We start from the raw sequence: 144,179 nt of genomic DNA on the forward strand, positions 1-144,179 counted from the left end.
GGCAGTTGTTATGTTAATCACTTGGTCAATAGAAATTATTGAGGAATAATGATGAGAGATATGGCTACATATTTTTTATATATAGCTTTGGTGAATTTCAATATCGTGGTTAATAGAGCCAATATCAAGAGAACAAAAAGGTCTGATCTTGACAAAGCAATATCTAGCGCATATATATATATATATATATATATATATATATATATATATATATATATATATATATATATATATATATATATATATATATATATATAATTTTTTACGGGGGGGTGACACATTAAGTGCCGCACCGGGTGGACACCCACCACGCTACGCCACTGCTATATATATATATATATATATATATATATATATATATATATATATATATATATATATATATATAATATATATATATCATGCGCGGTTAAATCGTCTGTGTAATGGTACTTAAGTACCTCAGTGAGCTATTTGGTTTACCAGGATACAGATGCAAATAGTAGGGATGGCAGGTGTTTGATTAACTGATACTCAAGCTATGCTCGCTGTGCTAATGATATGATACACCCATTCACTGCTAATAATTGCCGCCGTGTGTTTTTGCAGGGTGTTTCTGTAAATTGCAACACCTGTCGGTAATTAGATTGCATGTCCCCGTTACAGAGCGCTATTTTTAGGGCGTAGGCTTATTGCTAGTCATGACAGCGAGCGGGGCTGGCTTTAGCGCCATTGATAAAAATCAGATGAACTGCTTGGCTGAGCGTTGCACAGGCTACACAGTATCATAGAAATAGATGTCTATCAGTCTCATGGAGATAGTGGCGCCAACAGTCCAAGTGACACCCGACACTGATTTACCGTTATTAGTTTTCCCTTGAGCATATATGAATATATATAGGCCTATATATATATATATATATATATATATATATATATATATATATATATATATATATATATATATAGCGAGGGGGGGGCGGGGGGGGGGGGACATATGTCCCCGGGCGCCGACCTTAGGGGGGGGCGCCAAATTGAAAGTTTGAGGGGGGATGCAAATGAAAAGTTCGAGAGGGGGTGCAAATCGAAAGTTTGAGGGGGGGGGGGGGTGCAAATGAAAAAAAGTTCACAAATGGTGAAACCAGAGTTTCTTCAGAATTTCTTCGCCCCCCCCCCCCCTCCCGCGTCTTCCCGAAGAAAGTCTAACCACCCCCCCTCCCCCAACCCCCCGAACGAAATGGAATTTATATAGAAAATATATTACCTTACCTGTATCCGTTGCCCGGTTAATTATTAAGTCCATCTCCCCCCCCCCCCCCCCCCCCAGCCCCCAAACAAAAATGGGAATTTATATAGAAAATATATACTTTTCCAGTATCCGCGCCCCGGTTAATTATTAGTCCACCCCCCTCCCCCCCCCCCCCAGAAAATATTATGTGCCCAAGTGCCCCCCCCCCCCCCCGGAGAAAACAGTCTGAAAGAAACACTCTGTGACTCTCTACACTGCATACAAACTTGCTGCTTTGTGAAGTTACTTCTTAACTTTTTCAGAAGTGCATTTTTACAGTACGGAAAGAAACTTTAGCACTAAAGTAAACACACCTTAGAAAATCCTACTGAAATTAAAAACTAAATTGAAATTTGCGAAGAAATACCACGTCTATTTTTCTCAACAACATTTTTTTTTTAATCTTACCTCATACTATCAATTTTTCTCAATAAAAATAGTGAGTCTATTAGCTGCAATTATTTACTGTCAGAAACACAATTAATGTACGTCTAGACTAGGTTTTTTTTTTATTATTAAGGTAATCCGACTCGCGGATAAAAAGGATATTTAAAATGCGAAGTTTTTTTCGAGCGTACAAGTTGGATTGTTGGTTGAATAGATAAGAGAGCCGACCCGCTGCGTATCATACGCCGCTATTTAGTTGTTTTTTTTTCTACTTTTCAGTAATTTATCATTTGTGAATTCGACAGTACCAATGCTGCCATTGAAAATATTTGCTTAAAAACACTACCCCCCCCCCCCCCCCCCACGTGAAAGCAGCCTCCTCTTAGTTACCTCCTCTAAGTTTAAAATCGTTTCAAACTAAATTATCTGCCCCTAATAGCCGTCACCAAACCCGTCTCTGTATGTAAACAGAGTGAACACAACTCACCAGTCAATGTGGGGGCGGGGTGGGGGTGGTTGTGATATTGATATAGAGGAAGAGAGGGGACTGTAAGGCGAGGTTGCAGCTTGTTTTCTAACGGCTCGAAGAAGAGAATAATAATATAGATAACAATGAAAATTTAATTATATTTTTTAATGTTGCTTCTGTGTGCTGGGGTTGCTTGTCTGGGTAGATAATTTGTAGGATGATAGAAAAGCATTGGACCGTAACAATATAAGGCAGGGGCGTAGGTAGGATTTGTCATCAATGGACTAGGGTGGGAAATTGAATAGTGAAATATATATATATATATATATATATATATATATATATATATATATATATATATATATTCTCTTTACACTATAAATATATATGTATATGTTTATTTTGTATTTCTATGTAATGTACATACATATCCCCTTTACATTCAAATGCGTATATGATTATGTATGTTATGTGTATACATATGAAAATGCATTTTTAATTTTTAAATATACATGACTGTGATGTGAGTGTATGTCTAAATACGTCTGCGTCTGTGAATATATATTCTACATCAGGTGGGAATAACTTACCCCCCCCCCCACCCCCCCCCCCCCACCCCCCCTCGCTTCCTTCTCCTACTTTAATTACAACATCCTGTCTAGGTTTTGTAAAGCCTGCGTTGTATAAATGAATTACACTGCAAGCATCCTACGGCTGTTCCCATCTCTTGCGATGAAAATAGAAGCAGCAGACAGTTCTAGATAAGGGTAACAATAGGGCTATAGCTGTTCGCTGGATGGTGACATTAATCTAGATAAACGGCTACAAAACTAAGTGCAACAAACAATCCGAAAAGAAGACCGCAACGCAAGCAGTGGCGTAGCTAGGGAGGGCAGGTGGGGCGGCCGCCCCGGGCGCCGACCCTAAGGAGGCGCCAAAAGGGATAGAAAAATTAATTGAAAAGCTCATTTTAAGCTGAAATATTAAATTATATAAGTCAAAGTTACGAAAATAAACGACTTCAAGGCTTTGATTTTTATTTTTTTCTGTATCAATTTTGTGGCACCGAAATAGAGAATCTAAAGGGATAGTAACTGGTAAGAAGATCCACAAACCTTTCCAATTTACTTATTTATTTACTTTTTTGGGAGGGGGGCGCTTTCCAAAGGAGGGGGGGGGGACGATTTTTCAAAGACAGGAATAACTATTAATAGAATGGGAGGGAGGGGCACAAAAATGTATATTCCGCCCCGGGCGCCTGAATCGGTCGCTACGCCTCTGAACGCGAGCTGTATTAAATACACATTTTTCTTTATCTAAGTGGGATGTTTCATTCACTAACAAACACACAACTCAAAAAGTAATTCATCCGTGAAAACGAAATTCTAATAAAAGTTTTGCCCTTCTTGAAATGGTATTCAAGATTGAACGGCTTTTGAAAACCCTGTCGTTTCTTCTTGAATAACAGAAACCCTTGCGGGGATTCCCAAACAGAGAAATAAGAACTCTTCGCGGTAGGAGTCGATAGTTTGCCAACTCAAGGGAAGCAACGCTGCATAATATACCAGAAGGTCGTGGGAAATTCCATCAAAATAAAAAAGCTACTGCTAAATAAACTCCTGGCACAAGGGCGGCCTAGAAGCAGGGGCATCGCTTGGTCGGGTGTCACCCAGTGCGGAATTTCGTGGTGTCACCCCCCCTCCCTCCCCCAAAGTAAAAAGTATATATATATATATATATATATATATATATATATATATATGTGTGTGTGTGTGTGTGTGTGTGTATGTGTGTGTGTGGCGTGTGTGTGTAATACCCTGCCCTTTTGCAATAAATGTTTGTTAATTTGTACTTAAAAGACTAATTAACTTTAATTAATCACTAATGGATCTGACAAAAAAGTCATTTTTCTTTTGTACTTTTTGCAATTTTTTGCCTTGGTGCCACCCCCCCCCCCCCCCCCCCCCAAATGGTGTCACCCGGTGCGGTCCGAACCCTCCGCCCCGCCCTCGCTACGCCTCTACTTAGAGGATGTACGAGGCAAGATATACGTTGATTTTTATATTTTGAACATACATACATGAATCTTTCACATTTGAGTTGAGTTTTTTTTTAGTCATCTGTTGGGGGGGGGGGGGGGGGGAGGGGGGGGGGGCTGCCCATGGCACGTCTAGGACTCACCCCTTGCGAGATGAAACGGTGGGGGGGGGAATATTAATTAGCCTATATTAAACACTGCACGACCTAAGCGTTAGAGCGGTAGGCACACACTTTTAATTTGTCAATGTTTTTAACAATGATTTATCATTAAATGTGTGTAAACTAGTCTACCTTTTTGAACATTAGTATTTCTTTTTATCTACTAGTAGGTAGTAATGGATGTTGGGCAAATATGCCTAATAGATCGGAAATAACACAAAACCATTCAAATAAAAAAAACACGAATAATATTCAGAATCATAAAATCATAAGAATTCAGTACAAAGATTAGTTAAAATATCATTGACAAATCATGCAAGTCAGGATGGCCGAGTGGTCTAAGGCGCTGCGTTCAGGTCGCAGTCTACTTCTGTAGGCGTGGGTTCAAATCCCACTTCTGACAAACATTTAATCTTTTTTAATTTGTCAATGTTTTTAACAATGATTTATCATTAAATGTGTGTAAACTAGTCTACCTTTTTGAACATTAGTATTTCTTTTTATCTACTAGTAGGTAGTAATGGATGTTGGGCAAATATGCCTAATAGATCGGAAATAACACAAAACCATTCAAATAAAAAAAACACGAATAATATTCAGCCTCATAAAATCCTAAGAATTCAGTACAAAGATTAGTTAAAATATCATTGACAAATCATGCAAGTCAGGATGGCCGAGTGGTCTAAGGCGCTGCGTTCAGGTCGCAGTCTACTTCTGTAGGCGTGGGTTCAAATCCCACTTCTGACAAACATTTAATCTTTTTTAATTTGTCAATGTTTTTAACAATGATTTATCATTAAATGTGTGTAAACTAGTCTACCTTTTTTAACATTAGTATTTCTTTTTATCTATAGTAGGTAGTAATGGATGTTGGGCAAATATGCCTAATAGATCGGAAATAACACAAAACCATTCAAATAAAAAAAACACGAATAATATTCAGCCTCATAAAATCATAAGAATTCAGTACAAAGATTAGTTAAAATATCATTGACAAATCATGCAAGTCAGGATGGTCGAGTGGTCTAAGGCGCTGCGTTCAGGTCGCAGTCTACTTCTGTAGGCGTGGGTTCAAATCCCACTTCTGACAAACATTTAATCTTTTTTTAATTTGTCAATGTTTTTAACAATGATTTATCATTAAATGTGTGTAAACTAGTCTACCTTTTTGAACATTAGTATTTCTTTTTATCTACTAGTAGGTAGTAATGGATGTTGGGCAAATATGCCTAATAGATCGGAAATAACACAAAACCATTCAAATAAAAAAACACGAATAATATTCAGCCTCATTAAATCATAAGAATTCAGTACAAAGATTAGTTAAAATATCATTGACAAATCATGAAAGTCAGGATGGCCGAGTGGTCTAAGGCGCTGCGTTCAGGTCGCAGTCTACTTCTGTAGGCGTGGGTTCAAATCCCACTTCTGACAAACATTTAATCTTTTTTAATTTGTCAATGTTTTTAACAATGATTTATCATTAAATGTGTGTAAACTAGTCTACCTTTTTGAACATTAGTATTTCTTTTTATCTACTAGTAGGTAGTAATGGATGTTGGGCAAATATGCCTAATAGATCGGAAATAACACAAAACCATTCAAATAAAAAAACACGAATAATATTCAGAATCATAAAATCATAAGAATTCAGTACAAAGATTAGTTAAAATATCATTGACAAATCATGCAAGTCAGGATGGCCGAGTGGTCTAAGGCGTCGCGTTCAGGTCGCAGTCTACTTCTGTAAGCGTGAGTTCAAATCCCACTTCTGACAAACATTTAATCTTTTTTTAATTTGTCAATGTTTTTAACAATGATTTATCATTAAATGTGTGTAAACTAGTCTACCTTTTTGAACATTAGTATTTCTTTTTATCTACTAGTAGGTAGTAATGGATGTTGGGCAAATATGCCTAATAGATCGGAAATAACACAAAACCATTCAAATAAAAAAACACGAATAATATTCAGCCTCATAAAATCATAAGAATTCTGTACAAAGATTAGTTAAAATATCATTGACAAATCATGCAAGTCAGGATGGCCGAGTGGTCTAAGGCGCTGCGTTCAGGTCGCAGTCTACTTCTGTAGGCGTGGGTTCAAATCCCACTTCTGACAAACATTTAATCTTTTTTAATTTGTCAATGTTTTTAACAATGATTTATCATTAAATGTGTGTAAACTAGTCTACCTTTTTGAACATTAGTATTTCTTTTTATCTACTAGTAGGTAGTAATGGATGTTGGGCAAATATGCCTAATAGATCGGAAATAACACAAAACCATTCAAATAAAAAAACACGAATAATATTCAGCCTCATAAAATCATAAGAATTCAGTACAAAGATTAGTTAAAATATCATTGACAAATCATGCAAGTCAGGATGGCCGAGTGGTCTAAGGCGCTGCGTTCAGGTCGCAGTCTACTTCTGTAGGCGTGGGTTCAAATCCCACTTCTGACAAACATTTAATCTTTTTTAATTTGTCAATGTTTTTAACAATGATTTATCATTAAATGTGTGTAAACTAGTCTACCTTTTTGAACATTAGTATTTCTTTTTATCTACTAGTAGGTAGTAATGGATGTTGGGCAAATATGCCTAATAGATCGGAAATAACACAAAACCATTCAAATAAAAAAACACGAATAATATTCAGCCTCATTAAATCATAAGAATTCAGTACAAAGATTAGTTAAAATATCATTGACAAATCATGAAAGTCAGGATGGCCGAGTGGTCTAAGGCGCTGCGTTCAGGTCGCAGTCTACTTCTGTAGGCGTGGGTTCAAATCCCACTTCTGACAAACATTTAATCTTTTTTAATTTGTCAATGTTTTTAACAATGATTTATCATTAAATGTGTGTAAACTAGTCTACCTTTTTGAACATTAGTATTTCTTTTTATCTACTAGTAGGTAGTAATGGATGTTGGGCAAATATGCCTAATAGATCGGAAATAACACAAAACCATTCAAATAAAAAAACACGAATAATATTCAGCCTCATAAAATCCTAAGAATTCAGTACAAAGATTAGTTAAAATATCATTGACAAATCATGCAAGTCAGGATGGCCGAGTGGTCTAAGGCGCTGCGTTCAGGTCGCAGTCTACTTCTGTAGGCGTGGGTTCAATTCCCACTTCTGACAAACATTTAATCTTTTTTAATTTGTCAATGTTTTTAACAATGATTTATCATTAAATGTGTGTAAACTAGTCTACCGTTTTTAACATTAGTATTTCTTTTTATCTACTAGTAGGTAGTAATGGATGTTGGGCAAATATGCCTAATAGATCGGAAATAACACAAAACCATTCAAATAAAAAAAACACGAATAATATTCAGCCTCATAAAATCATAAGAATTCAGTTCAAAGATTAGTTAAAATATCATTGACAAATCATGCAAGTCAGGATGGCCGAGTGGTCTAAGGCGCTGCGTTCAGGTCGCAGTCTACTTCTGTAGGCGTGGGTTCAAATCCCACTTCTGACAAACATTTAATCTTTTTTTAATTTGTCAATGTTTTTAACAATGATTTATCATTAAATGTGTGTAAACTAGTCTACCTTTTTGAACATTAGTATTTCTTTTTATCTACTAGTAGGTAGTAATGGATGTTGGGCAAATATGCCTAATAGATCGGAAATAACACAAAACCATTCAAATAAAAAAACACGAATAATATTCAGCCTCATAAAATCATAAGAATTCAGTACAAAGATTAGTTAAAATATCATTGACAAATCATGCAAGTCAGGATGGCCGAGTGGTCAATGTTTTTAACAATGATTTATCATTAAATGTGTGTAAACTAGTCTACCTTTTTGAACATTAGTATTTCTTTTTATCTACTAGTAGGTAGTAATGGATGTTGGGCAAATATGCCTAATAGATCGGAAATAACACAAAACCATTCAAATAAAAAAACACGAATAATATTCAGCCTCATTAAATCATAAGAATTCAGTACAAAGATTAGTTAAAATATCATTGACAAATCATGAAAGTCAGGATGGCCGAGTGGTCTAAGGCGCTGCGTTCAGGTCGCAGTCTACTTCTGTAGGCGTGGGTTCAAATCCCACTTCTGACAAACATTTAATCTTTTTTAATTTGTCAATGTTTTTAACAATGATTTATCATTAAATGTGTGTAAACTAGTCTACCTTTTTGAACATTAGTATTTCTTTTTATCTACTAGTAGGTAGTAATGGATGTTGGGCAAATATGCCTAATAGATCGGAAATAACACAAAACCATTCAAATAAAAAAACACGAATAATATTCAGCCTCATAAAATCCTAAGAATTCAGTACAAATATTAGTTAAAATATCATTGACAAATCATGCTAGTCAGGATGGCCGAGTGGTCTAAGGCGCTGCGTTCAGGTCGCAGTCTACTTCTGTAGGCGTGGGTTCAAATCCCACTTCTGACAAACATTTAATCTTTTTTAATTTGTCAATGTTTTTAACAATGATTTATCATTAAATGTGTGTAAACTAGTCTACCTTTTTGAACATTAGTATTTCTTTTTATCTACTAGTAGGTAGTAATGGATGTTGGGCAAATATGCCTAATAGATCGGAAATAACACAAAACCATTCAAATAAAAAAAACACGAATAATATTCAGCTTCATAAAATCCTAAGAATTCAGTACAAAGATTAGTTAAAATATCATTGACAAATCATGCAAGTCAGGATGGCCGAGTGGTCTAAGGCGCTGCGTTCAGGTCGCAGTCTACTTCTGTAGGCGTGGGTTCAAATCCCACTTCTGACAAACATTTAATCTTTTTTAATTTGTCAATGTTTTTAACAATGATTTATCATTAAATGTGTGTAAACTAGTCTACCTTTTTTAACATTAGTATTTCTTTTTATCTACTAGTAGGTAGTAATGGATGTTGGGCAAATATGCCTAATAGATCGGAAATAACACAAAACCATTCAAATAAAAAAAACACGAATAATATTCAGCCTCATAAAATCATAAGAATTCAGTACAAAGATAACTTAAAATATCATTGGCAAATCATGAAAGTCAGGATGGCCGAGTGGTCTAAGGCGCTGCGTTCAGGTCGCAGTCTACTTCTGTAGGCGTGGGTTCAAATCTCACTTCTGACAAACATTTAATCTTTTTTAATTTGTCAATGTTTTTAACAATGATTTATCATTAAATGTGTGTAAACTAGTCTACCTTTTTGAACATTAGTATTTCTTTTTATCTACTAGTAGGTAGTAATGGATGTTGGGCAAATATGCCTAATAGATCGGAAATAACACAAAACCATTCAAATAAAAAAAAACACGAATAATATTCAGCCTCATAAAATCCTAAGAATTCAGTACAAAGATTAGTTAAAATATCATTGACAAATCATGCAAGTCAGGATGGCCGAGTGGTCTAAGGCGCTGCGTTCAGGTCGCAGTCTACTTCTGTAGGCGTGGGTTCAAATCCCACTTCTGACAAATGTATGATTTTTTAAGTATTTTATTTTTAATATTGCTTTTAACGTTGATTTACCATTAAATAATATGTTATATGCTTTCTTGCGCTTGCGTACTTTATTACTATGTCGTGTTGTCGCTCTGTCGTATATGAACTGTCTCCGGCTACTAGATTTAGTTATATCGTTCACACGGTTAAAATCCGGTCGCAAATCATATGAGTCGGGTGTGTGTCTTAACCACCGTCGAATCCCTGAAACTGGCTCGCTGAATTCCTTGGGTTCGATCGAACACAGCTTTAGTAGCTCTGTTATAAGTTTTAACATAAACACATGAACATTTTAAAATTAAAATATTCAGCCTATTTGAAACGGAAGATTGCCTTATTTTACGAAATTTTGACTACTACTATAATAAACGTTAAAATAATTAGCTTCTACTGTTTTACTACAGTATGTCAATTGTTTATTAGATCCATGTAAAAGATTTAGGCCCTAAGTCTAAGTATTACGTAGACTTTAAACTTTTTCTAATGCTTTGTATTTATTTAGCCAATGTCTCGGCAAATAGTATCACCAATGGGGAAGTAATGAAGAAATGTATCTAAACAACACTACATCTCTCGATGAAAATTATAATTTGCAAATCAAGATTATTTGTTGTTAAATTATAAATTGCTGAGTTTTAAAAACCTAAATAATGGCGATGGGAAAAGGATACAGAGTTTTCCACAAAATTCCCCCAGACAGGGAAACACCTTACAGTGTTTTGATGGATAGCAAAATTATGGATGACTCACTGATGTTCGAATCGGGAGCAGTTGTTTTGCTGAGTTGGTTGATTTTTTATTTATTTTAAGACGAGTTAAAAAAAAATGTAAAGAAAACTTTACTCAACTATTTAGGCCTAGATCTAGGATCTACATATTTTCCATGGAAATAATGTCCCTACAGTGACTAGACTTGTGACTTTTGTCGTAACTGACGTAGATCTAACTACCTAAATTAAAATTCTAACTTCTTCAACTTGATTGACGGTATTTGACAGATCTGATCTGAGATCAATACTCAACAGAACAGTTCAACACACTTTCATTTCAGCATCAAAAAAATTACACAGTTTACTTACACTACAGTTGACTACAACAGTCTACTCTACTAAATTCTATGACTACTAATAATTTAGTAATAATAGTTTACTTTAGTTATAGTTAGGCCTAACTACTTGAATCTCGTACTACTTCTAGGCTAGTTAGTAATAATAGCTACAGTGACTACAGTATGACTACACCTACACTGGGATTAACCAATAGTACTAAGTGTAGGCCTATAGCCTAGTTATTAAACTAGTTAGCCTATCCTTAAGACTTTATTATATTTATTAAGTTTAAACTATCAGTAGTTTTAGTAGTAATAGACCTATCCAAAATCCATCAATGAAGCAATAAAAATAAAAGGATTTCAAAATCAATAGGCCTAATTCTTGTCTGTAGTTAATTCTAATATATGCTTGCTTTGGTCAGTCTTAATTTCTTTGTTTAACAACGTTTTTGGCCTATGATCTAGATCTAGGCTTAATAAAAATTTGATAGAGGCCTACTCTATTTCTTTACTCTTTTGAATCGTGTGGTCCATTGGGCAGATGAAATAGTTCATCTGTTTCCATGACCTAGACATATGAGAAGATAGGGTGTTTAGCTGCCTTAAGTCTCCCTAATGTATTTCACATACCCATCAGAGTTGGGTGAACTCAGGCCATGGACATGAACTCAAGACTTTCAGCTTTTGAGTCGCATGTTGTACCATCCAATCATGCTATCCCATTTTTACTTTACTTACCTTATCACAAAACAACTCTAAATTTAAATTGCTCTTAATCTTATCCAATTCATTTTAAAAATTGAAAAACACTTTTTTTTTCAATTTTGATATGTAAACACTGGAATCCGGAAGTTGTTTTATTCTTGTATTTCATGATTGTATGAGTTTGCAGTACACACACTTACTGTGTTTACTCACTCGGTGTACCAATAATTTACTAAGTAATTGACTACAAAGTCTAAAATTAAAAAATTGATTATTTCTATAATGCAAAGTATCATAATAATATATAATAATGCTGTTAAATCTTACATAATCAACATATACTTCACACACTCTTAAAATCCCACTACAAATGTAATAAGATTATTATTTTGTTGCCAGCTCCAGATGAAGTTGAGCCACTAAGAAAACAGTATACCAAGGTTGTCGAAGCATATGGTTGTCTAGGGGCTTTGTGCTTGAATTCAGGTATTTACGTTTTTATTTAAACTTTTCAAAACTGTTTTTTGGTTTCTTTTTATATCATTATGCATACACTGACATATTTCTTTGTATCTCACCAGGAAATGACAAAATCTATTATCTAGTCATGGTTGTGAGTTGTTTATCTGTTGGCAAAATTGGAGAGTCTGAGGTGTTCAGAATAAATGGTGTCCAGTTTATTTCATTACGCAATGATCCCACAGATGAGGATAGGATAGGGGAGGTAAAATATATTTACATTGTGTTTCATTTCTGAATTATTCATAAGGTATTATTATAAATTGATAAAGAAATTACAAAAACTAGTAAAGATCTTTTTCATTTTTGTTGATTTCTGGCTATTTGTTTCTTAAATTTTCAGATAAAGAAGTTGTTGAGTTCTGGAACCTTTTATTTTACTTGGAAGGCTGGTGGCAATCCTTGGGACCTAAGCTTGTGTGCTCAACGTAAACTCCAAGACCACGAAACAGACAATAGGTTTTTTTGGTGGGTATTTATTTTTTGTAATAGTTTGATTTTATTTGTGTAAATTTTTGTTGTTCTTTATGATGTATTGGTGGTTTTGTAATTTAACAACCAACATCTACTAAATGTGTTTGTATATTAATCATTGAAAACAAATTAAAAACAAAAATATGTTTTATATACAGGAATCGGATGCTACATGTTCATTTTCAACACTATGGTATTGATTGTTCCAAATGGCTTTTGAAGGTGAGGAAAATACTTTCCATGTTATTGCTGATCTTCATTCAAAATCATGACTTTAAGTCTTGTAGCAATATTCCCTACATATTATCTTTTCAACACTTTTGTTGAATCAAGTACAAATGTCTTTCGTTCAAATTTCCCTCTGAATTTTTTTTTTAAATCAAATTAAAATTGTCCTCTAAATTCTTTTTTGTTAAAATACAGTTTAAATTCTCCTCTACAATCTGGTTTGATAGCCAATAACTTGTATTGAAACCTTTCAGACTATGTGCGGGGGTGTTGAGATTCGTACAATCTACGCTGGACACAGACAGGCAAAAGCCTGCCTGATATCAAGGCTAAGCTGTGAGAGAGCTGGCACCAGGTTCAATGTCAGGGGCACTAATGATGATGGAAATGTTGCTAATTTTGTAGAGACTGAGCAGGTAATTTAATCTATCATGCTGGTCGTTAGAGTACACAAGAAAATTGCATGCGTTACTATTTTTATGATCTGTCGTTTTTGGTTTTCAAAACACACAATTCAAGAAACTAGCATGATTAGCCATTAATATGATCTGTCATGTTGGTCTTAAATGTCCATAAGTTATGAAAATTTCATGATTTGCCATTATTGTGATCTGCCTTTTTGGTTTTTAAAGAACACAATTTAAGAAAATAGCAAGACTTGCCATTTTACTTCATTTTAAAATTACAATGAAGTTAAATAAAGCTGTTTGAGTTCAGTCGTGTTAATGTAGCTAAGACAATGCAAAAATTAAGTTTTAGTAAAACAATATAATGGTTACATATTTGGGTAGCGACTGTCAATCTGATTACGGATCTGTTTGAATTTTTAAAATATAACCCATAAACGTAAAAGTTATGATGTTTAACCATTTTTACTGTCCCCTAATATACCTGATTAAAATTGCCATTATAGTTGAATTATTAATTTACATTTTTTTGTTACTAGAATCTGTATTGTCTGCTTTTACTTTCAGGTGATATTCCTGGATGAAGAAATTGTTTCCTTTGTTCAAACAAGAGGCTCCATCCCTTTGTTTTGGGAGCAGGCTGGTATCCAGGTAAGTCATTAATATGGTGTGCCAGGTCAAATAACCCTTGTTTTGGGAGCAGGCTGGTATCCAGGTAATTCATTAGTAGGGTGTGCCAGGTCAAGTAACCCTTTTCAACACTTCATAGTTCTTTAGACAAATTAAACTGAGTTCATTGAGAGGAATTGTGAGACCTCTGCCCCCCCCCCCCCATCTTTTTTTTTATACTTATTCTGATGAGAGTAGGGGAAGCCTACAGATATTAGTTCAAGCCCTATTTAAAACTTTAGTCCTTCTGATTGGTAATCAATCCCTCTATTACTAAACTACACCATTGTTAAAACCTGACTAGTCAAATCAATAACAAAAAGTCATTTAATTTAACTATGATTTGCTTTATAATGTCATCCACTCCTAAAATATCAAAACATTTTACAATGTGTATTTAATTTTTAAAAAAATCAATCCACAATGAACTAAATCATGATTTACTTGATGTCTTCCAAAAATAAAAAATAAAAACTTGAAGAAACGTTTTACACTGTGCTCTTTAATGCTTTTTGCAGGTAGGGTCTCACAAAGTTCACATGTCTCGAGGCTATGAGATGGCAGCACCAGCCTACGACCGCCATTTGAGAACCATCAAGCAGCAGTACGGGGATCAGGTCATCATAAACCTACTGGGGACCAAAGAAGGGGAGAAAATGCTCAGTCAGGCATTCTTGGTACTGATTTTTGTTGATACTTAAAATGTTTTTTTTTCTTAGATATCTCTGTTAAACATATCAAAACAGAAATCATTAGGTGGGGGTTTAAACTTTAATTATTTTTTTTGTACTGTCATTATTGATATCTAGAATGTTTTATTGTTACACAAACCACTTTTAAACATTAAAACAAAATGATTAGGTGGGGTCTAAACATTATTTTTTACTGCCATTATTGATATTTAGAATGATTTACTGTTACCCAAACCTCTGTTAAACATATTAAAAGATAATGATTAGGTGGGTGTAAATATTTTCTCTTGTTTAAAATATATTATTTAAAAGCCACATTTCAAAGATAAACTCTCTTATTTATCAGTAAAGTTACTTAACATCATTAGATGGTTTAAATTTAAGACATTTAAATGACTAATTTTTCAAACATTTTTTATCTTTTACTTTTCATATTTATAATTTTTTTTTAAATTCTATAATTAATTGAAATATTTAAAAAGGCAGATGTCTCAAAAAAAAAAAATTTTAAATAATTTTGATGTGACTAAAAATTTTTTTTACAGAATCACCACACAGCCTCCTCTCATCATCAAGACGTGCCCTTCTACCACTTCGACTACCACTCTGAGATCAAAGGCTCTAACCTGAAAAACCTGGAGAAATTAAAAACTCGAATCATGAAGCATCTCCAGCACTTCGACTTCTTCTGCATCAGTGGGGAGAACATCACCCACCAGCAGACTGGCACTATCAGAACCAATTGCCTGGATTGTTTGGACAGAACTAATGCAACACAGACTATGATAGGGATGGAGGTAAGATTATAAGAACAAATTGCTTGGTGGTAAAATTATCAGGACCAATTGTCTGGTTGTAAAATTATCAGGACAAATTGCTTGGTGGTAAGATTATTAGGACCAATTGCCTGGTGGTAAGATTATTATGTTGAATCGCTTGGTGGTGAGATTATTAGGACCAATTGCCTGGATTGTTTGGACAGAATTAATGCAACACAGACTATGATAGGGATGGAGGTAAGATTATCAGGACCAATTGTCTGGTTGTAAAATTATCAGGACAAATTGCCTGGTGGTAAGATTATCTGGACAATTTGCTTGGTGGTAAGATTATCTGGACAATTTGCTTGGTGGTAAGATTTCTAGGATGAATAGCCTGGTGGTATGGTTATTTGGACAAACTGTCTGGGTACCTTAGTTATATTAAGTGCTGCCCGAATTATGAAAGATATTTTGGGACGATGTTATGTTTGCTTTATTAAATATAAGTGGTCAAAATTTGTAGGCAAGAAATAACATTTTAAAAATAAAATTACACTGAACCTGAGCATCTGATAGCCATTAAGACAAGCATAAAGAAAGCTTAACTACTATTCTACTTACATTCTAGAAATGGCACTAAATGTTTATTAACTGCAAAGTGTCGAATTAGAAATTTTAATAAAACATGTTTAGGAAAGTATCCTCACTGTTCTTTGTATGTGAAATTATTGTTTAGTCAGCTGACCATTCTCTTTTCACAAGTTTCCATCACTAAAATTAGGTACACATCAGGCCAAGGATTTCTTATGAACTTAGCTTCATCTGTTAAAATATATTTAATTAAACTGCTGTTTAAATTTTTTTTTTAAAAATGGCTTTAGCTGATTATTTACATTTTAGATGCTGGTTCGACAACTTGAAGCTCTGGGTCTGGCCGCAAAGCCTCAGATGGTGGGCAGGTTTGAGGAAGTGTACAAGCAGATTTGGGTTCAGAATGGGGATCATATCAGCAAGATTTACACAGGCACTGGTGCTCTGGGAGGTGGGAGGTCAAAGGTGAGAGTTGCTTTTTGTTATGAATCTGGTATTCACCTTGTGTATTTGTATTTTGATTATTTTGATTCAAATACTAAATTACAAACATGTTTTATTAAAACTAAGAAAACATATATTTTTGTTATAATTAAGTTAATTATATTTGTTTTAATTATTAAATTATAATTTTTTTTTAAAAATGACTTTATGGCATGTAGTAATTGATCTTAAAATTTAAAAAAAAAATTATTTTTACAGTAATTAAATAAAACTCAATGTATAGGCTTATAATATTTTAAATTAAGTGACTAAAAATATTTTTATGAAGTGTTTAAATAATCATATTTTTTACTGATATTATTAATAAAGATTGATATTTATAATCTTCTAGTATTCTGATGCGTCTCGGTCAGCCACAAGAACAATCCAGAACAATTTTCTAGATGGGAGTAAGCAAGAAGCCATAGATGTTTTGCTGATGGGTAGCTCTTTACAGGGGGCGCTGTCTGATAGGGCCAGGGCGCTGCTTGGTTCTAGATATTTACATGGTATGTGATACTGTAAATCTGACTTAAAACATTTTTAATAATGAAAATTTGAATTAAAAAAATCTGTTATATCTAAATCTGACGTTAAACTGTTTAAAAATAGTAAATGTAATTGTAAATTTTTAACATGTTGGGTGACCATAAAACTTTCTTTAAACTATACTATTACTTAACATTTGTTATATTTTTTTGTTTGTTATGAAACTTTATAGATAGTTACATAAAGCTACATTTATGGTTACATTCATGCTTTTTATCTATAATTAAATATCAGTCTGCTAATTTTCTATAAATTTTAAATTGCCTACATTTTACAGTTTTCATGCATTATTTACTGCTCATCTAAAATTCTGATTAATTAGGTATTTTCAAAACTCATTTTACTTATTAAATTTCTGTCAAAAAGTATAATTTATTCCACTTTTATTCCCTTTCAGCCTCAGAAAGTATCCTACGAGCTATGACCAGGTGTTACAAAGAGTACACCAAGGTACAGACCTACCGGGTGTTCATAGGAACCTACAATGTGAACGGAGGGAAAATGACACGCAGCATAGCCTACAAGCATCAGTCTCTGGCTGATTGGCTGGTTGATGCTCCCAAGACACACCAGAGTAAGCTTTTTCTTGTTGGGTTTTTCTTTAGGATTCAGTTGAACATTTTTAATTTAGTCCAGAAATCGATGACATTTTTATCCAGTCCGTGAAAATAACTAAATGATTTTAATTTCTTTTGAGTCTTGTAGAAAATATAAAACGAATGTATTATTTTATAGTCTGTAAAAATAAGAATTTTCTTAGAATTTTTTTTTTTTCCACTGAGCATCTAATGGTTTTATAAAAGTAACAGATTAGCACTTTTGGTCTGTGAATAGCGGTTACATTTTTTATTTAGTTCCACACCCAAAGATTAAGTAAAGTCTCTGATTATTTCTGCTTATGCTCATTAAAATTGTACCGAACTAAATGGAATTGTATTTTATTTTAAAATTGAAATTAACACAACTTGTGCCGTCCTGCGTATTAAAGTCATGAATTGATTGTTATGTTCTAACATAAAATATCATAAAAAACTCTTCTGTCCAGGTGTTCACCTGAAAGATGTTGACTATGATAAACCTGTTGACATCTACGCTGTGGGTTTTGAGGAAATTGTTGACTTGAATGCTAGCAACATCATGAGTGTCAGGTAGTAACTTCATAGTTTTATTCTTTAGACTTTATGTATATACCTACTTTACTAAATCAAAAAGTCACGAGTTCGTACCCCGGGCAGATGAGGCTCTATAGCTGGGGACAACAACCCATTTAGGAGAGAAAACTCCAAAATTAAACAACTGATTCTAACACCGCATCACTTGGCTTATGGGGTTCTAGTAAAGGTCACCGACCAGGACGCAGTTGTTCATAAACATTAATGGCCACTTGGTCATGACCAAGGCGAGCCACCTAAATGGAGGCATCAGGCTGTGGTCAGGCATGGAGAGGAGTCGGCGACAATTAGCCCTAGACAGACCACTCTGTGGTGCCCAACAACCCAAACAAGGGTTAAGATTTTTTACATAGACTTAATACATATTTTACACATTAGTTGTACTCTGTTTCTAAATTAATGCTAGTTGAATTTTCTTTTATTAATGTGTTTTTTACAGAAATATAAATAAAAATAATATTTGTGTCTTTACTCTAAACTCAAAATTTCTTTTCAGAATGTTACTTGTTTTTAGGAATAAGTTGTTTTTTTTACAGCAAGTTACTAAATAGATTTAATTTGTTCATGTGTTGAGTTTCTCCAATGCAAGATAATGGCAGAAAGAAGTGATTAAGACCATCTCATATATTAACAATTAGTTTAAATTGGTCACTTAATTCTAATTTCCCTTTCATCTAAAGTACCACCAATGCAAGAGAATGGCAGGAAGAAGTGATTAAGACCATCTCATATATTAACAATTAGTTTAAATTGGTTACTAAATTCTAATTTCCCTTCTATCTAAAATACCACCAATGCAAGAGAATGGCAGAAAGAAGTGACTAAGATCATCTCATATATTAAAAACTATTTGTTGTTAAATTTAAATTTCCCTTCTATCTAAAGTACCACCAACGCCAGAGAATGGCAGAAAGAAGTGATTAAGACCATCTCCCGAGACCACAAGTATGTGATAGTCACCAGCATCCAGCTTGTGGGGGTTGTTCTCTATGTTTTTGTGCGACCACAGCTGGCTCCTTTCATCAGGTAAGTGTATCGCAGGCAATTCTTTTAAGGGTCAGCGTGGTCGGTTTAGTAAAGTTCATTGTCGCTAAACTGTAACTGAAGTTCAAATCCCCGGGAAGATGAGGCTTTATAGGTGGGGACAGCAACCCATCTAAGAGAGAAAACTTCAAAATCAAACAACTGCTGCCTGAACTCAAGACCTTTGGGCTAGCAGTTTAGCGCTTGACCACACTATCCTATTTACTTTAATCTAAAATTAGAATTTTCATCTGTCCAGATTTTTTTGTAAAAAATGTTAAAACAAGCTAGAACCTCATCTATTAATAAAGACGTTTTTAAATTTTAAGCTAATGTTCAGTCTGATATTTAATCAAATAAATATAATAAGTCAATTTTTATTCAGTGAAATAAAATATTGGAATAGTGCTTAGTTTGTGAAAAGCAGTAAAGTAATAGTGTGTAAATTACTAAGACCAACTGTGAATATAAAACTACTGCTATTGACCAAATATGTATTCTAATCCAGCCTAACTTATCAAGATATATTTTTAATGTCATTGTTGATAACCAATATTATATTTAAACTCAGCTTTACTTATTTACTTTTCCAGAGATGTGGCTGTTGACAAAGTAAAGACTGGGCTAGGTGGCGCCACAGGCAACAAAGGGGGTGTGGCTATCAGGCTCCTACTGAACAGCACCTCCATATGTTTTGTGTGTGCCCACCTTGCTGCCGGCCAGTCCCAGGTGAACGAGCGCAATGCTGACTACACAGAAATCACCCGCAAAATGGCCTTCCCCATGGTGAGTGTTTTTTTCTAAGTTCTATACACAAAATAAATTAATACTGACAATTCTGTGAGTTATTAATTCTGGTGATTGGTTTTATTTTCATTCAACTTTTAATAAAGATTTTTTTTATAAAGATCTAAAAATTATCTAACAGTTCTAATATATTATAATTGTCAATGTAATAAATTATTAATTCGGGTGATTGCAAATATCAAATGGTTTTATTTTTATTCAACTTTTAACTTTTAATAAACTTTTTAACTATCTTGTACAAGGGTCTAAAAAAATATCTAACAGTTTTTTTTTTTTCATTTTTAACTTTATAATTTTTTAAAATTCATTTTATTATTCAAGTTTCTGAATGTCTAACAGAGGTATATTCATTAGTAAATTCATACAAGGTTCTAAATGTGTACTGGTTGTTCATTCATTTGTAAGATCATGTTTTTTAATTAACCTCATCTGTTTCATCATTCGCTAATTTCATCTCCAGGAAATATGCCGTGTGGGTATTTAAAAAATTTAATCCAAGTTTGCATGTTTTTCCCTTAATTAAATCAATATTTTAAAAAAATAATGCAGACAAATAAAGACTACCCAAGAATGTCTTCATATAATTGGTGTTATTTGGTTTTGTAACTCTTAATGCAGTCCCACTATAATCCATATAATAAAAATATTTTCATTTTAATAATACTAGGTATATGTATGATCCGAAACTTTACTGTTCTAAAAGTTTTAGATAAAATGTTAATAAATCATTATTTCTTCTGTGCTTTCAATGTTGTTTTAAACAATTTCAGCATGACATATTTGTGACTGAATTATTTAGTTTAAGTATTTCTAATTAAAAAAAAATAATATGAAGCTTAAGTGGCATGTCTAGAAAGGCTGATTTAAAATAAATGGGATTAGTTTGTGTTAGCAGATTGTTGACTAAAATATTATTTATACATTTAGGAGTGAAATCTATATTAATCCCCCTGCATGGGTTTAACCATACATCATGTGCTCTGGGTTTTTTAATGTATCATGTGATCTGCATAACTAGATCATGTGATCTGGTTTTATTTATAGATAATATGATCTGGGTTTTTCAACAGATCATATGATCTGGTTTTTATCTATGGATCATGTGCTCTTGGTTTAACTATAGATCATATGATCTAATTTATCTATACATCATGTGATCTTTAGATCATAAGATGTGGGTTTATCTATTGATCATATGATCTAGGTGTAACTTTAGATCATATGATCTAATTTTATCTATAGATCATGCGATCTTTCGATACAAGATTTGGGTTTAGCTATAGATACTGTGATCAGGGTTTAACTATGGATATGTGAAAATGCGCTTAACTATAAATCTTGGAATCTGGTTTAAATATTGAGCAGGTGAATAATAACATTGCATGTAGGTATCTGCTGGCATGTGTTAAAATCATTCTGGTCTTGCACGTTCTGGCTGCATCATCTATGACATTAAACGCATTGATTAAATAAATAATGGGGGGAAAGTTACATTAATTATTTAATGTTTGTTGATTTTTGTTAACTCAGTTTGAATAGTTTTAAATCTGCAGCATACAGTCCAGGTTGGCTAGTTGAATTAAATTAAGATTGCAACATTTAATAGCAAGATGTGGTGTCAGTGAATGGACTTAGAGGTTAACTAAGTTTTGGGTGCCTTTGGCTATAATTATTATCTCAATGTTTAATATGAGAACTTGAATAGTATAATTAAATAATAATTCATGAAAGTGTAATATAGTCATTTTTTTTAGATTTAGTTACCAGTGATAGTCAATGTCATTTTGAACACTAGTTATTCAAAATATACATAAATCTAGTTGAAATGAAAGAGACAAGTTTATATGGTGATTAATTGTACATTAGTGTTTGCCAGTTGCTTTCTGATCATCTGATTTTCCTACACTTACTCTTATAACTAAGCTAGACACCAATCCTAGGAAAAAGTCTTGTCTAAACTTTGTATTTTAGTTTATGCCTTAAATTATAATTTATCTGATCACATATTTTAAATTAATAACAGTTCTGAAGTTCAAATTGCTGAATGAAAATCATTTTTAAATTTTTATGATAGATATTAGAAAAGAAAAAAATTGTTTTTATAACATATCATCATAGACGATTACATTAACAGCCCTCTCAGCATGATGCAATTTCCATTTTCTTTCTGCGTGCACAAGTTCTCTGTTCTTTCATTTCTGTACATTGGTTTCCTGTTTAATCTATTCAAATAATATAATTGAAAAATGTTTACTTCTTGTTAATGTAAAATACCTTATCTTTGTTTGCTGTAATTTTTAGCACTATCATTTAGTGACTTGGTATGTAACTTGTTGATAGTTGACACTAATATAATGATATAAGTATAAAATACAACTCCACATATGGTAGGGTGTAGAAATACATACTTTTAAAATACATTTTTATTATTTCCCTAGTCTATGGATGATCGCCATAAGGTAAAAAATAATGAAATGTATATTGGCTGATGGTAACCAAGAAAGTAGTACCTGCACCGGCTTAAATCAACCAATACATTATGTCCTTCAAACACTGACAACCAAATTTACTTAACTTTATTAGCGTAAATTATCAAATATTGTTTACTTTTATTTAATATTCAAAGTAATTTTGTTGTCATCCATTTACGACGTCCACACGGGTCGGGGGGGGGGGGTCCAAAAAAATTGAATTTTGCTGACGCGAATGGACTTTTATAAGGGAAGTAAGTGGATTTTTTGTGGACAGGGGGGGTCCAAAATCCAAAAACAATTGTGGACGTCATAAATGGATGACCCCTTTTAATTTGTGTAGAATTTCAAGTAGGGGAGGTTGTTTGGTGGCTGCTAAGAAATACAATTAGTATTAGAATTCTTTTATTTTATTCTTTAAAATAATATTTGTTTGACAGTGTTTTGAATTAAAATATTTGAAATTTTAAAAACATAAAGCTTTATTAACCCCTTAGATATAGATGTCTACATTTCAGATCACTTTTATTTTTTAATGCATTAGGACAAAAAGATTTGTATGTATCTCTCTCCTGCTCACACATTCTCTCTCTCTTTATCTCTCTCTCTCTTAGTTTAGTCATAACTTATATCAGTTTTATGACAGTGCCCTGATGAAATATTCAGTTGATTTAATTTCTGGGAGATATAGCCAACCACACAATGAAATTTGCAAAATTGCTTTAAAAAATACTTTTAATATTAACCATGCTCATGATTTTTTTTTTTTATGAACTGAAATTTTCATTTAAAATTTAGTCATAAAAATTATTAAATTACTCAAGCCTTGTCTGCTCTCTAGATATATCATTTGTTTTTGTTCTACCTACTTTATACTTATTTAGTGTATTTAATAACTAACATAGTTTTTTTTTCTTAGGGCTTTTTTTTTTTTACATACAAATTATTATAGCACTAAGTAACATAACTTGACTGTAGGGGTTCTTTGAAATCTTATGAGAAACACAAACGTGGGCTAAAACAAGTCTTTTAATAGGATGGTGTGTTCAGTATAGAAACAAATACTTACCATAGCTCTAGAGAAATAAAATTAGGAGAATTTTTTTTTTAGCTAAGTTGGATTGGAAACAATCTGAATTGATTCTGTAGCAAATACATCTGTAAGTAAGCACAAGTGGTGGTGGGGGGGGGGGGGGGGGGGAAGGTTGTAGTTTAATAATCTATTTTTATCTCCCTTGGATCCCTGAAGAAAACATTTCTTTACATATCTGTGAAAACCAAAAACACTGGTACAACATTTACTATGTTATAAAGGGTTAATTAAAAACAAAAGCTTTTGATTGTTTATTATTTGCTATACTTAAATTCAATACCTCTTCTGTGTTATAAATATATATTACTTTGTAAAATAACATTGTCTATCAATCTATTTGAATGGAAAACTTCATATACTTAGACATTTTTTTTCATGCTTTCTAGGAGAAATACACATAATACTCAAAGGGATGATTAAATGCTTTTGATTTTTGTTTTCATTTCTGTAGTCAATACTGTAGTGCTTATGTAGATTTTTATAACTTCCTCTCTATGTAGTTTTTTAAATTTCCTTTCTTTTAGTGAATCTCTTTGGCATGTTTACTTCTGAAGGACAATTAGGTCAAGACTTGTTAAATTAAAACAACTGATTATGTATTCTTAGGGAGTTTACCTGCACTGTCAATTACCCCTCTCACAGTTTTTTAAAAAGGCAATAATTATTTTATAATAATTGCCAGACAGCAGGGATTAGAACCTCAACCCTGAAGATTATAACTGTAACAATCATCATCTTTTCCTTTTTGTGCCCAAGACATATGTGGCCACCACAGAAAGCTCCCTCCACTTTTGTCAATCTCCTGTAATTTTCCTGGCAGTCCCCCATGACAGTCCTGCCTCTGCCAGCTGCTTCCTGGCAGTCCCCCATGACAGTCCTGCCTCTGCCAGCTGCTTTCTGGCAGTCCCCCATGACAGTCCTGCCTCTGCCAGCTGCTACCTGGCAGTCCCCCATGACAGTCCTGCCTCTGCCAGCTGCTTCCTGGCAGTCCCCCATGACAGTCCTGCCTCTGCCAGCTGCTTCCTGGCAGTCCCCCATGACAGTCCTGCCTCTGTCAGCTGCTACCTGGCAGTCCCCCATGACAGTCCTGCCTCTGTCAGCTGCTTCCCCGCTGTGCACCTCCATGTCTCCCTTGGCCTTACAAGTATTTTGGAGAGTAGACAAACATACAGGACTGATGCAAAAGATGATTTTGCTAATCTAAATCTTAGTGAAGCTTATCAATTAGTTTATTTTTTAATAATTTTAGTAGCATTTAGGTTTAAAACCAGTTCATTAATCTGAGCATGATTAAGGAAAAGGCTCTCTGTACTGTGATTTTTAAGCTTCAGTGCTGATTCCAATTCTTTAATGTTAATAATTTTATTTTACTGCTTGTACTACTGCATTACTAATGAACCTATTTACTTCTCAAATTCCTTTAAAGTTATCTCCGCCATGATGTTTACCATATATCAGCATTGTCATAATGTAAAATTTGTGTATGTATATATTAACAAGTGAAGAAATTATATGTTATTTTAAATAAGTGTATGGAAAAGATGTTCTTGTTTAATTATCTTGAGGGAATTTAATAAATTGAACAAAAATAGGTTGTGCTTGTATCTAAATGTTAGATATTCAGTTTTATTTTTTTGTTAATTTTTAAAAATTTCAGATTTTTAAATTTTGTACTTATAAACTGCAATTGTATTTATAGGGACGAACCATTCTATCCCATGACTGTGTCTTCTGGTGCGGGGACTTCAACTACCGCATTGATCTGAGCAATGATGAAGTGAAAGGCTTAGTGGCCTGTGAGAACTGGGGGGCCTTGCAGGAGGTGGACCAGCTGAATAACCAACGAGCTGTTAATAATGTAAGACTTGCATCCAGTGGCGTAACTAGGGGGTGTGGGGGGTGTGTCACATTGGGGCAGTCAGTGATAAAGTGAAAGACTTAGTAGCCTGAAAGGAGACCTTGCAGTGGCAGTCAATGATGAAGTGAAAGGCTTAGTGGCCTGTGAAAACTGGGGGGCCTTGCAGGAGGTAGACCAGCTGAATAACCAACGAGCTGCTAATAATGTAAGGGGGAGCAGGGGGGTGTCACATTTGGCAGTCAATGGTGAAATGAAAGATTTAGTGGCTTGTGAAAACTGGTAGGGCCTTGCAGGAGATTTATCAGCTGACTAACCAACAATCTGTTAATAATGTAAGACTTGCATCTAGTGGTGTAACTAGGGGGTGTGGGGGGGTGTTACATTGGGACAGTCTGTGGTGAAATGAAAGGTTTAGTGGTCTGTGAGAACTGGTAGGGCCTTGCAGGAGATGGATCAGCTGACTAACCAATGATCTGTGTGTGTGTGGGGGGGGGGGGGGGGGGGGTCACGTTTGGGCAGTCAATGATGAAGTGAAATGCTTAGTGGCCTGTGAGAACTGGGGGGCCTTGCAGGAGGTGGACCAGCTGAATAATCAATGAGCTGTTAATAATGTAAGAATTACACCAAGTGGCGTAACTAGGGGGTGGGAGGGGGGGGGGTGTTACATTGGGGCAGTCAATGATGAAATGAAAGGTTGAGTAGCCTGTGATACTGGCTGGCTTGCAGGAAATGAATCAACTTACTAACTAAAGAGCTGTTGATAATATTAGCATTATATCTAGTGGCGTAACTAGGGTGTGCAAGTGGGAGGTGCAATGAACCTGGGAGCCTTGCAAGAGATGAATCAACTGTCAAACAAAGTGTGGACTCTCATCCATTGGTATAATTAGGGGGTGCAGGGTCATTGCATCAGTCTGCTTAACTCTGCATAGCTATGTTCTAATTAAGTGGCAAAGTTTAATTCATCTAAAACTTACAGCCACTACAGATTATATTTATTCTCTATTAAAACAGTTGCTAATTCTTAAACCTAAGCTCTTTTTTAGAATATTTAGACAAATATTCAAGTTTTTAATACTTGAGAATGGTGAAAATTTTGTAAAGACTTACCTAAACCATATTGCAGCATCCATTATCCTTATTAAATTTTACAATGAACAGTGTTTCCAAGGATTCAGTGAGGGTCGGTTAAATTTTGCCCCCACTTACAAGTATGACACTTTTAGTGACGACTATGACACAAGTGATAAGAGCCGCACCCCTGCCTGGACAGACAGAATTTTGTGGAAGGTCAAGGTTGTTCGTGACTCAGAAGGTAGATAATTGATTTCTATTTTTCTATTTATAGAAACGGTGGCTTGAATTCAGATGTAGGTACTTGTCAATAGTCTTGCAATATAGTTTAAAATTTTTAATTATTTAGATATATTTGATTATCCCACCCGCTTTTGAGTATAAATAAAATAAGTATGGCTTCTTATTTCTGTTGATTAAAGATATCTTTAAAATTTTGTTTTTTATTTCTTTAAAGATAAAATTGGAAAGTAACTAAATTTTTGTCTCAGAAAATTATTATTTCATCAGCAGTAGGCCTGATTTAAAAAACTGTTAAGCTGTTAACTTTAGATAATTATTGCACCCTAAAAGGTTTTCTAAAAAGTATGTATTTATTTCAGATGAAACAAATGATATGACTTTGGCACAGGTGAAACTTCTGCTGTATGGGAGAGCTGAACTTAGGACTTCTGATCACAGGTAAGTAATAGCAGTTTAAAAAAAAAACCATCTGGAAAATAATTGTTAAAAAGTTTAAAAATGCTTCCAGATTATAAAACAAATAAAAAACTGCCAATTTATTTTAACGAAATATTTATGAAACAAAAAACCAAAATTAACTCTACAAACCTGTTTGGTTTTAGGCCTGTACTTGGGCTGTTTGATGTAGACACTCTAGTGGTGGACGAGGAGAAGAAAAACACCACCCTTCAGAAGGTGGTAGAGGAGCAGGGCCCACCTGATGGCACTGTGATCATATCCTCCACCTCAGGGCAAGAGCTGTCTGACGAGGCCGTAAATGCTATAGTGGAGAGGTTTAACGAAGTGGGGGAGATCGTTATTGTCAGGTAAATTAATATATTTGTTAGGTAAAGTAGTTTAATTGGCACGAGGCTGTCAATGCTATAGTGGAGAGGTTTAACGAAGTGGGGGAGATCGTTATTGTCAGGTAAATTAATTTATTTGTTACGTAAAGTAGTTTAATTGGCACGAGGCTGTCAATGCTATAGTGGAGAGGTTTAACGAAGTGGGGGAGATCGTTATTGTCAGGTAAATTAATATATTTGCTAGGTAAAGTAGTTTAATTGGCAAGAGCTGTTTGACGAGGCCGTCAATGCTATAGTGGAGAGGTTTAACGAAGTGGGGGAGATCGTTATTGTCAGGTAAATTAATATATTTTTAGGTAAAGTAGTTTAATTGGCACGAGGCTGTCAATGCTATAGTGGAGAGGTTTAACGAAGTGGGGGAGATAGTTATTGTCAGGTAAATTAATTTATTTGTTACGTAAAGTAGTTTAATTGGCACGAGGCTGTCAATGCTATAGTGGAGAGGTTTAACGAAGTGGGGGAGATCGTTATTGTCAGGTAAATTAATATATTTGCTAGGTAAAGTAGTTTAATTGGCAAGAGCTGTTTGACGAGGCCGTCAATGCTATAGTGGAGAGGTTTAACGAAGTGGGGGAGATCGTTATTGTCAGGTAAATTAATATATTTTTAGGTAAAGTAGTTTAATTGGCACGAGGCTGTCAATGCTATAGTGGAGAGGTTTAACGAAGTGGGGGAGATCGTTATTGTCAGGTAAATTAATATATTTGTTTGGTAAAGTAGTTTAATTGGCAAGTGAAGTATTCTTACTGTCAAGTAAAATATTTTAATTGGCAAGTGAGGTATTCTTATTGCCAAGTTTTAAAGTATTTTATTTGGAAAGTGAAGTATTCTTATTATCAAGTAAAGTATTTTAATTGGCAAGTGAAGTATTCTTATTATCAAGTAAAGTATTTTAATTAGCTGTTTTAAAGTAATTTTATTTTTCGTCTAGCATTGTTGACATTAGGTAAAGATTTGAAAATGTTATGTATACAATGTCAGCTAGTCATGTAAAAGTGGATAGTGTGAATTTCACATTAAAAACATTTGAAATGTCTGTATGTATTGTTAAGAATTGTGTGACCATGAAATCTAACCTTGACCTTTTCCCCAGGTTTGTGGGTGTTGACATGTGGGTGCTGTACCAACAAGGACAATATGCACTAGAGGCTCTACAGTTTGATCAGCAGGAGGTAGTTCCCCTGACTTTTTTTGCTATCATGTTCTTTTCTTCTTCTTCTTCGTTTTTAATTTTAGTGTTGGAAGTTTTCCCCTCCAACACAATTAAGTATATGTGCCAACTGGCCATTGAGACCATTGACTCTGATATCAGCCTGCTTTTCTTTTTGGATTTGATTCCATAGCCTTTATCCAACCAAGAAAAAACAACAAGGCAGCAGTTTTTTTATTTTGGAGTTGTCTCTCTAAGAAGAGTGGCTGTCCCCAGCTAACGAGCCTCATCTGCCCGAGGGTTCAAACTCGAGAGTTATTGGTTTAGCAGCCATGAGCGTTACCGACTCGACCAAGCCGACCCCTATGTTCTTTTAATTTTTTTTACATTAAGAAATTCTTCAATATGATTGAAGTAATTCATGTATTTTTTTTAAATTATAAACCTGAATTTTTTATCAAAACTGTTATTGGGTTTTAATTTGGTTGTTTTTTGGACAATATATGAAAACAATTCAAACATTTGGAAATATTTTTTGAGTTTATTTTTGCTTTTATTTATTAGCCAAATCCCTTTTAGACATACAATGTGGGTTGGAGTTAGAAGTTTGGTTTGAAAAATAATTACTATTGGTGTCATAGCTACTAAAGAATGTATGTGTGACTCGCTACTGAGTACTCTTTGTATATCAGTTTCTTTAAATTCATTAAGGTTTTTTTTTTTTTTTTTTTTTTTTTTTTTTTTTTTTTTGTAGTATTGAAAATATGTTACAATTTTTTTTTTAAATTTAAAGCATAGAGTTCTAAGTAAATTTATAAGCTTGTAGGTGGGACCACCCATTTCCATGAACTATTTAAAATTTTCTTCATTTTTAAAATTTTTTCCAGTTTGGTGGAACTCAGGTCAAGGTTGCCCTCAGGACGACAGAGTGGAAGGGGGAGATTGAAAAGGAACTGAACTTGTGTTCCAGCAACACTGGTGCCCTCTACAATCAGTTTACTAACTCTCTCCTGGGAGATGACTTCAGTGTGCCATCTATGGAGTATGACATTGATGAAGGTATTTGGTTATTTAAACTATTGAACACGCAGTTGTTGAGTAGTTTTTTGAATTCCATACCAATTTATTGAAAATTTATTTTACTTTTTTTTTAATTTACTAACGTAAAAGTAATGCAAATACTTGCTGTTTGTTTGTTTGTTGCTGTTTTTATTACATGATGTTACATATTTAAACTTAATGTTTTATCATTGTAATTATTGAATGATATGGATTTAAAATGCCTTGATTGAAGGCTCTATTTATTCTAAGAATTATGACATTAAAAAAAATTAAAGAATCCTCTTTAGACCTAGTGATCCATTGGGAAGATGAGTTCATGTTTCTTGACCTTGGCATATGAAGGGAAGGTGTGGTCAGCACTTTGTCCAGCCGACTTTACTCTCTCCAACATGAGTTAGGTACACATAATCTCGGGTGGACTCAAATATGTTTTTTTTTTACTTGGACCCGGATTCGAATTCAAGGCTTTCGTGTCAGCATACTAGTGCTCTACCGCTTAGGCCACGATGTCCCATAAATTATAGCATTGATAGATTTGTTATGTTTTTAATATATCAAATGCAATCCAGCAAAAGCTCAGAAACAATGTACCATGATTGTAACCAAAAACAATGTACCATGATTGTAAGCAAAAACAATGTACCATGATTGTAACCAAAAACAATGTACCATGATTGTAACCAAAACCAATGTATCATTATTGTAACCAATACCAATGTACCATGATTGTAACCAAACCCAATGTACCATGATTGTAACCAAAAACAATGTACCATGATTGTAACCAAAAACAATGTACCATGATTGTAACCAAAAACACCGTACCATGATTGTAACCAAAAAATAATGTACCATGATTTTAACCAAAAACAATGTACCATGATTGTAACCAAAAACAATGTACCATGATTGTAACCAAAAAACAATGCACCATGATTGTAACCAAAAAACAATGCACCATGATTGTAACCAAAAACAATGTACCATGATTGTAACCAAAAACAATGTACCATGATTGTAACCAAAAACAATGTACCGTGATTGTAACCAAAAACAATGTACCATGATTGTAACCAAAAACACTGCACCATGATTGTAACCAAAAACAATGTACCATGATTGTAACCAAAAACACTGCACCATGATTGTAACCAAAAACACTGTACCATGATTGTAACCAAAAACAATGTACCATGATTGTAACCAAAAACAATGTACCATGATTGTAACCAAAAACACTGTACCATGATTGTAACCAAAAACAATGTACCATGATTGTAACCAAAAACAATGTACCATGATTGTAACCAAAAACAATGTACCATGATTGTAACCAAAAACACTGTACCATGATTGTAACCAAAAAACAATGTCTGTGCTGTAACAGATGGGGATGATGCTGAAGATGCTGAGGTAGAAAATGCTCTACAAGGTCTTGTCACCCCTGCCTCAGGAACTAGCACGCCTTTAAGTAAGTTTTCAGCTTGTTTAGTTACCTATCTACATTCACTGGAGGATAATTGAATGTTAACAGATCAACATAGTTTGATAGTTTTTACACTTGTGTAATGACAGCCTCATTTTTTAAAAAAGAAATTTTTAGGTTCGGATTTTCGCACTGGTAATAAATCAGCTTTAATAGAAATTTTATCATTATATTTATTCTTAATTTAAGTATACTTTGTCTTAAACATTCATAAAGTAAGTGTTATTTTTTAAAATATTTTATATTTCTAAAGAAACTTGAGAAATGAATCAGTTGTTGCATCAGACGTAACTCATTTGCATAACATAAAACACTAATGTTTGTTCAAATTGTTATTATTTTATAGGCTTTATTGAGCGAAACCAGATTCTAATACATCCATTTTCAGTGATTTGTTAAGATTTTAAATAATTTTGAAATTCTTGTGTTTGTTTAAGGCAACCCAAGCCCAGTCCCACCAGCTGGAGATATCCCAGGTGGACCCCCTGTGAACCCACCCAGACCCCCGAGACCTCCAGCTGCTCAGCCATCCTCTGCCAGTGCTGACAACAACCAAGTCATCAGACAAGAGGCAGCAGTGTTTGTCAGGGCATCGCCATCTCTTGAAGTAAGTACACAAATGTTGTCAGGGCATCGCTATCTCTTGAAGTAAGTACACAAAAATATGGTACATATATTCTCTAAACAAAAAATTATGGCTTTATTATTAATTCATTTTTTGTAAAAAAATTATGGTAAATATTTTTTAAATTTACAAAATGATGGTACAAATGTTACAACACAAAAATTATGGTACATAATGCTTTGTCAACAAATTGTAGAATATATGTTTAAAATAGTTAAACTAAGGTATGTATGCTGAATAAATAAACACCAAGGCAGTATGCAGTGCAGACGTGTATTATAACAAGCAAATTTAGAAGACTCAATTCACAACTGGTCTTCATGACCACTATAATTAACAACTAATTAGCTCTTATTGCCAACTGGCCCTGGATAGGTCAGAATCTCCTTAAGAGCAACAGAATGGAAGGGAAAGATTAAAAACAGGAACTTAGCAGAATTGAGAGACTTTTCTTTGCTTCCACATGGGATCTTGTTTTAAAAATTCCTTATAGTCTATTTTTTAAGAATATTTAATCTACTGACCAATATTGTTATTTTTGTGCTGTAATTAATTCATGTATGTTTGTTTTTCACAACCTGGATACAATAAGAATAAGTATATTACCAAGTTTAATACTATTGAATAATTTGTGCTTTAAATAATGCTTGAATGGTTTTTTTTCACACCCTAGAAACAACCCCCAGCACGCCCCAGTGCCCCTCCAGCTAAACCACCCCCACCCCAGAGGCCACCAGGAGGACCACCCCGCCCTTCACCTGTTCCTAATTCATTTTCTCAAGCAGGTGACACAAATTATTTTTTTCCTTACTTCATGCTGTAATTTAATGAAACTTTTTCTTATATACATTTTCATCAAAAATGAAGAAGTATTGCAGATAAAAATTCTGTTTTCTGATTTAAAAACCTTCTTGATGTAAAGGTGCAGAAAAACATGTGGCTAGTCCCCCACCAAAGATAAGACAACCATTGAGACCAGCTCCTGTCAATAAAATCAAGAAACCTCAAACTAAGGTATTTCATTGATACTGTTCTCCAGTCTAATTGTACATTATTTCTTGAGTTGACATTCCAAGTTTTTAATCCTTCAAAATTGCAAGTTCATGTGTGTAGAAAATGTTTTTTATGAAATTCATGGTATAAATTTTGTAATTGCCTGATGTTTTTTTCCTGTTTGTAATATAAAATTATAAAATATTTATTAAAATTACCAATTTCAATAATAATAAAACAGCTACTTGTTGAGATTAGCTGGCACTTAGTTTAATAAATTAACTGGCACTTAGTTGAGCAGAATAGAATACCTGGCAACTAGATGTAAACATTACCTGGCATGTGGTTGAAATTTGTACCTAGCTATCAGTCGACTAGAATACCAGGAAACTTGATGAAAATTTTACCTGGCAACTTCTTGTAAACATTACCTGGCATTTGGTTGAAATGTTTACCTGGCTATGCCAACTAGAATACCAGGAAACTTGATGAAAATTTTACCTGGCAACTAGATGTAAACATTACCTAGCATGTGGTTGAAATTTGTACCTAGCTATGTAAACTAGAATACCAGGAATACTTGATGAAAATTTTACCTGGCAACTTCTTGTAACTACATTACCTGGCATTTGGTTGAAAATGAAAATTTTACCTGGCAACCCAAACAGAAGCTCATAAAACCATTTTACTCCCTATTTGTTGACAGATTGGCCAGATCAGCAGACCAACCAATGTGACTCACCAAGGCCATGCGTCAAGTATTGAGGAGGCGCAGGCACTGATCCAGAAGCTCCTGACCGGTGATCAGACATCTGCCCCAACTGATAGCGTGGCGCTGCCTCTACCCATGGTGCCATCCAAGTCTGAGACTAACCTCAGTGCAGGTGAGGTGGCTGAAAGTTGACATGAGTGGAAGGTGGAAGCTAACGAATCATTCACAAAATAAATAGTTTCACAACTTTTGTTTCTAGTTCCATACCTTTTTAGGAACAAGAAAAATAGGTTAGATATTATCATGATATGATTGGTCTAAGTGATAAATCATTGTTGGTGTGGTTGGGCAATCTGATAGTAAATTTCACTGGTAGATTCTATTTATCATCACAAATCACCGGGGAAACATACTTAGTAGACATCCATGGGAGCTGTGTGATATTTTATTTTTAATTGTCTAAAGAGTTCTAGCAAACAAATGGGAAGTTCTGTACCAGGGCTCTATATATCTATCTCTATATAACCTGTTTTATCCTTTGAGTGTATATGTATATATATATTTATTTATTTATTTATTTATATATATATATATATATATATATATATATATATATATATATATATATATATATATATATGTGTATATATATATATATGTATATATATTGTAATATCACTTTACAGCTTTCTGTATTTGTATTCTAGGTTTGAACCAACTGGCACCAAAGTCTGTGCCACGAAGTAAAACATCTCAAGATGTGGGGGACGCTGCTTTCACAAAACCTCCGGAACAACCTCACCCAGTGCCCAGGAGCCGCAGCATCGACAAGAACCTGAACGGATCTCCCACAGAGAACGCTGCATCCGTCTCCGCTGATGTTGTCAGACCTCGACCCGCCCCACGGCGTGACGTACAAAGCGCGTTTGTCGCGCCGAACCCCGAACAATCACTCACTACGCCTCCATCCCCATTAAAGAGACCAGGTAGTGTTTTAGTCATGCCCATGCCCATACCAGTAGCAGCCAGACCAGCTCCCCCACCTCCGACATCGCACCCTGTTGCTGCCCCGAAACTACCACCCAATCCTGTCCCCACACCACCAGCCAGACCCTCCAGGGGCTCGCCAAGCCATACACCATTCCAAAACTCCCAGGATCCATTTGTGACTACATCAAATATTAGTTCCACCTCCCACATTCTAGACAGAGAAAACAGCATGGTTGATGTAGATAAGTTTGAACCGGACCCCTTCGACACAAGCTACGCTAGGCTACAACCAGCTTTTCAAGGTTCTAAACCTCGTGACCCTTTTTACGCCAACGTACCATCAACTTCAGAAAAAAATAACTTCGCTGACCCATTTAGTACTGACTCATTTAACGATCCATTTAAAACACATACAACAGATCCATTTAGTACTAACAATATACAGAACACATTTGATCCTTTTGACACTAGTAACCTGCGAAATAACCTCCCTTTAAACACAGAGCCTTTGTCTAACGCCACAAGCCCATCTAGTTCAGAACCATCATTTCTTCAGTCTGCCCCTAACATGAGCCCCCCGCCTCTTCCTGTGGGTGTGGGGCTGCTACCCCATTTACCAACACAACCTGTTCCTAACTTAGCCCCTCCCCCACCTCCTAGAGAAGCCCCCGTCATCCCCCCTCCTGTTCCTAACAGGGGTGGCATTCCCCCACCCGTCCCTAAACGACCCGTCTAAATTATTCACCCTGACAACGTTGCAATAATTTAAGTTTGTCATTTATGTGTCCTAATACATCATTACAGGATGGAATTCAGTCACCTTTTTCTGTGATGAGGTATAAGTATTAATGCTAAGTCGATTTTACAATGCTGTAAAACCTCAAATAGACTGATGTAGTAAATCAGATAGGCTAAGATTTGTTGCAAGGAATTGCACCTGTCATTGTTTAATCTTTTAAACAGCCCGTTGATGTAACTTTGAACATTAGTTGGTTTTTAGTAGCCTTTAATGTGATGTTTCACTAGTCATATTGCTGTTTGTCAATTCAATATTAGATGTAATGTTGACATTAGAATAGTCTTCTGTGTCATGGATGTTAGCTTGGACCAATTGGAAGGCAAACAGCAGTTCCACTGCAGTAGTTTTGTGTACATTTGGTGTGGAATGAAAACTGTTAATGAGCAACTAATGACATTATTTTTTTTAAATTTAGTTATATGTTAGAGATTATTCAGAATGTTCCATCCATTAATTATATTTAGTTTTTTTTTCTGCAACTAATGACATTAGAATGAACATATTTTCAAGTGTATTTCAATGTAAAGAGCTATTAAAATAAGTTATAATTGTTAGTGTATTTAAATTCCCTTTGTGGAAATTTGGAAAAGTTAGCTGGTTTCTTTTATAAATTATTGTATGCCAATACCCCTGTGATAAAGGAGTTTTTAGCATCTAAGATGGTGATTGGCTAAACTACTCATGCTAAGTCTTTGCCAGAACATGAATATTCTGGTTAGGCCCAGATGACTACTAAATTGCAGTTATTTCCCTTTTTGATAAATAATAATTTTTCTGCATTTTAAAATTAGCTAAATTCCTCACACTTGTTAATAAAGGAGCTGCTTTTATTTGCTTAATGTTTTTAGAAAAACGTTTTTTTTTTTAAATTACAGATTGATGTTTTTAAAAATCTTTATAAAACTTACAATATACTTTGCCAGCACTTGAATTCCAGTTTGCTTAAAACTTTCTTTTTTAATAGATCAATTATTCCTTTAAGTAACTTTATATATCATTTTGGATAATGTTAGATACCGATGTCCGATAATAGACTCTTCCATAAAATAGGTGTGTTGGGTTGTTAGTAGTATTGTAATCTCGACTAATTTTATGGTTAGAAATTCGGGTAGGACTAGGGTTAGGGTTACGGACAGGGTTAGCATTGACATGAGCCAACAATGTGTGTATTATTTAGTTAACTACCAGTAACCTTACACCCCTTTTTTAAAGAAGATTCTATTATCGGACACGTATAAAAAATCTCCCCTAATTTTTTTTTAAAGTTTATGATGAGTTAATATTTGTGTTGACTGTGATTGTGTACAGAGAGTGTACTAACAAAAAAGCCAGGTATGTACATAACATTACAGGTCAGGTGCTAAACAAAAAGGTCGGACATTGCTCACTTTCACTTGACATTAATGTCATCCGACCTCATGACAAAAAAAAGGTTCATGTGGATTTTTCTTATTTGCTTGCTTGTTCTGCAGTTAAGTTTATCCATTACATTTCAATTATTTAATAGTGTAACCGCTATATGTGTTAAAAGCTAGCAATTCAAACATTTTAAACAAAAGCAATAGCACTGATGGACTAAAGAAAATATAATTTTTTTAGCATATTGTTGAAAATTCATGTCTTAGTTGGTTTTTTTATTTTATTAAATAATTGAAACATTTTAAGAATGAATATCAAGGTGTTAGTAATGAAACATTTTTTTAGTACCAAAAATTTGAGAAAGGCAGGCAATATTGATATAAAACCAATTATAAATTTTGCGTGTATTTTAGTTTGTTGTGCAAACATATCAGCGTTTTTTTTAATCAAATAAAATGTATAATGCAGATAGCATTTTTAATTGATGTAATATGGCTGATTTTCTTTTCACAAATGGCATTTTACAGTTTACTGTAATAGAAATGTCTTCACTCTTGATAATTATTTTTCTTTTGCTCCAAACCAGTTGACAGGTGTATATATATATATATTCTCTACAGTGGAGCTGTAGGTCTCAAAAGGGAGATTATCAAATTAATGAACAAATGACTTGGAATGTTGTCTCCCTTCTTATTGTAACCCTATGTTATTCATAATATTTATATTTAAATGTGTTGAACTGTTGGACATAATACTTTTGTGATATGTTAAAATATAAATGTTAACTAGATCAGAAGCTTGTTACTTAGCTGAGACAGTTTGATTTCAAACCTGCTGGTAATTATGAAAACCTACCTTTAGTGAGTGTTATAGATCTTAATGTTTTAGTTAGATTTGTTTGAGTAAAAGTTCTACATATTTCTTTTTTTTTTTCATTAAAAGAATATGATCGCCTAGCAAGGCTGTTCATGTTTCCTTTTTATACTATCTTAGATTTTTATTTGTCTATCAGGGCATTCACATTTTTTTCTCTTAAACCCAAATGTGTTTAAATGTAAAGTTTTCTGTGTACTTTCAATGTTAGATTTTTTTAGTGAGATGTTTTATCTTCAACTTGTGTAAAAAAATGTGCTTTTTTCAAATTTTAATATCTTTTTTTTCTTTTATTGTGAAAAATTATTTGCTCCAAATTTAATATTTTTCTCGAGAGAAAAAAAAAAGCCAGGAAAAAATGAGACATCAATGAGTTTTTTTTTTTTAACTTCATTTTGAACAAACAATTTTTGCTGATTCACTGCTTTACAGCTTTTAATATTCTCATTTTTATATACTGTAAAGACTAGTACTTAGGTCTTATAAGTTTTAATTTAGCTACTTATTAACCTTAGACTCCTATCTTCGCAAATCACCACCCTGTCGAAAATATAAAAAATCACCTATAGTTCAGACCACAAACTCCCCTATTTACAAACTATATCTCCTACATTACTTATGTCATAAATATACCGTTTCTGTAAAGCAGGAAAGTTACATATCTAACCACATCATATTCCAAATTACAGTCCTCACTGATAGACTACCGATTACCTGTAATTAACTTGTACTCAACTATCATAGTAACTACTTAAGTTATAAATTTAAACTGAAAATGTTTGCAACTATTTATTAAAAAACAAAAAGCACATGTTACTAAACTATTTTTCCAAATTTTAACTCAAAGAGTTTAAATAAAAATATTATTTTTCAAATTTTTTTATAGGAGGCAAATTTTTCCAGTGAAACAAATTTCTTACTTTAACTTAGCCGATTGTATAAATATAAATCTAGTAAGCAATGTTATTTATATTATTTATATAAATAATATTGTTTAAGATAAATAATATTATTTATGATAAATAATAGCATTCTCTAACTAACTGTTATTCATATTTTTTTGCCTGAAATCGCAACATGCTTTCCAGATTTCATCTACAACATTTAAACTTGTTTTTTTCTGATGATAAACTGGAAGTGAAGTTCATCACTTGTAAAACAAAGTGTGGAGTTATGTTATACGTAATTTAAGTCAATTATAAGTTATAATGTTTTTCTAGCATTCCGCCTATATTGTTTTATCATTTTTAGTGTTCATTGTTGATTTTATAATCACTCATAAGCTATTATGTGAGGCGTATACATTTATTGAAGTGTGTAGATAAAACAATTTTTCTAGGTTAAATTCAGGGGAACAGGGCATTTCCCCCCTGTCAATTACCCCCCCCCTCCCCGGATATTCCCCCCCCCCGGACATTACCCCCCAGAGTAATTACCCCCCCCCCCCCTGTCACTTACCCCCCTGTCAATTACCCGCGCCCCCCCCCCCCCCCGGACAAGGTTAGAGTTAGGGCTAGGTTTAGGGTTAGGTTTAGGGCTAGGGTTAGGGCTAGGGTTAGGGTTAGGTTTAGGGTTAGGTTTTAGGGTTAGGGTTAAGATTAGGGTTAGGTCTAGGGTTAGAGCTAGGGTTAGGGTTGTGTCTAGCTTTGGTTTTGTGTAAAGTTTTAGGCTAAGGTGGATGCTTAGGTTTTGGTCTTTTTTTAAGGTTTGGATTAAAGTAGTATATAGGTATAAAATTCTAGTTAGAGTCAGGATTTTAACTTGAGAGGGGGGGGGGGGGGGGGGGTAATTCCCCGGGGGGGGGGGGGTAATTCCCGGGGGGGGGGGGGGGGGGGGGGTAAATACAGGGGGGGAAATGTCCGGTGGGGAAATATCCAGGGGGGTAATGTCCTGTAGCCTAAATTCAGTCATCTAGTTGTTGACAAGTGGTGGGAGATTGTTAATAAAATGATATTATTTTTTATCAGTTGTTTATGTATTAGGTTTTATTTTTGTACTGCTGGTAATTAGGTTAAGCCACACTTATTTTTTTATAACATATTCATGACTTCATACTTCTTTATTCTTGTACAACACATTTATCCTTTGACCATAACTTAATACTTTAACACAGCAATTAGAGGATTTTTTTTTTCTAAAATGTGGCTCACTTTTTGAAAAGGTCTTATTTTAAATTGTGTTATTAATTGGTGGTTATTTCTCATTAAAAGGTGGGGTAAGCCCAGGAACAAGATGTCTGGTGACTCTTAATTTTACGGTTATGTTTTTTTAGTCATAGGAAAATGCTTGTAGGTTACTTGTAGAAAGGCCATGATGGAATGCTTAGACTTAAGTTTGACATGTTCTGTGTTAGAGAAAATAGAGATGAATACATTCAATGGAATACAGTGAACATGATGTGTTGTTTTTTTTTTTGTATTCAAGCTATTATTCTACATGATTTTAGTCTCCATTCAATGAACTTCTTACACCTAGAGTCTAGAGACATTCACTGAACTGCCTCCACTTAGGGCATCTATTGAGCTGCCCTCACCCAGGGCATTAATTAATCTGTAGTGTGTGATGGAGGACTGACAATAGAAACAAAGGACTAAAGTGGGACAAACATTAGAGGAAAAAACTGGCAAATTATAGTTCTTCATTAAAATAGGATCAGGATTTGTTGTTCAGCTAATAAACAACAAAAACAGGATGCTGTTGCCAGCTGGTTTCTATCTCAATTGTCTTGACTTGGGTTAATGATGATTAGAGAGATAAAGCAAATGGACGTTTTTGTGACCTACCTATTTTATTAACATTCTTGCCCAAAAAGTTTTTTGAAATGTTGCTATCTGAAACCTTATGTTTCAATATAAAACATGCAGAAACATAAATGAAATAAGTTACAATTATACAAATTTGATAGGACAATTTTCCCATTAGTCCAAATCAGATTTTATTATTCAAATAATGTAGTTTACATAAGGGTTGATAATTCATGTATCACAGTCCACTATGTTACATTATAATTAATTAAAGTGCATACATTTTGCAATTATAATTAATAATATAACTTAAATTTATACTTCAAAAAATTGAAAACAAATGTGGTAATGGGTAAAAAAAAACCATACACCCAAGTTTTAATAATTATGTTAGGAATATAATTTAAACCATCCTTACAAGAGATAAACACCGGTGGTACGAATTATTTTTTTCCAGTAAAGTTCATTTTAGGTTTTATTTTTAAACTTGATTATAAAGCAACCAAAGATATAACTACAAGTCAGGACTAGAATAATGACTGAAATTTATCAAAAACAAAATATATGGATAAAAAATTTCACTATGTAATGTATAGAATAATATCACAAAACTTGATTATTAGAAAAAAATTAAACCTACATAAAAATGTAAGACTTGAAAATGATAATTAAAGAATACAGATTTATAGGTAAAAGTTATATAAAACAAAACTTTTTAATGCAATTAACCAAATAATGATGTCTTTATATATTAATATTATATTATATGATATCCAGCCAACTTAAGTTAGCATTTTCATTAAGCTAATTACTCAGCATTGAATGGGCAGTAAAAACACTAAAAAAAATATTTTTTATTCACATTTTGTGAGAAAAAAAGCAAAGCTGAAATAGAACAAAATTTGTGTTAATAACTCACAAATGCATACTATTAGCACAGAGTAAACAATTTTTTGCTGGCTTCATCTATTTAAAATTTACTTTTAAAAATACACACACAATAAATGAAACAATTCTTGAAATCAATTAGCACATCCTGAAATTTGCAAGAGAATTCCATAACACAAGTCATGAAAGATTAATCATTTACTTTAGTTAATTACCTAAAAATGTGTTGACTGTGCTACTACTTTTTTTTAAAATCATAAACCTGTTAAAAATGAATTATAATTTTTATCAGTTAATTCAGAGCTTTAAAAGTTGAACAGGTTTCTAATTGGCTTAATTTATACCTCCTTCATTAACCCTGTTCTCTCAATCAAATTCTTCGTTCCAATACATGCCAAACACACTCATGGTAAACTATTAAAATAATTGTTAATGATTCATGTCTCATTTTATGGTTTTCCTTATCAAAACAATAATCAATATAAATACATAAAATTGCTTTAAATTTCAAGAAAAAAATCTTCCTGCCCTAAAGGTGATTAGTAATTATTTTTAAAACAAAAATATTAGTGTATTAAATAATTAGATTAGAAAGAAAATATTTTCCCATTCACAAACTGGCTAATAAGCAATAGTATTTAATTTAAGAAAATGTTAAATATTCGTCAATAATCCTTAAGTTTACAGTGAAATAAAATATATTAAATATATATAAATGTATATTTTTACTTCTGATCAAAAGTAAAAAAAAAATTAGTAGTGCCACACATCTATATATATAATTCTCTTCTTGGAGACGCTAGAAAACACCAAGCTGTAAGTGCACTCTACTACCTCCACCCCTACATGGTCTGGTGAGCAGGGGAAAGGAGGGGGGTTATCGTCCTTGATAGTGTTTTAAAGCAAATATTTTCAGTGGCAGCGTTGGTACTGTCGAATTCACAAATTATGAATTACTGAAAAGTAGAAAATAAAACAACTAAATAGCGGCATATGATACGCCGCGGGTCAGCTCGTAATTTTCTAATCAACTACTTATGAAGCTCTGCTTTGGTCCTCAGCAACACACTTTTGAGCAGCTGTCTTCATATTCTCTTCTTGAACCTGCAGTTGGTTAAGTTTGTTGATTTCATCCTGACTGCTACACAGGATGACAAAGTGGCTTCCCCTACGCCGAGCGCGGCCACGGATCTGCACCAACGCCCTGTGGCTGGTAGGTGGATTCATGGACACAACCAGCTGTAGGGACTGGAAATCAATGCCCTCTTCCATGATGGAGGTGGCTACTACCACTCTATACCTTTGGAAAAATAAAAAATTAAACTGGTAATGTTGCAGAATTAAAATGAAAAAAGGTTTATTCCTAAATAAAGATATTTATATAATGCTGTAGAGACTAAATCAATGATCTCTTCCATGGAAGTTGTTACTACTATCTGATACCTGTAGCTGATCAAAATTCAACTGATATTGTTGCAGAAATGAAAAATAATGTTTATTGAAAATAAAAATGAATATGATAATAAGCTGCAGAAATAGAAATCAATCCATGATAGAGGTCATTATTATTATCCAATACCTTTAGGAGATTAAAAAATGAAACTGATAATTTTGCAGAAGTGAAACAAGTTTTTTTTTAAAAATAAGATTTCATTTTTGAGGGGTTTTTTCAGTCAAACATCTAAAAATAAATCTAAACATTTAGATTTCATCAGTAGACAACTTTTTATAAATTATCATAATTAATGTCAAAATAAACTAAAGGTTTGTTTATGAATACATATGAGTGTTATTCTATAGTAGTGTAAGAAAAATTTTAATTAACACAACCAAGTTGAAGCAGAAACAAATTTAAAAAATTTGTTTCTTGGTTTGAAAAAGTTGAGGAATATAAAATGTTATTACAATACAAATAACACCATTTCCTCAAATATAAGAAGAGTGAGAAATGAAAAGCACAAAGACATAAATTTTTTTTTTTAATGTACCTTTCTTGATTGTCAAGAACTTTCTTCTGCTTCTTGACATCCATTCCCCCATCCTGCGCACCACTTCCATGTCCAACCAGGTGGGTCACACGTAAGCCTCGCTCCTTAATAAACGCTTCTTCACGCAGTTTATGGCTGAGTTGTCTGGCAATTTTTCTCTCCCTTACAAGCACTAAGGCTTTACAGCTTTCAACAGACCAGTCCATGTAACTGGGGTCTTTGAGTGTCTGAAAACATTAGACACGACTCACTTTATATTGACTGATACACTTGACATGACATTTGGCATGACAGATATAACAAATGATTTGGTACTTAAGAGAAGTGAATAAGAAATGTGACATGCCATATGTTTTGTATTTGCTTGAAAATAAAAAAATCTGAGCATGAGTTAGTTATTTATTTATTTTTGGGGGGGGGATTAGTGATATCATTTTATAGAGATGGGGAGGGGGTCTGAAACATGCGATTAGGATATATAAGTGGTTTAATTAAAATAAGATAATGTTAAAAAAATCAAAAGGACTGAGTTTATACTGGGGAAATATAAGTGTCAAAGCATTCTAACAGACCAAAGTAAAACAAAAATAAGATGCACTATAATTCACTTGCATGAAGAATCATCAGGACAAAGAATACACCAGAGTGCACTCACCATAATAAGTTTAGAAAACATGGTCAAGTCTTTGTTACCATCCTCTGCAAAATTTTTCACTCTCTGTTGCATCTCCATGTACGGCAGGTTCAATTCCTGGTTTAAAAAATAAAAGCACTCCTAGAACATCTTCAGGAAGAAGCGTTAGACAGTTTGTTTTTATTAGTTTTGTTAACCTAACCTTAACCCTAATTCAGGTCTCAACTAGTGATGGTGTTACACTGTAAAACACCCCTCTCAGCCCCACTTTTAAATAGGTGAAAATATCATTTAAGTATAAACAGAAAGGCTTAAGTATTGTAATGTATACCACTTTATTTCTACTGTTTATTTTATCATGGTTTTTTGTATTGCCTTGTCAGACAACACATATACATCTATCCCTTTTTATACATTTCCACATAAAACTTGCCAATATAACAATCCTTACAAAACATATTTTAATTAAAGTTTTAAATGCAGAATCAAATATGATCATTGATATGACCAGCTATTCCAACTCTTATCAAAGGTCTGAGATCCCTACACCAGGTTGCAGGACGTCCCTGAGTCTATAGAGCTCTGATGGGTATCTGACTCATGTTAGGGAAAATAAATATGGCTGACAGCACCATCCCTTCATATACAGAGTCAAGAAACATGAATTCTACTTCATCTGCGTGAGACAGAGTGGTCTAGCGGTAGAGTCTAGCGTAAGACTCGAGTTCGAATCCGGGTTAAAGTCAGTAGACCGTCCCTGAGTCCACCCAACTCTGATGGGTACTTAACTCATGTTAGGGATAGTAAAGGCGGCTGGGCATAGTGCTGACCACACTATCTCTTCATATGCCGAGGTCACAGAAACAAGTGAACTCTACTTCACTTGGCCCATAAACCGTCAGGTTTGAAAGGGAAACTTTACTTTTACTTACTTCATCTGGCCTATGGATCATAAGGTCTGAAAGGGGAAATTAAATTTTCAAAAGGACATACCAATATTATCAATTTACCTTTAAAAATGGATTTGGCTCCAGAAGTTTCAGCAGGCCAGGGATGAAATCTGAGCCAGTGGACACTTCAGGCAAGACCAGGAGAATTTCAAACATGTGAAGTTTCAAAAAGTGAAACTTCTCATTGGCATTATCCTTCAAAGGTCCAGAGTTGTAAATCATGTGCATCAGTTCTGTTAAAGGCTCGTCATCATTGAGAAACTGTTGAGCTAATTGCTCAACAGCCTAGAAAGAAAAACACATTTTTAAATGTTTCCAAACATGTTAAGTTTGAGTTTTTTAACTAAACAATAATTTTCTTAAAAATAACAAAACTACTAATGTTTACATTTGCCTAGAAAAAAGAACACATTTTTTAATGTTTCCAAACATGTTAAGTTTGAGTTTTTAAACTAAACAATAATTTTCTTGAAAAAAAAACACATCTTCTAATGTTACCATTTTTTTTAAACTTTTTAAATTAGCTGTTGTATATGATTTATGTTATCATTACATGTCAAAAGAACTTTTACCCCTAGATCACCACGGCTTTTTACAGCAGGCAGAAGATAGGAACAAGGAATATTATCATTGTTGTTCAGTGAAGATAAGGGAGCAAACTTGATATAGCAGAGAATAAAGTATTTCAGAAGGTGGAATCTGAAATCCTTCTCCTTGTGGGACATGGGGACACAAATCGCATGGAGTTTAGCTGAAGATTGAAACTCTTCAAGTTCTAAAATTTCTTTCTCAACTACTTGTATTTTAGCACCACCTGTGTAGAATAAGATACCATAAGTTTATTGTCTACAAAAATGTGGTGTGCATGGCACCCACAACACCACATGACAATGCACAACCAGAAAACTGCGTAAACAGAAAAACGTACAAATACCAAGTAATTTTACTTACATACTTTAATTGTGGCATCTTTTAAGGAAATATGTTTTATTATGCTACAATGTACATGTAGTTACTCTTTGTTAATGTCTATAAATGCTCTTATGGGTACCTAACTCATGTTAGGGAACTCATGTTAGGGAAAGTAAAGTTGGCTGGGCAAAGTGCTGACCACACCTTCCCTTCAAATGCCAAGGTCAAGAAACATACAAACTCTACTTCATCTGCGAAATGGTTCGCTAGGTTTTCGCTAGGGCTTCAGAGGATTCTTTACTTTAATTATGAATTCCAACACTCTATACGCCATTCTACTCACCTAGGTTAGCCAAAAGTGTTTTAAGCATGTCATAAGTTTCCTGCACCGTAGCTTTACCAGCTGGTGAGGCTGTCAGCCCCAATATCTTTGGCCTGGAGTCCTCAGGCAATGGGTTGTGGAACTGGCTGAAGAGCTTTAAGTATGGATGGCCCTTGTGGCAGTGGTGGACCTCATCCATCACAACCAAGGAGAAATCTTCCCATCGGATCAGTTTCTTGTTCAGCATATTGTGGCAGTAGGCTGAGCGGGATTAAAAGAGTTTGTTTTTTAAATACTGTACCATGTTTGGGAGGGGGGGGGGGAGGTGTTAGCATATTGTGGCAGTAGGCTGAGCGGGAATAAAAGAGTTTGTTTTTTAAATACTGTACCATGTTTGGGAGTGGGGGGAGGGGGGAGGTGTTAGCATATTGTGGCAGTAGGCTGAGCGGGAATAAAAGAGTTTGTTTTTTAAATACTGTACCATGTTTGGGAGGGGGGGGGGGAGGTGTTAGCATATTGTGGCAGTAGGCTGAGCAGAAATTTTTATATTTTTAAAAATATTGTACCATGTGGTGGCAGTAGGCTGAGCGGGATTAAAAGAGTTTTTTAAATACTGTACCATGTTTGGGAGTGGGGGAAGGGGGGAGGTGTTAGCATATTGTGGCAGTAGGATGAGCAGAAATAAAAGTGTTTTTTAAATACTGTACCATGTTTGGGAGGGGGAGGTGTTAGCATATTGTTTCAGGAAATTGTTTTTTTTTTAAATACTGTAGTATGGGGAGCGGTTGGCGGTTGGAAAAAATTTAGGAATGATATTCTGCCTAACGAGGCCATAGTAATTTATAACACACATCAATTAGAAATGTGCAAAGTGTGTTATATGTGGGGGGGGGGGTGTAAAAAAGACTAAAATTATGAGGGGAAAAATAAGGTTTCATGTAAGAAAAAAAATTGTGATGTTGGTAGAGCATAGTGACACCAATATGTTATAACATGATATGTGGGGGTCTATGGCTCAATCAGGATGACTTATGGACAATGCCATTAATTACAAAAGTCCACAATAGATGCTGCTTATATAGAAATAATAAACTTACATAGCAAACACACATTACCAAACTAAAAATAAATTGGTTAATGATGTAATTAATGAAAAATAATTCTAAAACAAAGATTATGTTTAGCTTAACTAAGATTAATATTAACTTGAAATAATTTCACTAGCAATTATGAAATCAAAACAAACAGTACCTGCTGTGGTAACTATAATATCTGACTTCCAAATTGGAATGTCACTTTTGGAAACCTGGCCACCAAATAATGTTCTGACAATAACTTCCCTCTCTATAAACTGTCCTTCATTGTGGGGATCAGGTCTAATTTGATAAAAGAAGAATGTTGCCAGTTTGGGTTTTCATCAAACATTAAATATTTTAAAGTTACAAAAATATTTTTAAAATTGTCAAAAGATTCATGGTTTTCGCGATATAAATAAATTAAACATGATTTTGTTCACTCTAAAATATTGCACAATGTCCATCTTTTTGCTTTAAAATTTAAACTTCTTTTTCATCAATTGAAAAGCAAAACCATTTATTCAAAGGAGATAAATCTTGTGCTGATGAAAATTTGCCATTTTGTTTAAATTTCATATTTTATTTTCATCGCCTAATTTGTATTTATGCTTTTATAATAAATTATTATAAATACTGATTCCTTGTGTTGAATTTATTATTTATAATTTAATCATTCTTATATTGTCTTTTTTTGTTATGTAGCCTAATGTTTTATTGTTTAGATATACATAATTTGAACACTCAGATCTTTTCAGATTGACATTTTTTTAAAAAGTACAGTTAACTATGATGAAATAGGAAATAAAAACATCAACCATGACTCACAAGTTGAACAGATTATCATTTTTATCCTTTTTATCCTTCAGCTGTGTCATTATGTACTTAGCTTGCTGTAACACAAGGAGAACTTTGTCCACGAGGAATAAAACTGGTCTTGAAGGGTTTCTTTGCAGCATGAGGCCAATGGTCACCACGGCAACAAGAGTCTTACCAGTACCTGGGTGGAGAAAACCAAACACAATGATAAATTTCATTACCAAATTTTCAGGTTATTAATGTCAGTGAACTGATTTATACCTGTATTTTTTTAAAGAAAAGTTCCAAAATTTTGGTAGTTTATAAGGCAGATGTCAAGAGCCTTCATGCAGCCACCTTTCTAACCAAACAGTCAATAGGTTAGATGAAAAAGAGTTTATCTATTTCTAAGATTTCATTGTTTGCATAGATTATACATTCTTAGAATTAAGTAAAGTACCTATCAGTATCAATGCTGGATGGATGGATTTGGAGAGATCCTATGAACTATACCACTTAACTGTTGCTAAGTCAAAGAAGTGTAAAGGGGATATCGAACCAACACAAATATCTAACTGGTCTACTTACCAGTGGGCAGGTAAATAATCGAGTCTCCCTTCATTGCCTTGACAACAAGTTCTACCTGATAACAGCGTGGTGTATCTTTTATCACTTTGAATGCTTGGTTAACTATGTCGTTCTCAGAAATAAATGTTTTGCGAATTGGTTCCAAATTCCTTACAGGTGCAGCTTGAAAGGATAAATTATAAAGGTGACGGCTGCCTTTAGCATGCTGCTCCCAGGCTTCTTTAGTGTTGAGGGGAGTGTCACAAATGCTGCAGCGATAACGAAACCCTTGCTTTCTGTATCTCTCCAGACCCTGGGTGTTGCTTACCTCAGGTTTCGTTGTTGTAACAACCACGTCGTCTTTGATGTTGAAACAGTCTAATTTGTCTTCAATTTGTTCCATTTCATCCTCGCTATCGATTTCTTCTTTTTTATCCAGCGAAATCCTCCCTCCTCTTTCTCCGCCTCGGCCTGTGGCACGATTCGTGCCTCTTGATTTTGGCGCTGAAATAAAGCCTGCGCGGTCTCCAGTTCTGGCAGCGCCAAATCCATCAGTATCATCATATCCGTCTGAGTCATTTCCTGCTGACCTCTCACCTAGCTCTCTGGAACTGTTGCCATTTTGGTTTCCTTCCCTCCTGTTACCAGCCGCTTCACCACCGCTTCTTCCATCACCAACAGCTCCGTAATGAGAAGGGGAATAACCACCCCCAGAATGAGAGGGGGAATAACCACCCCCAGAATGAGAGGGGGAATAACAACCACCCCTAGCACCACCAAATGGGCTGTTGTACAGGGGATTTGTTGGAGTTTGGCTTTGAGGATATGTCAAGGGAGAACATTCTCTGTTTCCTGTGGCTGCTGCCCCATCCCCATATCTGGGTACTCTAGACTCTACTAGCAACGGAGAACCTCGGACATCAAGCCCTGGAAAAAAAATATTTTTAAAAAATTAAGTGAATATATTACAAAACAATCAAACAGTTATATTTTTAAAAACAATTTTAAAATCTCTGTGAATATGATTATGTATTTTTCTCAAATAGAGTGAATATTTTAGTTAATTGAATTGATCAAATTACTAATAAAAATTTACAGCAAAGCAAGTTATGTTTGTCATCATTTGATTGTCATTTACTTAACAAAGTCTTACACGTTTTTCATGTAGAAATGTTAATATGCTATATAATAAGTATAAAAATGCAGAGTTTCCGCTTACCAACAGGACTCAATTCCCTAGTTTGTGAAAGCCTGTCACAATTTGCAAAAGGTACTTCTCCATAAGTCAAGAAACGTCGATTTTTATCCATCACTCCTTCCGTCACAGTGTTTCTCTGTGCATTGGCCACAGCATCCTGATTAAATCTGTTACCATCACATTCATCAGAAGGAGCTGCATCAGCCATTTCCTGTCTGATAAGAAATTCCTTTTTATGCTTAGGAGTTTCTCTATGCTCGTAGAGCTGCTTCAGCGTGTTTAGGACACACTGGCAGACATCACAGAAGAACCATTGTTGTCCATCTTTCATTATAACTTTACAGTCGTCCAGAGTTCTGATAGGGTTTACAGTTTGGGCAAGAAGATCTTCCTTAGTTTTATGTTTACTAGAAGTGAAGTGCTGCCCAGCGCTTTCCTGACCTGTGAACCTCTTCTTACAAATGTCACAATACTCGGGATATTTAATCCCCAGTTTGTTCATATTAGCCCTCTCGACCATACGTTTATGGGGTTTCCCTGTCAAGTGTTGGTTAGCGTGTTGTTTGGATGTTAGCTCAATGTTACAAACGTAACAATGTCCTTTATCAACATTAAACACAAAAGGTTGATCTTGGTTACCTGCGTTCTCCTGGCGAGTCAAGAAATTGGGAACATTGTTAGCCATCTGAGTGGTACCATTAAAGAACCCCCTCTGTTGAAGATTCAACATCAGTATCCTCTGTGCGGCCTTTTTGTGGTGTTTCTGTCCATTTAAGTGTTGATTAGCGTGCTGTTGGGACGTCAGCTTTAAATTGCATGCATGACAGAAGCCGCGCCTGCCGTCAAAGAAGTAATCATTCATGTCCGTGTCGTTCTCGTTAAGGACCATCTGTTGTGGGCTAGACTGTTCTGGTGTTGCTTCCATCCTGTCCTGTCCAACTCCTCCTTGACCAGGGATTCCTGGTGATACTTCCATTCTGTCCTGCTGGATTCCATCTTCTTCTGGGTACTCTGGGGTTACTTCCATCCTCTCCTGTCTCTTTTCTTGATCAGAATCCTGGTCACGTTGAGGAAAATTATTTCTTTCTTCTGTTTTGTAAGCCGAAACAAGATTTGGGTTATTATTTTCTCTACCTCCAACAGCTATCCTAGCTTCAGATTGGGAATCGTTTGCTGCTGACTGTAAACTCCTTTGCCACTGTGGTGAGCTGTTCTCACTATTAACACTGAAAAACTCCTCTCCATTGCTAACAACAGATGATTGAGTTTTAACTCCAGAAGCAACTTCTTGCCTATTTTGTGTAATTTCTGTCATAGATGGTCTATCTGAATGACTGGGTGTATTTTCATTATGGCCTACTCTGTTGAGTTGTTTTTCATCACAAACATTTTGGGTACAGTTCTGATCCGCAGAGTTGATACTATGATATTGACTTGCTAGGGACAAGTTAGCATCACTTTGTGTGTTTTTTTGAAGAACTTTAGTTCCAGCCACCAAACTGTTGGGGTTTGATAAGTTATGTGCTGGCTGCTCTGGGTCCTCAAATTGACAGTTATGGTCAGGTGAATGGCTCCTATCATTCTGTGGCACTGCTAGCTCTTGACCCTGGGATGTCCCATCAAGCATGTTTACTGTCTGGTTTCCTTTGGGTGATTCTAGCCCATCTTTGACATTGGGTGGGATCTGTTTTTCTGAGGGTATAAAATAAGCTGTATAAGGAGGCTTGGAGTTCCTCACATCAGGGTGTGAAGCAGAAACTGCTCTTGTGGTAGTGGACTCTTGGGTTAGCTGAGCTTCAACAGATGAACTTCTTTGCTGTAAGGGACTTCCAGACATAGCAGATGTATAGCCAGCTGCTTCTTTAGGCTGGTCTGATAGACTTCTTTGTTGCAGGGGACTTCCAGATGTACCTGCTTCAGACTGGACTGATAAACTTCTTTGTTGTAGAGGACTTCCCAACATAACTGCTTCAGACTGGACTGATAGACTTCTTTGTTGCAGAGGACTTCCAGATGTACCTGCTTCAGACTGGACTGATAAACTTCTTTGTTGTAGAGGATTTCCTGACATAGCAGGTGTATAGTCAGCTGCTTCTTTAGGCTGAGCTCCTATTGATACAGTTCTTTGTTGCAGAAGATTTCCTGACTTAGAGGGTGCATAGCTAGCTCCTTCTAAAGGCTGGACTGATAAGCTTCTTTGTTGTAGAGGACTTACTGACATAACTGCTTCAGACTGGACTGATAAGCTTCTTTGTTGCAAAGGATTTCCTGACTTTAAGGGTATACTGCCAGTTGCCTCTAAAGGCTGAGTTGATGAACTTCTCTGTTGCTGAGGACTAACTGATGTGTTGATTTCTTTTTCTTCTGAAATCCTGGAGGCTACAGGAGAGGGGAAAACACTCTGCTTGGTGTTGTCAGTAAGACTTGAAAAACTTGGTGTATTTTCTGCTGAGATGTGCACAGTACTGATCCCAGTCTGTACTCCCAGTTTCTTACTTTTTAACTTGGAAACTTCATTGGGGCTGCATGTTAGGTTGTTTTCATCTTGTTTTAAATCACTGGCAATATTTGACGTTTTTATTTCTGGCCTTGTCTCATTTGTAACAGTGTTAGTTTGATATTGCTGTAACTGCTCATTGTTGTTGTTTGCACTTTGTGCTGTGTGACTTTTGAGAGGAATTTGAGTTGAGATATCAGGGCTCTGCGGTGTTGTGCTGACAGACGCTGACAAATTACTGCTGTTACCATCCAGTATTTGACAATACACCACTGGATTTAAAACAGGGCCATTTATCGAGGACGGAAGTGCAGAAGGAGATATTGTAGAATCACACTGTAAGTCATCTTTACTGGAATAGGAGCAAGGCGAAATATCTTTTTTTTCTGATGAAGTCCGAGTAATGGAACTATTATTCAGTCCAGAGATGCTGGGAGCAGAACTCTGATTCTGGGACAATGAAGACTGATATACCTTCATAACTAGCGTCTGTTCTGGGTCATTTAGAAACCCCGCGTCAAAACTGCTGGAGGGCAGATTGCATGCTGAAAACTGCTGCTCTTTCTTCTTGTGTTTCTCACTTTTAAAGTGCTCTTCTGCGTTTTTTATGCAAGAAAACGGCACCTTACACACCGAGCACATCAAAACCTTTCCTGAAACTGACGGTTCAGCTCCTTCAATCCCAGAATTCCCACATTTTTTTTTATGTTTCTGGCCGTTTAAATGGGACTGTGCATGCTCGGGTGAGGTGAGTTCTAAATCACAGACATAACAGTATCCTTTAGAGCCTCGCATGAAGTAAGTTTCCCCTTCTGGGCCTCTTTTCTCCGTGGCAGGTAAGGGGGTGATTTCTTTCTGCACTCTCTCTTGTCTAAATGCATTTACACCTGATAACAGAGAAGGAGAAGACACTTGATAAGGTTGAGAAGGGAGGCTACTCTGAAGTTCAGGATTCTGAGCAGGCTGTCCTGGAAATAAATAAGGGGAAGCTTTTTTCTTATGTTTCTGTCCGGACAAGTGTTGCGAACCATGTGATTCAGATGTGAATTGAACACCACATACATAACATCGACCACCTATTGCTGTTAAAACATACTCTTCACCGTTTGGTCCCCTATTATTTGCCTGTTCTTGCGCAAGATTTTCCTGACTTGGAAAGGTATTTCTGCTATTTGTATTAAACATGCTTCTGTTTTCCAGCTCTCGCAACTTCTTAAGGTGTTTTCCTCCCTCCACATGTTGAGTACAGTGTTGCTGGGAAGTGAGATCAATGCCACATATATAACAATACCCTCTATCACCGTTCATCACATAAGGTTCACCATTCGGTCCAGTTTGTTGTAAGAATGAACCCCCTTGAGAAGGCTCCATTTGTAAACCTACAGCTTGAGAATTATTTCGTGATAAATTAGGAGAAGCAGGATCAATATTTACTGGTTTTACTGGGGGTTTACTTAGCTGGTTAGTTCCATTCACCTCAAGTGCACTTCTCTTAGCGATATCACAGGCTTTTTTCAAATTTTCCAGTAAAAATTCTCGTTGGGGGTTTACATTTTTTTGACAAACACTGTTCTGTTTCTCTGTCTGAGCCTGTTTTTCTGTTTCACTTGGGGAATTTGGTTTTGGACTGCAAGAGCTAGCGCTGATCATGCTCAATTTGACTTGATTGAGGTGTTTGGCACAATCATTGTGCTGCTGAAGTGGTATGGGGCCATTAAATACAAGGTTGCAGAATCTGCAACTATAAATGTATGTAAAATTTTAAAAATTAAAGAATTACCGTAAAATCTTTTATGACTAAGTAAAAATAAGTATTATCTAGATCTACTTCTAGATCTAGTGACTAGTGTGTAGCTTACCAATAATATTTGTCTAAGGTTGACATTTTACAAGACAATATGCCATGGATTCATTTTAGTCAAATTTTAGAGCAGACTTCCAGCAGTAGCATGAATATTATTTTGAATAATAATAATAATAGTAAATCTAGTGATCTAGATCTATTGACAGACTAGACTAGACTGTCACTAGACTCTTAGTCTTAGACTCAGTGGCTGAGAGTCTTGAGTCTTGAGAGTTGATGAAGTCAGTGTCACTGTCAACTCAGTCAACTCTAGTCAACTGTCAGTTACCAGAAGAAGAAAAACACTGCGACACTGCCTTAACTCACTGCCTGGTGACAAAATCTGCTCCGTAGTGTTGTGTTGTTAATTATAATAAAAAATAGATCTAGATCTATAGATTACGCTATAGAACTTACACGTAATATTATGGGGTTTCCAGAACGGGTGTTTTAGTTTACAGTTTACTGAGTTTACGTGAATGGTGCACGTAAACGAAACTGGAATAGTTTTTCTTGGAATAAAATGATAAAGGCGAAACAATTTATTTTGTTAGGGAATTTCCCATGCTTGACGTTCATAAAAATTTTCGGTTTCGCTAACATAATAATAATTGTAAATCGGCTAAATAATAAATAACTACAGTCTGTATCTGAATTCTTATCGCTAATAATATTGTATTATATTATCAAAATTTTTAAAAAATATAGTTTGTAAATAACTAAATGTAGATCTATATATAATACAAGGTATATCATTTTAATTAAGGGGTTTAGCGGCTTAAGCATACTACGGGTGTGTGTATTATTTACATTTTTTTGCGAATTTTATTTTTATACCTTTGTTTCGTTAGCATCTTCTTCCTACTTTTATATAACCTTTTAAAAACCAGTTAACCCTAGGCTTGGTAGACCACTCAATCATTTTCAATACAAAGTCTAGTTCTACTGTAATCAGTAACAATTGTTCACGTTTAAATAGGATGCGGCTTATTTATGTTTTACTAGGAGTTCTCCATTTTCTTCTCCAATCTTCTTGTTCTGTACAAGACGACGAAATGCTTCCTAGAATAGGTGTGTAAGTGTGTGAGTGTGATTCAAGTGAACTGATTCCTCAGGTTCAGGAATCTTCCTGTTGATATCAATATGGTCAGACTGTGTACTCAAGTGTACTGTTTACTACTGTGTAGTGTACACTGACTACACCAGTGGTTCCCAAACTTTTTCGAGTGGCGACCCCCTTTTATAAAAATGAAGTGGCCCGTGACCCCCATAGAATTAAAAAGCGGAAATTAGTAGGCCTATGTAAATTAATTAGCACTAAAATAAGATTTTCTAGTAGACTTTCAATATGAACTACTCTTGATAACTGTTTTAATACCATGAGTAAAATTGCATACTATTCCCTAAACATTCACGGTTAATTTTTTTTAAAGTATTTTTTTTTGTTAACACCAACCTATGTCATTATCATTATCTTAATTTTGTTTTTAATCGAAAAATAGTGTTCAAAGTATATATTCTCAAAAAGTCAATCAATTTTACGTTTGGATATAGACTAAATGGTGAATACTACACCAAAGTTGTGTCTGCAGTTTTTCATCTTACGCGGAATCATTCTACAAATCAAAGAATTCATCTTGTAATTCTCGGGAATGCTGGCAACATCAAGGGAATAAGAGAATGGATAATGCATGAATGCAGATTCTTTTTTTTTCAGCTCAGAGAAATAGCGCTGCAGTTCGTTTTCAATAGATTCAAGATGCCCAGAAATTTCTTCTTTCAAAATTTTAATTATCTCACAATTAGATTCATCTACCACACTGCAGAGTTTCTCAAATTTACAATATTTCCAAGATTTATTTTCTTTGCCGATTTTGCAGCTTTGATAAAAAATGCCCCGAGATTATCTTGGAAAGAGATAATATTCGATCATTTTCCCTGAAGCTTCAGGTTATGCTTATGTTGATGTACGAACACATCTGCTATGTATGATACTCTCTCCAACCACTCTATGTCATTTTAAGTATACCAAAAGGTCTTGTTTCCTTTGCATTTCCAAGAACAATTTGATTTCAGATTTCAATTCAAAAACATGATTCACAACAATTCGTTTGACAGCCAGCGCACTGTAGTGTAGAAGAGCAGAACCTCATGATCTTTATTCAGGTCTTTGCTCAGTTCTTTGAAGGCTCCAGATTTTATATAATTTACGACTTATACTAGCAATGGAGTCTTGATGGCGATTGGTGAGGGCAGTGGTTAGGGAGCTAAATCTTTTCTGCTTTCTGAAAGCCCAATTTTGACCTAAACATAGATGGTGCACCATCCGTACAAACCCTCACAGCCGTTTTAACCCATTTTAATCATCCTATTTAAAAAAAAAAATTATTTATTTTCTCTATGCGATCTTCACAAAAGAGCAACTCTTCTTTGCTATCATCTGAATGAATAAAGACAAAGACCAGCAACTGCAAACACGAACTCACATCTGTTGATTTATCAACTTGAAAAGCAAACAATGGTGAACTTTAATTTCAATAAAAATTTGTTATTTAACATCTACAGACATGTAAGAATTAACTTCACCATCTTCAACATGTAGTGTTTGATGAGATTTTCTCCTATTGTGTTTTTTTTTTTGCTTGGCATTTTTTGCCGCGACTTCATGTGATGCTTGCACTAATGCTGTGTTTCCTTGGTGAAAACTTCCTGTTCGATCAAGTCTCTGACGTTTGCAACTAGCTTCATACCGATGAAAGAACTCCATATCTTTTTTGGTGTGTTTCGAATGACTCGTCTCAAATGACGTTTTAGTTTTGAAGATTTCATAAACTCGTGACTGAGAACAACTTTGTACAGTACGCTTTGCTTCTTCTCTATTCCCTTTCCAGTGATGTTAGTAAAGCTGAATTTCAAAAATGCTTCTAAATATTTATGTTGTGTTTCAAATTACTAAGGTTTAGTATACCAGTTGGCGACCCCCCAGAAAGCCCTTCGCGACCCCAGGTTGGGAACCGTGGACTACACTCAGTACTTAGCCTATACTATTATATATAGATCTATCTATATTTCTAAATCCATACACTTAGAATAGTCATGATTCCATTAATAGTGCCCTAAACTAAATAAATACTATAAATAGGCCTAAATAACTATAATTTCACATGACAGGCCATTTTCGCAACCTTCTCACAATTTACCACCTGCTCACAATTTACCGCTTTGCCATTTAGTAGATTTTCTCACTAAATCTGAAATGTACGCAATTTTTAATTTAACCATGACCATTGAATAGGCTAATGGACATCCATATTTAATCCATTAAGGCACTAATTTTGAAGTTTTTATTTAGTTTTAAACTAAATTACTTAATTTAATATTTATTGTCTCTCACTGCCATGCACGACACACCTCTCCATGACAACACAATTTATGTCTGAAGCCACGGCAAACCATGATTCGGTTCGACTTTTTAATTGGCTATGCACCAGAGTTTCTCACTAGTGATGAGCCAAATAGCAGTCATGTGGTTTTTAAAAAATTGGTTGTGATATGAACACCGGTCTTATAAAAAACAGCCCACAATATTTGATTTCTTTTTACATAGACTGCAGGTGGTAAACATTTTAAACAGTAATTCTAAGCAGGTAATTGGAACTAAGATGAAAATTCATCGGAAGTCATGCATCCGGTCTGTATGCCATATGGATGCATCTATTGGGACCCGGGTCCCAATAGCCACGGCCGCTATTGGGACCCGGGTCCTAATAGCCTCGGCCGCTATTGGGACCAGCCAATAGAATTATTAAAATTTAATTATACAAAAATTCTTTTAAGATGCAGAATATATCTTCTCTGTTGTGATTTTTTTCCTTGTAATTCTAAATGATATATAGAGATCTTGCTTTAAATACCCGATATCATTACTGACAAATGTTATGATGAGCGGGTGTCGTTAGGTCTATAATATAATTATGGCCTATGGTATGAACTTCTATATTTTATATATATATATAAAATTGTATAAGATAGCTCATATGATATAGGCTGCAGACTACAACTCCTGGGCCTGTTTTCTTGAACACGAATATCTCGCATGCGTTGTAGTACGCTTTAATAGAAGCAATACGTAACATTTGAACTCACAATGACCCCAAATCCGTTTTCCCTCTTTCTGGTTTGGGAGAGGGGGGGGGGAGGAAAACTACGACGACAAATCTCGACAAGCTCATAGCAATGGTCTTGCTACACTGTTCACATCTAAACCAAAGTGAACTCACAGACACCATGTCGGTATTTTTCTTGCGCTGACCAGAAAACGCGAGCGGGCGATCAATGGAGCAATGATGTTTTTATAATTGGCGTGTTTAAAAACCTAAATCTAGAAAAAAAATATATAGATCTAATCTATTTAAAAAAACAATTTTAAATAAAGACGCCTATTCAAACAACTCAATGGAATGTTAAACTTAGATAAAAACACTTTACTTCACGCAAAAACGAGAGCTTTGAAAGGTTCCGATCCCGTAACTGATCGAAATTCGGGAGCTTCTGCCTTCTCCACTTGACCACGACGTCTTACGATAATTACTAAGTATTTAATGATTTTCTATATATAGCTAAATGTAGGGTATTTAGAAATAGCAACACAAGAACTAACGCTAGCTAATTCGCATAACTAATTACAATAAAAGACAACAAAATACGAGCAAATCCACAAGAAAAATCAAATAAACATAAAAGGTATAATTTTAATACAGGTTGTGCAAGTGCTTAACGAACTTAATGCCGGGTCCCAATAGTGGCCGAGGCTATTAGTAACTATTAGGACCCGGGTCCCAATAGCCTCGGCCGTTATTGGGACCCGGGTCCTAATAGCCACTTCCATGCCATATTGTTGTTAGCAACCGGCTACGCCTCCGGGTTAGCAAGTAATACTACCATTTCACATCTCACATTTTACCCAGTCCCATTTTTGGGTCTCCCTCTTTTTCTTAATTCTTTTGAATTCCAAGATAAGCCTTTTCTGGCAGTACTTATTGCATGTTTCTTCAATGTAAGACCTGTCCATCTCCATCTTCTGTTCAGAATTTCTAGCTTCTCTGGGATTTGTTCTGTTTTTCCCATACTGATGTGTAAGGTACACTGCCAAACCACTTCATATTTAATATTACTTTATATTCACTATAAGCAGCTATTTATAAAAAGATTGTAGTCTGTTCCTATCCCCTGTAACACTCTATGTTGGGATTGAAACAACTAGATGTTATTGTGAGTTCCTTCTTTCAAGAATAGACGATAGACTGCTGTTCATTTTATAACTTTATTTACAACAGCAAAAAATACACTTCAATCAGTAACAAAACATTTAAGTCCTAACCGTCAACACACATAGCTTCCCCTTGCATTCATCTGGTCTCCCGAACATCTCATTTACCCGATTATATAGCCCTACATTCACTCCCTTCAGTCAGTGAGCGATCTGCAAAATACAGTGATTGATCGCTCATGCATTCACTTCTGTTGGTCAGGTATTCAACTATCACACACGTTTCACTCCAAATACAATTCACCAAATAGTCTTTTACATCCCCCTTTGTTGATCACCCCCTTCACATACTTACACCATTTTATGACATCAACTTTCCTATGAGCCACTCATCCTCCTTTGTGTCACCAGCTGGTTTAACATCCCCAAGACAGGATTATTTGGTGTGCTGTAAAATTCAGCACAATAAAATCCTAAGTTTATTGGACTTGAAGTATGTTCACAGTAATCACAGTGGTGGCTGCTGCTAACAATACATACTTGACTAGAAAGCTACAATGTGAAGAAGTTGTGAAAGATAAAAAAAAACTGCATTCAATATTAAATAGCAATGATAGTAAAACTAAACTTTCCCCACTACATGTGTTCAAAATATTATATACTGTGCTGTATAAATATCTGGTTAGCTAATCATAAAAGTAAAAGATTCTCATTTAATATTTTGTCACTATTTGATTTTACTTTTAGGTATAATTGGAGCAGGGATCAGTGGAACATCAGCTGCCTACTTTTTGAGGCAGCTTTTTGGTGAGAAGGCAATTATTGATGTTTTTGAATCCAACAAGGTGGGAGGGAGAACTGCTGTTATTAAAATAAATGGACAACACTATGAAGCAGGGGGTAGTGTCATTCACAAGAAGAACAGATACATGGTCAATTTTGCTGAAAAGTTTAACAAAAGTAAGTGGACGTGTGAAAATTTTTCTGTTTCTGTGAATTACTGGGTACATGTTTGTTCCATGAGTTAATTATTTATGATAAACCTAAGCTAAAACAAAAACCATTTTTCAAAACCCAACCTGTTGCATTCTATGTATATGTCTAGGCAGTGTCAGATTATTGAAGCCATATCTAACAACATTTAGCAGTGTTGTTTATTACTGTGACAATTAACACTAGTTAACTAGCTCAGTAAACTCATTATTTGTAATTAATGGATATTTTCTTATAATTGACCCTATTACATTCCTCTTAACTCTTATTGAAGAGTAATTAAAAAATACACTTATGTGGTGCTAATTACTTTTTATGTCTCTGTCAATATAGGTGTTTTGTATGATGTTGACATTGCATTGACATTTCACTTTTGTTTTGTAGAAGTTAATGGAAATAATTTTAACCCTTATTATACTATTATAGTTATTTTTGTATGATAATGCACTCACATTTTGAGGAAACTTGTTTTTCTTTTATTTCTGCTTGTTTCCTCCCCCTCCTTAACTTTTGAGTTTAGAATAAGAGTATTCATTTTTTGAGTTTCAATCTCTATTTCAATCTCAACAACTGTTTTGCCAGGTGCAATGCCTGTTTCCGCTAGTTCATTTGGGCTATATGGAGATAATGGAATAGTTTTTCAAACAAGCAATTGGTTGCCGATCACCCTTGCAAAGCTGGTCTGGAGATATGGGCTAAGCTTGTATACACTTAGAGAGTGGACACATAACATGGTTGAAAACAAATTTAATAGGTCTGTATAACTTTCTAGTAAATTCTTGTCATGTTTTTTTTTTAACTAAGATAACTGGAAGAGTATCAAAGTCATCTTTACATATTATTTCTATGTCTAGTGCCTGGTTTAAATTTAAGATGATATTTTAAAAAGTGGTTAGATATTAATTTTGTATTGAACTGTAAAGGTTTTAAAGTATCTATTATTTAGCTTTGCATTTATTTATATTACAAGCATCTGTTGCCCAAAACTGAAGGCAGTGACAAGAAAATCAGTATCAAATCATTGAACTGTAATTTTAAAAACTTAATTTTTTCCTCTTATTAGAATCTATGACTTCCAGGAAAAAGGGATGGCTTTTACCACAGTGGAAGACTTGCTGAGGGCTATGGGTGAAGACATGGTAAATATGACGCGCCACTCTCTGGTTGAAGTGTTGAACAGTGCTGGCCTGTCACCCAGATTTATTGATGAACTAGCCATGGCTGCTATGAGAAATAATTATGGTCAAACTACTAGTGTCCATGGGTTTGTTGGTGAGTATTTTTACTGATGCTTAAGCATACAATAAATACTCAGTCATATTGTAACATCTGCTATATTCAGGCAATTATATTGTTACAGCTATAAGCTGATTATTTAAACTTTAAAAAAAAACACTCAAATAATTAATCAGTTTTTCTTAACATTAATCAAAAGGATTTGGAAAAAAAAAGACAAGCAATAACTCTTTTTTTTAAAATGTAATTACATTATCTTTTAAGGTGCTGTTTCACTGATTGGAGCAGAGCCTGCATTGTGGTCTGTATTAAATGGCAACAAAGAAATCCCAGAAGCTCTTTTACATGAGGCCAAGGTGTCCTTTATAGAAGCTCAAGTTAACACTGTTGCCTTGATGAAAGATGAGCTTGGGACAGGGAGTGTTACCTATGAAGTGGAGTATGAGAAGAAAAACTCCGGAGATAAATCTAGCACAGATTCTAAAGAATATGACATAGTCATTGTTGCAGCTCCAATAGAAGGAAGCAAAAGTAAAATATCATTTGATGGTTTTCCTAACCAAATTCCATCCTTTTCACAGAAATATCATTCCACAACAGCCATGTTTGTACAAGGAAGCATCAATAAAACTACATTTAACATTCAGCATCATGATGAGTTTCCATCAGACCTATTTACAATAAATCCTGATATATTTTTTAACTCAATTGGCAAGCCATCCCCAGTTGATCCACAACAGTCCCCGGATCAACCTTTTAAACCTGGGCAAGCCGTTTGGAAAACATTCCTCAACAAAGTGCCTTCAGAAGAACAAACCAGCCTTTTATTTGAAGATCGTCAAGATATCAGAATGGTGAATTGGCTTGCCTATCCAGAATATACACCAAATTTGAAACTCCCACCCTTTCAGTTGTTTGATAGATTGTACTATGTTAATGCAATTGAATCGGCTGCAGCCGCTATGGAAATGAATGTTATAGGTTCAAGAAATGTAGCACTTTTAGCATTTAACCAATGGCATGGCAATTTTGACAAAATTGATGAACCCCATTTACCCCCTGACAATGATAAGGGTAAGTCTGAACTTTGAAATAAATGTTTATTTTAGTAAATAATAATGTATGATGATAAAAGATGCTGCATTGTCTCAGTTCATAATATATGAAAACTAAGTATTATAACCCATCCTCAACAAATCTCTAATTTCTTTAGGCCTTTTATAATACTATTTCATATGTATTGTTTGGTAGTGTACTTGCATTTAAAAGGAATGTTTGTGATATATATTTTAGGAGCTACTTTGAACATATGGAGTGCTATTAATAAGCTAAGAATATTTATCTAAGTTGCAATAGAATATTTTTTCTTGATCTGCTTTATCACTGTTACATGTAAAGCATGCACTAAGTGCAAAGTGATTTAAAACTGACATATGATAATTGATTGCATTTTTAAAATTTCTCACTGCATAAAAAAAATAATATGGAGATCAGAAGTTGTAATGCATGCAGTTTTGATTAGACATTTGTGGCATTTCTGTACATTTAAGCATATGAAAATATTTCAAAACCTTAATGAACTCAAAATAAAGAGAGTTCATTCTTGTTGACATGAATAATAAAATATGTTTGCATTTTCTCTGGTGATTTTCTGTTCTAATTGCTGTATTACTTGTAATTGAAATTTCAATTATTGATTTGTTACAAATTTATCTGGTGGTAGAAATTTGGTATTGTTTTGAAAATATGCTTTGTAAAAAAAGCTTTTCTTATTCCAACCTCAACATTGCAATATTGGTTGTTTTCTGGTTGTAACTTCCAAATAATTTTTTTTTCAAAAGCCTGCTGGCCCTTTTCTAGAGCTTCCAGTTTTATTGGAATAATTCCTTTAAGTATTACTTCTATTTTTGGAAGAACTATTCTAGTTTGCTTGTTTTAACTTTTAGTGATGTTTTAATTTATGCAATGGAACATATGGCTTTTTAGAGGTTACTTAAATAATTTTTGTTGCATTTTTTTTATTGTCTTTTTTATTCAAAGTTTGTAATGCATTTTTTTTTCTTTTTAAAATCATCAATGTATTTTTTAACTTACTGCAATCTGATACAGTGCTTTAGTCTATTGTCACTGCCAAATTAGTCATTTTTATCAACTTTAATGTTTAATTAGAACTTAAATATATTGTTGTTTTTTGTAGGTGGTAGTATTATTCTAAGAAAATTACTTGTATTTAAAATTTACACACCTTCATAGTCGTGTGCAAGAGTTGCCAATACATTTGTGACATAAACTCTACATTCATGGTTCCATATGTTGGTCGTGTTGTACTTGTTGAAAACCGCATAAAAACTGGATCTTATGCTAACCATTGTTTTTTATGAGATTAAAGTAATTGTAAATGAAATGTGGAAATGTGTTTACAAATCTATTAATCAATATTTATGTTGTCATTGTATTTTCTGTGCCAGCTTGTTCTTTTGTTTTACAAAAAAAGCTGAATAAAAAAATGTATAATAAATTGTTTATTTTAAATTAATGTTACACAATTTTGATGTAAAGAAGGGGTAGGTTAAAAAAATTTGGTCCAAACAATATTCATGATAGCTGTTTAGTAAATACAAGGTCACACTTAAAACACGACTAGGTGATCTGAATTTTAAACAATTTTTATAAGATTTATTATTTTAGATATAAAAGTATAAAAAAAAATTTCCAATTTTATTCTGCAAATTTATGTGTATTTTTTAACCTTTTTTATGTATAAAAGTAAAAGCATAAAAATAGATCTGCAGTATTACCATACACAATTTAGATTAAGCACAAAAAGTGCTTCTTTTTATTTTGGTAGTTACTGACTCCCATAATACAACATTTCTAAGCACAGAAAAGCAAAAGAGAATAAACAGATTCATTAAAATTACTGACGCCTGATACTTTAATCATTTTTTAAAATGACTTCTAAAACATCTCACTGAACTGCAAAGAGTTAAGAGGTTTAACAATTACACTGATTCAAATTAACTTAAATAGAATTAGTTTTGCTAACATTAAAAATAGTGCTATGTGCAAGTAAAATGCATATCACAAAAGAAAACTAGATTTAGTAAAATAAAATTTGAAACATTAAAAAAAAATTGTTAAGACTGCAATTAATTATGACTAGAGAAATTTACTTCCATACTTCTAATATTAAAGTACATTAAAATCACCCGTAAAGCATAGCAGCATGAGCACTTCAAAAAGCTAAGAATCCCCAAATTTTAGCATGGAGTAAATCAACATCTTTAGAAGTATCCTTCAGACCTGTTAGTGTACAAGGCTCATCAAGTATAGTCCATCAATTTATTTTTATTTCAGTATAGAAACTCAAGACTAAGGATAGCATGGGAGTGGTCCACCAGTAATTTACTACCCCCCCAACCGATCTTCTTGTGATATAACATAATAAAGGTTAAAGTATTCTTCAGTGGTAAAGTGTCATCAAATGAAAACATCCGACATAGTAGTAGTCATCCACAAAACATAAATGACATCACTTTTTAAATGATTTTTACTTAATAGCCCTTGAATTCATCATTAAATGGCACAACAGGTTAAACTACTCCATCCACTTCTGAAAATAATGTCACTCTTCAGCCCTGTTATAATTATATATATATTTTTTTTTGTTTTAAAAAACAGGTTAAGTATAATCTATATATATATAATTCTCTTCTTGGAGACGATAGAAAACACCAAGCTGTAAGCGCGCTCCCTACCACCCCCACCCCTACATGGTCTGGTGAGCTGTGGTTCACGCTAAATGTTTACAATCGTAAAGCCGGAATTAGTGACGACTATTAGGGGCAGATAATTTAATTTGAAACGATTTTAAACTTAGGGGAGGTAACTAAGAGGAGTTTACTTTCACGGGGGTGGGGTAGGGGTTGGGGAAAGGGGGGGGGTATCGTCCTTAACAAGCTACTGATAGTGTTTTAAAGCAAATATTTTCAGTGGCAGCGTTGGTACTGTCGAATTCACAAATTATGAATTACTGAAAAGTAGAAAATAAAACAACTAAATATCGGCGTTTGATACGCCGCGGGTTGGCTCGTACTGAATAATTGTTATTACAATTAACTAAAAAAATGACTTTTTAAAATGTAAAATAGCTGTCCACTTTCAGTTTTAGATATTTCATTTTAAAATAAAAAAAGTGTGGCGCTACAGTTTCTAGACCCTTCCCCTTATACTGTCTGGATCCCCCTAGTAGTTGAAGTGATTTATGGATGAACCTTTATTTGTCCATCAATGAATTATAGGAAATCCATTTAATTATTTCAAAAAATCAACTATTGTATAAACAGTAGCAGTTTTTGAAATAGCTGTTCAATATTAAAAAAAAAAAACTTGGTAAAATAGTTATTAAAATACAAGCTTCAAAATAAAACAATAGCAACTAATGCTGGTTAATAAAATGTGATGTAAAACTGTACTTTTCTGTGAACATACCACCACAAACAGCACAACACCATGGGTTATCAGGGGAATGAAGACCCACATGCATAAGATACATGGCTCTTTGAAAAAACATAATATCACAGTGTTCACACAGAAATGTTTGTTGGGTCTGATTACCCTTAGCAAAGCTTGAATTCGCTGTTGAACTGCTACATGGGTGTGCATCATCTGTGTCATGGTTTTTATTGGATGGTGTCGAATCCTGTGGTTCCAATAATGTTGAATAAGGTCTCTTTCTAAGCTGCTTCTGGTTAGGAATGGGTGTTCCAGAACTGGTTGATTCTGAGGAGGACAGATATTTTTCTGCAAAATCACGTATTGCCGTTGGTTTGTGCAAACGAAGGCGGTCAGGAGAAAAAAGATATTCCTTTTCTGATGGGAATAAAATATGTTCATGGATATCTGCTTGGGTATAAGGTGTTTGACTAGATGGAAATTTTATATCCGAAGCAGACGAAAATGAAACTGGCAAATCCATGTCTGGTGATTCTCGTGAGGTGTGATTCACAAAGTTGGACATGCTTGGAAGAGCTGAATGGTATGGTGAGTTACTTGATTTGTTTTCAATTACCTCCTTTTTCACTGGCACAGTTGTTTCATATTTTCCAGAAGCAGTGGGATTTTTCAAATTTTCAGGATGTGTTTGAGAAGCACTTCCACTGAAAGAGTCATTGCCTGGTGTTTTGTTAATCTTTTCATTATCCCATGAATTATCTTCACTGCTTTCCTCTCTTGATAAGGATCTTGGAGCAACACTGGTGGTAGAGTTTGGGGCAGTGCCGACAGGCCTCAACATTGTTGATTCTACCATTACCCCATGAATGGTGTGTAAATGTTTCTTTAAATCTTGCTTACGTTTAGCAGCATAATCACACATTGCACAAACCCATGGCCTATAATCTGAATGTACAGCTTGGTGGTTTAGGAGACTATTACGAAAAGCTGTGCGAAAATCACACAAATGACACACATACATTTTATTTGGTTCCTCAAATTTTTCATTTAAATCCATTTCTTGCTTAAAATCACAAACCATGGATGGAATATCTGGACCTCTTAAATCATTGGCAGACACTTGATTTTCCATTATATAATTAAAGAAAAAGTCAAATGTATTGGGCTAAGTTCTTATGCAGCAGTTAACCTATTTTCATACAACCTGAAAACAGATATATTTAGATTTTGTATTAGTAATTAGTATAGAGATTTTAAGTGGTTAAATTTAAAACAATGTATGTCACTATTAGAACATATTAGTAAGTTAAGTAAGTCTTATCAAGCTACTAATTAATTTTGTAGTGTACTGCACAATACTAGCTGGGGAGTACTGTAAATAATAATATTATAAAAATATCATGATGACTAAATAATAATCATTAAAAAAGTTTTAAAAAACCCACGTTTTCTGATTGAACTAAAAAGTAGAAAATAAACGCTATACATCACAATAATGCAAGCGATCACTCTACTATAAGCGATGAAAAACGTGGGGCGCCGAAGTAAAAGTTATATTACTATTGATTAGATAATACTATTGACTTTTATTAGGGAGCTTGTAGAGAGTCAACAGTATTAGAAACTGTAAGAAAATCACGGCGCCCCACATTTTTGATCGCTTATAGTAGAGTGATCGCTTGCATTATTGTGATGTATAGCGTTTATTTTCTACTTTTTAGTTCAATCAGAAAACGTGGGTTTTTTAAAACTTTTTTAATGATTATTATTTTCTAGTTTTTAGTCTTTGTTTGTTTGCATTAAAATCTTGCTATCGATTTTATCTTTTCACTTTTTTTGGGTAAACGAAGACAACTCGTAAAAAGACAACTCGTAAAAAGACAACTCGTAAAAAACACGTTGTGTTAACACATAGATTTGAACCCGTGTCGAGTGGGATAGCAATCGTGTGCCCAACCACTCGACCATATCGTCTCCCCCAAACTGGCCTACCTCCTGTAAGTTTAAACTCGGTTCAAACTAAATTATCTGCCCCTAAGCCTGTGGCGATGTGGGATCGTTCGCTTCACTGCGCGCGAGGTACGCGTCGCTCGTTTTTTTTCTAATGGCTCGCAGAGGAGAATTATATATATAGATTATATAGCGGTCTAAAATGCTCAATAAAATGTTTCCATTGATCAATTTAGTAATAATAACAATTGAATATTCAATGGTCATCCAAAAGAAAGCTTCCCTGAAAATTTCAGCGCGCTAGCTAACTGGGAAGTGCCAGAAATTTCGATCGCAAGATTTGATTGGAAAGACAAACAAACACAGACACAGAGAAAGCAAGTTAAAGAAAACGTGAGAAAATTAGGCCTACTTACAATAATTTTAAATTATAGCCTAATAAAGTAATACTAATAGTTAATAGTAATGAATTTAGCCTAATACTACTATTTACGACCTACACTCCTACACTTCACAACAGTTTAATTTTACTTAGTGTGTAGTTAGTACTAGATCTAGGTAGTTTAGCCTATTTAATTTGGCTTTAAAATCTTTTTATATAGGCCCTAGACCCTATAGCTATAGTATTATTATATAGTAATGTATAGAGTTAGAGGTCTAGTATAGGCCTATATTATTATACTATTAGTTTTAGGCCTAGCCCTAGGGGCCTATAGGATGATATTTAGAATCGACCCTTTGAATCCCGGACAGATCGTCCCCCCGGCGTGGCCTCAATTACTGGGCAATTACCAAGTATAGTACTAATCGTCTAATAGTATTCAGCTATTACTCGGGCTCCTATTATTAACTAAACACTTTACAGGTCTTATATACTACTGACTAGTCTGCTTTTACTCAGGCTATGTTAACTAAATACTACATAGGCATAAGTAGCTAAATCTTAGATCCAGTCTCTTAGATCTAATAAATATTAATTATTAATGAATATTAAAGTCATCAATAAAGTGGAATAAAGTAAAGTAACTCCGTATTCCATCGGCATCACTGCTTCACTGATCTGGATCAATCCACTCAATAGTCTCACTACTCACTACAGACTTAAGTTAGTAATCTAATAATAATAAATACTAGACCTATAGATTCTAGATCTATTAGATCTAGATCTAGAATCTAGTAGACTACAGTACAGTACACTTTGAGTACACTGTACTGTACAGTGACAGGCAGAGTACAGCCGAGTAGTTCAGTCAGAGTTAAGAAGAGTACAGCAGACAGTTCGACTACACAAAGCTATTTTAAAATTTAAACAGATTAAAATAATAGCATGATTACTGAATTAGTTTTATTGTTTAACAATAGTGATCATTAATAAGAATGTAGGCTAAATGTTTTAGTTGTGTGATGTAGTTTGGTGCGGATAAGGCCTAGGCTTTGTGAAAACAATCGCTGGCTGCTAGTAATCCAAAGTTGTAACCGAAAGTTATTTCCCCTTATGGTAACACTAAATCCTGTAGATACCACATTTTCAGTATTTTTTACTTAAATGACATTTAAAAATAATTTTGCATTTCAAATGATTCACCTAAAGTGTTTGCAAAAGCATCTAGATATATAATCAAATAGAGTGTATGGTCCATTATTAGATAATTATTAAGATTCGAATGTTTTTTTTACTAATAGGCCTATATAGACTACCCATAAATCACAAACAGTATTATAAACATTAACACTTGTGTTTATTAAATTTTTCTCCGGGGGGGGGGGGTCGGGGGTCAGACTTAAGTTCCCTGGAAAGGGTGGACATTGATTCAAGTATATAATATGTAGATCTATATAAATTATATAAATTATATTTCCTGGGGGCGGGCTGATTGATGGATGTGGTTTGTATGTAAATTCTATTTCGTATTTAGGGCCTACCTATTTAACATTATACATTTTTTTATTTATATTTAAAAATCGGCTATATAATAACTATAACTTAGCCTTAGTTATTAACTAACAGCACTTAAGCGTATATTATTGTCCAAGATATGCATTTAACTTTAACGACAGGCTTTGATGAATATAAAAAAAAAAATCTGTTCATTTTCGTTTTATTGAAAATAATCGTTCCATTACAGCGATTACTACTGTTTTTGTTAAGACTTTGTGTAGATCTAATTCTAGATCTATGCAATATAGATCTAGAATCTATATTTTCTAATTTGTTATTAATAAAAGCACATCACACAAAACAATGCTTCTGCCGTACTATTCAGAATGTGGTAAAGGTTGATTTTTGCCTCCATCTTGCTTGACCTAGTTTTCTTCGATCGTACCATGCACAGCAGCAGAACATAAAGTGGTTGTGCAGTATTAGGATCTCAATGAAAACTTAATGCTTCGTTGCACGGTTTAGTAATTTTTAAGTGAATTCTCAGCGTAATCAATGGATGTGTAAATAGGTATGCATTACGTAAAATATTTGCGCTGATTACGATCAGCTGATTGTCTTTTCTTTCCTTTTTTTCAACTTAGAATCAATTTTTTATTTTTTGGAAAATAATTAAAAAACAAAAAAAGAAATAAAAAACTTAGATCTAGAATCTAGACTAGAGATATAGACTCTAGATATCTAGATCTAGAATCTATGATTTAAATTTATTTAAAAAAAAATTCACAAATCTAGATCTGATAACTGATAGGCCTATGAAATTAAATTAAATGAATGCAGCTGAGTGATCGTCTCTCCAGGCACTGAGGACCGCTCACTTAACTTAGTGCTTAGGTCTAATTACTCTAATAACTAATAACTAGTAGGCCTAATAACTAATAATTATTAATTCGGCCCTAGATTCTCTATTCTATAGCCCAGGCCTAATTTTAATTTAGCAAGGTAATCTATCATTTTAGGTACGTTGTAATGTGAAAAACAGGTGTGTTATGATGCATGTTAGGATCTATGCTATAGATCAGCGCGAATGAATGTTGGTGCGAAAGGTATGTTGAACGCAAGGAATGATGACGCGTATGGTGCGACAGTGACGTTCTGGTGTAGAGACTGGTTGCTAGGTATTGTGCGTGAGTTAGTATGATTTTCTTCGCCTTGGTGGAAGGATGTATATGAGTTGAGAGTACAGAATTAAAGATAAGAGAAGAAGCCTGCGTTCCTCTTATTGATTGTTGGTCGTCCACGTCGTCTTAGTGAATGATGGTACAATGTATGTCTGTGAACACATCTCCACGTGGTAGTGGTTAAGGAAAAATGGTATTGGATCAAATAACCAAAGCCCTCACTCAGCAGTTATAACAAGGTGACTCCTTAAATTTTAATAATTATTTCACATTTTGAGGAGGATTTATGAATTTATGCTTTTTAAAATACAAAAATGTTTCCTTGTTTCATTTATGTACCTGTTTTTAAACAATTGAATTAAAACTTTTCAGTAATAAATGAAGACTAGCGTTGTTTCCAACAGATGCAACCACGCTCATTGACTATAGCAGCCTTCTTGTTTAAGTTTTATTTTTATAAACTTACAGCGCGAGATTCAGGGGGAAGCCACTGTATTTTACAAATGGCTGCTGTTTATATAGCAAATCTTGCTCGCAGACACTGCTGTTTAAAGTTAATTTCTTGCCTATATTGATATATTTAGCCATTGATTTAGGTTTATTATTCATTTATTTAGCCTATAATATTTGACACAAACATATCAAAATACACCTCTATTAAAGCCTTGACAATGAGGTAACGTTTTCATACATTAATAGTCGCGGGCGATTTTTCGCACCCAAAACGATAGATTACCTTTAGCAATATGTTTATAATATATATTAATATTTTAGTTCTATATTCTAGACCTCAATTGAAGACTATCTAGAACTACATACTAAATAACATCTAGAATTCTAGATCTAGATTATCTAGATCTTGATGATTGTGTAGATCAGTTGAAGACAACTTTCAATTTAAAGTGTAAGGCCTCTACTCTAAGTCACTCTAAGAATGGCCCAGATTTACTACTATCTATTAGATCTGAACTAGCTGTGTTAGTGACACCAATAGATCTAGGATTCAGTATAATAATTAATATCCTTGTTCAGTATAATAGTGATATCCTTAACTTAATGTTGTTTTCTTTATCCTGGGTTCCAGATAAATAAAATCTCCTTAACTTTGTAAGGTGTCTCAAAATGTCAAACCAAATGGATTCAAATAGCTCAGCGAGTAGCACACCTAGTGGGCAAGGACCTGGCTACTTGCTGTCCCTGCCATCAATATCATCCACCTCACATCGAAGTCAGATGACAGCTAACATCTTGACCAGCGGATCGAACATTACAATGATGGCTAACCAGAGTCCGCAGGGAAGTACATACATGGGAGCTGATTGTTCCGCAAGTGGGTCTTCGTCATCATCAGTCCGTGCAGCAGCCCAGCCCAGTGGTTGTGTGTCATCTATGTTGTCCATGAACGTGACCTTGGCCTCCTCGAGTCAGGAGGATGACCAGAGTATAGGAGCGTATGGGATATCTTCTACATCATCCTCATCCAAGCGTAGCAATAGCAGGAGCACGGCTAGTCCAAGCGAAGCATCAACCACAACTCAGGAACTTGGTGGTAAAGACAACAACAATTTCGGTGAGTAGCCTACATTGCCAATATTTTTGTATAGTGGGTTTTTTTTTTGTAAGTAAATAATAAAATATTATTAGGCCTATATTCTAACTACATGTAGCTCTTTTTGCTCTAATAAAATCTTGTACAAAATACAGGCTAGTTAAAGCTACTACTAGTGTTTTACCAGAAAAGGATTCTTTGGAATATCATAATATTAAATAACTAGTTCTTTAAATCTACTGAACTTTTAGAGACAAAAGAAAAACTACTGTAATGAGATATTCTGAATTGATTTCACATAACCTAAACCAAGCCATCGTCCTAACCCAATCATACTTATTATTTGTGTGGCTTTTGTTCTTTTCTGTTGATCTTTGAAGTTATCATAAAAAAAAGCTGCACTGTAAAGTATTTAATATCTGTTTTGTGTGGTTTTTTCATCATGTAATTAAATCTGTATTACTAAGCCCTTCTAATTTTTTAGCCTTTTGCAACCTAGTTAAACTAGGATAGCAATCATACTTTAATTTTCTTGTAGGCAATTTTATTTGGCTGTGAGTAAACAAAAGTAATAACTAAAATACAAAATCTATATCATCCTACTCCTAGTTCCTTGTCTTGCTCATGAGTTGGTTGTTTTCATTTCACCTTCATTGCAAGAATAATTATTGCCCGCTAATTGGACCACTTCCTGTAATGTTTACCTGACAGGTGCTGCACACTCACCCTCCTATAATGCTGCCCCTCCCGCGAGGGTTTCCTTAATTTAATTGTATTCCTTGTTAGCGTAATTACTGTTTCTAGTCTTCAACTCACAGGCAATCAATAAAAGGCTAAAGGGCTGTCTTGGTAGTTAGTAGTGAATTAATAAATATTAGGTAAAGGTAATAGTAGCATTCATAGTTATGTTTAGTACCAAGACAATCTTACTAATTCCACCTTTGCCAAATGCAGTTTAAAGAATATCCATTCCAGCACCTTCCTCCCTCCCCACCTCACGCAAACAATTTATCATTAACAGCTAAAATAATTATAATTATGCCATCCCTGCATCTTTCAGGAGTTGATTATTTTCCCCCCACTCCACCTTTCCTTGACCTGGTTGTATTACCTGTTCAAGCCGTCTTATGATGTTTTGAAGTTTTAATTCACCAGCTCTGCCCCAGCTAGACATGTTTGTTTGCCCCCGGACTGACTGTTAAAGATTTTATGACGGGTATTTTTGGGTTCACTTCACTCTACGTGCACGTCAGAAGCTGTTCCCCGTGTGCTGGTGAGCACACATCGACTGCACCCTATGCCGATCAATCCCATGTTTACCATGTTGGTTGAAGCGATTGAACGTCACATTTACCGATCTCTCTAGCCGCTGTTCCATCGTACCACAGAACCAAGGGTGTTTGCATTGTTCACTGGTAGCTAATTAAAGAGTTTTCTTCATATATAATCGGAAGCTTCTTTTCAAAGCGAAGTCACACAAATTTAAATACTCCTGTCTACAGAGGTGTAGGCAGGTGGGGGGTACACATGTCCCCGGGCGCCGACTTTAGGGGGCGTCAAAATATGTTGTAAAACAAATTAAAATCTCATTTAAGCTGCAGTTTTGCATTATAAATATAAAAAATATATGGGGGGGGGGGGGGTGCAAATTTAAAGTTTGAGGGGGGGCGCAAATTGAAAATTGAAAGGTTTTTCCTGAGGGTGGCGCCAAATTAAAAGTAAGTTTGTCCCCGGAAGCCGGGTAGGATCGCTACGCCTCTGCCTGTCTATGTAGAGACATGCCTCTTAAGGCATGTGAAAAAAATTAATAGAAAATAAACTACCCTGCGCCCACCCCCACCCTCCTCTCACAGGATTCGCTGGGACTTTTTCTTTTCTAGATCTAGATCTAAATCTAATGCTACGTTTCTGAAACCGGCTATCGTTTTTATGTACAGGTTTTATTGCTGAAAGTGTATTCAGTGAACTGTTTGCGTTGCTCCTTAAAACCACGTGGCTCCTAGCCTAGTCAATTGCCATGTTTATGCATTCGGCACTGGTGTTTTGAGTTGAGAAAATCTAAACAATTTATCAAGTCTATCTTCAGGTTGTGTAAACAATATTAAGTGCTTTGGGATTTTGTTAGTCATTCACTATGAGATCTTTCTTTTGCAACCATTTTACTGAATTCAATTTTACGAATTTACGAAACAGTCGTGTATTACAGCGTGTAACTATATATTTTATACATACCACCAGGGGCGTAGCGAGGGGGGGGCGGGGGGTGCGGACCGCACCGGGTGACACCATTTAGGGGGGTGACACCAAGGCAAAAAATAGCAAAATATATAGAGAAAAACTTGAGGGGGGGGGTGCAAATCGAAAGTTTGAGGGGGGGGGTGCAAATAAAAAATTTGAAAGTTTGTCCCCGGGAAGGGTCACTACGCCTCTGGGGGGTGACACCATTAAGTGCCGCACCGGGTGACACCCGACCTCGCTACGCCACTGCATACCACACACACACACACACACATATATATATATATAGGCCTATATATATATATAGGCCTATATATATATATATATATATATATATATATATATATATATATATATATATATATATATAACTTATGTGTGTGTATAGTGCACGGTTTTTACTGTATTGTGTTATTGATAGGGAGGTTAATGGCTTGGTCGATGTGGGTGCGTTTACTTATATTTGCAACAGCTGGTGTACGCTTTGGCAGTAATATGCACGCACTTATGTTTAATGTATGTTTCACGTACTGCATCGCAAAATTTCAAAATGCGATTGCATTTTTTATAAGCACTTAATTTCGGCTTGGCCGGGGCTTTATTTCTTCTCCTTCGCCCTAACGTGAGTGGCTTTAGATTTCATATGCCACGAGTATGCTTTGCATGAATATCGAGCTCGCATTGTTGCGTTTCTTTTTTTTTTTTTCAAGGCAATGCTTGTGTGCTCCCCCAAAGCAAAAAAAAAAAGTCTGCGGGTAGGGGAGGGAGAGAGAAGAGAACTGGCTATTGGAAGACATGTATGATCGATGTCTTGACACTGTATTTGTGTAAAAGAAAAAACTGTCCTGTACTTGAATGCGAGATTTTAAAAAGCGTATCCCCGTAGCATGGGCCTGTTATGATAGAAACACTACACGCGTTTAAGATTTTATATCGTGAACTCGTTAACTAGACCGCTCTCGCAGCTGTTACCCCTTGCACATTTAGCGTGATGAGATTACTCAATAATGTCCTAAATTAAACACAGCTCGCCATTGATTTCATGCACGCTACTACACTAGTGTACAAGCTAGGTGAACCTACTGTCACACGACCTTAATTAGATCTCGGCTTAAAGCCCGTTAATCATGTCTTTGTACCTGTTTATGGACGTGAGTCCAACGCTTTGTTGTAGCCTACAGTACTGCCTCTGAAAATTTCCTCAAGTTTGGCTAAGATCAAGTTCGCTTCACTTAATATAGTTACTTAAATGAACATCACTGAAGGGACGGCCTGGTCAGCTGGTAGAGCTTACGATTGGGTACCTGTCTTACGTTTGGGAAAATAAGACGACGGGCATAGTGCTGACCACCTTATTCCTATTTATGCTTTATCTGTCTCGTGTGTCTTTGGCTCTGGCACGAACAGGACAAATAATTATTAGCATATCACTTTTTAAATTACCCTAACTCCGCGCATTATTTTATGAATTACCAGCAATTAAAGTATATCGATATTTGAAAAACTAAGACTAAACCCCACCCAATTAATTCCCTCTAATTGGTGCTCAATTATTCTATTTTAAAACAAGTTCTGTCGATATTTAAACAGTGCTCACCGATTGATTATTTCAAAGAAGTGTTTACTTTCCCTTTGTATTTATAGACGCGGTTATGAAATTATTGCGCTTGAAAAGTGCCTCACTGGCTAAAGTATACCATCTAATACTGATAGATCGATAGTTTTGATAATAGTGAGGTTTGAATAAAGGGAGAAAACTTTTAATTTTTTAATTGCGCATTTATTTTCCGGGCGAATAGTTATTGGGTGAAAAAAATAAACAGCACAGCTCAGTATAACACACATGCGTGCTTTGCTCGCTAAGGAGGAAGAAATAAAAATAACTGTACACAGGAGTTTTCAGGATGTCAATCGTAACTTTTAATGGGTCTAGTTAGCCTGCTAATATGGAATTTTAATATTTAAAAAAAAATGTTTATACCATCGTACAATTATTCAGATATTTACGTATACATCGTGGGTACACTTCAGTGTTTCATTCATCATCTCTCCTGGGGGGGGGGGGGGGGGGGGGGGCACTGCCTCTCGATGAAGCTCCAATGCTTTAGAACACATTAAACCCTTGAAGTGACCATTTGAAAGGATTTTTTTCGTCCCTTTTGTAGCTGTATATATATATATATATATATATATATATATATATATATATATATATATATATATATATATATATATATATATATATATATATTACCCTCTCACTCTCTCTTATATATGTTACCAAGTTGAGAGTTTACCTGCTCTGAGAGAAGTACGTGCTTGTAGAGAGATTCCGACAGAGCTGTGTGTTTAAGGGCCGAAAAGAGTATGTAACCAGATGTGTGCACTTCTTATTTTAACGAATGTTACTAGTCTTATGTTATCTCTTTTTGTTAAAAAAAAAAACTACAGTATTTAAAAAAAATCTCCGGCCATGACCTATATCTAGTTTGTTTTCCCATACCCAATCCCCTCCTCTGTCCGACACGTCAATTTGATTTTAAAACCTTCGACTTTTTTTTCCCCTTAGCACCTTAAAAATTACATTATCAAGGAAAATGGATGAAGACTTTGCTCGCTAACCGTACATTGAATCGAATCAGTTTCTTCTTTAATTTCATCAAAACGAGCCCGCAACACGCCATTTGCAGACATGTCGAATGCAGGGGGATTTGGTGGTTGTAAAAAAATATCGAAAACAAATTAGTGTTATTTATGTCATTTAGAGTTATGTTTTCGTGTTGGTGAAAAGTCTAGATTGTAAATAAATATGTTCTTTGTTCTACTTTTTCTCATATGCCCCCACCTCCCAATTTCTGTTTTGAATTTATCCCAAGTTATCCCAAGACCATACATCCTTTACTGTCTCATATCATGATTAGACGTACCCACATAATCGTATTCTGATGATAACGACCGTTTAACCTTTACTGTTTTAAGTATTGAAATTGGATAAAATAGATTAGCGAATACATATGTCTGCTTAATCAAAAAGTAAGCAATGTAACAGTTCCAACCGAAGGATTGTGTGCGATGCAAGTATCGAATCGTTCAAATACGCTTAGAGCGTTAACTGTGTACGGCACGTGTTTTGTATAAAACAGATGAGCTTTATTTAGAGTGAACCTTTCGGTATAAGATTTAACTTGCAACAAGAGTTGAATGCGTGATAGAGTTGTACGCATAAATTCAGCAGATTCTTATCAACTCCATAATCACGGGATTTAAATAAAATATGCACGCAGTAATGAAACCATCTACGTGGCACAAGTACCCATGTGACTGGTGAACTAAAGTTTATACGCTCGTTTTAACGACTACATCTATGTTTGACCGCACGCTAGTTTTAACGACTAGATCTAAGTTTGGCCGCACGCTCGTTTTAACGACTAGATTTAGATTAAGTTTGGCCGCACGCTAGTTTTAACGACATAAGATTTAAGTTTGGCTGCACGCTAGTTTTAACGACTAGATCTAAGTTTGGCCGCATGCTAGTTTTAACGACTAAATCTAAGTTTGGCCGCACGCTTGTTTTAACGACTAGATCTAAGTTTGGCCGCACGCTAGTTTTAACGACTAGATTTAAGTTTGGCCGCACGCTTGTTTTAACGACATAAGATTTAAGTTTGGCCGCACGCTAGTTTTAACGACTAGATTTAAGTTTGGCCGCACGCTTGTTTTAACGACTAGATCTAAGTTTGGCCGCATGCTAGTTTTAACGACTAAATCTAAGTTTGGCCGCACTCTAGTTTTAACGACTAAATCTAAGTTTGGCCGCACGCTAGTTTTAACGACTAAATCTAAGTTTGGCCGCACGCTAGTTTTAACGACTTGATCTAAGTTTGGCCGCACTCTAGTATTAACGACATTAGATTTAAGTTTTCCCTGCTGTAAGGCGTGGTGGTTGTCTTGTGAAGTTATGTGCTGTTTTTGTTTTTCATTTTATTTTTTTATTAAGATTCTGCTGTTAGAAATACAATGATAGTTTTTTTTTTGTTGTTTTTTTCTGTTTGTACTTTGGTTTCAAACTTCTAAAAATTGTAGGATTCAAAATGTACCAAAGAGAAAACAAAATACTGCTACGTTGTTTTTTTGTCTTTGTCTACCTGTATTGATTGGTTGCGATGTTTAACAAGAAACGTCAGATAATGCAATATACCTTAGTATTAACTTGTCATGTATTTTTACTGGTTCGCCTGACACAATCTGGCACACCATGCCAAGATGCGCGCTTTGTAGTGGGGGAATATATTTTTGTTTAACTTGTGATTTTCACACTATTCATCTTTAGAAGAAACAATTACAGTGAGACATCAGTGTACCTTTACGCATTACAACTTCCTACAAACGTAGCCTAATGCTCTTGACCTACTTTCCCCCACCACCACCACCACAGATAATGTCCCCGTCGCTGTTAAAAAAAAAAAAAAGAGGTCACGCTGAGTTCATTTTAGGTCAGTGGCACCGTTGTTACAACCCGGCGTTCTTTAAGAGAGGGGGGGGGAGGGGAGGGGGGGGGGGAATCCTCCCCCCCCCCCTCCCCTTTCACGGATTAAAAAAAAACTAGCACGTTTTCAAAGAGCGCTATCATTAGAAAAATCTCGTGTAATAGTAGCTTTCGTCACCCGGATGAAAGCTAAAATTATCTCTCGCCCCATTCATGTTTATAAAGTGCAAGTTTTTATTGAAATGTGTTATAAACCCATTATAGCGATTGTCAACGTAACAATTTAGAACCATTAACTGACATTAACGTGTTAACTTTCCCCCCCCCCCCCCCCTCTCATCTTAAATTATAAAGAAAATGCAATGCGTTATTTTGCTAGGTAAAACGTACATTTTTCCCACTTCTAGTCATTTTACATATAGTTAGTGTTGTTAAAGAGAATAGGCGTATGAATCCCCGTGTTTTGACTCTTTTTTTCTCTCTTGTCATAATACTTGACACATCTGTGGAGAAAAACAGCGTTGTGTTTTTCCCCCATGTATAAACAAGAGTGGTAGTAGTAGCCAAGTACTCTTTCATTATACGAGCTTTCGTGGCATGAACAACTGCATAGTTATTTTACTTTTTCTTTACTATTTTTATTCTTTTTTTTTTGTGTATTTTTATTTGCATAACCATTTCGTTTGAACACAGACATATTTAAATCATGGACAAACAACAAAAAATTACCTTAATAGACACCAGTGGTTTTTAACTTGGTTATTTAATACTGCTGCTTTAATAACGTTATGTAAATACGCTGCATATTTTAACACGTGCGCTGTTGATTTCTTCTTCTTTTTTTATTCATCGCGAAATTCTAGCTTCACTGAACATGAAAGCTTTATTTTATTTTCTTATTTTGTTTTTTGTTCGTCCTTAACCTTCCACATAGTTACCGGATAATCTACGAAGTTAACGGAAACAAAGATAAATAGTTCTCTATGATCTGTCTTACGGGTAATTCTACTCCTACGAATACCTGTCAGAGCTTGGTGGATTCGAATATGTCTTTTTAAATCAAACCATGATTTGAACCCGATTCTTTCCCATGTTTCTCCCCTGGATAATTTCCATAAATGCCAGACTAATGATTACTATCTAAAAAAGCGAGTGTTCCATATGTATCTAAACCGAGCAATGAGTAAAGGGCCGGAAATCCATGATGTAAAGGGCAACCTTCATCTGTTGGGTTATGCTGAACTCAAACTAATAACATTCCAACAGTATGCGGTCACTAAGCAGCTGTAAACATGCTTCGTAGTATACAAGGCACTTGCACATACATCCTTGGACAATTTGTTTCAGAGCGCCGCCCGCACAAAGTTATGTTAGACACAATGTCCTTGTTTTTAAAGGGATTCTTCTCTCCAGACTAGTGTGTTAGAGAGTTTATATCTAGTAAACTAATGCTGTACAAAGACAGGCCTGTGTTGAACATGACGTGAAGTAGAGTTCACCTATATCTGTGACCTTGCCTACGTGGAGAAGAAAAAAAAACAGGCAGTGGGTTACCAGCTACGGTGGCAAATATAACTTTTTAAATTGTTTTTTGTTTTAAATCTTTATATCTGACCAGACGGAATACACCAACTCTTATTTGGATGCACACAACTACAGTTCAATTATACAACGTATTTATCGAAGAATCTTGCATTTAACTTTCTCCAAAACCATTGAAAAGTTAACTAATGCTTATTGTTTGTTGCATTGTCACCACTACTGATGGTAGTGAATCCTTCTTGACTACAGGTTTGATACTGCACTTTTCTTGGATACTGGATCGACAACTACCTCCGTGAACAAATTCGTGTCAACATTTGTATTTACCCCAACGTGGAAAATGTGCAGCATAAATCAATATACTGCGCTTTGTTTTTTTTTATGCGTTGACGACCATTTGACGACCACGGGTTTAAAAACTGCTGTGCAAGTAAATAACCAGAAACGTGTCAAAGTGTAACTTGTTTTGCTGAAATATTACAATCATAATGGTATTTGTTCATCACTTGGGCTCAAATGTCAACAGTATCTCATAGCTTGTTTACAACGGATCAACATCTAGCTTGTAAATCGTGTATTACTTTTCGTTTCTAGCATGAACAGTACATTTAGAGTTGTGAACTTTTATTCCGGAACGGTTGTTACGGTATTCCAGAACTGTTACGACAAACAGGGAAATCGTTAAAATCGAAAATCAGCAAGCTAAATTATGTATTCGCGACAAATTAGCTGCTTTTTGTGAACACGTAGTTGGCTTAAAGTACAGATCACTCGACTGCTATCGGTGGTTTTTACAAGCTTTTTTTTTTTTTCAGTTTTCTGCTCTCTCGGTGTTTAAGTATTTTATTTTGTAGTATGCTTTTCTCTAGGGGTTCAAACATTTTATTTTGTAGTATTCTCTTATCTCGAGGTTCAAACATTTATTTCGTAGTATTCTTTTTTTTTTCGGCGTTCAAGTATGCAATTTTCTAGTATTCTTTTCCCACGGGGTACAATATTTTGTTTTGTCGGGGCGTTCAGGTATCGTAGTTGTATTTTTTTTTAAAAATATAATACATTATCTTTTGTTTTTCAAGTGGCTATTATGTTTTTGTCTTTCCGCGTTCAAGCTATATAATTTTGTGACAGTAAACAAAAAAGTTACTTACACTACGAGACCAGACGCCCATTTGTACAGATGGATTACAATGTGTATGTTTGTGACCAGCACTATGCCCAACATCTTTACGATAGATTTAAAGAATTTTATTATCTTTTCTTCTTCTTCGTTCTTAATTTTTAGTGTTGGGAGGGATCGAGCCTTATCTGCCAGAGGGTTTGAACTCGAGACTTTTTTCGAATTTATCAAGCATGAGTTTTGCCGACTCGACCATGCTTCCATCACAATTAAGGATTACGAGTCAACTGGTTATGCGCCATTGACTCCGATTTCAGCCTGCTTTTCGTTTTGGATTTGCTTCCATAGCCTTTGTCCAACCAAGAACAAACTACAAGGCAGCAGTTGTTTGATTTTGGAGTTGTCTCTCCTAGAAGAGTGGCTGTCCCCAGCTACCGAGCCTCATCTGACCGAGGGTTCGAACTCGAGACTTTTCGGTTTAGCAACCATGAGCTTTACCGACTCGACCACGCCGACCCCTGATTCGGTCGATCTATGTTACGGCGTGGCCTATCGGTAGATAGCTAGACAGCAGTTTTGAGTTAGAATCCGGGTTCAAGTCAGTAGAATGTTCCCGAGTCGACCCAGTTCTGATGGATACCTAACTCACGTTAGAGAAAACAAGGGCGGCTTGGCATGGTGCTGACCACACTATCCTTTCATATGCCGAGGTCTCTGAAACAGATTAACTCTACTTCATCTGCCCCATATGTCTTGGACACGAACTGGGAAAGATGAGGTGATCTAGTATTTTATTTTGTATTTTCTTTCGTTTATCTCGCTGCTAATGTACCTTAGTTATCTTGCGTCCTAAAGTTCATTTAAAAGCTGTTTAGCATGGTAATTGACTTTTAAAACAAGTGCATTTCTTGTTGTCATTATTATTCACTGGAGATTTCTCGTATTTTCCTCGCCGTTGATGTTTGCTAGATAAATCGTTTTAAGCTAAATATTGTTATTAGTAATCAAATCCCTCGCGATTAATTGTAACAGTATCAATGATGGGTTGTTTTAAATATTAATTTAAACTCAATTCGTTGTACTGTCGTGTTTTTTTCCCCAGCGTCACAGTGGTTCTAATTTTTTTTTTACTACCCCATGGTTGCTATCTTGATTGAAAGTGAAATACAAATTGTTAAAGGTTCATTTCGGTCCTGGTCATCCACAGGGCTGATGACGTAGAATTCATCTGTTTATTGACCACGGCATATGAAGGGACTGTGTAATCAGCATTATGCACTGCCACCTTTACCTTCCCTCGTGGATTCCCTCATATTCGAATTCGAGATTTTCGGGTATGCAGTCAAGCGCTCTACCACCCAGCAAAACCACCCCATTAAAATACAATTGTAGTCTTGTTTAAATAGATGTCAGTCTTTTCCACAATTGTAAAAATGCAGTTTACCTTTCAAAAATTCCCCACTTAATGGTACATGCGTCCCGCAGTGAGCTTTGATATACTAGTTAATTTTTAAAGTATGTATCATTTGGAATTTGAATATTTGAGGGCAGTTAATCCAGACAGAAAGGCAGGCTGAAGTCATATGGGGCATAACATGTTGATACATAGTACTTAATCATGTTGGAGGAAATCCCCCTCAATATTACAATTAGGAACTAAGAAGAAAAAAGGATAGTTGATGTAGATTTTAGCATGGTCAGCTGAAGTCCTCGCCGCTTTAATTTCCCCGGATCTGTGTCGTCATCCCACCAGAGCTGGGTGGACTCTAGTTTGTTCCCATTGACTTGAGCCCGTAAACCCAACTCGACTTTAATCGCTAGCAGTTATGTTCGATAGCTCTAGATTATCTTCTTCAACGTATTTGTAATGGTTTAGTTATACATCAATAGTAAAAAGTACTTCTTTATGTTCCTCTGTTTTCCTGCTTTTGATCCTTCAACTGATCTATTGGAGCAGTAATTGACTGCAAGTAATTCCTCAAACTACAGTTTGAGTAGAAGGGTACACCCACTTCGGCATTGTTATTGATTTGGTTTAGATCCTTTAAAGACAAGTTTGTTGTTTGTTTTTTACGAGGTCCCATTACACTATCGTGAGAAGTATTGAGATGTACTTTAAGTAGGCTACAACTAACCAGTCAATAACCAGTCGTCTTCATCCCGTCGGTCGGATGTCATACGAGTAGGATAATGGTTTGTCTGGGCCAGCCATTACGAGGGTCTAGAAGTTTCTGTAGACGGCATACAAATACAAGATTTCTTTACAACCGGGGTTGTCTGTCGGCGTAAATAGGACTCGGTAATAGAAATAAAATAATGATGCGGTGAGGAGAGGGGGGATGCTATAACCACATCTTGTTTATGTTGTCGAGGGAAGTCTATTGTGTTAGTTAAAGGTTGGAAATTTGATAATTTGTTTGCCGTAGTTTTCTGTTGTTGTTTTTTTTTAAATTAATTTAAATAAATATGTTACATTATCAAAGCACTATTCGGCGAAAAAAATATTTCCTTGCAAGAGCTTTATCAGAGAGAAACACAGTTGTATCTGTATTTATTTTGATTTATTAAAAGAAACATAATAAATGAATCATTTAGCTTAACCAAGAGCACTTAAAAAAATATTTTGAAGCTGCAACCCAGGATTTGCCAGTTGGTAAAATATTTCATCTAGGATTGGCAGGGGAGGGGGTGGTTTAAAAAACTGCGCGTGAGGTCATACAGATATTTTTCTCAGCATCCTTCACCTTTCTGTGTTTCTAGTTAAACATCGCCTTTTTATGGATTTTCTTAAAATTATAATTCTATTGCAGATTTAGACAAATGCCGTTCTTTAAATTTAATGTAGATAAAAGATGGAACGCGAAATTTAAATAACAGATAGAACCTGGGATTATTTTTTTTATTTATTGTGGGTGTTTTTTTTTTTAAATTATTCATTTTTATTTATTTTATTTTTTTTTAAATTGTGCAGAGGATAATTTTATTTCGATTTTTGGCTTTGAAAAACAATTTCAGGGCTTAATTTTTCAATTTAAACACCGCGAGCTGTTCCAGTAATTCCAGCTCCATTTTTTTGTACGTGTGGCCATGGGCTAGCTGTAATTGAAATACATTTTAATCTGTTTTCTCTACGACACTAGCAGGGCTAAAACGTATCGTTTTCTCGCATGCAAACAAAGCTTCTTACAAAATTTCCATTTTAAAAAAAAAACGTGCACGGCCTGATGTGATTTTGTCGGATTTCTGTTCCGCTTACAAAATGTGATCAATTTTTCCACATGACGTATTAGGTGGGATTTGGTGTGCTGTATGACGTGCATAATTCATTGACCGTATGTCCGCGTTGTTTACATTACATGTTTTTCAAATGTTCAGATTTTGTTTCAAGGTAACGCAAACTACAACACTATCAAGTGATTATGAATTCATGCTAAAAAAGCTTTGTTTAATAATTTAAAAAAATATTACAAACATGTAACGACACATTAGCTACTTACTTGAGCTTTGCCACAACTAAGTCTAAAAAACATTGTTTAGTCATTCTAAGCTTACAGTGTTCTGGAATACAATTTTATTAGATAAAATACTCGGCGTATTTATTTATTTTTTTATATATTTAGATCTACTTGTCTAGACTTCATCGACAAAGTTTACGTGTACTCTCTTCACTACCATTCAAATAAGTGGCACCAGGCTTTCTTTCTGACATTTTTCTCCCTGGGGTGGGGGAGACGACGACATTGGTTAAAGTATATATTTGTTTATATAAAATGTACACTCATTTCGCCCCGGCGGGTGGGGGTGACGCACTCTGCTTCTCCTATGAAGGGATGGTGTTGTCAGCACTATGCCCCAACAGTGTCAGGTTTCCATCAGACCTGGGTGGACTCAAGGACGTCCTACATTCACAAATCCAAACCAAGATCCGAACTCGAGACTTTTGGGCAGCCAAACGCTCTACCATTCGACCACGCCGATCCATTGAAGATATACATTGCAATAAACTGCCGCCAAGGCCAAGTTGTACTTCGTTGCGTATACACTTAACCCACCACTGAAGGCTGACGTTACAACTAGCTCTAGATATTATTTTTATCAAAGTTTAGCTCTATCGTCGTCGTGAAAACAACGTTGTTAAGATCGGATTTTGTTACCGAGTACGCTGGATTTGAATTACTGCCTTGGTTTTTTTCCTTTCTCTTACCAATGTTTTTTTTTTTCTGCTTTTAGTTGTTTTTTCTATAGGACAATGCTAGTCACCGCGCCGGCCGAATAAAAAAAAATGCAATGCCATCGCTTCTTTGTTGTGTGTCAATGATTTATACTTGTTATTCTGGTGTATCTGGTATAACTCCATTATTCCATACACTTAGCTCGGGTAGTGCACCCGTACCTGAGACGGCAAGTAGATCTATGCATTTCAATTCTAAGCCTTTTTTTATTTTATTTTTTTGCTAAATTATTTTTTTTTCTTGAATGCATTTTCCAAGCGGTAGCATGTTGTATGCTCAAGGCGCATGCGCCGCGCTGTAATAGAGACGTAAGCTTTTAATGTATGGTGTACCAATGGTCTAGGTTGGATATTGGCACTTTTACAATACCGGGCTAAAACCGTACCGCGTCGACCAGTTTGTCGATTCGAATGTTAAAGAATTTATGCCTTGTACAAATATATTCTTGAACAGACCACCACCAAGATCTATTTAAATTTGTTATATATCTTAAATTGTAAATTAAATTATAGAAGCCGTCGAGAATAGTTGAGTGAACATGAAGAGTAGCATGATTATAGGCAAACTTCTTGTACTTCGTTCTTTAATGTATGGTTGAGCGGAATCACCCCAACACATAAGTATTTCGTGTCAATCTGTTATTCGTCATATAGGCCATTGACTCCGATTTCAGCCTGCTTTTCGTTTTAGGTTTGCTTCCATAGCCTTTGTCCATTCAAGAACAAACTACAAGGCAGCAGATGTTTGATTTGGGAGTTTTCTCTCCTAGATGGTTTGCTGCCCCCAGCCATCGTTACTTTACGGTTTAGCAGCCATGAGCTTTACCGATCCTTATAGGCAAACAGAGGGCACTAACTTTCTCCATACAAAGGCGTCCACTGGGGTGGTAAATGAAGCAGCGGCTTCTTTTATATTACACGTTTTAGTGCAAGAAGGTAGATTTTATTTTTCAATATATAGAAGTAGATGGTGTAAAAGGTGAAAAACTGCCGGCTTCGAATCCAAGTCCTTTTTTTTAATAGAGTTTGTGTCTGTAAATCAAGGACAAGTGCCGCCTTTAGATTTGATAGCCGTTTTGAAACATGCATATTTCTTTTATTGTTGGTTCGGTTGTTTAGTTGTGAAGTAAATTTTATAACGGGAGAAGTTTTTATTTAAAACTTATGAGATTGGTTTTAAGAAGCCTTGATTACCTTTTAAAATATATTCAGACACCAGCAAATGATTACTAAAACAATGTAACATATGATTAAGCACATTCAATAATCCAATGAACACATGTTCCCGAAATGCAACTCACCAGCTGTGCTTTTTAAATAGATGAGTTTTTTTTTTTAAAGTATTGATTGTATTCTGGTTTCTTATATGTACACCCACACAGTAATCGGTATTTTTTATACTATCCAGAATGTGATATGTATATTCTGTGGTGGTTTCAACTACAGCTTGAATATCATGGTATAGCTTAATTACCCTCATCTTTTTTACGTTAGTGTTAGCAGCTTTCTAGTTAGTTCAGATGCAGATTCACATAGCTGTCTCTGTGTTAAATAGAAAATACGTGTACACATTATTGTTTCAGTGTTGTTGTTTTTTCTTCTTATTTTGAGAATATTTCTGTACTAGACTAGAGTTGCAATTGACATTGATTTACAATATAATGCTTAGTTCTACTTGTCAGTTTGATGAATATAATAGCAATCTAATTCTTCAGTTTTAATATATTACCGAGTTCAAGCTATAATTATACTGCACTTCAGATATATAACAATCTTTACCATTGCTTAACTTTGTCAAAATGTAATAACACTATGTTATATTACTAATTGCATTAACCTCACTACAGCTACCATTTGTATTCAACTATGTCACTCTATATCACGTTTTTACAACGTAAAATACTGTAGACGTTGTCCTTTTTACTGGACATAAGATACATAACAATCTGTATCGTTGCTTCACTGCGTTAAACTGAGTTGACGCTATCCCATTACTAACATGATATTACAAAACAATTGGTATGATTGATCCTATATGTAAAACAGATAGCATTCCCCCCTGTATTAGGTATGAGAAACAAATCAACCTGTATCATTAAACGTTCCAGCATCAGCCCACGTTGCAGGTATCCCTTTACCTAAGCCAGGTAAACCTAACCCACACCTTGAGTGGTGTATTGATTCAGTCTGCTGTTACACCTGTTGAATGCAGGCTTTAAAAAAAACACCCAGGTAATATTCAGGTAAACCTAACCAACACCTTGAGTGGTGTATTGATCCAGTCTGCTGTTACACCTGTTGAATGCAGGCTTAAAAAAAAACACCCAGGTAATAGGTAAACCTAACCAACACCTTGAGTGGTGTATTGATTTAGTCTGCTGTTACACCAGTTGAATGCGGGCTTTAAAAAAACCACCCAGGTAATTAGTCATTACAATCCCGACTTACTAAGATCGATATTGGACTACGAACCAGTGACGTCCCCTGCGTGTGGTTAATGCAGTAATACAATCATGTTCTCTAGATGTATCGCTGCAAGCCAGCGGGTTATTAACGCACAACGTAATGTATAATAATCACAGCGTTCAGTTATCTCCCTGCGCGTAATAACTGCCTTTCGTGTGTGCAATTAAACCAGACAGACACTTTAATAACTAATGTGCTTTGTTTTTGATGAGCCTCAAGGTTTGTTTGTTAGCCGGGGTTAAAGATATGAATTCGAACTAGTTCCCACGCGTAACTGTTGTTTATCAGTTGTTTTTGTATTACCACGGCATGCAATTTTAAACCATTAACCCCCCCCCCCCCTCTCCTGTGTTCTTTAATATCTTGTAGTCACGCGTGGCCAACCCCTTTTATCATAAAATGTCGTCACAAAGCTCCAGCAGTCCCTCCTAGATAACCGTAATTCTAACTCTAGTCGTACTTTTTTTTATCGTGTTTATTTTTATAAGAAATACAAGATGTCTGCCGCGTCATTGTGTTATGATGAACCTCCATCCCATCACATGCATCACGTCACCAACGATAGAGCTCCCCTTCCCCCGGTCCAGTAGTTATGGACAATCTGACTTTCTTTCCTCCCCCCCCCCCTCCCCTTTAACATAAATTTGCAAACCCCATCTGGTGATCTGTTAAAATTTAAAATGTGTTTTATTTACTATTTGTTCGGATAGGCCATATTCCACCCCATACCATTTTCCACCCCGTACCATATACCATGTGCTGCTGCACTTTTCGTTTACCCGACTACAATGGCAGGCCTAGCTTTATTTTATAGCGATATTATGTTTTAATGTGATGACAAGGGGAGTTCACTCAGCCAGCACTACCCAGAGTTGACTGCCCGCGGTAAAGAACAAAGCACGTTCGTATCAAACTCTAATCTGTTACGTGAAATGTTGTAAACATCAACAAACTTGGGAGGGAAGCAATGGAAGAGAACTCCTTCCCTGCATCGTCTGCCAGTCCGGTAAATAACCGCTCACGGATTTCTTCCCCATCTCTCCCCCCCCCCCCCCCCCCCCCCCACTTCCCCTCTCCCTCTCCTCCGCGAAACCTCGTTATTGAGGTCATTGGCTGGTCGGTCACATTCCGATTTCTCCCCATCCTCCCCTCCCCTCACTTCACCGTTCTTTCATTTGCAAGCGGAGAAAGACGATCTCGTCTTTTTTTTTTAAACTTTTTTTTTCTCTTGGCCTTCCTTTTAATTAAAAAAAAAATTAATAAAATTTCCCTTTGCATATTCACTGCTAGCATCGTAACGTTCTCTTTAATGTCGCTTCTTTCTTTTTTGTTGTCTAATCAATACGTGTAACTCGATAGATGTGCGTGCATTTTTGTTTTGTTTGGAGTTATCTAATCATTTATTATTCATACACTCTGTCCTTAGTTTGGTGTATAGTTCTGCTTAACGGTTATATATAGCCTATGGCTCCATTTTTTGCCTCGGGAGACAATGGATGCACCCTCAGAAATGGAATCTAAGACGTGTACCAGTGTAATACACAAGGAGATCATGGCTTGCTCGTGCATCATGATCCCTCGGCTTGTATAAGTTTTAAGATGTCTTTGTTTAAAATATATACCCAGTACACTGATAAAATGACACCAATATTTGTATTTAATCGGTAATCGTTCATTCACCTTTACTATAGTTTTGTGTAACTTTTATTTATATTGAAGATGCGTGTTAAAGATTCAAACAAAAAATAATGTGTGCACTATAGCAGCTGAGTCGTAAAACGATCGAGGTTAATCTTAATCTTTACAGAATTTCTCCAAGTTAATGTTTTGCGGCAATTTTAGTACCGTGCTAAAGTATATTTCCCCAGGCAGTATTTTTTAACTACTTTCGGTAAGCTCTGTTAAGTGTCTGTTTCAGTAAAGGGATGTGATTTATCTACTCGAAATCTTGATGTTTCGCACTTTCTGGTTGCGGCGAGTTGGGACTTGAGAGTATGTGTAAAAAAAATATTTTTAAAAAAATGGCCGGAAAGTGCATTGTATAATATTTTTAGAAAATTGATCACCCTATAAAAAAATGAATCTAAAAGTGCAAGTTTGAGAAACTGAGATCTCGGTTAATTATTTTCAAGACGGATTTAAATTCGGGTTTCTTTCTAACAACTCCCTTCTTTTAGAATAGGCAAGCGTTTCCGATACTTAATTTAGGAAATTCTTTACACTGCAGTTATCCTCGAAGCTAGATGTTAACGTTGAAACAAGCTTTAACTATTGAAAATTAGTTGACTATGTTGGTGTTGTACGCGTTGTTTTTGTTTTTTAAATTAAATTTCAACAGTTTAAACGTACATACGATATATTTTATTCTGGCGTCAATGTAAAATTTCTTGATAAAAATGTTTTTAATACAATTAATTTAGTATGTATATATGTATTTTTTTAAAACTTTAGGCCAAAATATAACAAAACATGCGCTTTTGTCCTTTTACTGTATTCTTTAATTTTTAAAGAATTGTATCTTCGACCACATTTGAATAGTGCAAGGATCATGAATGGGTAAACAACTACAGATCAAAGCTTCTTAGTCTGTTTGTAACATTGGCGGAGAGAATGCTTACAACACCGCATTGTAATAGCCCAGTCATGCTTGTACCATACTACGGATCTAAATATTTTTTATTACCTACAATCTCATTTCAAGGAGCAAGTCATTGTTTTATCGTACATGTCGGGAACAAGGCATTGTTTTATCGTACATGTCGGGAACAAGTCATTGTTTTATCGTACATGTCGGGAACAAGGCATTGTTTTATCGTACATGTTGCGAACAAGGTATTGTTTTATCGTACATGTCGGTAACAAGGCATTGTTTTATCGTACATGTCGGGAACAAGGCATTGTTTTATCGTACATGTCGGGAACAAGGCATTGTTTTATCGTACATGTTGCGAACAAGGTATTGTTTTATCGTACATGTCGGTAACAAGGCATTGTTTTATCGTACATGTCGGGAACAAGGCATTGTTTTATCGTACATGTCGGGAACAAGGCATTGTTTTATCGTACATGTCGGGAACAAGGCATTGTTTTATCGTACATGTTGCGAACAAGGTATTGTTTTATCGTACATGTCGGGAACAAGGCATTGTTTTATCGTACATGTTGGGAACAAGGCATTGTCGGGAACAACACATTACCTACAGGAACATGGCATTGCCCACTCTCCATTATCGGGAACAAGGCATTGCCTACTCTTCATTATCGGAAACAATGCATTGCCAACTCTTCATTATCGGAAACAAGGCATTGCCTACTCTTCATTATCGGGAACAAGGCATTGCTTACTTTCCATTATCGGTAACAAGGCATTGCCTACTCTTCATTATCGGGAACAAGGCATTGCTTACTTTCCATTATCGGAAACAAGGCATTGCTTACTTTCCATTATCGGGAACAAGGCATTGCTTACTTTCCATTACCGGGAACAAGGCATTGCCTAGTCTCCCTTGTCGGGAACAAGGAGTTGCCTACTCCCCATGTCCGGAACGAAGAATTTCCTAGTTGCCATTGTCGGGAACAAGACATTCCCACCCATTCTAGTAGTCAAGAGCTAGTCAATATCTACATTCTTATTGTCGGGAAAAAAAGACACCCCCCCTCCCCCCATTATGGTTTCATAAACTACTCAATACCTACACTCCCGTACTGGGGAACAAGTCATTGCCCCCCGCCTTCCTCCGTCTGAAATTGATCTCCGCCGCTCCACCCCTGAAGAAACGTTCCTAGGCCTAATGAATAAAGGGCATCGACCTACATAGCGGGCCCAGCGTTGTTGATACTGTTGTCTTGTTATCGATGGAAGAAGTGCTGTTATTGGTGGCAGCAAGCCCCGCCCCACCACGGCGCGAACGTAAAGGAAGGCATATTTTAACGTCTCTCCACATGTTGTCACTTGCTCCCATCAAACTCATCCGTTTGAAGAGTAGGGGGAAAATGCATTCTATTGCTTGAAAACGGAGGGGAGGGGGGGGGGGGGGGTGTTGAAAAGAGAGAAAGAGGAGAATTTCTTCAATAAAAACAGCTTGGCTTTTTTTTTACAAGTCTACTAATTGATTATACAGATCTATGTATAAGTAAACTATTAAATTGTTTTGACTCTTCATTTCTCTCCCCCCCCCCCCCCCCCCCCCCCCCCCCATCGTCCAATTGTCTCATGAGAATTGGGGTAACATGTGGGCTTTTTGTTGTTGTTTGTTATCTGTGGATGTATTTTAGATCTATAAGGTTTCATTTTTGCTGTTGCTTCATTTGAGATTACTTGCGTACTTTACCCGAAACATAATTTTAAAATTTAAAAAACAAGATCTTATTTCATATTCAGTTGTTTTTTTTTTGTTGTTTTTTTTTGTTGTTGTTCTGTTGCCTTTAGGAGTCTGGCATTAATAGTTTTTAAAGAAAAAAATTTAATCAGACTTTATTTTCGCAAGAGTTGTGTTGCATTCTACAATCTAATTGAATTTAATAATTGATGATGTTTAAGAGAGAATCTGTATGAATGCTTGTCATGACAAATACACTCCAACATTTTAAAGTATTATTTTTTTTCTCTATTGATAACCTGTTTATTAAAGGTTGATTTGTCTCTTCATCTGTTATCTCATTTTGTAAAGTGGTTTTTTGTTGTGGTTTTTTTTTTTTTTAAGTATAATTTTTTTTAAGTTTATGAACACATTTTTTGTTGTACATTTTTATTTTTATCACCTTCTACTTATCACACTATTATATTATATTTTTTTCAACCACCCAAACTATACATTTTTAAAAAGGGTTTTTCCTCTCTATTTTCTAATCAAATTGTACACTTTTTTTACCTTCTACTCTTCACACAATTTTAAAGATGTTTGTTTTTTTCAACTATCACAACCATACATTTTTTAAAGATTTTTTTCCCCCTCTATTTTCTTATCAAATTGTACAATTTGTATTTTATTTTCCTGTTAATTTACAATAATTTATAAAAAATAACATTCCTTTTTCTGCCCATTTTAGATGATGAGAAAATCCAGCAGGCAGCAGACTCCAACAGTCCAAAACAACCTTTTGTGCCATGTAAAGTGTGTGGGGACAAGGCTTCAGGGTACCACTATGGGGTCACCTCTTGCGAAGGATGCAAAGTAAGACCTGGGACTAAGTTATTAGCTGCAGTAGATGCTGTTGATGCTAGATACTTTTAAAAAACTGAGCTGGCTATTGAAACAGAGCCACCTTTTATTATTTCCAATTTATACCTCGTACACATAAAAAAAGTTGAGTGCACTCAGTGTTGAAGAACTTGAACTAGCATTCTTTAGTAGATTTGAAGCCCGTCTTAAGCCAATGAAATCTATACCCATTCATAACTGTGTTGTGTATTCAAGAGGTTTGTCTCACGATTGGACAGCATGTCAACTTCCACTAATCCTGCAACCAGACCAGGCATTTACATTCAACTAATGCATGTCAAATCTATAAGCAAACTCTCAGACTCATGCAATGTGTTTTTTTACCTGTTACTTAATGTATCTATACTGTGGCATCCCCTACACCAGGGGTCTCCAAACTTTTCAGTCCGAGGGACGCATTAGCTATCAAATTTTAGTTCGGGGGCCAGTTTCTTCCAGGCATGTCTTTGATTTTTCTGGGCAAAGTTTCTCAGCCATCACCAACAAACGTTTTTTCTGTGGACAAAAAGATCTCCGCGGGCCGGATGAGAGGACATCGCGGGCCGCAGTTTGGAGACCCCTGCCCTACACAGTAGTAAAACTTTATCATACAGAGATTGTACTTTTTTATCTCACCATGTCTGTCTTTGATGCCAGGCTGTGTTTTTGTGTTCCAGGGTTTCTTCAGACGGAGCATCCAGAAACAGATAGAATACAGGTGCCTGAGGGATGGGAAGTGTATGGTGATCAGACTCAACCGCAATAGGTGTCAGTATTGTCGCTTTAAGAAATGTCTAGCTGTTGGAATGTCCAGGGATTGTGAGTAGTGTGGACTTTTTTTTTTTATCTTTTGAAAAATTGTCTTTTTAAATGTTTAGAATAATAATATTAATAATAATACTAAAACTCGGTTGAAGTACACTGATGCTGCCTATTCGTTAACAAGAATTTTAAAAAGGCAAACCTAGAAACTTAGAAAAAATTCAGTACATTGACTCAGCAATATTGATTAGGATAGCTAACTATATAACCCAACTCAAAACTTGTTCATAGTTGCTTTGCTGTCCTGGACTTAGCAGGGTAGTACGCAATTGGGTATCAGTTACTGTTTATAACCATATCTTATCAGCATTCAATGGCTACGATTTAAGTTATATTAAAGCTTCACATTCATAAGGTATCTATCTCACTACAGTAAAAGTATTTTACCCGACATTCTTGAAGCCTCAAGTTTACCTTCATCAAGCAGGTAAACTGTAACTAAAATGTTTACCTTCCCCGCTGTCCCAACAGCCGTCAGGTACGGCAGGGTACCCAAGAGATCAAAGAGCCAGGAGGAACAAAGTGTATCTTCCAGTGATTCTAGTCAGGACCAGACAGCACTGGAGAGCAAGCAGCTCGCCATCTATGATGTCATTCTCAGCATATCCCAAGCCCATCACGCCCACTGTGCTATCACCGAGGATAAAATAAAGAGCATAGTCCGTCACCCTGCAACTCTGGTGAGCTCTTGTCTCTATAGGGCTGGTGAGTAGGTCGATAAACAGTTATATGGCTCATGCAGGTTTTATTGAGCCGTAGAACTGGTTGGTGACCTACTTACCAGCCCTATTGGTTGACAAACAGTTTCTAAATTAAATAAGTTCCAACACAGGGGAAATTAATAGAAATGAAGTACTCTTGCAGCCCAGATAATCAATACGAAGAAGGGTTGGGTTTTTTTATATGTCCTTGGTAAAGTGCTATTGCAGAAATGTTTGTTTATAGTGTAGAATGATAGAGACACCTTGCTATGGCATATGAATTAACTTTGGCTAGCATTCCTGATTTAATCGCTGAGTGATATTCTAGAATTTAAAATAGCAAAAGCTTACTAACTTTGGAATTAAGCTGTTGTTTATTTCACCACTCCATCACATCACTGCCCTAAAGTTAAGTTTTTTTTACCAGCTGTACTTTGCTAGATACCCATTTAATTGAACTTTTGGCATTCATGAATGTGAATAGTTTCATAAATTTTGCAACTATTTGGGAAACAAGGCTATGTGTGTTATGATGTACATTTTATTCTCAACAGATGACCAAAATTCACATACCAGTTGGTCAACTCCAGTTCACAAATGAAGAAATTGAAGCGCAGCGTTTATTGATGTGGCAGCAGCTAGCCACGTTGATCACCCCATCCATTCATAGTGTTGTTGAGTTTTCTAAACGTGTACCAAGTAGGTATCTAATTAATATCCCGTAACTTAACTGGTTTAATTATATTTAAGTATTACTCTATAATTACATGTTATGTCTGAAACAGAAATTATTAGTGTAATTTATAATTACAATAAGCATTACTGATAATGCAGAAATCTAACCCTGTAAACAGACCTTGATTGTACCTAACATAAACATGGTTTAAGAGTCTACATTTTTATGTTCTAGACATACCACTGTTACATTAAAATATAAATCAAATAGCTTCTGGTGTCTATTATTATTTTTAAGAAATCAGTTGTTTGTTTATAATCCTTGAAGTACAATATTCATACAAAATTTAGATTAAACTACATCCTTAAAGTGCTAGATATTTTCATTCTCAGCTTTTGATATTTGTGGCTTATCAATTTCTCTTTTTTATCAGGTTTTCCAGATCTGTCTCAGGATGACCAGCTTATTTTAATCAAGACCGGCTTTTTTGAAATATGGTTGACCCGTATGTCACGCATGATTAGCAAGGAAGAGAATATTATACTCTTTGAAGATGGCAGCTGCATTTCTAGACAGGAGCTAGCAGTTGTTTATTCAGTATGTTGTTTCTGAACTGTTTACCCCCTTTCATCTGATCAAAAAATGGATAAATAACTTCAAATTTTATAAACCTATATATTTTTTTTTTAAATAATTTACAAGAATGTTGCAGTTTGAAATCTAGTTTCACCTTTTTTTTTTGTTGCGTTAAAATTATATGTGAGACTGCAAAATGTCTCAAGAATTAAATTAATAACCTAATATATAGGCCCTAACATTTTTAATAATGATAATTTAACTGATTATTTCTTTCTTCTCAGCCTGACTTTGTAGCCTCCATGTTTGAGGTTGCTAATGGTATAAACATACTGAACCTGAATGACACAGAAATTGGTTTGTTTACAGGAATTGTTTTGGCAACAGCTGGTAATTACTTAAAATTAAATCTGACTTTTATCTCTGTTCATTAGAATTAGCCATCTTATGTAACTACCATTACTCACGATTAGCCTTTTTAATTTTCTCTCTCTAAGATCTGCCTTCAAATACCCATTTATACTTGGCTTGCGAGTAGACTACTTTTTTTTTCTTAACAATGTGAATTAGGAGTACTTGGCAAGATTTAGTGAATCAGAGCAGACAATTTTTACACCTCATTACCTCTGTTGGTTTTGAATTAATAATTTTAAAGAATTGGTCTGAGTATTGGAAACAAGGTTCAGAATTTTTGCCTTAAAAACTCACAATTTTGAATTTTTTTAAGTGGTGTAAATCACCCATTCTATTTTTCTACACTTAACAAATATTTTATCCCACTCATTGTTTTTGACCAAGTCCTGTTCAGTTTTCTAAAAGGTTATCGTCCATTTTCAGATCGTCAAGGACTATCAGACTGTCCAGCTGTTGAGCGTATCCAAGACCGTTTAGTGGAAGCGTTAAAGCTCCAAGTCAGCCGCAACCACTCCAGCGAGGAGAACCTGTTTGCGACCATAATAATGAAACTGCCAGAGTTGCGCACTCTAGGCTCGCAGCACAACGACCTCCTGCGTTGGTATCGTCTTCAGTGGCACCGCGGCAACTTGCCTCCACTTTTTGCTGAGATTTATGATATTCCTAAGAACCAATCCGATGTTTAGCAAAAAGATATTTGGTTTGTGGATCCTAGTTGTGTTTTTTTTTTTAAACTTCACCTTGAATGAAAACTGGAAGTCTTAAAGCCCAGGATATGTCTATGATCAAAGAGGAATCATCCTAGTAAAATAAAGTCAAAATATTAATTAAAAAAAACAATGATATTCCAAAGAACCAATCAATGTTTAGCAAAAAGATATTTGGTTTGTGGATCCTAGTTTTTTTTTTTTTAAACTTCAACTTGAATGAAAACTGGAAGTCTTAAAGCCCAGGATATGTCTATGATCAAAGAGAAATCATCCTAGTAAAATAAAGTCAAAATATAAAAAAAAAACATTTGGAACTATTTTTGTATCTGATGCAGGGACCTGATTAACATCCTGTGCTGATGAAACATGAAAATGATATTATAAAACTTTCAGGGAAAGACTCATTGAGTTATGTATACATCAAAGTCTACATTATGGTGCATATTGTAAAACAAGTGAGCTCATACATAGATTGTATTAATTTCTTTTTCCTCTTTTTGAGGATGGTTTGTGTGCTTGTATTTGAAGTATGTAATTAATGTTTGAGTTTAACTCTTTTCTTGTCTTCATTTCTAATGTGTTTTTAAATATAGAATTTATGTTAAAGTTTTTTAATAACCTGTCTGTCTTTTAGAAATTAATGTTTATTTTAAAAAAAATTTCTTTATCTGAATTGTGGTACCTTTTTGCAGCTAAAAGAAGTCTTGATCATTCATCACTGATAAATTGTAGCCTGATCTCATGCTATTTTCCTTCTGTATGCTTGGGGATGTGAAAAAGGAAACTGAGATTTTTTTTTTTTGTTTATTTTAATTTCTTATTGTTGATCTTTTTTAAAGAATTGTTTTTTAATTTATTTTTACCAAGTACTAGTTATTTAAAATATAATTTTATGGTTATTCTAACATCTTCAAGCAACCCATTTGAAATATTAGTGTCTAAGCTCATTTTTTATTTTAAGGTTGTCATAAACATTTTAGATAATATGTATTGCTTGTCCTTATGTTTAGTACAAAATCTTAGTAATAACACATTTATTTTACGTTAAAGACTTTAAAGATAAAATCTTACTTGTGTGGTTTTACTTATTTGTTATGTTTAGTTTTGTCAAAATTTGAATGGTTGGATGTCATGCATCAGTCACGACCATTTACCTCTCCTATGCCACCACATTTGTAAACTCTCACCTTGCATTTACCAAGAAACTCACACTATTTTTGCAACGTTGTAAAAAAAAAAGCATCAGATTTTCAACAAATCTGACTCAGGGATCTGCAGCATTTTATTTTATGCTTGTCTTAAAAGTCATCAGCAATGTTCACACCATGTTGTCCTTGTATCTCTCATGGCATTTAAGTGTTGTCTATTGCTATTCATTCATCTCACCTTGGTTCATATCAATTGATAACTGTGTTTCATCAACAATAGTAACTTGTAGCATATTTAAATGGCTTATGGAAGTATTTATTAGATTACTTTCAAATTTTCTTGTGGAATGCAGGGGAATTTCCAATCACCAGTAATTTTAATTTCTTAAATTCATTTTTATTCATGAAAACTAGCTCTAATATCTAAATTATTTTGTTTAATACCATTCTTCTGATAGTATACAAAACAGACACTTCCTGAATTCTTTTCTTGTTATAAATGCTTATACCGAATTATATTTTAAAACAGACACTGTATAAATAATTTTTCTTCTTTTTAATAAACCAGAATATATTTTTAAAAATTTAATTTCAGATCTTTGTATTACTGAAAATATTATTATTTATGACATACATAAACATTTATGTAATTACTTAGATTGACTCAGTAATACTGTGACAATTAAAATTTAACATACAGCTAATTTATAATGTATAGTCAAAGTCCAGACAATCAAAACAAGGGCAAGAATATGTATTTAGTGATGACAGTGATCTGATTCAGGTTTTTATTTAATGCAGTATTGAATTTAATCTGCCAAACTACTTGCTTTCTAACTTTTCAAAACAATTTTGTTTTTCGTGGTTGTTTATAAACAGTGATTATGTAATTGAGATAAATAACAACTAATGTATCAGAAATGTTAATTTTCTTTCTAAATCATGTGGGTAAAAAGTAAATTAACATTGTACAAATAAGTAAAGATTGTGTACTGCCACACACCACCTCAGTAAAGCTGATATCAAATCTTACACAACCAAAGATGCTTGTTGATATTGACATTTTTAAACATTTTTTGTATGATATAATGTACAGTGACTTGGGCTATATGTAACTCTTTCTATTTCATAAATTCTCAATGTAGCAATTTTTTATTTCTTAAATGTTACTGTTTCTGCAATACTTAATTCAGAATCATTGTTAATAAAAATGTTTTTCTATAAAATTATTTTTTAAAATTTATAATTAGGCAGCCAATTCCACCAATAAAATTTAACACCATGAGCATATACATTTATTTTCTTTTAACAATATTCAAAAATAGATTTTTTAAAACACTTGCAGTTTCCTTTAGGTTGTAATTCCAAACTGATGTTCCAAATCACCTTTTTTAGTTTTTTGTTCATCTTTTACTAAATTCAAAATTACCTTTTTAAAAATTTATCTAAATTTTCTTCCGTATTGTAATTTTAATCTATTTTTTCTAATGATTGGGTTTTAAAACAAAATTTTTAATTTGAAGTTGTCTAAACTGTCCCATAGTCCTTGTGTACATTATATAACTTATTAAAAAATAATGTGTCAACAAGCACATTTGACACTATCAATAAAGAGATGTTTGTAGAAGTCTTGGCAGTCCTTAATGCAAACTTTTTTTATACACACCTACATTCTAAACCCTATGAAATGTAATTTTATTTAAATCATCGTTCGTTTTTTAAAGGAAAATTTATATTTTGAAATGTATTTTTAATCATTTACTAAATACATATTATTTTAATCGACATTGCCGTTCCATTTGATGCCATATGATTTTGAGATTTTAAAATGAAATAATTTTATGCATATTGTGTATGACTTTAATCTTGATTTTTCTAAACTTCAACATAATTTCATTATGGCTGTTAAATATTATGTGAGTTAATATTGTTTAAAAGCTTATTTTTTATTGATAAAATTACATTGTTTATTATTTTCATTCATGTTTTTTTTTTAATGTGAATAAAAGAAAATGTTAGTGATAATATAGTGTGGAATATCTGCTTGACTGCTACAGTATTTCAAGTGTGATGTCCTTAATGAAGGGAACGTACTCTGTGAGAAAGAAAACAGACTAGTCTTCTCTTGTCATTTTTTTTTAAATTTGTATTAATATATATGTAAATTATAAATAGAAAGTCTTGGTCCACTGAAAAAATGAATGGATTAGCCAAGCAATATTTCATTCTTGATTCTCAGGGTAACTGCTACATAATGTTGCATTGATTACAATTCTTAGAAACACAACTTGCTTAACATTACAGAATATCCCTTATAATGCCATTCACTGTCAGATAAGTCTTTTTTTTTTAGTTTTTTACAGCAATGGGTAAACTAAACAAACCTCAAAATTTATAATTACATAATGCTATTACTGGTAACGATGTGTTTCTAAGTGAAAATCATTTCATGCAAACATTTCACAGAAAACAAACAGAAACTCTGAGTGCCTAAAACCTATTTACCTTGAATAAATACTAAAATAAAGTCACATTTATTGTTGACTTTTGTGATCAAAAGCTGAGGTCCTCACCTCTCATACCTCTATATTGACCTAATACAAAAACTTTATATGTATACATTAATATTCTTTCTGAGATATTTTTAATGATGTAATATAACAGTAATACTTAATTGAAAATAGCCATTGACTTTTTTCATTTAAATTTAGCAAAAGAATATGTTATCACTGTATTTCCTTAATGTTAATATTACAACAGTTAAATATTTTTTAAGATTGTAAAAAAAAAATTCTTATAAAAATAGATTTTCTTTTGGCCAATTTATGCTTTAAAATCAGTCCAATACAACTTCTAAAATGCCAGTTTTAAAAAAGCAAAAAAATGTGTGCCATATGTATTTTATTTCCTTGTGGAGTTAACATAGATGTTGTACTATTGTGATTGAAAATGTTGCATTTTATCTACACAAGAGCAAGGGTCCTGTTCAGAGTTTTTTATGTACAAAAACTCTGTAGTGCCTACGGTACTGTTGGTTTTTTTTTCCTACTGTCAGAACTGTTAGTTAGGTCATCAACAGATTTTGTGAAAAATTTGCAAATGTTTCTTGCTTGAATACAAGGCAATTGTAAAATATAAATATTAGTTTTAGACAATGCTAGAATAATAAATAAAATGTATAATCAAGAAAATGGTCATCAATGAGTATCTTTAGGTACATACTGAAATTTATACCTACATAGATACACACATATATATATATATATATATATATATATATATATATATATATATATATATGTACATTAGGGTATGATAAAGAGATAGATACAGGCATATATATATCTTATATCTTATGGGTCATTTTAGTCGACAGTAAAGTGGGAGCTAATATACCCATTGTATATTTTTTTTAGATTTTTAATAAATTTTCTCTGTACAAGTTTTGTCTTTTGAATGCCTCTCAGTTTTCACATTGCATTACCTAGATGGTTTATGTGGTTATTTTTAAAACATCTATTCTTTGATATTAATGTGATTTTTACATGAAAGCAATTGGACATCATACATTTTTTTTGTATAATCACCTTTGATATTGTAAATTGAGAAGCAGCAACAACCACTAATATCAGCAGCCCTTAGCAAAACATGGAGACCTACCTCTGTATAAGTAGTATGTATTTTGCATCTATGTCATGGGGTGCACCATACATTCCCCTTAGTAATACTAGAAATAACAATGCTCAACCAGGATCAACTAAAATGTCATTGCTCCCTCTGTACACAAGCAACTCAAAACTAGCAGCGTTGCATCATTACTGTTACATACCTCTTACAGTGCACAAATACTTTAAATGTCACTCTATGCTTTATTTGTTTTGGGTTTTTTTTTTCCCTTCTTACTTTTTTATTGAAAATGGGACCTCATTTTAAAAGGTTAATCATAATGCTTTGCATATTAATTTTTGTACTTGTCTGCGTGTATTATTGGGCTACCTCATTAGCTGTGGAGGTGTACAGTGTGGCTGTCTGTCTCACATATGGTAGTGTGTGAGACCTAGAGTTTTTTTATCTAGTCATCTCCATTCCTAATGTTTGCGCTAGAGTACATTAAAAAAAATTTCACAATGTCAGTAGTTTATGATAGGGGTATCACAAACGCATATGTCATTTAAGTGTATTCAGTATCAATGAAGAATATAGTTCAGTATCTTCTTCTTCTTCGTTCTTAATTATTAGTGTTGAAGGGGATCGAGATTTATCTGCCAGTGGGTTTGAACTCGAGACTGTTCGAATGTATCAACCATGAGCTTTTTGCCGACTCGACCACGCCTCCAACACAATTAAGCGTTACGTGTCAACTGGTTATGCGCCATTGAGGCCATTGACTCCGATTTCAGCCTGCTTTTCTTTTTGGATTTGCTTCCATAGCCTTTGTCCAACCAAGAACAAACTACAAGGCAGCAGTTGTTTAATTTTGGAGTTGTCTCTCCTAGATGAGTGGCTGTCCCCAGCTAACGAGCCTCATCTGCCCGAGGGTTCGAACTCGAGACTTTTCGGTTTAGCAACCATGAGCTTTACCGACTCGACCACGCCGACCCCTCTAGTTCAGTATGATTAATTACATATAATTACCTACTCAAAACTGCATTCCCTAATTGATAGTATATACTTTCCCTTTTTGGCCTAACAATTAAGTAAAGTGTTATCTGTTTATGTAACATATGATAGCAAGGGCAGTTTAATGCCCATCTATCATGCTTTAATTCCCCCAACATAGCCTAATTGGCTCGGGGAGTATGTATTTTCTGGATTTTAATTCTAGTCATTTGAATCAGTTAGCTCTTGAGTAACTACCCTTGACTGCAACAAAATTCAATTTTAAAGAACAAAAATGTTTACTTAACTTCAACCTCAAAACTGTAAAACTATGAAATGGAAAACTTAACCTTTCACAAGGAGACTACATTCCATTATGATAAAATAGACCCATAATTTTCAAATAACAGACAGACAGCCACACATCTTTACACTGTCAGGGAAAGAAGATTTTTTATTTTCAAGCAATTATTCTGATCTTTGTCCTGATTATTTGTATTATAAAGGGAAAAATAATAAATGTATTTACATGTTCTTTATTACTTTATGTAGTTAATGCTTTTTTTCTTCTATCTATTTTGTTTATGTTTAGCTGTGTGTCATATGTGCCATAGTTAATATATTTGACAGTAAATATGAATTTGTTTACTGCCATAATACTTGTTGATAGTCTATGTTTGCTTTGTGCCATCGTAGTTAGGAAACCTTTGCATCTTTTTTTCATGTTAAATTGAACATAGTTTTATTAAACGATTTCATTAGCAAATAATTTCATTAGAAAATAAACTGCAAAAATATATTTTTTTTCCATTTTAGTACAGATTAACAGGGTTATACAAAAGTTCCATTGAACTATTTTTTAAGAACTAATAGATAATGCATTTCATTATGTAAATAAAATCACAAATGTGTATTTTTCCCCAGTCAAATATCTGACATATTGATTTGGAAAAAATGCTTTTCTCTATTGTGATTGTTTTTTTAATGTAATATTGTTTATGGTGTTTCAACAGGACTTAGTCAAACTGCAATAGTGCAGCAGCTACTATTAAAAATATAGTATGTTAATAATGTAGTCATATAAATTCATCATTTGTTTCTACTCAGTCCAGAAACTCATAATTTTGTATTTATTGGTATTTTCATTGGTATTTTTAAAAATATATTTTTGAAGTCAACTGTTAAAATCATAAACAGATAATGTCTTTTTTCTAAGTATGTTAATGCAACATATGGTCAAGGAAAAAATAGCTAAGCATTTCAATACTTATTTTTTAAATTGTTTTTATGTCTAGTGTCCTTTTTTTATTTTTTTTATTTCAATAATTTACATCTAAATTATGTGCTTTCAAAACATTTGGTTACACTTCATTTTTTTTTAAAATTAAATTTTTACTTAACAGCTTAAAAACAATGTATAATATCACTTAGAAGGTTAACTTCTTTTTTTTTTTAAAGTACAAATAAAGACCAAAGCTGTTTAGTTAGCTTATAACTGATAGAAAATTGTACCATCTGGAACTGTAACTTGTGAAAGCATTCCAATCTACCACGGGTCTGGCTGAACAGAAACTCACTGGTCAAACAGCAGATCAGCATTATTTTTCTTATCTATTTATATCATACACTTTATTTTAAAAAATTTTTTTTAGAGAAATTACTGTTTGCTGGCATAGTTCAGTTAGATATTGATATTGGTTAAATAAAACCATTCATTATATCCATAATGTATTATATTACTGCACTTAATAAGTTTATTTTTCTTAATTAATTTAATTATGGTTACTTTTTACATTATTTATGATTCTGGTAAGGTAAATCTTAATTTAATGTATACTTTTTTTTAAACATACAGATTAAATTATAAATTACAGGTATTAAAGTGTATATTGGACACTAATATATTTGTATTATTTTATTTGTAATTTTCATTTCATAAAATGGCTTTAAATGCAAACATTTTGTCAGTCATATATACACAATGTATGCATTTTTGTCAGTATGCATTTGTCAGTACTAGTTATATATGGTCATCATTGTGCACATTTTTTCCTCCTGCATTTCTCCCCATTTTAATCCTCATGAAGTCACTCATTATCAGCGTAATCATGTATTCATTTTTAGATGTCAACGTTTTTAGCATTTATATTTTTTTTTCATATAAAAGTATGCAAAATTATAAATATACCAGGTTTCTTGCATTTGTTTTATTGTGTCATTTTGTCACTGTATTGTTTTTGTCCGAAAAATTAAGTTGAAGAACTTGGTGCTTCCCCTTAACATGTACAGCCTGTAGCTGAAGATACAGCCTGATTAAATCGTTTTAACTAAACATTATTTGAATGGACTGTTGCATTTTTTAAACCCCCCCCCCCCCCCCCCCCCCCCGCCCACAAATATAAAAACAACGCACCCGGTCACTTTAGGTCAATTATCCTACCCAGCGTATACCTAGGTGTGACATTAATGTCGCTCTACATAATTTTTTACAGTCTGTCCCGTTTTAGGTAGTGAGGTTGGGGGGGGGGGGGGGGGGGGGGGATAACCAACTCAGTGAACATAGCGTCATTTTTTAGATGACTGTTCTAAACATACATATACAGTTATACATATATATTGATTCAAAAATATATTTAAATAAGTAACATTGGTATTATGACAGTAACAATTTTTTTACAAAGGGGTCCATGGGGGAGGTTTGTAACACACCCCCCCACCTGCCTACGCCACTGCCCACACAATCCTGCCAGGAGTCAACTTGTGTGGTTTGAAATGAACACACTTGTGTTTACTTACATTTTTATTGAAAAAAACAGTACCTTCATTTATGGACAATTCCCTTAAACTGTAGGTTAATGTGACATAAAGGTAGGCATCAATCGATGATTCTAAACTACTAAAAAATTACAAAAAAAAAGAAAGAAACATCCCATAACTATCAGTCTAAACCAGGGGTCGGCAACCTTTTGAGCCGAAAGAGCCAAAAGTTACAATTTACAACATTACCCGGTTTTTAAAGAGCCACTAACATTTTTATGTCAAGAGTATATTTGTTAAGGATTTTATATATATATATATATATATATATATATATATATATATATATATATATATATATACAATCCTAAACAAATATCATATAATATATGTAATTTAAAATAAATAGCTTTGAATATATGAAATAATCTCATTTGAATTTGTGTTGAGAGGATCTACTACGTAAGTCAGAGTACTTGCATTTGTTTTGAATAGCTCAAATCTATCAGTGAAAACGTCCTTCATTTTGTTTATATTAATGCTGAAGTGATTGAGTAGTAGCATTGGTTTTATGACGATAATTGTTCAGATTTTTTCGTAATTAAGTAATTTACCGCTCACCATGTATTCAACAAAAAAGTATTTTCGAAACAAACCACTTCTTCAAGCAAGATATAGGCTGGGCTTTCCTTTCAGTTTTACACTTAGCTGGTTTAGTTTCTTTGTGATATCAACTATGAAGCTGAATGTTTTAATTCGGAATGGAAGTACATTGAGATAGGGAGTAACTAAATATTCTAATATAATAGTGAATGTTTATTGCTTATATATTATGTTATATCGTTTATTACCGAATGTTGCAGACTAATATTTTTATGAGTTTTGAAAATAAAATAAATATTAATATTTGTGCATGAAGATGCAGAGCCGCAAGTGGACACCAAAAGAGCCGCATGCGGCTCGCTATCCGCAGGTTGCCGACCCCTGGTCTAAGCCAGGGGTCGGCAACCTTTTGAAGCGGATGAGCCAAAAGTTACAATTTTCAAAATTTCCCTGGTTTTAAAGAGCCACTAACATTTTTTTAATTTCAAATATTTTATTTTTTCATTAAGATTATTAGTATTTGTTCCGGGAGCTGGAGAGCCGCATCTTGATATCAAAAGAGCCGCATGCGGCTCGCGAGCCGCAGGTTGCCGACCCCTGGTCTAAATTGATCAGATTTAGGTACACCAGTGGCGTAGGCAGGGGGGTTAGGGGGGGGTCATAACCCCCCTATAGACCCCTCGGTATATATATATAAATTATGAGGGGGGTGCAAAACGAAAGTCTGAGGGGGGGGGTGCAAATCGAAAGCTTGTCCCCGGGTAAAAATTGGAACCCCCCCCCCCCACACCTTGAGACGGTGCCCTGTCAAAACGACCTGGGACAATTCGGCCCCGTCAAAACGGCTCCGTTAATATGATCCCGTCAAATCGACTCCCGACAAAAGCGACCCCGTCAAAATAGCCCCGTCAAAAGGGCACCGACTTATTTGCTCCCGTCAAATGGGCTCCCGTCATATTGACTTGCGACATATAGGCTCCCGACAAATGGGCTCCCGACATTTAGGCTCCCGACAAATAGACTTCCGACATATTGGCTCCCGACAAATGGGCTCCCGACAGTTGGGCTCCCGACAAAAGGACTCCCGCCATATTGGCTCCAGACAAAATGGCTCCCGACAATTGGACTCTAGACAAAAGAAATCCAGACATATTGGCTCCCGACTAAATGACTCCCGACTTATTGGCTCACTATAAAATGGCTCCGGTTAAATAACTCCCGACTTAAAACACTTCCCGACAAAGAAACCGTTTTCTGAGGAGTTATCACATTTTTATCTTTAAACAGTTCGCTTTCTACAAAGTTTCTAGTATTGTAATTTTATATTAACCTGATTTAAGTGCATGCTGAGCTGTTGTTTACGCCACACGACCCAAGCTCAGCTGTTTCTGTTTAAATTTAGCATGCATGTTACACATTTTGCGTTTGTTGTCTAGGTTTTTCACATGTTAATTTCAATGAACGGATTTCCACATGGACCCCCTCCCTCCTTCCCAGTCCACGACAGTCGATGTTAATCGACACTCCACCCACCATGTTGACGTCATAAAAGGATGACGGCTAGCAAACATGCTTTTGAAAAATTAATCCCTGGACTACAAAAACAACAAACGAAGAGGTTAACTATCATACTAGCTAGTATTACAAGGCGTGGGGGAGGGGGGGGGGGGGGGTGGTCTGTACATTATGCATGCCTTTTGAGCAATGTGTTAGTCTACTTTAAATCGCAAGCCTAGGAAATAGTTCATAAACGATACATTTATCTACTCGATACTTGCGAGGCTAAAAAGAGGGGTGGGATGGGGGTCGGCTCGGGAAAAAACTTGAAAGAGACAACAAAGCGTTTATGTACGTCAGCATCGCCCTTTGTAAAACTTACTAAGGGGAGATAATTCCAAGTATAGGCCCTAAAAGTTTACTATTATATTTCTTGTAAAAACAAAAAAAAAGTAAACGTATATAAAACTGAAGTTTCTAGTATCATATTATTTTTTTATTATTTGTAGGATACAAGATAGTACAGGATACAAATTCAACCACTATCACAAACACCTATTTAACATTGAAAAATGTACAATGGATTTCGGGTCCCTAACAAATGCCGCAAATAAGAACCGCGCATCACGAAAGCCCACTTCATATGTAGCGGCTTCTCGTGCCATGGACTTTGTTGTTTTTTTAAAAAAGAATTTTGCCGGCGACAGCGTGTGTTTGGTTGTAGGGAAATAGAACTCGGCCTTGTTGGTGCCCATCCCTTGCCCGGTCCGCCACAGTACACTTTGGAGGATCGGTCTAACAGTTACGTGTCCTCTATTTGACTATCAAAAGGGGGCAAGGAGTCAAAGAAGTCATATTTTTTTAATAACCTGGAAGCATATTGACTGTAATTGTATCGTAGGGACCCTGACCTGGCATGTGTATAATGGACGGCAGCATCCTACACCCCTAAGAAGAAATGTAACAGATGACCACTAAACTAAAAATTAATACAGTACAAGAAATACTTTTTTTTTAAATTAAGACATGGCGACCTAAAGCTAAGGATGCTTTATTATCTTAGGCTTATTTCTGTAGTCCATTGGGGAATGGTGGGTGTTGACATGAGCCATTATCATTATGTCGGGAGCCGTATTGACGAGAGCCAAAATAACGAGCCTTTTTGTCAGGAACCATATTGACGGGAGCCAATTTGTCGCGAACCTAAATAACGGGAGCCTATATGACGGGAGCCACATAGACGGGAGTCAATTTATCGAGAGTCTTAATGACCGGAGCCTTTTGTCATGAGCCAATTTGACGCGAGCCTAAATGACGGAAGCCCTTTTATCAGGAACTATATTGACGGGAGCCCTTTTGCTGGGAGCCCTTTTGTCTGGAGCCATTTTTGTCGTGAGCCTAATTGACTGGAGCCTAAATGACGGGAGCCTAAATGATATGAGCCAAATTGTCGGTTGTCGTAATGACGGGAGCCTATTTGTTAGAATCCTTATTGACGGGAGCCTTTTTGTCGCGAGCCTTATTGACGGTAGCCCTTTTGACTGGAGCCTAAATGACGGGATCCATTTGTCTATGAACCTTTTGACGGGGCCGATTTGACGGGGCTATTTTGACGGGGCCGTTTTGTCGGGGTTGTTTTGACGGGGCCGTTTTGTCACGGGCCGGTTTGACGCCGCACGGTTTAGTACTATTCTGTGTAATAACTAAATATATCTTTCCATTTCTATTATATGAAGAATGTTTTACAAAGTTTTAATTTAAAATAACTACTTTCTGTCATCGTTTTAAAAATAATTGTCTGTTTTCATAAATAAAATATATTAATATGATATATGTCAAACAATCAAGCAATGAAGAATTTGTTTTTGTTAAAATATAATAAGTATTTAAAACTATATTTGCTCAATTGCATGGTGAAAACCATGTTGTTATTTTTTTTTTTTTTTATGTTGATCAAATGATGTTAGTTCAGGGGTCGGCAACCTGCGGCTCGCGAGCCGCATGCGGCTCTTATGATGTCGAGATGCGGCTCTTGAGTTCCATGCACAAATATTCCTTGGGTGAACAGATGGGCGAGCTGGGCGAGGGCGTGGCAGAGTTGAGGGAAGACCTCACCGAGGGCCTGGGATCCCTGACCGACAGCTTTGGTGACCTTGGCGACGACGGGAACACGGCGGCGTTGATGTTCGCGTATGTTCTCGGCAACAGGCAACAGTTTTAACCAGCCGAGGACGATCAATAGCAGGGGAGGCAATCCGTACTCGGCCCTTCCTATCGCCAGACCGCCCCGGTTACTTCCCCTGGCCGCTCAAGATGCGGCCGCCACGAATTTGGGACTTCTCATGTTCGCCATGTCTGACGATATGGATGACTGGGCAGACGGCCTTAAACTTGACGTCGACTTAGACTTTGAGTGGTAAAAACAAAAAAAAAAATAATGTTAAATTAAGTGCCATAAAATGTATTTATTAAGAAACCAACAAAACCGCTAAGGTTTCGAGAGTTCCGAATACAACTTGTTCCAGAGTTTTGTAACATCTATCTCGTGTAACGTGTGTTGCTGCTCCTTGACCTTTACCCCCGTGTATTCATGTGTAAACTTTCGCGTCGCGTTCTACGCGTGAACTCACAACACACAATTTTTCTATCAATCTGTAAAACAAAACACCGCTGCTGTCACCTTAGACAAACAACCCCAATATTTGATTCTTCTTTTGCATTAACAAAATAGTTTAAAATTAAAATAGTTAAATATATAGTTTTTATGTCATAGCGATATCTACAATACTAGCTTCATACCCGTGCTCCGCCACGATGAATCTATTTTAAATGTACCAAAATCAGTAAAAAAAAAACAAAATCATTCACACAAAGGAACTAGCCAGTACACAGGGGAACATTATGTATCGACGTGTTCCTTATTCAAAATGGAAGCCAGAATTGTGGTCATTTGACCTGTATGATGGGTGAACGGAAAAAAAGTCACATGAAAAAAAAACCACAGAAAAAAAGTCACAGTTTTTGCTAGGAAAAAGTCACAGAAAAAAAGTCACAGTGGAAAAATTTTATCGGAAAAAAAGTCACAGAAATAAAGTCACAGAAAAAAAGTCACAAAAATCTTTTTAGAAATATTTTTATTAATTTGTTAAGAATTGTAAGTTTATTGTTGTGGGTTGTATTTTTTGATAGCATAAATTATTTATAGACGTTAAAAGCATTATGATTTATAACAATTGTATGTAAAAATACTCTAAGATAATTTACACAGCAATCTCAACTTTTGTTACGTATTTAGTTAAATACGCGGTAGAAAAGTTAATTATAAAAGAAATTTAGGCAAATTTTGACGTAGGCTATTCTCTTGTCGGCCTCTCCTCAGTAGACATTGTCCGAACATATTTTGTGTTGTTGACGTTATGCGTCAATGACAGCCTTTGAACCTTGTCGGCTTTCTGTTTTGATCGTAAGTTTTGTTATGTAATGAGCGTGATAAATGTGTGCAGTAAAGGTGGTTGAACTAAACATAACTATTGTTGCCATGAGTTGAGGGCAGCAAGTCAGATGAACTTACCATTTCACGGTAATTTAATATTGGTATTTTAAAAAAAAAACACGATGAAAACCGTTGACTTTGCAGCATTCTATTAAATTCTACTAATCTTAAGTTTAACATAATTACAAACTACATACTTAAATAATAAATATTTTTAGATGAATTATAAAAATTCCTATGCGTATACAGCCTACACACATCACATTACATTTAATTAATCCTAAGTTAATTTGCACTCTCTAAATATTTAATACATAAAAGTATTAACAAATATCATGCAAATATATATTTGTGACTTTTTTTCCTGTGACTTTTTTTTCCTGTGACTTTTTTTCCTACAATCGTATGATGAAGGTACCGCCCTTTTGTATTGAAAAACAAAATCACGTGACCTTTGTTCATATCCCTGATTATATTTAGTTAAACCAGTTACGTTTTTGCACGTCTGTTGCATGTTATATATAGGTCTGTTGAGTAACAGCAGCATTTGATGTTTTAAAACAAGATAATGTTACACAGTAGTAAAACATCGAAATAATCCTTGAAAACAATTGTTGTTTGTTTATTGAGATGTAATTCTGGCTTGAGTTAAATGGTTTATTGCTTTTGCTGGTACTAAGAAAGTTTTATAAACATTTTAGGTTAGTATTTTGTGTCCTGAGGTTGTTATTTGGGCTGAGAGAGGATGTTTTGTATAGTTAGTAAGAAGTTCCCTATCGAACCTGGCGGTCCATAGATCAAAAGAAGTGGAGTTCATCTGTTTCTCTGACTTCGGCACGTATAGGGATAGTGTGGTCAGTATTAATGCCCAGCCGCCTTTGCTTCCATAAGAGTGGTGTTGGGGGGGGGGGGGGGGAGACTCAGGACGTACTACGAACTTGAATCCGGATTTGGACTAGAGACTTTCATTTTAGCATTCTACTAAGCTGTACCTCATTTTTTAGTTAGTAGTGGGGAGTTAAGACACTGCTGGCACTGGAGCATTGAGGAAACCGTGCACCGTCAAAACGACACTGACAAATCGACCCCGCCAAAACGACACCGACAAATCGGCCCCCGACAAAACGACACACTCAAAACAGCCCCGTCAAACGGGCCTCGACGTATTGGCTCCCGTCAAGTGGGAGAAATGTGTATCAAATCTCTACCCCACAAACTGGATACTGAACAAAGAATTTTAGGAAGTAGTCCTATTCATAGTCTCTAAATTTAAATCAAACTACTGTTGTTTAAATACAGAATTTTCAGGTACAATTTTTTTTGTATCAAAGATTCTTAAAAATAGAATATTTTGTTTATAAGTTTGAAGGAAGTCTGAAGGAATTCAATTTTACAAAAATCCAATCTAAACTGTTGTAATTAAAATGCGTGTACATAGATTGAATTATTTGGGATGTTTATAAAGTAAGGTATTTGTTATCTTGAATCTCCGTGTTAGGATTTATTATTGGTTTCATTCGGTGATGGCCTTTCTATGGATATTAGGTTTATTGTTTCTACATTTTTAGGCAATTTTCAATTCAGATACACATTACAAGGAGCTGTATTTTTGCTGAAATAATTTTGTATTGATATAATTTTTAAAAAATCTACCACATTAGTAAAATATTAAATACTCTTTCTCTCCTACTAAGTTTTTTCTTATCAATTGTTTCCATTTACTTTATTTAAGGGAAGATGCAGTGAAATAAAACTAGCTAGGCAGAGAAATCAATGTTTGGTAATCTCCCTTCTAAGTATCAAAGGAGCTGTTTTTATACATTGTAACTTGTTGACTTAAACCCTCTGTAGAGTTTAAACATTTGCACCATTAAAAACAACAAAATTAGTTTTGTAAATTATGTTATGTAATTATTTTCATTTAAGGGGATCCTAACAATTTTCACAACTCCATTTCAAATCCATTTAGACCATTCAAGTGTTTATTTTCCTTTAACAAATCAAGATGTAACGTTTTAAGTTCTATAAATAGATGACCGAACACTTCAATCAACTCTGCTAAAAACCAGCATTTAAAAACTTCACATGCCGACACAGAGAAAAAGTTAAAGTGAAACCTGTGTTTCTTACAGGTGTTTTTAACATGTCCTCATCAGAAGGTGAATATTGGACATAGCTGGTATTGGTTGGCTTTAGTTATATTACATTCTTCATATATAAGACCATTTTCTGGGGACTTGGCCATATATAAATATATATACACGTTACTCTGAAAAAAAAAGAACAAAACACAATCTAGGTCAACAACACAACAGTTTATCACACCAAAACCAAAAAAAAAAAATATACACACAACACAGCCAAAAACAATAAATGCAATACATTCGTTTACTAAATATTGTAAAAAAAAAAAAACCAAACAAACATTTTGACATAATGACATTTTATTTAGTCAAGCGAACGACACTAGAGAAAATGATCACTCTAAATATAGACATGGATTGGTAAACATATTTAATTGCAGATTTCAAATTCAAACAGATCAATAACTATTTTACTATATAATATAATAGCTTATTACTATTTCCAACATAAAATAACACAGCATAAAAAAGTTTGTGAAAGCTGAGTTGGTATAAAAAAAAACAAATTTCAAAATAACACTATAAATCATAGGTGGATCAGTCTCAATACTAGCCTACAAAATTTTTATCTTTACACTGTGACTTTCAGATCTTGACATCTTTGAATTAGCCACTGCTTTTTGTGTTCTTCAAAGATTATTTTTTAACATAATGATAAGGAATGGGAGAGATCATTGTACTGTAGTGCGGCTCATACACCACTTTACTGGTAACTGCAAAAACAATATTCACAAAAGTTCACCTGTTACAAATGCTATGATTCTGATTGTAAAATAAACAACTAGATCTATAGTTATTCTTTATTTGAAATTTGCTTTATTTATATAGTGGAGGCAGGTTCACTCTTAGCCTTATCCACAGTGTTTATAAACTTTATTTATATATTGGAGGCAGGTTCACTCTTAGTCTTATCCACAGTGTTTTTATACCTAATTTACTTGAGGTATTTAAGTACATGTTCATCAAGTACATGTGTACGTGCTAACCATCTTGACTCATACTAACGTTCTTGAAGTTGTGTGAGAAAATGGAGTGGTGTGGCAGAGGCGTAGCGACCCTTTTCGGCGCCCAGGGCTCAAACTTTCGATTTGCAACCCCCCCCCCCCCCCTCAAACTTTGATTTGCACCCCCCCCCCCCTCAACCTTTCAATTTTTTTTCCAACTCATTTTGTCCCCCCCCCTACGCCTCTGTGGTGTGGTTTGGGACGGGTGGGTTGGGGTTTGGTATACTGCGTGTATTGTGAGGTTTTGTGTGTAGTGGAGTAGGCTGTGGTGTATTGGGAATGGCGTGGGATAAGTAACTGGGTGTGGATAATGTAAGTAGCGCGGCTGAGATGTGGGTTGGGCAATATACAGTAAAGGGATATAAATCCTGGACAGTGGGTTTTAAATGTGCATTGTAGGGTGTAGTGTTTTTTTGCGGGGTGGGGTGTGCGATGTTGTGGTTTAGGATGTCGGGTGGCGTTCAAGAGAGTGTTGAAGTGTGGGCCGGGGTTGTGTGGGGGTTTGGTTAGGTATGTAGTTCGTGGTGTCGTACTGTGTAAGGTGGTGTGGATTTTGGTATGGGTGAGGTTTGGAGTGTGGTAAATTGTGTGTATGGTGTGGGATAAGTGACTGGGTGTAGATCGTGGGGTTAGTTTTAAGTTATGCTAATGAAGCTTATTTAAAAACACTACTACAATTCAAAAGGGCAAATAACCATTAAAGTATTTGCGATCTCTGTATCAGCTAGCCGAGGGCATGACTTGGTGATAACGGCTGGTTGGTTTTAAATATAATAGCTGACCAGAGAGTAAGAATATTGTCTACGATGAGTTGCAAGATTCTACAACTACGTGCTACAGACTTCCGTAAAAAAACTGAAAGAATTATTAAATTCTGTAAATAGCTAGGTTGTTTATGCATAATTATTCTTATTCCGCTTAAAAGCTTATGATTATACAGTAATTTTATTTTTATTTCAAACAAAAATCTTGTGAAGCTAGTCAAATAAAAATAAGATACTTTTAATCAGTGTCTTCCTAGTGACCTAAGGTTCTGAAACTGATTTTAAAAAAATTGATGTTTGCATTATTGAATATATATAGAAACAACTGCTTTTTTTCAATGGTCCAGTAGGGTGATAGAGACATCTGCTTTCTTGTATTGGTCCTGTAGACGCTTTGTCAAATAAAGGTGGTACAATCTGGGGGTAAACAAAACATAATACTTCCAAAAATGGGTCTGTGATAGTGAACAGTCAGTTGTTGAAAGCGCTGCGCTGCGCCCAGACTAGACACCCCGTCCACCTGCTGCGCCCATGTTTCGTGTATCATGTTTCGTGTATCATGTTTCGTGTATCATGTTTCGTGTATCATGTTTCGTGTATCATGTTTCGTGTATCATGTTTCGTGTATCATGTTTCGTGTATCATGTTTCGTGTATCATGTTTCGTGTATCATGTTTCGTGTATCATGTTTCGTGTATCATGTTTCGTGTATCATGTTTCGTGTATCATGTTTCGTGTATCATGTTTCGTGTATCATGTTTCGTGTATCATGTTTCGTGTATCATGTTTCGTGTATCATGTTTCGTGTATCATGTTTCGTGTATCATGTTTCGTGTATCATGTTTCGTGTATCATGTTTCGTGTATCATGTTTCGTGTATCATGTTTCGTGTATCATGTTTCGTGTATCATGTTTCGTGTATCATGTTTCGTGTATCATGTTTCGTGTATCATGTTTCGTGTATCATGTTTCGTGTATCATGTTTCGTGTATCATGTTTCGTGTATCATGTTTCGTGTATCATGTTTCGTGTATCATGTTTCGTGTATCATGTTTCGTGTATCATGTTTCGTGTATCATGTTTCGTGTATCATGTTTCGTGTATCATGTTTCGTGTATCATGTTTCGTGTATCATGTTTCGTGTATCATGATGTTTCGTGTATCATGTTTCGTGTATCATGTTTCGTGTATCATGTTTCGTGTATCATGATGTTTCGTGTATCATGTTTCGTGTATCATGTTTCGTGTATCATGTTTCGTGTATCATGTTTCGTGTATCATGTTTCGTGTATCATGTTTCGTGTATCATGTTTCGTGTATCATGTTTCGTGTATCATGTTTCGTGTATCATGTTTCGTGTATCATGTTTCGTGTATCATGTTTCGTGTATCATGTTTCGTGTATCATGTTTCGTGTATCATGTTTCGTGTATCATGTTTCGTGTATCATGTTTCGTGTATCATGTTTCGTGTATCATGTTTCGTGTATCATGTTTCGTGTATCATGTTTCGTGTATCATGATGTTTCGTGTATCATGTTTCGTGTATCATGTTTCGTGTATCATGTTTCGTATATCATGATGTTTCGTGTATCATGTTTCGTGTATCATGTTTCGTGTATCATGTTTCGTGTATCATGTTTCGTGTATCATTTTTCGTGTATCATGTTTCGTGTATCATGTTTCGTGTATCATGTTTCGTGTATCATGTTTCGTGTATCATGTTTCGTGTATCATGTTTCGTGTATCATGTTTCGTGTATCATGTTTCGTGTATCATGTTTCGTGTATCATGTTTCGTGTATCATGTTTCGTGTATCATGTTTCGTGTATCATGTTTCGTGTATCATGTTTCGTGTATCATGTTTCGTGTATCATGTTTCGTGTATCATGTTTCGTGTATCATGTTTCGTGTATCATGTTTCGTGTATCATGTTTCGTGTATCATGTTTCGTGTATCATGTTTCGTGTATCATGTTTCGTGTATCATGTTTCGTGTATCATGATGTTTCGTGTATCATGTTTCGTGTATCATGTTTCGTGTATCATGTTTCGTGTATCATGATGTTTCGTGTATCATGTTTCGTGTATCATGTTTGGTGTATCATGTTTCGTGTATCATGTTTCGTGTATCATGTTTCGTGTATCATGTTTCGTGTATCATGTTTCGTGTATCATGTTTCGTGTATCATGTTTCGTGTATCATGTTTCGTGTATCATGTTTCGTGTATCATGTTTCGTGCATCATGTTTCGTGCATCATGTTTCGTGCATCATGTTTCGTGCATCATGTTTCGTGCATCATGTTTCGTGCATAATGTTTCGTGCATCATGTTTCGTGCATCATGTTTCGTGCATCATGTTTCGTGCATCATGTTTCGTGTATCATGTTTCGTGCATCATGTTTCGTGCATCGTGTTTCGTGCATCGTGTTTCGTGCATCGTGTTTCGTGCATCGTGTTTCGTGCATCGTGTTTCGTACATCGTGTTTCGTGCATCGTGTTTCGTGCATCGTGTTTCGTGTATCATGTTTCGTGCATCGTGTTTCGTGCATCATGTTTCGTGCATCATGTTTCGTGCATCATGTTTCGTGCATCATGTTTCGTGCATCATGTTTCGTGCATCATGATTCGTGCATCATGTTTCGTGCATCATGTTTCGTGCATCATGTTTCGTGCATCATGTTTCGTGTATCATGTTTCGTGCATCATGTTTCGTGCATCATGTTTCGTGCATCATGTTTCGTGCATCATGTTTCGTGTATCATGTTTCGTGTATCATGTTTCGTGTATCATGTTTCGTGTATCATGTTTCGTGTATCATGTTTCGTGTATCATGTTTCGTGTATCATGTTTCGTGTATCATGTTTCGTGTATCATGTTTCGTGTATCATGTTTCGTGTATCATGTTTCGTGTATCATGTTTCGTGTATCATGTTTCGTGTATCATGTTTCGTGTATCATGTTTCGTGTATCATGTTTCGTGTATCATGTTTCGTGTATCATGTTTCGTGTATCATGTTTCGTGTATCATGTTTCGTGTATCATGTTTCGTGTATCATGTTTCGTGTATCATGTTTCGTGTATCATGTTTCGTGTATCATGTTTCGTGTATCATGTTTCGTGTATCATGTTTCGTGTATCATGTTTCGTGTATCATGTTTCGTGTATCACGTTTCGTGTATCATGTTTCGTGTATCATGTTTCGTGTATCATGTTTCGTGTATCATGTTTCGTGTATCATGTTTCGTGTATCATGTTTCGTGTATCATGTTTCGAGTATCATGTTTCGTGTATCATGTTTCGTGTATCATGTTTCGTGTATCATGTTTCGTGCATCATGTTTCGTGCATCATGTTTCGTGCATCATGTTTCGTGCATCATGTTTCGTGCATCATGTTTCGTGCATCATGTTTCGTGCATCATGTTTCGTGCATCATGTTTCGTGCATCATGTTTCGTGCATCATGTTTCGTGCATCATGTTTCGTGCATCATGTTTCGTGCATCATGTTTCGTGCATCATGTTTCGTGCATCATGTTTCGTGTATCATGTTTCGTGTATCATGTTTCGTGTATCATGTTTCGTGTATCATGTTTCGTGTATCATGATGTTTCGTGTATCATGTTTCGTGTATCATGTTTCGTGTATCATGTTTCGTGTATCATGATGTTTCGTGTATCATGTTTCGTGTATCATGTTTCGTGTATCATGTTTCGTGTATCATGTTTCGTGTATCATGTTTCGTGTATCATGTTTCGTGTATCATGTTTCGTGTATCATGTTTCGTGTATCATGTTTCGTGTATCATGTTTCGTGTATCATGTTTCGTGTATCATGTTTCGTGTATCATGTTTCGTGTATCATGTTTCGTGTATCATGTTTCGTGTATCATGTTTCGTGTATCATGTTTCGTGTATCATGTTTCGTGTATCATGTTTCGTGTATCATGTTTCGTGTATCATGTTTCGTGTATCATGATTCGTGTATCATGTTTCGTGTATCATGTTTCGTGTATCATGTTTCGTGTATCATGTTTCGTGTATCATGTTTCGTGTATCATGTTTCGTGTATCATGTTTCGTGTATCATGTTTCGTGCATCATGTTTCGTGCATCATGTTTCGTGCATCATGTTTCGTGCATCATGTTTCGTGCATCATGTTTCGTGCATCATGTTTCGTGCATCATGTTTCGTGCATCATGTTTCGTGCATCATGTTTCGTGCATCATGTTTCGTGCATCATGTTTCGTGCATCATGTTTCGTGCATCGTGTTTCGTGCATAGTGTTTCGTGTATCATGTTTCGTGTATCATGTTTCGTGTATCATGTTTCGTGTATCATGTTTCGTGCATCATGTTTCGTGCATCATGTTTCGTGCATCATGTTTCGTGCATCATGTTTCGTGCATCGTGTTTCGTGCATCATGTTTCGTGCATCATGTTTCGTGCATCATGTTTCGTGCATCATGTTTCGTGCATCATGTTTCGTGTATCATGTTTCGTGCATCATGTTTCGTGCATCGTGTTTCGTGCATCGTGTTTCGTGCATCGTGTTTCGTGCATCGTGTTTCGTGCATCGTGTTTCGTGCATCGTGTTTCGTGCATCGTGTTTCGTGTATCATGTTTCGTGCATCGTGTTTCGTGCATCATGTTTCGTGCATCATGTTTCGTGCATCATGTTTCGTGCATCATGTTTCGTGCATCATGTTTCGTGCATCATGTTTCGTGCATCATGTTTCGTGCATCATGTTTCGTGCATCATGTTTCGTGCATCATGTTTCGTGTATCATGTTTCGTGCATCATGTTTCGTGCATTATGTTTCGTGCATCATGTTTCGTGCATCATGTTTCGTGCATCATGTTTCGTGTATCATGTTTCGTGTATCATGTTTCGTGTATCATGTTTCGTGTATCATGTTTCGTGTATCATGTTTCGTGTATCATGTTTCGTGTATCATGTTTCGTGTATCATGTTTCGTGTATCATGTTTCGTGTATCATGTTTCGTGTATCATGTTTCGTGTATCATGTTTCGTGTATCATGTTTCGTGTATCATGTTTCGTGTATCATGTTTCGTGTATCATGTTTCGTGTATCATGTTTCGTGTATCATGTTTCGTGTATCATGTTTCGTGTATCATGTTTCGTGTATCATGTTTCGTGTATCATGTTTCGTGTATCATGTTTCGTGTATCATGTTTCGAGTATCATGTTTCGTGTATCATGTTTCGTGTATCATGTTTCGTGTATCATGTTTCGTGCATCATGTTTCGTGCATCATGTTTCGTGCATCATGTTTCGTGCATCATGTTTCGTGCATCATGTTTCGTGCATCATGTTTCGTGCATCATGTTTCGTGCATCATGTTTCGTGCATCATGTTTCGTGCATCATGTTTCGTGCATCATGTTTCTTGCATCATGTTTCGTGCATCATGTTTCGTGCATCATGTTTCGTGCATCATGTTTCGTGCATCATGTTTCGTAGATTCGTAGAAACATGACACGTAGAAACATGACACGTAGAAACATGACACGTAGAAACATGACACGTAGAAACATGACACGTAGAAACATGACACGTAGAAACATGACACGTAGAAACATGACACGTAGAAACATGACACGTAGAAACATGACACGTAGAAACATGACACGTAGAAACATGACACGTAGAAACATGACACGTAGAAACATGACACGTAGAAACATGACACGTAGAAACATGACACGTAGAAACATGACACGTAGAAACATGACACGTAGAAACATGACACGTAGAAACATGACACGTAGAAACATGACACGTAGAAACATGACACGTAGAAACATGACACGTAGAAACATGACACATAGAGGACCCGTGTTTGAAGACATATGTATGAAGACATATGTATGAAGACATATGTATGAAGACATATGTATGAAGACATATGTATGAAGACATATGTATGAAGACATATGTATGAAGACATATGTATGAAGACATATGTATGAAGACATATGTATGAAGACATATGTATGAAGACATATGTATGAAGACATATGTATGAAGACATATGTATGAAGACATATGTATGAAGACATATGTATGAAGACATATGTATGAAGACATATGTATGAAGACATATGTATGAAGACATATGTATGAAGACATATGTATGAAGACATATGTATGAAGACATATGTATGAAGACATATGTATGAAGACGTATGTATGAAGACATATGTATGAAGACATATGTATGAAGACATATGTATGAAGACATATGTATGAAGACGTATGTATGAAGACGTATGTATGAAGACATCTGTATGAAGACATATGTATGAAGACATATGTATGAAGACATATGTATGAAGACATATGTATGAAGACATATGTATGAAGACATATGTATGAAGACATATGTATGAAGACATATGTATGAAGACATATGTATGAAGACATATGTATGAAGACATATGTATGAAGACATATGTATGAAGACATATGTATGAAGACATATGTATGAAGACATATGTATGAAGACATATGTATGAAGACATATGTATGAAGGCATATGTATGAAGACATATGTATGAAGGCATATGTATGAAGGCATATGTATGAAGGCATATGTATGAAGGCATATGTATGAAGACATATGTATGAAGACATATGTATGAAGACATATGTATGAAGACATATGTATGAAGACATATGTATGAAGACATATGTATGAAGACATATGTATGAAGACATATGTATGAAGACATATGTATGAAGACATATGTATGAAGACATATGTATGAAGACATATGTATGAAGACATATGTATGAAGACATATGTATGAAGACATATGTATGAAGACATATGTATGAAGACATATGTATGAAGACATATGTATGAAGACATATGTATGAAGACATATGTATGAAGACATATGTATGAAGACATATGTATGAAGACATATGTATGAAGACATATGTATGAAGACATATGTATGAAGACATATGTATGAAGACATATGTATGAAGACATATGTATGAAGACATATGTATGAAGACATATGTATGAAGACATATGTATGAAGACATATGTATGAAGACATATGTATGAAGACATATGTATGAAGACATATGTATGAAGACATATGTATGAAGACATATGTATGAAGACATATGTATGAAGACATATGTATGAAGACATATGTATGAAGACATATGTATGAAGACATATGTATGAAGACATATGTATGAAGACATATGTATGAAGACATATGTATGAAGACATATGTATGAAGACATATGTATGAAGACATATGTATGAAGACATATGTATGAAGACATATGTATGAAGACATATGTATGAAGACATATGTATGAAGACATATGTATGAAGACATATGTATGAAGACATATGTATGAAGACATATGTATGAAGACATATGTATGAAGACATATGTATGAAGACATATGTATGAAGACATATGTATGAAGACATATGTATGAAGACATATGTATGAAGGACATATGTATGAAGCATATGTATGAAGGCATATGTATGAAGACATATGTATGAAGACATATGTATGAAGACATATGTATGAAGACATATGTATGAAGACATATGTATGAAGACATATGTATGAAGACATATGTATGAAGACATATGTATGAAGACATATGTATGAAGACATATGTATGAAGACATATGTATGAAGACATATGTATGAAGACATATGTATGAAGACATATGTATGAAGACATATGTATGAAGACATATGTATGAAGACATATGTATGAAGACATATGTATGAAGACATATGTATGAAGACATATGTATGAAGACATATGTATGAAGACATATGTATGAAGACATATGTATGAAGACATATGTATGAAGACATATGTATGAAGACATATGTATGAAGACATATGTATGAAGACATATGTATGAAGACATATGTATGAAGACATATGTATGAAGACATATGTATGAAGACATATGTATGAAGACATATGTATGAAGACATATGTATGAAGACATATGTATGAAGACATATGTATGAAGACATATGTATGAAGACATATGTATGAAGACATATGTATGAAGACATATGTATGAAGACATATGTATGAAGACATATGTATGAAGACATATGTATGAAGACATATGTATGAAGACATATGTATGAAGACATATGTATGAAGACATATGTATGAAGACATATGTATGAAGACATATGTATGAAGACATATGTATGAAGACATATGTATGAAGACATATGTATGAAGACATATGTATGAAGACATATGTATGAAGACATATCTATGAAGACATATGTATGAAGACATATGTATGAAGACATATGTATGAAGACATATCTATGAAGACATATGTATGAAGACATATGTATGAAGACATATGTATGAAGACATATGTATGAAGACATATGTATGAAGACATATCTATGAAAACATATGTATGAAGACATATGTATGAAGACATATCTATGAAGACATATGTATGAAGACATATGTATGAAGACATATCTATGAAGACATATGTATGAAGACATATGTATGAAGACATATGTATGTAGACATATGTATGAAGACATATGTATGAAGACATATGTATGAAGACATATGTATGAAGACATATGTATGAAGACCCGTGCTCTGATGACCCATGCCGTTATGACCCGTGCTGTGAGAAACCGTGTGGGGAGAACATGTGATGACCCTTTATGTGAGGACCCATGCCATGAAGAACCGTGTGGGGAGAACATATGAAGACCGTGCTAAGAGGACCTGTGTTGTGAAGGACAAGGGGACCTGTGTGGGAAGTGTGTGTTGTGTGATGAAGCTGATGATGATGCCCATTTCTACAAATTAGATAAGTAGAACCTCTTCATATATTTTTAAGTAGTAGGCATGTACATTTTTTTTCTATTACGTCCTAGTGAAACAAAAAATTGTAGTGGTTAAGCAGGGGCTGTAGGTATTATGAGCCAATTGCTGTGTTATGCTGATGAGGGTCGTAATATGATAAGTAAGACATCAGTGTTAGTGATAATTGATATTGTTAAAGTTAATGTTGACACGCCGGTTTTAGGGCGGTGTTATGTTATTGACAAGATGATAATGTCACTATGATCTTGATTTGATTTGGTGTAATGATATGATTTTTAATTTATGATATGTGATGATATGTTGTCCTATGAGGTTTGTTTTCTTAGCGTAAGGAACCCAGTTGATTAGGATAATGCTGTTTTAAGATAATTTGGTGTCGTCACCCGGCGAGCAGGGGGATAGTTCGTTGGTCGGTTGCTTCATCGGTAGTTAGTTGATTTCAAGACTGAGGATGCAGTCAGATTTTTTTTGTGGGTAGTTCGAGGATGTACCGAGTACCTGGTCATGGATTTAAGGGTTCTAGGGAAAATATTCCTCTATGTGATATCGTATTTGGTTACTGAAGATGTTAAGAATTATTATTGGTAGGCCTACATGTCATTGTAACATGAGATGAATATATGCAGGTGATATAGTGAATTATAAAATTTGATATGGTTACTTAATTAAACTAAATTAACACTTGGGATGTGATTTATTGTATAAATAATGTAGCGTAATTAACAGAAGAGGTACTACATTAGATTAAGTCTAATACATTAGGTTAGAGAGACTATGTTAGATCCTGATAACCGATTAGTAGTTACATGTTGTTTTCCCCTAGAAATAATTTGTTTTCATTGGAACTGATGTGATGTTTAAGGTCTATGATATGAACGACATTGTATGAAATCCTGGCCTTTACGTGAAGTGTGATTGTATGATGTATACCCAACTGGTGATCTGAGATGTATACTTTGCAGAATCGTCGAAATATGGTTGTGCGCGCGGAGACATGAACTAAACTGAAACTTCAAGAATTAGTTAAGATTGTTTAGCCTTTAAGGTCTATATGTGAATGCTACCATAGTTGCTATTGTTAGGTAAAATAGAATGTTGTATTATTGATGTAATTAATAAAGCTAATGTGATTAGCTTGAAGGGAGAGGGGGGTAATGTTATGATGCATGTTCGACTAGGGAAATTGGTGCGCATGAATGTTGGTGCGAAGCGATAATATTGAACGAGTGAAAGTGTGACGCGGTACGCAAGAAACAGTGTTTCTTCCAGACTTTTTTCTCCGGGGGGGCACTTGAAATCTTCGGGGGGGCGGTAAACTTTCTTCGGGGGGGCGGACACTGTTAAAAGTATATATTTTCTATATAAATTATATAAATTTCATTTCGTTCGGGGGGGCGGTAAAAATTTTTCGGGGGGGCTTCGCCCCCCCGAAGAGATGCCTGGAAGAAACTCTGGCAAGAAAGTGACGTTTTAGTGTGAGTTCGTTGTTGCCAGAGAAGCTTCAGTTAGTCTTGTTCGTGTTATGTTAGGGTTAGGTTGTCCAGTTTGTTCAAGCTGTCCGATGTCTATTTCTATAGTGCAATAAATGTAATTAGTAAACAATGTCATTCTGTCAAATCATTAGTAAGCGTTGATGTTGTCGTGTCTCAAGATGCACTATTGCATAGCTAAACATAATCAAATGGTAGTGGTATTGAAATATGGTATTGGATCAAGTAGTTCTACCCTCTCACTGCATAGCTGTGGTACACATATAGAACCCAGTTATAACAAACATGATGCATGGAACATGATGCATGGAACATGATGCATGGAACATGATGCATGGAACATGATGCATGGAACATGATGCATGGAACATGATGAACATGATGCATGGAACATGATGCATGGAACATGATGCATGGAGCATGATGCATGGAACATGATGCATGGAACATGATGCATGGAGCATGATGCATGGAGCATGATGCATGGAACATGATGCATGGAGAATGATGCATGGAACATGATGCATGGAACATGATGCATGGAACATGATGCATGGAACATGATGCATGGAACATGATGCATGGAACATGATGCATGGAACATGATGCATGGAACATGATGCATGGAACATGATGCATGGAACATGATGCATGGAACATGATGCATGGAACATGATGCATGGAACATGATGCATGGAACATGATGCATGGAACATGATGCATGGAGCATGATGCATGGAACATGATGCATGGAACATGATGCATGGAACATGATGCATGGAGCATGATGCATGGAGCATGATGCATGGAACATGATGCATGGAACATGATGCATGGAACATGATGCATGGAACATGATGCATGGAACATGATGCATGGAACATGATGCATGGAACATGATGCATGGAACATGATGCATGGAACATGATGCATGGAACATGATGCATGGAACATGACGCATGGAACATGACGCATGGAACATGACGCATGGAACATGACGCATGGAACATGACGCATGGAACACGACGCATGGAACACGACGCATGGAACACGACGCATGGAACACGACGCATGGAACACGACGCATGGAACACGACGCATGGAACACGACGCATGGAACACGACGCATGGAACACGACGCATGGAACACGACGCATGGAACACGACGCATGGAACACGACGCATGGAACACGACGCATGGAACACGACGCATGGATCACGACGCATGGATCACGACGCATGGAACACGACGCATGGAACACGACGCATGGAACACGACGCATGGAACACGACGCATGGAACACGACGCATGGAACACGACGCATGGAACACGACGCATGGAACACGACGCATGGAACACGACGCATGGAACACGACGCATGGAACACGACGCATGGAACATGACGCATGGAACATGACGCATGGAACATGACGCATGGAACATGACGCATGGAACATGACGCATGGAACATGATGCATGGAACACGAAACACGATACACGAAACACGATACACGAAACACGATACACGAAACACGATACACGAAACACGATACACGAAACACGATACACGAAACACGATACACGAAACACGATACACGAAACACGATACACGAAACACGATACACGAAACACGATACACGAAACACGATACACGAAACATGATACACGAAACATGATACACTAAACATGATACACGAAACACGAAACACGAAACACGAAACACGAAACACGAAACACGAAACACGAAACACGAAACACGAAACACGAAACACGAAACACGAAACACGAAACACGAAACACGAAACACGAAACACGAAACACGAAACACGAAACACGAAACACGAAACACGATACACGATACACGAGACACGAGACACGAGACACGATACACGAGACACGAGACACGAGACACGAAACACGAGACACGAAACACGAGACACGAAACACGAGACACGAAACACGATACACGATACACGAAACACGAGACACGAAACACGATACACGAATCACGAAACACGAAACACGAAACACGATACACGAAACACGATACACGAAACACGATACACGAAACACGAAACACGAAACACGAAACACGAAACACGAAACACGAAACACGATACACGAAACACGATACACGAAACACGAAACACGAAACACGATACATGAAACACGATACACGAAACATGATACACGAAACATGATACACGAAACATGATACACGAAACATGATACACGAAACATGATACACGAAACATGATACACGAAACATGATACACGAAACATGATACACGAAACTTGATACACGAAACATGATACACGAAACATGAGTTTCTTTCATCATCTTGAGAAACAGATACTATAAACGTGAAGTATTTTAAATCGCCATCAGATCATATAGATCATCTAGGTCTTACCGTTGGTACTTTATCGTGAACATGTTGTTGGTGGTGATCTTCGCGTGAGTGATATTGTCAGGGCATGATGTACATGAGATTTTTAAAATTATATTTCCACCTATTTCAAGTATAGCGATTTCCTTTCCACTTAATAAAGTAGTAAATAATCATCTTTAGACCCAGCGATCCGTTGGGCAGATAAAGAAGTGTTTCTGGACCTTGATATATGACGGGAAGGTATGGTCAGCACTTTTCCCAGCCGCCTTACTATCCCTTACGTAAGTTAGGTACTCATCTGAGCTGAGTGGACTCTACTGACTTGGACTCCGATTCAATCTCGAGAATTTCGGATTAGCAGCCTAGCGCTGTATCGCTTTGGCAACGCCGTCCCGCCATCTTTTAGCATAGGTGTTCAGTAAATATTAACACTATACATTTGAGAGTATTTATAAACCGATGCATGTTACCAAAGTGGGTGTTATTTATTTTGGTAGTCCATGCGGTCTCAGACATGGGTTTGAAACGCGTATTGAAATATTTGTTGTATAGCAGTCGGGCGATAGACAAACATGTGTTTGATGTTGAAATTATAGACACAATGGTAGATTGGAAATGAAAATACAAGAATATCTAATTTTTACAAGCTTTTATTTAACTCATTTCCTCGTCAGTCGTCAGTCTGTCTGTCTAGATCGAAACGCCGGAGTGAACATTCGGACAGTTCTACTTGACCGATACGATTCACGGTTGGCACGTGGGTCAGGACATGAAGACAATGCAATCTGAAACTAAATTTGACTTAATTGGATGCCTAATTATATTTTTATGAATTAATTAAAATTTGGACCGAATTAGTAGGCATGTCTATCCAACCACACCACACGCGTCTAATGTCTTTTTAGATAGATTTCTAAACATATAGCTATTTAATTATTTGTATTTATGGGTGTATTAGACGAAATATTATATTAAAGGATAATTCAGTAGTTGATGAATCATAAGTCATTGAATTTCTGATTTGGGTTATTTATAAAATGCTGAAATTTTTTTATCATTTAAGGGGAATATATCCAGTTTATCTTGGGGCATAAAAATTATTTGTGTTGTCTCCCTTTATGTATGCTCTTCATGTATTCAACGTATTTGGAATCTAGCTGTATCATGGCTCATGGTGAGTTCTCCCGGTTTACAGACAAAGATTTCAAGATTTCCTAAAGCTGATTTTCTTCATGTTGGTTGATTGATCATGGTAATGGTACACGTTTACTTTTGTGTGTAACTCCTCTATATCGAGTTTGGTCTGGTCTCAAGTTTAAAAGTTTCCCTGTTGCACTGATTTTTGGCAACTCAGCTCCGAAACTTTTTTTGCCAATTTTTTTTTACCTCCCACACCGTCACACATCGTCACACAACGTCATACATCGTCGCGCACCGTCACATATCGTCACACACCGTCACACATCGTCACACATCGTCACACACCGTCACATATCGTCACACATCGTCACCAAACGTCACACTCCCCACACATTAATATGACGTCGAAAATTCAGCGTTAAAACCTCTTTCTTTTTCGAAAATATTAATCAAGTTTTGTCAAGAATAAATTTATTGATTCAGAATATTGACCACGTTTCGAATAATTAAGAGAAAAACTAAATTAAAAAAGAAAAAAACATTACAATTTTTTTTAAAAATTGCTCACAATCACGCATCAACCCACGTTTTTTCAACATTTTACACAACATTACAAAACATAGACATTATTAGAGATACATGACACGACACAACAGATCGCTACAAACAAAATAAAACAATATACAATGACTACACATTGCATTTTAATGATGCAAATACTCCTCTAATGTGTGAGATTTTTTTTTATAATACGGCTTTATTAAAATCTTTTACTTCAAGTGAATGTATCATGATTGCTGGTACTAAACGTGAGTCTACAATCATCTGGAACCGCGCGCTGTTTGCGCAGACTCAGTCAACCGTAACGTTGTTGATTTTTCTGGAACAATCTTCCCCAGCCACACTCGCATGAACACCTACATCAGAACCAACAAACATAGATGTGATTCTGTCTCATGATATCCAAATGCATCTGATACCTATATATGTGTGTGTTGTTCTAATTGTATACTGTGATTCCCTAATACCAAGAACTTTACAGCAAGTCAACGTGACTGATTACACCTGGAACAAAACGGCCGTGTCTTCCAGGGACTACCAACAGAGTTACTGCCCCGCCAGGTGTCAGGGCGATCGACTGGTCTACACAAACAACATTCTGCAGCAGGTCTGTCCGACCTTCTACTGCACCACCTGCACCTGCCACCGACCGTCCTGCCAGATTTACGGCTCATGCTGCCCCAGTGTGGAGGACAACTACGTCCCACCCCCGGGATTAAAAAGTGGAATCTACAACATCTCGAAATTTAACGAAACAATTCTTGTAGAAAACAATCCCGAAGCCGTACTAGGTATTGTGACCGCTAAACAAAATCCAGTCCAAGTTTTTAACCAGAGCAAAGTTTCCCCGCCTAAACTTGGCTGTGATTCTGAATACGCCAGTTTCTACTTCCTGTACGTCCGCTCGTGTTTGGCGGACTACAATGGGGACAAGGACACCGTCAGGCTGTGTGAGGGGGAGATGTCGGACGATGACGTCACCACTGCTTACGTCACCCGAGTTGTGGACAACGTCACTCAGGTGGTGTACAAGAACAGATACTGTGCCGTGTGCAACAGGGTCACTGAGGTACGTAACATGTCGTGTTGTAGCGGTAAACTTGGGTTAAACATGGCCTTCTTTGCTACGCATAAGAGCGCAGTCAATTAAAAAAACACATGTTATACGCTAAACGAATATGACATGGTTAACACTTGTTTTAATTAAACAATCGGCGAGTGAACAAAGTCTTTATTTAAATATTATTCATTATGTTATGAATGCAGTTTGACAATATTTCTAACCCAAGTAACATGGAGAAGATCGAATCACAGAAAGGGAAGGTTATTATATTGGTCGAAGGCTACAGATATAGACCGGACAGAGCAAATGCTGATGGAAGTACGACATGGAGATGCTGCAAGAAAGATGGCTGCTGAGGACGGATGAAAAAGCTGAACGATGTTGTTCTGTCATCATCAGAACACAATAACGCAGCTGCCATACCCAAATCCGCAGAACGTTGCAGAGATAATTCCTGAACCTCTCAAACGACAACCAGAAGCTTCAAAGAAAAAAATATGTTCAGCTGAACCGAAGATTGCAGGCGATTGCTTCAACCAATGCTAATGATTTAATGATGGACTACCTACGAGGTATAGCCCACAACTTAGCAATATAAATGCAACTATAAAGAAACGTTTTATTAATTTGAACTTATTTTCATTTTGTTACATTTCATTTCAGTTTATATTCTCACTTTAGGCCTAACATTTAAAATCTTTGTATGTGTTATTAGATTGCGTTTTGAATAATTGGACTTCACGTAGATTGTACCAGTTTTTTAGTTAAAGAAACTGAACAATTAGTTTTTTAATGAAACAATAAAGAGTTAACATCAAACTATGCCTTCTGATCTGAGTTAATTTTCTTGTTGTTTTTTTTTAAAATTAAATATGGTTTTTCGATTTTTAGTTTGCGCTCTTATGTCGGCGCTCTTTTGTCGGGATATTAGTGCGCTCTTATGTCGGCGCTCTTATGTCGGCGCTCTTTTGTCTGCGCTCTTATGTCGGCGCTCTTTTGTCGTGCGCTCTTTTGACGGGGTGCCCTAATTTTGTATTTGAAGAACACATTTGGAAAAGTAATTAGGAAATTTGTTTTTGTTGTTTTAAAGTTGATTGGTCTAGAATTTAATGATTAAAAAACCATATTAGGATATTCAGAGTGAACACATTGAAAGAAGCGGGAGCCGGACGTTTTCCCGAAAGACACTTGCCCGAATGCCGTTTGCCCGAAGGCCCATTTCCCGAATGGACACTTGCCCGAATGCACATTGTTTAGACAATGCATTGAAACGATTACTTCATGAAGAAAGCAAAATTCATTTTAAAAAACCTGAAATAAACGAAAATTATACTTTGTCTTGTTTCTGATCGGAAAGAAAATATGTTTATACATTTTTACTTTCTCGTATTTACGAAGTAGGGCCTATAGAGAAAGTCTTGTAATCGTGCAAAAAAAAAAAAATCGAGATTTTACAAATCTCGACGTTTTACACCTCACTGATACGGAAAAACATAATTTTGAAATATTGTCCGCATGTCTGTGTGTGTGTGTATGTGTGTGTCTATGTGTAAACACGATAACTTGAGTACTGTTACAGCTAGGTTGATAAAATTTCATATATAAGTATTTTATCAAAATCGTAGATCCGTATCAACTTTTGAGCGATTTCCGATAACCGGAAGTGGTACTTTTACTACTTTGAATTGTTCAAAAGCCTATAACTTGAGTACTATTTAGGATAGATAAATGAAATTTCACATGTAAGTAACAGAACTAATTCTCTACCTTCTGTCAAATTTTGAGTAATTTCAGTTGACCGGAAGTACTAATTTATGCTATTTCCGATTTATCAAAAAACGCATGTAAATTTATAAAGTACTAATAATATTGCGCACTATTATGAACATTTTTTTTTGGCGTTCGCTTTGTGCGCAATTCTTTTTTATATGAGATTCTATTCTATTTTTAAAAGTTTAAGTAATTAAAAATCATGTCTATATTCCAGGTTATATAAGAATATTCGAGAAAGTTTAAGGGAGATCACTCCCGGTTTATTTATCTAGCAAATACAAATTAATTAAGAATTATCTTCGTTGTAATATGTAATATTAGTTTTTTCCTCTTTCTTTTTGTTGAGATATGAATTGCTTATCAAAATTTCAAATTAAATTTTATTACTGATAATTATTTAGTAATATATAATATTAACATTTTTGGGAAAACGGCCTTCGGACAATTGACTTTGGGGCATTAGTCGCATTCGGGCAAGTGTCCATTCGGGCATTTGTCGCATTCGGGCAAGTGTCCATTCGGGCAAGTGTCCATTCGGGAAATCGGCCTTGGGACTAACGGCATTCGGGCAATTGTCTCTCGGGAATTTGTCGTAGACCCGAAAGAAGCACCGAAATTAAAACAAATGTTATGTAGCTGTAACACATTTTAGATAAGAAATTGAAAAGAATAATATACACTTGTTTGCCTTGTCTAATATTTTCAACACACATTTCATCGGTGTAAATGAATATATTTTACAAAACTTGAAAGTCATCTCAGCAATTTAAAAAAAAAAGAGGAAAAAAAATATTTAAGCTTACATCAGCAGTTTTAAAATAAGTACAAAATCATAGTAAATTCTATGTGGTGTACATTTAAAAGTATATATAAAATATAAAATATTTTGTATCTACACGTATGGCTGTTAATTGAGTCACTAAATTAAAATCAGGTCAGACATATTTCCTAGAAGACCTAAAACAAATTTAGTACTAAAAGTGATATGTGAAACTTAACACCATAAAATAGTTTTAATGAATTTTCATTGTATTTAGTTTTGTGAGAAATTTATTTTAAAAATCTCAGTTTGAAAGCTAATTTAATATTTCTTATTAATTATTTGTTTACTTCACCACTCGACAGCGCGAATAAAATAAATTAAAAGCATTTTTATCATTCAATCTATGGAGGAAAATTTTTAATCATTTATACACCTGGGGGAATTAAAAATGTAATGTGATAAAAATGTGATGGTGTGTTTTATTTCAATCCGCTCTCATCCAAACAAGTATTTACTTTCGTGTAGCGTTATGATGTACTCATTTTATTATACGATGTATGCGTATGTTAAACAAATTAAAAAACAAGTTAATTAAAAGTCTAGTGACAATGTAAGCGCAATTTCTTTATGTTATCCATAAGGAGATTTTAAAAAATGATTAGGCCTAGCTCCTCCCCCTTCGCCTGCGGCTTCGCGCAGTTCGCTGCTAAGCCAGCCAGGTCACATGATTTACCCTCTTCCTCGTTCGCCTTCCACTGCCTTGTTTGCTATATAGTACTGTAATGTATTATGTATAATGTAATTTTTAAAAAAAAATTGTGACCAAACGAAAGGATATTTTTGAAAACTTTCTTCGGCAATATTGTTCTAAATTATGACAGGAATCGATTGCTAAATGTTTCAAGTCGCTAAGTGGTCTGGTTGCCGAGATATGGGCAAAAAACTGCATTTTTCGAGGTTTTTTGGCTTTTCCGGGAAATCCATGAAGGAAACCCGGAATTTTTTTGGCCCACAATCATCCTCGGAACTTGCTTAACATTTTTTTCAATACTGCTTCGTTGAGGAGGAGATACGACTTAAAGCTGCGGACATTCATCCATAGATCCATCCATCCATTCCCAGAAATGACGAGTTAATAAACGCAATTCTCCAGAATGGAAATTGCGTTAAATATCTTTCTGGCCTGGCCGATCTATTTTTTTTTGTCCGACCGACATTGACCGCATGTTTATTCTGAACCCTAGATGGAGTCACTACTGACCAAATATTTGTATTGACCCCCAGATGGAGCCACTAGTGACCAAATGTTTGTCTGACCCCCAGATGGAGCCACTACTGACCAAATGTTTGTCTGACCCCCAGATGGAGCCACTACTGACCAAGATCTACTGCTACCACTACATATTACTAACACCTTTGGAGCCTGTCCTGAACAAGTGCATGTGTTACGTCACTCTACTTCCTCTAGAAAACGAAAGCCAAAGTATCGTTTCTTACACAAACATTTGTTTATAAAATCGAATACCCTTATGTGTTAAAAAATTGTATCGCAATTGAAAATATTTTTTTTAAATATATTGAACTATTCTGAAATGTCGTCATCGAAAGATAACTGTATAGTGATGACAACCAATGACCCTAATAAAACAGCCCAAGCACTCAAATCGCTCTGAGTCAGCTCTTGAATCGAATTGATGATTTTAATACAACTTCCATTAACAATAACATAGCCCTCTTGACTAAAAATCTTTCAATGATACCAAATTTTAATCAATTTTTTTAATGTTTGAAAAATAAAATCATTGGTTTCTAAAAACAAATATTACATGAACAAAAAAATAGTAGAAGCAAATATAAGAGGATCGATTAGATTAGTAAGACATTTTTAGTTATTGTTTTATTCAATAAAAGAAAGGGAGAGACAATCTGATTGGGAGTAATGGGATAGAGAGAGAGAGATAGAGGGAGTGAAAAAAAGAATCATTCAAAGACTAAAATAAATGAAATAATACACCTGGATCTTTTCCCTTTTTATGATCAAAAACACCGGACGCTAAAATTCTGAAGCTAGTCCTAGATTTATTGCCTGCACCTTGCACCTGATCTCATTCTAGACAAAAGCCGTTGTCCACTATCGGTCGCTTTCAAACGCTTAATAGTCACACCTATGCCCAGCTTTGCATTATGACTCCAGAAAGTTACAGAAATAGTGAGACAGTGGAGCGAAAGAGTATTGCAATGATGATAATTTGATTGTCAAATAATTGCGATCTCTTTGTGTTCTATTTTCGTCCAACCAGCAAGAAACCACTGGAGTGTGACTCTACTGTATTTGATGAGGACGTGTATCACGCATGTCACAACATGACTGGCCCCATCTACCCCGTCTACAACAGGTTTCCGTTTAGGTATTATAAAAACATTTTCTGTGGAATCTGCAGCATGGTAAGTCATATTTATTCACATTGTTTTAGAATCTATGTATTAAGTGCATACAGATACCCTTTCAGATCTCACATGTGTAGAGTTTATCTGTTTCCTAACCACGAAGTATAGAGAAAGTATTATAATCGTGCACAAAAATCACTTGAAATGTTAACAATTTTCACCGTATTACACCTCAGTCCTTCATCACATCCGAAGTATAGAGGACTTATTTTAATCGGGCAAAAATTATCAAAATTAAGAGGTTTTGTGCGTAATCCAGTCTGAAAAACTGGAATTTGCAACTCTGTCCGTATGTCTGTGTGTCTGTGTGTGTGTCTGTCCATGTGTAAACACGATAACTTGAGTACCGTTACAGCTAGGTTGATGACATTTCATATATAAGTATTTTATCAAAATCGTAGATCCATATCAACATTTGAGCGATTTCCAATAACCGGAAGTGGTACTTTTTCTACTTTGAATTTTTCAAAAGCCTATAACTTGAGTATTATTTCACATAGATAAATGAAATTTCACATGTAAGTAAAAGATCTAATTCTCTACCTTCTGTTAAATTTTGAGTAATTTCCGTTGACCGGAAGTAGTAATTTACGCTACTTCCGATTTCTCAAAAAACTAATGTAAATTTTTAAAGTACTAATAATATTGCGCACTATTAAGCACTTTTTTTATTTAGCGTTCATCAACTTCATTCACTACTGTCCGGTCACTTTAGGTCAATTATCCAACCCAGTGTATACCTAGATGTGACATTAATGTCGCTCTACACAATTGTGGTGGTGAGGTGGGGGGGGGGGGAGAGATAACCAACTCAGAGTGAACATAGCGTCAGTTTTTAGATGACTGTTCTAAACATACATATATATTACACAAATATATATTACACAAATATATATTACAGAAATAGATTTAAATAAGTAGCAGTGGTATTATGACAATATTTTTTTTACAGAGGGGTCCATGGGGGAAGGGGGTTGTAACTGTTTCATATATTTTTGTGATCGTAATCGCTATCGCCCAAATTGTAAGAATACTACTACTTCATCGTGTTGACGTTTTTGACCTTGTCAAAATTTCCCCCACCACTACGCAGTTTGCTCATAAGTAAATTTAAATAGAGGTGCCACATCAGTTGTATTTGTTTCTGTATTGTAATTTTTTTTTTAATTAATCACACGATTAAAAATGTATATATAAAGTAATTATGTGTGAAGTTTTATGTATAACATTTTCTAATTCAATTATTCGTAAGCAAATACATTATACAGTTGCTTAAACTTAACACCCTTCTTGCCAAGTAGTACTACCCGTAGAGGTTTTTTAAACATCGCAATGCATCGTAATGGTTATTTTTAGAATGGCAAACTGATGCAGCTGTTAATACGTGTTGTAAACGTAGACACTACTAAAGTAGTACAATAATGCTTAATTGCTGCATGAAAAGAAATCTTGTGATTTACATACATGTGCCGACCAAAAATATCTTTTAACAAATATCATTGTTTAAAACTTTGAGTTTAAAAAGTTTCCAAAAAGGCGCCACTTTGCTGAAAATGGCCAGAGGGGGAGCGGCCGCTCCCCCTGCTCCCCTCCTGCGTACGCTACTGCCATCACGGTACGTTCAATAGCTGCGCCATCACGTTCAGTAGGCGCGCAATGGTTTTAGTCATGTAACTCTATTGTAAATAAAACATGTAAAGTACTGAAAAAAATTCATAAAAAACGTTTTAATAACAAGCTTTTATGTAATAATGCACTAAAAAGTAGAAAATAAATTATAGACTACTATTTAAATAACTATAAAGAAAAGCGTGGGTCTCTTCTCAAATATTAGTAAAGGTATCCAATAGGTACTAAAGTGACCCACGCTTTTCTTTATAGTTATTTAAATAGTAGTTTATAATTTGTTTTCTACTTTTTAGTGCATTATTACATAAAAGCTTGTTATTAAAACGTTTTTTATTAATTTTTCTTTAACTCGGTTCCTCTGTCGACAGTCTGTCGTCAGTCGTCAGTCTAGATCGAAACGCTGGAGTGAAAATTCGGTCACTTCTACTTGACCGATACGATTCACATTTGACACGTGGGTCAAGACATGAAGACAATGCAATCTGAAATCAAATTTGACTTAATTGGATGCCTAATCAATTTTTTATGAATTAATTAAAATTTGGACCGAATTAGTAGGCATGTCTATCCAACCACACCACACGCGTCATCACGTTCAATAGCTGCGCCATCACGTTCAATGGCTGCGCCATCACGTTCAGTAGGCGCGCAATGGTTTTTAGTCATGTAACTCTATTGTAAATAAAACATGTAAAGTACTGAAAAAAATTCATAAAAAAACGTTTTAATAACAAACTTTTATGTAATAATGCACTAAAAAGTAGAAAATAAATTATAGACTACTATTTAAATTACTATAAAGAAAAGCGTGGGTCTCTTCTCAAATATTAGTAAAGGTATCCAATAGGTACTAAAGTGCTAAAGTGACCCACGCTTTTCTTTATAGTTATTTAAATAGTCGTCTATAATTTATTTTCTACTTTTTAGTGCATTATTACATAAAAGCTTGTTATTAAAACGTTTTTTAATGAATTTTTTACCCCCTCCTCTTGTAGGCTTAGGCCTACTGTCATAAAAATTAACTGGGGCAACATGTATATTTATTTTTTGTTAAGCGCGACAACTCTTTTATACTGTCGACAGCATCATCCAAGCTTGGTTACTTCCCCTTAAGAGAGGATTATAATATCTGAATATGTGACTATATGATGAGGGTATGTCATGCCACCCCCCCCCCCCCCCTACACGGACAATATAGAACACAATATTAAAATCAAATATGAAATAAATAATTTAATCATCGTCCACCCACACTAAGGTAAATGGATGGGGTGAGTGGTGTGTGTGGAAGGGGGAGGGGGAGGGGGGGTGACTATGAAGTAAAAACAATCGGTAAAATAAGCTTCCTCGTTAGAGGCATCTTATTTATTTAATAAAATAACATCAAGTTTCAAAGACTAGTTCTCTTTTTTCAATATTGTTTGAACGTATGGGAAAAAATTCTACCTTCCTTTTAAAACATATTAAAGAAATAATACATAAATTGAAACGCGCTGGAAGTTATGTGATGTTGTATTACATTTTTAAAACAAATTACGAGAAAGATTTCAGAATTATACCCTATGTACTTCACAATGTCGATGGATGCTTTAGTGATACAGAACATAGTTTTAAAAAGTTCTAAGCTTGTTACCAAATATATACTGATATATGTGTATGTTGTCTGGTGACTACAGTTAGATTGGTTGTGTGATGACGGAGTTTTGTGTGTACGTGAAAGTGCTACGTGTAAACAATGTGTAGTGAGATTGTCTGACATTCGTGTATGTTCGATGGGTGGGTGTAGGACAGTGTCTAGTGCAAGGTTAACAATTGCTGGTGTGTTTTGACATGTGGGTGGCTGAGCTAGTGTTCAGGGGACGAACAATGAGAGATGGGAAAAGGGAAACAACTGGTGACACGGACTATGGAGGGAGGGGGGTGTGAAGGAGAATAGATTAAACTTAACACGCATGTCAAAACCTATGACATGGTGTGTTCAACAGCTATTTTACTTTTTATTTTTGATATGGGAAATTTCTTAACGTGTGTTGGCTATTGAAAAGACTTCCCAAGATAAACTAGCTCAACTGTATCGCTTTGCTGTTTTTGGTAGACATATTAAATTGTGTAAGTTGACTGGATTCTATTATTCATTCTGTGTGTGTAGATTCTGTGTGGGGATTATGATTTGTTCGTGGATCAGCAAGGACTGCTTATTTCTGGACATTGCTTCTATGTAATTAATAGGACCCATCACCAAAAAAACCAACAACAGAGGAAACACCAACAAGGCTCCATCAATAAAAGGCCCGATCAACTAGAGGAACAATAAGCTAGAGGACCCATCAGCTAGTGTACCCATCAGCTAGAGGCTCCATCAGCTAGATCAACAAGATGATCAAACACAATGAAAATCAGTAAGTGCGTAGCGGGCGTGTATATGTATACAGTAAACAAAAACAAAAAATTATAAACAAACTACCACAAACCAACGAACATAAGTTACCACCATTAACTGACAACAGACCAACGAACAACAACTAACCCATTAACAGACAACCAACCAAACACAGACCACAAAATCACTAACTTTCAAATGACAAACAATTAGGACGTCATTATACCTCCCAGTCTACAAGTAGGACATCATTACACATTAAGCATGTAAGTAGGGCGTCATCACACATTCCAGTACATAATTAGGACGTCCCAGCATACAATTAAGATGTCATTACACCTCACAGCTTACCATTTGAACGTCATTAAACCCCCAAGCCTACAAGTAGAACGTCATTACACTTCCCAGCTTACAAATAGGACGTCATTACACATTTAGTATATAAGAAGGACGTCATTGCAAATCCCAGCACACATGTAGGACGTCATTACATATTCAAGCATACTATTAGGACGACATTACACATTCCATCAAACCATCGGGACGTCATTGCACATTTTAGCATATAATTAGGACCTCATCACCCATTACAGCACACACGTAGGACGTCATTAGACATTCCAGTACATAATTAGGACGTCATTATATATCCCAGCATACAATTAAAACGTAATTACACCTCCAAGCTTACAAGTAGGACATCATTCCACACACCAGCATAAATGTAAGTCAACCTTGCACCTCCCACCATACATTTAGCACGTCATTACACATTACAGCATACAATTAGCACGTCATTACACATTACAGCATACAATTAGCACGTCATTACACATTACAGCATACAATTAGGATGTCGTTTCACATCCCAGCATTAAATATGGACGTCATTATACATCTTAGCATACAAATAGATGTTTGGTTTTAAACATTCCAGCATTCAATTAGAAAGATGTTACACATCCCAGCATACAATTAGGACGTCATTTCACATCCTAGCATACAAATAGATGTTTGGTTTTAAACATTCCAGCATTCAATTAGAAAGATGTTACACATCCCAGCATATAATTAGGACGTTATCAACATTCTACCATATAATTAGGACTTCATTACACCTCCCAGCTTATAAATAAGACGACATTACATATTCCTTCATACAATTAGAACGCCATTACATATTCAAGCATACAATTAGGACGTCATCACACATTACAGCATACAACTAGGTCGTCATTATACATTTAATAATATAAATATGACGTCATTATACAATCACGCATACATATCGCATCATTAAACATTCTAGCATACAATTAGTACGTCATTACACATCCCAGCATAAAATAAGAACATCATTAATATTCCAGCATACAGTTAGGATGTCATTACATACTCCAGCATATAAATGGGACGTCATTACACCTTGCAGCATACAAGTAGGACGTCATTAATACCGCCTGCCCCCATGTCCCCGTAAGACCTCACAAAACAGCTTTTCATATTTATTTATTTTGAATTGGATTTTTTTTAAAAATGAAATTATCTTTCTATCAATTTGTCTTTGATTAGGATCAACATTGAGTAAGACAGATCTGCTTTTATTTCGACTTAAAATAAAACATGTTAAATTTTTATTTATTCAATTCTACATTTTTTTAAAATGCGAGAGTGGAACATCACACTACTAGAACCATCTACCACTACTCATAACTGTTCGATACCCACCCCCTCCCCTTTTCGCTAATCCCGCTAGGGCCGTAGCCTACTGTCATAAAATTAACAGGGGCAATAAAAATGTTTATTTTCTTTGTCAAGCGCGACAACTCTATTAATACTTTCAACAACGTCATCCAAGCTTAGTTACTTCCTCTTAATAGAGGATAATATTTGAATATGTGTCATGCAACCCCCCCCTCCCCCCCCCCCCCCCACACACACACACCCCTCCACGGACAATATAGAACGCAATATTAAAATCAAATATGAAATATATAATTTAATCATCGTCCACCCACACTAAGGTAAATGGATGGGGCGAGTGATGTGTGTGGGGGGGGGGGGGGAAGGGAGGGGTGACTGAGGTAAAAAAAAAAACAACTGTAAAATAAGCTTTCTCATTAGAGGCATCTTATTTATCTAATAAAATACAAGTTTCAAAGACTAGTTATCTCTTTCTTTGTGAGTTGTTTAAGAAGCATGGGGGGTCACCATCATTTTAAAACATAGCAAAGAAAAGAATACGTATAGAAACGCGTTGTATTTATGTGATGTAGTATTACATTTTTAAAACAAGTAACGAGAAAGATTTCCGAATTATACCCTAGGCAGGGGCGTTGTGATGGGGGTGCTGACCGCACCAGGTGACACCATTTTGTGGGGTGACACCAAGGAAAAAATTGGAAAATATATAGATTGTTCCAGTTAAATGAATGATTAATTAGAAATAAATAGTCTTCTTTAATACACAAATTAAATTGTGTAAAATTGTGTGGTTTCTGTGTGTGGATTGTGTTTTTAGATTATGATTTGTTCCTGGAATAAGCATGGACTTTATTTCTTAACATCTTCTTTATGTAATCACCAGGACCCAGCAAGAAAAAAACCCAACAACATGAGGAAACATTAACAAGGCTCCATTAATAAAAGGACCGTTCAACTAGAGGAACCATTAGCTAGAGGACCCATCAGCTAGAGGATCCATCAGCTAGAGGACCCATCAGCTAGAGGACCCATCAGCTAGAGGACCCTTCAGCTAGAGGACCCATCAGCTAAAGGACCCTTCCGCTAGAGGACCCATCAGCTAAAGGACCCTTCTTCTAGAGGACCCATCAACACGATGATCAGACACGACAAAAATCAGTAAGTGCGTAGCTTGCGTGTATATTTACACAGTAAACATAAACAACATATTACCAAAAAAACTACCATAAACCAACAAACATACGTTACAACCATTAACCGATAAAAGACAACCAATCAACCATCGACCACGAAACTACGAACCACAACTAACACCACTAACCGACAAATGACCAACTATCGACAACTAATCCATTAAGGGGGGTCTAGTAGTTAAAATCAAATTTTTTTTTCAATGATGAAATAAATGGTTTTATTATATATTAACAACTTCAAATACCTAATAGATCACAAAAATGTACTTATTGGAGCAAATTTAAGACTTTTAGTACTTTGATGAAGGTTATCAGGGTCGAAACGATCAATTTTTACATATACGGTAGAATGTAAAAAACACATTACCTACTAATGCCAAAGCAAAACAAATTTGTATATGCATAGAACTCATTGCCATGAATTAGTTGTTAGAACGAAATTGTGATATCTTAAAAAATAAATTTTAATTGAATTTTTAAAAAATCATGTTATATTTATTCACGCTTTTCGTGATGAGATATTCTTTTTAAAAATTATAACTTTTTTGTTATATTAAAGTCAGCAAAATTGTTCTAAGGCATAATAGAAAAACATAATAGAAAACACTGTGGAAATTTGAAGTGATTCTGACAGACACATCTTAAGTTATATCCATTCCTAAGACACTACTGCCTTAAAATTGACAAAATGGAGAAACGGCAAAATTAAAGTTTAATGACAAAATATTTTATTAAATACATATATCTATAGCCAAATCAATGCAACAATTGATAAAAAATCCAATTTAAAAAAAATATAATTAAAAAACAAAGCAGCCAAGAAAATAAATGTTAAAAAAAAAATTCAGCAATGACACTCCACACACCCAAAAAAAAAAAAAAAAAAAAAATCTAAAAATTTCCTGCACTGTAGCTTTTACCCCCCCCCCCTCAGAATTAAAAAAAACTGTTGCTCTACAATCAGCCTTGCATTTACTATCTGTTTTCTTCTTCTCTTTGCCTCTATTCCCTCCTTCTTTCCAGCTTTGCTAACCCGAAGAATGTCTCGTT

At 35.2% G+C, this 144,179-nt stretch overlaps 5 protein-coding genes and 14 non-coding genes across 20 annotated transcripts; 17 read left to right on the forward strand and 2 right to left on the reverse strand.

The window, feature by feature from the left end:
• The first annotated feature begins 4,641 nt into the window (after nt 1–4,641).
• Nucleotides 4,642–4,725, forward strand: Trnal-cag (transfer RNA leucine (anticodon CAG)). The gene has a single exon. It is a non-coding gene; the product is annotated as a tRNA-Leu (tRNA).
• Nucleotides 4,726–4,985: 260 nt separating this feature from the next.
• Trnal-cag (transfer RNA leucine (anticodon CAG)) lies at nt 4,986–5,069 on the forward strand. Its single transcript has one exon. It is a non-coding gene; the product is annotated as a tRNA-Leu (tRNA).
• Nucleotides 5,070–5,328: 259 nt separating this feature from the next.
• On the forward strand, nt 5,329–5,412 carry Trnal-cag (transfer RNA leucine (anticodon CAG)). Its single transcript has one exon. It is a non-coding gene; the product is annotated as a tRNA-Leu (tRNA).
• Nucleotides 5,413–5,672: 260 nt separating this feature from the next.
• Trnal-cag (transfer RNA leucine (anticodon CAG)) lies at nt 5,673–5,756 on the forward strand. The gene has a single exon. It is a non-coding gene; the product is annotated as a tRNA-Leu (tRNA).
• Nucleotides 5,757–6,359: 603 nt separating this feature from the next.
• On the forward strand, nt 6,360–6,443 carry Trnal-cag (transfer RNA leucine (anticodon CAG)). Its single transcript has one exon. It is a non-coding gene; the product is annotated as a tRNA-Leu (tRNA).
• Nucleotides 6,444–6,702: 259 nt separating this feature from the next.
• On the forward strand, nt 6,703–6,786 carry Trnal-cag (transfer RNA leucine (anticodon CAG)). The gene has a single exon. It is a non-coding gene; the product is annotated as a tRNA-Leu (tRNA).
• A 259-nt stretch (nt 6,787–7,045) lies between these two features.
• On the forward strand, nt 7,046–7,129 carry Trnal-cag (transfer RNA leucine (anticodon CAG)). The gene has a single exon. It is a non-coding gene; the product is annotated as a tRNA-Leu (tRNA).
• Nucleotides 7,130–7,388: 259 nt separating this feature from the next.
• Trnal-cag (transfer RNA leucine (anticodon CAG)) lies at nt 7,389–7,472 on the forward strand. Its single transcript has one exon. It is a non-coding gene; the product is annotated as a tRNA-Leu (tRNA).
• A 260-nt stretch (nt 7,473–7,732) lies between these two features.
• On the forward strand, nt 7,733–7,816 carry Trnal-cag (transfer RNA leucine (anticodon CAG)). The gene has a single exon. It is a non-coding gene; the product is annotated as a tRNA-Leu (tRNA).
• A 514-nt stretch (nt 7,817–8,330) lies between these two features.
• Nucleotides 8,331–8,414, forward strand: Trnal-cag (transfer RNA leucine (anticodon CAG)). Its single transcript has one exon. It is a non-coding gene; the product is annotated as a tRNA-Leu (tRNA).
• A 259-nt stretch (nt 8,415–8,673) lies between these two features.
• On the forward strand, nt 8,674–8,757 carry Trnal-cag (transfer RNA leucine (anticodon CAG)). The gene has a single exon. It is a non-coding gene; the product is annotated as a tRNA-Leu (tRNA).
• A 260-nt stretch (nt 8,758–9,017) lies between these two features.
• Trnal-cag (transfer RNA leucine (anticodon CAG)) lies at nt 9,018–9,101 on the forward strand. The gene has a single exon. It is a non-coding gene; the product is annotated as a tRNA-Leu (tRNA).
• A 260-nt stretch (nt 9,102–9,361) lies between these two features.
• Trnal-cag (transfer RNA leucine (anticodon CAG)) lies at nt 9,362–9,445 on the forward strand. Its single transcript has one exon. It is a non-coding gene; the product is annotated as a tRNA-Leu (tRNA).
• Nucleotides 9,446–9,706: 261 nt separating this feature from the next.
• On the forward strand, nt 9,707–9,790 carry Trnal-cag (transfer RNA leucine (anticodon CAG)). Its single transcript has one exon. It is a non-coding gene; the product is annotated as a tRNA-Leu (tRNA).
• Nucleotides 9,791–10,346: 556 nt separating this feature from the next.
• LOC131958150 (synaptojanin-1) lies at nt 10,347–38,265 on the forward strand. The gene is made up of 28 exons (XM_059323036.1): nt 10,347–10,601; nt 11,974–12,060; nt 12,156–12,298; nt 12,437–12,561; nt 12,726–12,789; nt 13,050–13,211; nt 13,770–13,853; nt 14,390–14,548; nt 15,109–15,360; nt 16,225–16,380; nt 16,751–16,907; nt 17,345–17,521; nt 17,993–18,095; nt 19,005–19,145; nt 19,736–19,928; nt 22,388–22,408; nt 25,213–25,371; nt 26,533–26,686; nt 27,048–27,126; nt 27,291–27,494; nt 28,627–28,705; nt 29,571–29,742; nt 31,133–31,216; nt 31,669–31,838; nt 32,530–32,641; nt 32,779–32,870; nt 33,556–33,733; nt 34,269–38,265. The coding sequence occupies exons 1-28, from the start codon at nt 10,469–10,471 to the stop codon at nt 35,285–35,287; spliced, it is 4,659 nt and encodes a 1,552-aa protein (XP_059179019.1). The 5' UTR covers nt 10,347–10,468; the 3' UTR covers nt 35,288–38,265.
• A 3,857-nt stretch (nt 38,266–42,122) lies between these two features.
• On the reverse strand, nt 42,123–54,398 carry LOC131958149 (uncharacterized). Its single transcript, XM_059323035.1, has 11 exons — nt 54,013–54,398; nt 49,678–53,894; nt 48,480–49,385; nt 47,922–48,093; nt 47,272–47,396; nt 46,042–46,281; nt 45,359–45,600; nt 44,847–45,071; nt 43,858–43,953; nt 43,203–43,429; nt 42,123–42,514 (listed from the first exon to the last, which is right to left on the reverse strand). Exons 1-11 carry the CDS (start codon nt 54,036–54,038, stop codon nt 42,250–42,252), a joined length of 6,741 nt encoding a protein of 2,246 aa, XP_059179018.1. The 5' UTR covers nt 54,039–54,398; the 3' UTR covers nt 42,123–42,249.
• A 480-nt stretch (nt 54,399–54,878) lies between these two features.
• On the forward strand, nt 54,879–63,958 carry LOC131958148 (prenylcysteine oxidase 1). Its single transcript, XM_059323034.1, has 5 exons — nt 54,879–55,067; nt 60,013–60,225; nt 60,841–61,012; nt 61,322–61,530; nt 61,759–63,958. The coding sequence occupies exons 1-5, from the start codon at nt 54,977–54,979 to the stop codon at nt 62,583–62,585; spliced, it is 1,512 nt and encodes a 503-aa protein (XP_059179017.1). The 5' UTR covers nt 54,879–54,976; the 3' UTR covers nt 62,586–63,958.
• A 1,482-nt stretch (nt 63,959–65,440) lies between these two features.
• On the reverse strand, nt 65,441–70,209 carry LOC131958152 (zinc finger protein Pegasus). Of its 2 annotated transcripts, none has more exons than XM_059323039.1 (2): nt 70,157–70,209; nt 65,441–67,153 (listed from the first exon to the last, which is right to left on the reverse strand). In XM_059323039.1, exon 2 carries the CDS (start codon nt 67,079–67,081, stop codon nt 65,933–65,935), a length of 1,149 nt encoding a protein of 382 aa, XP_059179022.1. In that variant the 5' UTR covers nt 67,082–67,153; nt 70,157–70,209; the 3' UTR covers nt 65,441–65,932. The 2 variants fall into 2 exon arrangements, with proteins under 2 accessions (XP_059179022.1, XP_059179021.1); XM_059323038.1 differs by lacking the exon at nt 70,157–70,209 and adding an exon at nt 69,235–69,359.
• On the forward strand, nt 70,187–97,687 carry LOC131958151 (ecdysone-induced protein 78C). The gene is made up of 9 exons (XM_059323037.1): nt 70,187–70,349; nt 72,044–72,529; nt 93,638–93,762; nt 94,467–94,608; nt 95,083–95,291; nt 95,867–96,011; nt 96,422–96,585; nt 96,849–96,954; nt 97,402–97,687. The coding sequence occupies exons 2-9, from the start codon at nt 72,082–72,084 to the stop codon at nt 97,662–97,664; spliced, it is 1,602 nt and encodes a 533-aa protein (XP_059179020.1). The 5' UTR covers nt 70,187–70,349; nt 72,044–72,081; the 3' UTR covers nt 97,665–97,687.
• Nucleotides 97,688–144,179: the final 46,492 nt, after the last annotated feature.

Source organism: Physella acuta, unplaced genomic scaffold, assembly GCF_028476545.2.
Source record: "Physella acuta isolate Inbredline_101_S28 unplaced genomic scaffold, ASM2847654v3 ptg001296l, whole genome shotgun sequence".
NCBI lineage: Eukaryota > Metazoa > Mollusca > Gastropoda > Physidae > Physella > Physella acuta.

Excerpts from the sequence above, each read along its gene's own strand:
- LOC131958150 (XM_059323036.1), top strand. The coding sequence starts at position 10,469 with ATGGCGATGGGAAAAGGATACAGAGTTTTCCACAAAATTCCCCCAGAC. Across the intron at positions 12,061-12,155 it reads GGCTTTGTGCTTGAATTCAG|GAAATGACAAAATCTATTAT; the intron begins GTATTTACGTTT and ends GTATCTCACCAG. Across the intron at positions 19,929-22,387 it reads GCAAAATGGCCTTCCCCATG|TCTATGGATGATCGCCATAA; the intron begins GTGAGTGTTTTT and ends TTATTTCCCTAG.
- LOC131958149 (XM_059323035.1), bottom strand. The coding sequence starts at position 54,038 with ATGTCAACCTTAGACAAATATTATTG. Across the intron at positions 49,386-49,677 it reads TAGGGAATTGAGTCCTGTTG|GGCTTGATGTCCGAGGTTCT; the intron begins GTAAGCGGAAAC and ends TTTTTTTTCCAG. Across the intron at positions 43,430-43,857 it reads TGTTTTCTAAACTTATTATG|ACACTCAAAGACCCCAGTTA; the intron begins GTGAGTGCACTC and ends TAATGTTTTCAG.
- LOC131958148 (XM_059323034.1), top strand. The coding sequence starts at position 54,977 with ATGCGGCTTATTTATGTTTTACTAGGAGTTCTCCATTTTCTTCTCCAA. Across the intron at positions 55,068-60,012 it reads CGAAATGCTTCCTAGAATAG|GTATAATTGGAGCAGGGATC; the intron begins GTGTGTAAGTGT and ends TTTTACTTTTAG. Across the intron at positions 61,531-61,758 it reads TAGTGTCCATGGGTTTGTTG|GTGCTGTTTCACTGATTGGA; the intron begins GTGAGTATTTTT and ends TTATCTTTTAAG.
- LOC131958152 (XM_059323039.1), bottom strand. The coding sequence starts at position 67,081 with ATGGAAAATCAAGTGTCTGCCAATGATTTAAGAGGTCCAGATATTCCA.
- LOC131958151 (XM_059323037.1), top strand. The coding sequence starts at position 72,082 with ATGTCAAACCAAATGGATTCAAATAGCTCAGCGAGTAGCACACCTAGT. Across the intron at positions 94,609-95,082 it reads TGTTGGAATGTCCAGGGATT|CCGTCAGGTACGGCAGGGTA; the intron begins GTGAGTAGTGTG and ends CTGTCCCAACAG. Across the intron at positions 95,292-95,866 it reads TCCGTCACCCTGCAACTCTG|ATGACCAAAATTCACATACC; the intron begins GTGAGCTCTTGT and ends TATTCTCAACAG.